This window comes from Pelecanus crispus, chromosome 6 (assembly GCF_030463565.1).
Source record: "Pelecanus crispus isolate bPelCri1 chromosome 6, bPelCri1.pri, whole genome shotgun sequence".
NCBI classification, from domain to species: Eukaryota; Metazoa; Chordata; class Aves; order Pelecaniformes; family Pelecanidae; genus Pelecanus; species Pelecanus crispus.
In genome coordinates, this window is record NC_134648.1 from 60482967 (window position 1) to 60604326 (window position 121360).

The 121360-nt window shown below is 39.2% G+C and overlaps 3 protein-coding genes across 3 annotated transcripts; 2 read left to right on the forward strand and 1 right to left on the reverse strand.

Annotated features, from left to right (window-relative positions):
• Positions 1–5417: 5417 nt before the first annotated feature.
• On the forward strand, positions 5418–14827 carry SLC25A47 (solute carrier family 25 member 47). The gene is made up of 6 exons (XM_009486221.1): positions 5418–5445; positions 11481–11524; positions 11803–11874; positions 12142–12324; positions 13424–13697; positions 14541–14827. Exons 1-6 carry the CDS (start codon positions 5418–5420, stop codon positions 14825–14827), a joined length of 888 nt encoding a protein of 295 aa, XP_009484496.1.
• A 3460-nt stretch (positions 14828–18287) lies between these two features.
• Positions 18288–40875, reverse strand: WARS1 (tryptophanyl-tRNA synthetase 1). Its single transcript, XM_009486219.2, has 10 exons — positions 40674–40875; positions 39363–39570; positions 32407–32515; positions 31530–31649; positions 30733–30915; positions 29363–29463; positions 27999–28111; positions 26759–26932; positions 23496–23636; positions 18288–20381 (listed from the first exon to the last, which is right to left on the reverse strand). Exons 1-10 carry the CDS (start codon positions 40785–40787, stop codon positions 20223–20225), a joined length of 1422 nt encoding a protein of 473 aa, XP_009484494.1. The 5' UTR covers positions 40788–40875; the 3' UTR covers positions 18288–20222.
• An 8815-nt stretch (positions 40876–49690) lies between these two features.
• Positions 49691–117003, forward strand: WDR25 (WD repeat domain 25). The gene is made up of 6 exons (XM_075712709.1): positions 49691–50445; positions 85276–85423; positions 95485–95615; positions 113758–113928; positions 116252–116392; positions 116779–117003. The coding sequence occupies exons 1-6, from the start codon at positions 49738–49740 to the stop codon at positions 116998–117000; spliced, it is 1521 nt and encodes a 506-aa protein (XP_075568824.1). The 5' UTR covers positions 49691–49737; the 3' UTR covers positions 117001–117003.
• The last annotated feature ends 4357 nt before the right edge of the window (positions 117004–121360 follow it).

Genomic DNA, 121360 nt, shown 5'->3' on the forward strand with positions numbered 1-121360 from the left:
GAGAATATTGGAGAAAAAGATACTGGAGAGAGCACTGGTACTGCAACAGCATCATCAATGGATTTGGGACTTGTCACTCTTCCTACCACGGCCGCTACATTTTACTGCCTAGCACCTGAGCTACCCCTGCTGAAAAGGTTGAGTGTTGTACATTAATATCATCATGACAAATAAACAGTACATTATTGCTTGGTGTGGAAGAAGAGATGGGGAAGGTGAGTGCCTCCTTCTGCTCCTGATTCTCCAAACCTGCTGCCAGGTCACTTATTACATCTTCCGTTCATTAAAATGCAGAAAATGTGCAAGAGGTTGGAAAGAAGCTCAAAGTGCAATCAGAAAGTCAATAACTGTCCTGACATCCCCTCCCTCCATCACAGCCAGGAGTCCTTCCAAAGTGCTGGCAATGTTGGCTGGCATAAAATCCTTTAAAGGAGTTAGTTGACTGAGGTAGTGCACTGTCACATTTCCTCTTTCTTATTGTAAAGATTAGCATTTCAGGGGGAGAGTTATATAACATTTAAGAAGATACATGAGAGCAATGCCATTTTTAATTTTTTTTTTTTTTCCACATGGGTGTTTGTGTAGGGTGGGTGCTAATGTTGTTACTTCCACCTTTTCCCAGGATTTACTCCTGAACAGACACTTGTGGGTCTCTCAGAAGTGCCTGAATCCTTGCAGTGCCTTCATGGCAGTGGACATACATGAGAAGATTGAGTGTAGGGAGATTGAGTGATGTGCCCAAAGCCGCACAGAAAATCTGTGTCACTTCTTAAATTACTGCAATCATCTTCAATGCCCTTGGAAATCTAACATTTTCCCTTTCCTTGGAAATGTGTGTAGAAACATTACAACCTTATATCAGCTTTCCAGAGGTGAAATCACTGATCACTTATCCCCAGCTAAAAGTGATTGCAGTTGCCAATGCTCAGAGTGGCTTCCTTACCTGTTTTGTTTGGTTTGCTGTGAAATTCCTGCTGTGAATGTTTGAGTCCTTGGAATTATTGTTTTTTCATTAGTACCTGAGATAAAGGACAATGAGACGCTGATTCGAAAACCCGTAACAAAGCTGAAGCCAGGAGGTTCCACCCCCCTCTCCACCCACCACCACGCAAGCCAAGCATCAGGCTCTGCCAGCTCAGCGCTGCTGATGTCACTCTTTCCTGCTCCACAGTGTGCAAACAGCCTGGTGACATAGAGGGCCAAAGCTGTTTGAACAGGCTCTTCAGTCAAGGATTTTTCCAAAATAAATTGGACTGGAATTAATGGATGTGCATGTGAGTGGGATATCACATAGCGTGAGGGGAATTGCAAATGCAGCATGTTATGGCAGGAAATGAGGCAGGAGCATTTTCTCAGCAAATCTGGCTTGACGAGCTAGCAGGTGGTTGCAGAGGCAAAAGAGGACAGGCTTCTCTTTCACTTTGCAGGACAGATGGAGTTGGTAATGTCCTGGGAGTGATCTATGGAAGGAGAGGAGTAAAGGGATGCCCCTGCTTTTTTGTCTCACCTAAAAGATGTTACTTAACATGGATTACCTACCTGAAGTCTCCCTCTCCACCTTTCCTTTTGCTCATACACTTGTACCAGTCCTCTAACGCCGCTGCTGCTTTAGCTGTGGAGCAGTTCTCTCTGCCTGGGTGGGCAGACAGCTGCCTCCTCCTGTGAAGTAAATGGAGTGTTTCATCCATCACTCACTGTGCAAAATTAAGGCCTTCCTCACTTTTCTATCACTTAGATTAGTAATTTCCTACAGATTGCTTCATATTGTCAGATCTGTCTTTTCATCTGACAACACCGTCCACGCTCTGCTTCCTCAAAATCCCTTGTTAACCCATTTTGAACAAATTGCTCTTAAACAGTTTGCTACTGGAGGAAAGGACTTGTGAGTTATTTCTAGTGGAGTACTATCCCTTGTGGAGACTCAAAGCATGTGTTTCGTGTGTCATTTCTTAGGGCATGCTTTGACAAGACCACCTGGGTTGAGACCAGGCACTTTCGCTCATCCCTGCATAGATGTGGACCATGGTGTTCATTTACAAGCTGGACTAGCAGTGATCTCTGTCAGTCCTTGGACATTGTGTCAAAGTGTGATAGGAACAACTTGTATTTGACCTTAAAGATCTTCCTGATAATTCAGGATGTCTTTGGGCTGGATTTTTTGGGCCGTCTCTGTTGACCTGTGGCATTGGGGACCTGGATTCTGGTAAGTGTTTCTAATGAATCTGGTATCTGAGAGCTGGTATATCTCTCTGAAACCTGGGGCAGAGGGGATGAAGGAGGATGCTCCTTCAGCAAGGTGTGAAGGACAGTGAGACCTCAAGGACTCTGCATCTCTAGGACTCATGGTAAGAGAGGCTGAATTGCTGCCTTAAGGATCGCTCTCTTTAGTGGGGAGTTGGTCTGTACTGTTCAGGGCATGCCATCAAGTGACAGCAAATGCAGTAATACAGGTTTCATTTTGTAGACAGGGTTTCCTTCACGCCAAATTGCACCTTCCTCTGTACTTGCTCACGCATGAACATTTCAACACTTGAGCAGGGCTTCTCTTCCAGAAGGCTCTGCCCTCACTGCTGTCACATGGTGGCCAGGCTGAGCGGGTCACACACAGCTGACAAGCGTGACAGTGATGCTGTTTGCCTCTCAGTCCTGGCCAGACACTGGGAGCAAATGACTGGAGACTACAGTAGTGGTGTCTGTGTTTGCTTGGGGCTCATGTTACCCTGCTAAGCCCCCGTTGAGGCAAATGTCCCCGAAGCAGTTGTGTGCGTGCATTCCTCTGGAGCTGACTGCCCCCAGCGACACCTTCATGGGACACGGTGAAACATCTCAAGCCCCAAAATATTCTTCTTTCAGATGGCCGCCTTCTGAATGGCCTCTGTTTGCAGAGCAATCCCAGTCAAGCAGAAAACATGACTTCTCCCAATATACCTCATCTAAGTGACCGAAACCATTGTCAGAAGGTTATCAAAATGCTTGAATCTGGAATCAACTTTGTGTTATATAAAGGAAACTAATGTTTTGATAGAAGCATTGGTGTGAATGATGGTTAAAATAATAAAGAAGGGTTAATTTTCTGTTGCAAAGGAAAGGTTTTTGGTTTGGGTTGTTTTTTTTTTTTTTTTTAGCAATTTCAGAAGGTTTCATCAGGAAGATTCCCTTTGAGCTGTTCAGCTCAGCTAAAGAAAGTAGAAATTTTGCTTAGTCTTGTGACATTTCATGAGAAATACTTATTACTCCTGATACTTTAGTCATCCAGTGTGCTATGCCAGCCAGTCTCTATTTTCTTGCTGATATTGCACCAGTCACTGCACTTCATAGAAAAAACTGCCCCCACGTGACACCCCTGGCCATGTGATGGGAGGGAATGCATGGTGACACTTCTGTATTGGGAATATAATGAATTTCTTCACTTTGCCTGGAAGCAACTCCCAGAAAAGCAGTATTAAACAGTGGTGTCTAAGCAGTGGTCCCGAAGGTGGCAGCGACTGCTGCAGTGCGGGCTGGAGCAGCTTGGCAGGTTGCCCAATCCCTGCAGGAACCAGGAGGTTGTAGGCTCCCGGGCTGCCCCTCCGCAGGGGACGGTGTCCTTGTCCCCACGTGTCACTGATGCAGCAGGTCCCATAGCCATTCCCGCTGCTGGAGGGGGCCCGCAAGGACAGCAGCCAGGAATGGCTGGTGGGGAAGTGGAAACAGCACTTTTCCCTGCACTTGGCACGAACAGACTGTTGATGAACCGTTAATAACTCCAGTATGGTCACCAGGTGTAACAAGGAAGGGCTACTGAATAACCCAGTGTGCTTTAGCAGCTACATTGCTCTCTCTTTAGATAATATTTTACTTCTGGTTTTAAGTTTTTGCTGTCCTTGCATGATGTTACACTGGAATTAACTGTTCTCTCCAGCACAGAAAGTGTTCAGGGAAGGACATGTAAGAAATTATGGGAAGCAAGTTGCTAAAAATCCTTTAATTTTCAGTTCCCAGAAGCTCTGGGCCATCACGCTGAGCTGTGCTATATGTTGCTGACACATCAGCCCATTCAAAATATGTACTTCAGTGAGAAATATGTTCTTGGGAAACGTGCAGGAGACAGCACTGGGGACTAAGGTCCTCAGCTCCTCTGTGAAGCTGACCTGGGGGGCCAGCAGCCGTGAAATTGTCTTTTCCCTTTGCTGCCAATGTGCCTTGGCTCTGACCCAGGGAAACCTCTTCAAGAGGAGTACAATTCAGGTCACGACTTGGCAAGTGCTTCACTGCATCAGGACTTCAGTTTCCAGGTTCACTCCGGGCAAAACTTAACCTTTCCTGTGTAGATGTGGCAGCCCTCTGGTATGGGGCTTTTGTGCAAAAATAGGCAATGTGGCATTTTCTTGAGCTCTTGGTTCCCCTTGACCAGCAGGTCTCTCTCTGTGTTTTTCTCTTTCCCCTGCTGAGATCACCACCCTGTGCTGGGTGTAAATTAGGAAGGTAAAATTAAGTGCTGGACCAGTATCCTGGCAAAATCCATCTCCCACCTCCCCTGCAGGGCAAAACACTGGGGTACGAGCAGCAGCAATAGTGATTCCCGCTCCACCGCTGAACTCAGCGAGGAGCTGACATTGGAAAGGAGGATGGGAGACAGAACAAGAAGTGAAGAAGCAGAGCTCCTCCAGGGGCTGGGAAAACTACCCTGCAGTCGGAAAGGGAAGCAAATGCGTTGTATGTGGTTGGGTTCCTTTCTGGCTTCACCACATGTATACACAATGAGCAGGTAATAGTCCGTGGGGATCTGGGTAGAGGTTTAGGGTCAGCTGCGTGGGTTAGGAAAGCCAAGGAAAATTCCTTGGGAAGGGCACAAGGAATTTTCCTTGATGGGTTGGGAAGGGCACAAGGAATTTTTCTTGACGGGAAGGGGGTCTGCTCCATCAGAAGGAAGAAGGGTGGGCTGGGATGGGGGGAGGAGGCGTCTCATATGCAGCCGCCCGTGCCACTTCTCCATGGCACAGGGCAAGAGTGTCCTCTGGCAAACAAGTGTGCAAGGCTGTCTTCTGGGGTTAATAAGTACAACAGGGAATGGGTACAACAGGGAATGGCCCCTTCACAGCCAGCGTTACCCTGCAAGACACCACCCCTTGTGATTTTCCAAGCAGAAAGACACTGGGAACAGCGGCTCTGGCACAGCATTGCAGGGCTTCACAGGATTACTTATTCACTGTGTTCCTGGAACAGCTCCAGGCTTCCCGTCTCTGCCTCCAGTGTACAAATTCATCAAGTATCCACAAGGCTCACAATTCCCACAGGCAAGAAAAGACAGCAGGATATTGCAAATCACTCTGTCTCCGAAGGACCTGCGGTGCTCTGGAAAGACTGAACCGGTATCCTTCCTTCTTCTACCTCCCTAACGCTAAAGCAGGGTAATTAAGGCAGCAGACTCAGTCTGGATGGATTTCATTGCCGGGGCCATTGGAGGTAAATACGTAGTGCTTGTTGATGAAAGCAGATCGCTGTGTTTCCTTCTTGTTCAGCTAATGGGCAGGTCTCAATGGCAGAGCTGAGAGTCTTTCGATGGGGGCTGCTTGTTAAAAGTGCATTCTTCTTCATTAAATGTAAAATGTCATCAGAGCAGGTTCACAGACCTATTGGAGAGGCAGTGCTGCTATTTGGTCAGCTGAGGTCATTGCCCTGCAATCTCCTCCAGTATAATTGTAGCGGGACAGGGCAAAACTCTGATAGGAAAAGACAAAGTGGAATATGTTGTGTCCAGATACAGACTCATGAGTTTTGCCCCAACAGTGAAACCTCACGTGTCTGGTGCCTGGGGGTCCTGGCAGGCTGTCGGGGTTGTGGCTCTGGAGGGCTGAGGATGCGATTTGTGAGACGGGAGGGGTAGAGGTATGGCTTTTTGCAGTGAAGAAGGTCTGAATGAATGACCTTTGCATTATCTTATGTTAAGATATATTTGCAACTGTGATGGTAATTTCAGTGCAGGCGTGCTACGTAGCAGGCTTCGACCTGGGAGAAAGTAGGTTAGCTATATATAAAAATACATAGATATAGCTAGATAAAAATAAGATTATAAAAGTGTGATTTAATTATAGACATTTTCAGAGCATGTACTGCCCAAACACAGCTTTGTTTTAAACAACAAAATGTAGCCACTGGTCTCATTTCTTTTCTGAAATCATCAGAGTTAGCAGAGTATCAAATACCAAGACAAGAGCCTTGGGGTTGCTGCTGCCAGAAAGGCCAGATAAACCTGCCAGATGGCTGAGATGCCCAGCCCAAGCCTGCATGTCAGGTCTCACTTTGAGATCTGCTGAAATTTGGCCGTTTCCTTCACCAGGAGCAGCCTTGGTCCCGGTGCAGATGTGCATTTCCTGGGAAGGACCACGATGAGTTCTACCCTGCAGCCCCTTATTGCTTGTGACCCAAAATGTGCAAGTGGGGTGAGGTTTGGCATCTCAGCAGCATCCAGCCCTGGAGGTGCCTGTTGCTTGGGTGTTGGCCTTCCTGGGGTGCTGGGAGACCCTGCTCGGGAAGGATCCTTCCTGGGAGAGTGGGATATAATCAACCCCTCCACGACAGCTTGCCTGTCTCCTCCTCTTTCCTTGCTGACTTCAGAGCATCCAGTGGAGATGGGAGTCCTGTGCTGGGGCTGGCAATGGTATGTCCATCCTGGAGGGATTCACCAAAACTCCTCTGAGACTTCATGTTAATGGTGGGGCAGCGACGATTGCGTTCACTGCTTGGACTCCTTTGCTTTTGTTGGCACAGTTGGAGCTGAGCCACTTAAGGATAAAGTTCCTTTGCAAGGGAATGTGGAAAGTTGAAAACACAGTTTCAAAGTGGCCTTTCTCCTCAGCCTTCTGCCCCCGCTCCCATGCAAAGTGGTTTGTGCAGGGCCTCCCTGTCTGGGCACCAGCATCGTGTGCCACCTGGCCATGCAGCAAGTGTCTCCCATGGGTGCCCTGGAAGCAGGCGCAGCCTGGGAGGATGCAGGCTGGGGGGGAGCTCCAGCTGGGACCAGAAATGTCTTTGCTTGTTTTGATGCACTTTGCTGACCTCAGGGTGTCTGAGAGCAATATTTTCCATCCTGTCACCTGTGTCCAGCTCAGGGCTTTTCTAAGAGCGCTAATGCAACTTTTCACTGGCAGACAGGGGTGTTTTCTGGCACGCTGTTCCCTGCTGGGAGCTTGCACATAGACATGGGCAAGGTACCTGGGCAGGGCTTCAAGGCCATGCTCCCTACCTTGACACGGGACAGCTTCCAGGGGTGGGACAGCTTTCCTGTGACAACTGAGAAGTTTTTGGTGCTGAGCTTATTTCATGGCTTATGTTTGTTAGAGCTGAAGCAGTTTTTGCATTCCCAAGGAAGCTGCAAACCCAGCTGAAGCACGTCAAACAACTCAAGAGGCCGCACAGATAACAGAAATTCTGTTTAGTAAATAATGTTCTTGTGGCCTTGATCTGTTTTCAGAGTGTTTTGGACAAAGCATGGCTTAAGCACCTCTGAAAAACAGCAGAGATGCTGCCCTTCTGAATCCCATGGAATGATCCAGCCTGGCTCAGGCACCTGCACAAATATTGGGCATCCCCTTTGAGCTATTTCTTCTGTGGCCATGGAACATGCTCAGCATCTTCAGCTCAAAAACCAGTGACCTGCTGTGACTCCAGATAGAAACAATGTGAGAGAAGCATGCTTAGTGACTGTGGAAACTTTCAACAACCACCAAATGGGGCTGGATGTTCTCAAAAGCAGCTCATCTATAAGGATGTCCTTCCTGGCCAATAAAGCTGAGCAGGAGATTGGACTAGAGACCTCCTGAGGTTCCTTCCAACTTGAATTTCCCTGTGTGTGTTTTCCAGCCCTGTTTTCCATGTGTGTTTTCTAGCCCTGCTACAGCAGCAGCCTGGGCCACAGCAGAGGATGGGTATTGACGATTAGGGCGATTGATAACTAGGGGATGACTTGATTCTTGTGCCAGGCGCAAAGACTTGGGAAGGGGAAGCTGAGGTTCACCCAGCGTTGGTAGTGCAGCACGGTCTGCAGCATGCCCAGGCTTCTCTATGTCCTGCTGCAAGGTTACACACCAGTCACATGCAGTCCAAGGGTAGATAAAATAGCCCACCTATGGAGGGAACATGCTGTCTCCTTGTCCTTACAGCTAAAACAGCTCCTGCTGGCCACTGCCAGGGTCACATTATTGGATGGAGTTCTGCTTGTTTAGGATATGGGGCACTTCTTACGGTCCCAGCTCTTTGGAAAGTAAAGGTCTTTGGAAGATGCTGTCTACCCATCCAGCGCATGGACCAAGATCCCTGCTTCTCCCTGGGCCTCTCAGCCAGGTGCTTACCAACAGCTCGGAGCCAGTGAGCCCAGTGAGCTCCGTAAGGCTGCCACTTGCTCTCTGCTGATTGCCGGGATCCCTCCTTATTTGAATTGCCTGCCTGACTTGTGAAGAGACTGTGAGTAAGTCAGTTTTGACCCTGCACTCTGTGTGTGTGTGTGTGTAGGGGATGCTGCAACCTCTGCACAATACCCAAGAACATCTCAGATAAAGTAGGCATAAAAAATGGCTCACTACAACCCAGAAAAGATCATTCACCTGGTTTTGCCATTTATTTTCATCACAGCTAGTGCAGTGTTACACAGCAGCAGTCCCACAGGATCCCTCTCTCATACAAATGCTATACATTGCTGGCCTTGTTCAATTCTGCTGTGCAAACAGGGTATATGTGGGTCATGCTATCTTTGTCCCAGGCTATTTATATTGCATGACACTGTGCAGAGCCTTTCTTCCTCAGCCTTTGATGGACTTGGCTGAGCTCCTCAGCTCGGAAAACCTAACTGCTTGGAGTGCACACAGTTCATGGCAGACTGTGGTTGTTCGGGGGTTTGGGGTGTTCACATATCCACTTTGGTGGGAACAGCGAAGAATTTACCCTTATGATCTCCCCCCCAAGTGGTGATGTTTGGTCCTTGCTGGCACCAAGGTGAGCCCCTGGAACTGAGAAGCAATGGGAAATAGGCTGGTTTGGGGAAAACTTGTTTTATTTTGTCTATGTTGCTGCTGTCCCTGCATCTTAATGTGTGAACAGGGCAATTTCTTCAGAAAGGAGGACACTTCTTGTCGAACACTGACCCAAAACAGCCTTGGTACCTCATGTGCGTGATCCAAGGTTCCTACCTTCCTGAGCTGGTGGAGCAAGCTGGGGCTTATGTGTGCGAGGCACATGGTGCCCCTTCTCACCAGCATCTGGTCAGCCCGCATCCGCTGCCTCTGAGGTTCAGGAAGTCTGAAACCGATGCGATGCCAAATCGTCCCATCTGGGCGGGGTTCTTGGGCCAGGGGACCGCACCTCTGAGGTCAGCACAGTCACGCTGACATTGACTTATGTGCTGCTCTTCCCTGGCTGGCAGGGTCCGTGTTTGCAGTCTGCCTCTGGCTGATGGCTGGGAATCTGGGACAGTACAGGTGGCCCCGGATGACTTTGTGCGTTGTCACTCTGCTCAGACCAGAGGCATTGCTCCTTCAAGCCATAGTATTCTGCCTGTGTATTCCCCCTCGCCATCTTGCTTTCAATCTGATCTCATTTTGGTTTTGAAATACAGAAGGTGGTTTCTTGGCCCATTTTTCTTCTTCATTGCTATTTATCTGGTGGCAGATTTGATAGAGATTTTTGCAGAATAAACCTCATTTTTCTTCAGGCAAGATGCTGTCAGTTGTTTTCTTCTGAGTAATGCACTTTGGGATTGTCTCCTGGTGACTCACACCAGGAGCTGGTAAAACTCCCAAATGTAAAACTCTTAAATATAGTAGAGCTTTCCAGAACTCCCAAGCAGCCATGTAATCACAGGTGAACATGCCTAGTGAAATGCCCACAGCAACTAATACATTTTAAAGTATCTTCTTTTTTTTTTTTTTTTTTTTTTTTAAAGGACTCAATGAGGCAGTTTCCAACCTGTGAGCCACCAGACCTGCACTGTATCTATGACTGCCTCGCTCCCTGAAGGGCTCATCCAGTACTTTTATGAACTTGCTCTCTGTCTAAATAACATGGATACAGTTCCATCGATCCCCAGCCCAATTTCCTCTCAGATGACCTGGCAGCTGATGTGGTGGGAGGAAGTTGGCTAGTCAGACCCTTTATCATCTGTTGTATCTGCCAACAGATGCATTTAGATCAGAGCTGAGAAATGCAGTTGAGGTAAAGGCAGGGACAGTGGGTGATCTGTTTGTTACTGCAACCAAGAGAGGTCCATGTTGGAGCTCTTTTGCTCTCCTTATCTGCCATGAAGGCAGTAACTTTGTCTCATAGGATTAATGCGTTTCTAACTCCAGTGTCTATTTTAAGGTCTCGAAATGAGCCTGGCTGTCGATAGAGGATTGACACACACCCCCCCCCCCCCCCCCCCCCAGCATGCTGGAATTGCTGTCACTGCCACAGGCAGGGAGTTGTGGTCAGCTGGCGTGCGGGGCATGCTGCCGAGCACGCTGGCTTTGTGCGTGCCGGGCGCTAATCCCTCGCTGCCCCTTAATCCTGCTGAGCCCCGAGCAGCGGAGGACGGGTGGTCTCACCGCAGAGCAGTGCTGCTGGTTGTGCTGCGCCTGCACGCGCCCTCCGGCCCCGGCGTCACACCGGCCTGCCAGGGCTCCAAGCAACCTTTGCTTTTGCTCCTTGCTCTGCTTTTGCAGCCGTATTTGGTGCATGCAGGAGATGCGCTTCAGAGGCTTAGTCCAGCATGGTGCCGTGGACCCTAATTCCTCACCCAGGGCTGCAGATGTGCTTTGTAAAGTGCAGCGAGGATGTGTCCAGTCGCTGGCATGCAGGAGGCAGCAGCAGTACCTCTCCTGCCTTCAAGAAGGAAGACAGGTTGCTGAGAACCTGTAATGCCTGAGGACTGCCCCTCTTTTATTAATGACCTTGTGACCACTGCTTTTATTACTTAATATTTCCAAATCAAGCATGGAGAACCAAAATTGCTCCAGAGACTCCTCGTGTGAGTGGGCATGCTCTGCACCTCACGTGAGGCTCCTTGGTCGCGGTCCAAAGATGCTGTACTGCCTAAGCTGAGAGAGGGAACAGAAAGAGTCCAATACTGTACAAGTCATCCCTCCAACCTTCCTGCCAAGTCCATTTTCAGAGGGCTGCTCAGAGCCCACAGCGCTGGCGGCGTGCACAGAGCTTTCCTCACAGCAGCGCTTTCTGTGTTTCCCCCCATCCCAGCTTGCACCATGGTGTTATTCCTCCTGATACATTTCCCCTGACACTCGGATTCCTCCTCTGAGCGTGTCTTGGTCATGCAGAGAAATCTGCGCTTTTTGCTCTGTCATTCTTGGCTCAAATGTCATTGCTGGAGCTTGAGAGAAGTCTGGTGCCAAGAACAGCAGGGCTCTGAAGCTGCATTTTTCTGCCGTTCCCCTAATGACTTGCCACAATGGGGGAAAACAATCTGTTGCAATGTGCGCTGTTAACCGTCTCCAATACACTCTCTGTTTCAGGTGGTCTAAGCACAGCAGTGGGTTATCCGCTGGACACAGTGAAGGTACAGGTTGGAGCTTTATTTCTTGACTACAAAGTGAAAGCAAACAGGCCCTTTTGCTTTTTCCCCCCCTTTTTAGAAAACTAGTCCCATGATAATGCTTTCATCTTTGTTACATCAACATATTTCACTGTATTTGGTTGTGTTGTTTTCTCTTAAAAAAAAGTAAATTGTTTGGGGCTGCTATTTTATGGCTAATTAACTAGCTTGTTGCTATGGCATTTGTTGATTTTTTTTTTTAATCTGATGCCTGCATTTTAAACTTGCCCCTGTATTCCTAGGTGAGAATTCAGACCGAGAGGCATTACAATGGGATTTGGCACTGCATTCAGGAAACATACAGGACAGAAAAAGTAGGTACCTCTCATGAGAATTGCTGAGACCAGTTACGGATCCTTGTTTCAGAGAAGCAGAGCTGCCTCTGTCAGTTTGGGGAGGACAGGCAGCAGTTACATACAAGCATTTGTTGCGGGAAGGATCAGGGTGAAATTTAGCTTTGTCGATGAGCTGTAAGATGGAAGTAAGCTTTGGCTCAGCAATGTATGGCCAGTCTTTTCAGGCAGATGCTTTCCCATGCCATTCCCTCTTAAGAGTGTTCTTTCTCCTCTGTTTCCAACTAGGTTTGGGGATTTTACAAAGGCATGTCTGCATCAGTCCTCACAGTATCGGTGATTTCTTCTGTTTCATTCGGCATGTACAAAAACTTTCTTTGTACCATCTGCAAGCTGCGATACGGGGCTGCAGATGCGAAGCCGTCCAAGCTGGATGTTTCTCTTGCCGGAGGTGCTGCCGGCGCTGCCCGGGTAGGTAACCAGCTGAAAGGGAAAGCACAACAAGAGATCTTGTTCACAAACATAGGAGGCTGGAAAAGCAGCAAATGCTTTCCGTCCAGGAGGCCACAGGGGAGCCTGCAATAAGCCCGGCAGGTTTGTTTTCGCTCTGCCCCTGCTGACCCCTCGCTGGTCGGCTCCGCGGCATGGCCGAGTCCTGCCAGGCAGCTCGTGCCAGCTTTGGTTTAGAGCGCCAAAACACTTAAGAATGCGCTTATAAGAATGACATGGACCTTGGCAGCAAACGCAGAAAAAGGAAGAAAAACAACCTAGGCAGCAAACTTTCCAAGTGGCTCTGATGGTATGTTTATGTAAGAAAGATGTAACTAAGTGTGTTAAAGCACAGGCCAGTGTTTCGACAGCGGCTGCACGAGCCCAGCGTGGCATCGCTGTAGAAATGGCAGTACCCAGTGTCGCCTTGTCAGGACTCAAAGCTCAGCGGAGCGTCACTGACAAGTGACGCTGCCTGGCAAATGTGCATGATCCCAGGACAGGGAGGTGAGGCTGAATCCAGGAGAGGTTTCCCGTAAGCAGATGGATTTCTGGGAGCATCTGCAGGTGCTGCGAACACGGTGGAGCTCACCCCAGCGCCCTGATGACGTGCTGGGCAGAAATGTGTGCCTGGTCACAGGCAATCCTCTTACAGACCAGTCCAGATGGTCGGGTTTCTAGGTGTTTCCTAGCAGGCAATGACTCTACTTAACACAGGTTATTTTTTTTTAAGTCTTTATGGCCTTAGTTCCAAACACAAGTACATACAAGAGCCTTGATGTATGCTACCCTATAGCTGAGAACCTCCCCTTTTCCATGCCCACCTGGTTTAACAAGTTGTTATAGGTATTTGATATCCTCTGCTGATTTCTGCCCCACCTTCCACTCCGCACAGTGCAGCTCGCACTCGTGTCCTCCTGCTGCTGGGTGGGATTTAGCACAGAGAGAGGAGAAGAGGCTAGAACTTGCTGGCTTCAGGTAATATTATTGTCTGAAAAGGTGGGAGCAAGGAATTTGCAGGAGGGGGATCAAAACACTGTTTAAATATGAAGGGTTAAAATACCATCTTTTAATGTTACAGGTTGTGTTGATGACCCCTAGTGAAGTGGCTAAAGTTCGCATGCAGACTCAGAGGAACCCACATCCTTCCATCGCATCTCTCCAGCCTGTTTCCAAGCCAAAGTACCGAGGATCTCTGCACTGTCTGAAGGTGATTGCCAAGGAGGAAGGTCTTGGGGGTCTCTACAAGGGCTGCTCTGCATTACTCTGCAGGGATTGCTCCTCTTCTGCAATATATTTCCTTACCTATTCTGCTCTGTGCGACTGGCTCACACCAGCTGGGAAAAATAAACCAGGTAGGTATCAGAAAGCATCTGGCATTACCTGCAAAAATGGCTTATTTAGTACCACGCTAAGAGGGACATCAGGCTCTCAGCAAACATCACCCAGTACCTATAAAACCTTACCCAGCTCCAGTCCTTGTGTGGGGCTGCTGTGTGTTTGTTTCCCAGTGTCACAGGGCCATTTGTGCCCTCCCAGCACGGGTGCCAGCAGCCTGCCTGCGAGGGCTTTGCTGGCGTGCCCTTGTCCCCCAGCAGCTACTCCTCTCCCTGCAGCAGGGGTGTTTACGGCATGCTCTGGTGCCTAGTATGCACGTATGAAATCCTCTTAATGCAGAAATAGGATACGTAACTAGAAATGAAACATGGACAAACCTTCCAGGAGTCATCGTGGAGCATGGATCAGGGTCAGTCCGGAGCTTGAAAATAAAGTCCAGGTGCAGAATGTAAAACCACTTAAGTTTCCTAGTTGTGATTTGGGTCAGAAAACAACTGTCCACTTTGAGAAAAGATCAGATAGGTGATATTCAGCAAAGACCATCTTCCTGAGTATTATAAAAATAAGTAGACCCAGCTGAAGAGGGAGTGAGTACTCCCAGGCTGCATCACATCTAGTTCGTGCGGTGTTAAAATAGATGCTGCCTCTGCATGAGCCAGTATGATGTGTGCAAAAATGAGTATGCTGTGAAACTAAGAGGCCCCACGGTTTGTGTGAGATCACTGAAAACTGCCAACTGCAAGAACTGAACAAAATAACGGCTGAAAACCATGCAAATTAACCAAGTTAACAAATCTGAGATGCTTGTAGCCCTATCGGTGCAAGGCTCAAGTTAACTGCTCCTCCCTTCTCTCCTGCAGGTTTCCTCGTTGTGCTGCTTTCTGGTGGTTCAGCTGGAGTCCTGGCCTGGGGATTAGCTACTCCCATGGATGTCATCAAATCACGGATGCAAACAGATGAATCGGACCAGCACAAGTCCAAAGGCCTCATCCACTGTGCTAGAGAAAGTGTGCGAAAGGAGGGTGCAAAAGTGCTTTTCAAAGGACTGGGTTTGAACTGCATTCGTGCCTTTCCTGTGAACATGGTGGTGTTTGTAACATATGAAGCTGTACTGAGATTTACAGATCATTATACAAACGAAAAATAGTTTGTGCCACTCTGTGCAGAGGTGTATTTTGTTTAGTTTGGTTTTTTGTAACACAACATCCACGAACAACTGCTGAATGCTGTCTCCTTTGATAGACATCTCAGCACAAAGCTGGATGACTGATGGCTTTGCTTTATTCTTATAGGATTACAAACTCATCAGGGAGTCTTGGATTTATATACAACCTCCCTTTTATCTCGTTAATGTATTTAGACTGTAGCCGCTGCTTAGGCCCTTGAAAGATTTGCAAATATTTATGTTCTAAAAAGCTGCTAGTCTGATCAGATATTTTCGTTAAGGTTTCATTTTGTTTTCTTCTGGCACAGAAAATGATCGTCACAACCAAGGCAAGAGCTGGGGGGAGTTTGTGTAAGATTTAACACTATCCAGCGTGTGCTCTTTTCATGTAACGCGTGTATTCCATTCGCTGAGTAACTTACATATTTGTGCTTCAGGCTGCAACTTTTCCTTCCCAGCTGTAATTTTCCCAAAGCACTCTACAATTATATCCCTTTGAAAGTGAAACCAGGCACGGATTCCTGTAAACCGTGTGGTTTTCTCCCTGTGCAACCCTGAGCCGTCGGAGCATCAGTCCCCTTCCGGAGACTGACGGCACCCCGGCTCTCTGGAGCTTGGCATAGCTTTGGAGGCAATCTGTTCTCATCCTGGAAGGATGCAAAACCTCTTTGCTTCTCAAAGGAAAGGCTGCCATAAAATCTGTGCGCTAGCAGGGTCAGGCAAGTTAAAGGAGAATTGCAAAGTGGTAGGGTGTAATTAAGATTTACACCTTTTAAAATGTGCGTACATCTTGGGGCATCAGCACCAAAATTTTAAACTTTAAACTACACCGTTAGGAGCAGCCAAATGTTTTTTTTTTTGTCAAAGGTACATTTTGAGAGAATTTCTGACTTCCTTAACAATTATTTCTTTTTCATGAAGGCATAAAGTTTCATCGGCATGTCAGTTGAAAAAAACAACACCCACACTATTGCTTCAGAAAAAAAAAACCCAACCCCAAACTAAAACCAGAAATACTTTCATTTGCTCATCCCACCTCAAGAGCAGCATAAATGTTTTCTGTCCCCATTTTAACCCCTGGATAATGACATCTGGAGTGGGCTGGATCCAGCCCCTGTCAGATTTTGTTGAAAGGGTGTTTTTTTCAGGGAAAGAGGAAGACTATATTTTTGGCATTCTCTTTTATTCAGAGTTGATGACCTTCTGGAGTTCTCTTTTATTCAGAGTTGATGACCTTCTAGTCCACAGCCACTTATACCAGTTGACAGCAAGGCTGTGACTACACTGACAGTAATTTTGCAGCAGGCAGGATTTGCCAGCTACTCTGGACATATAAAAAAGGATCTTGTACTAAAAGGACAAGCTTAAAAATTTCAGGTGCTACTAGAGAAGAATAAAGGGGGCATCTTCCACTCCAGACAGTGACCACTAAAAAGCTCCAGAACTGTCCTCCTGAAATCTAAGCCTTCAACTAGCTTTTAAAACATGTTCACAGCCATGCTATCAAACCACCATCATATTTTTTTCTCTCAGGAGTCTCTCTAGCTCTTGCAGTTGATCCAAGAGCAGGGTTAAAAGACCAGGCAGGTACAGAGTATGTCACCTTAAAGGGGAGTGAAATGAAAGATCCAACGCTGAACTGGATTCCTTCCCAAAGTACTTATGGCCTCAGCAACCTACCACCCCCAGTTACATCTTGGGGCATCAGCACCAAAATTCCTTTAGTCAGCAAGTCCTTATAACAGAAGATTTAATTAAGTCCTCAAGATACAGAATTCCTCTTAACATGGTTCTTAAGAGTCTACTACGCTCACCTCTTTCTACAAGGGACACTTTCTACTGAGTGCTGTCCCAGCTGGGTAGTGATTTATCCCAGCTCTGCCTGGATGTTTTCTCGAATCAAACTCCCTTATGCTGTATTTTTCTCAGCTGACCTTGTTCTCAGGCATTACATCCTCTGAACAGAGACTGTAAAAAATGTGTGCAAATCAGACTAAACAACCATTTATTGTTAGGCAGTGTTGATACCATCCATGGTTAGCCCAAGGTTTGAAAATAAAGTAGCTCAGCTTTCCTAACAGGCTCATACATTCAGATGACTAAAAACGTCTCCTCCTCTGGGTGTAACTGAAATACAGCTGGTTTCAAGAAATAGGAATTACAGATGAATTGTAAAAATGAGTGGGAACAACTGTGAAAGCCAGTGAGAGGGACTGAGAACTGTAAGCCTCAGGGTATTCAGCACCATATAAAAGCAGGTTCTCACATGGCCTGAACAAATGCTACATGAGAGCTAAGTTGTATCTTCAGGCAGCTTTTTCGGGAAGGTAACTGCTTCGCAATCCACCCTGTTCACAAGCCTTTACTGGAAAAAGATCTATACACAGTGTATGGGTGACAACCTGCCTCAGAGCAAGAACGCACAGCTAATTCACACCAATACAAACTACCAACAGGTACAGGAATCAACTGTGTAAGTACTGTAAACACAGGCACATAAATACGAACCAGTTTTTGTTTAATGATATGACACATTGTACATATTATGTACTTCACTACATACACACCAAGCTGGGTGTTTTGCTTCTGGATTTCAGAACTTGACTGCTTTATTTTCTGATTTCTTTGTATTACCTTAACCTTCAGCTACTCTGATATTCATAGAACTATTTATTCTGATAAATTAGCTGGCTGAAGGCCAGCTAACAGAAAGAAGACACCACATTTGCTGTGCTGATATTGGGTTTACATTGCTATAGGGACTGCAGCTGCTTGTATGGATGATTTCTTTCAGTAACAAAGTGGGTGGCCTTGAATAAAAGTAAATTTTCTTTAGAAGGGACATTCTGCTTCATGTTTTCATGTTGCTGATAATTCCCGTTTTCTCTGACAATGTTTATGAATATCCAAATAGCTTTCAGCATGCCATTTCAGCATGCCTCTTGGTGACTGTGGAAGAGCCATGTGAAGCTATTCAGACAACAGCAATTGTGGAGCATCACATTTCCACCTAAGCACCAGTCTTTACGCCAAACCTACTGAAGCGTAAATGGGTCACACTGACCTTCCCCTGTTTCTGAGCTGGGTGCTGTACACTGGGAAATACAACATCCAGTCTTGCTTGCAACCAGTTAAGCTTTGGAAAACTGACCCTTATTAGCTTGCTCTGGGAGCAATCTGAGGTCTACCTGGTAGGACTGGATAGAGTGGGTTAGAAGGCACCCTATTTCACTACTTGAAAGGCACTGGACATCAAAACAAGGACCAGCTCCATCAGATCAACACCTAAAAGGGCAGGAAGAGAGGTCAAAACCAGAATAAGTATAAAATAAGCCTTTTAAAAATGAAAAAAGAAAGAGTAAAATCAAAGAAGTTTGATACAGACCTTTATCTACATTTTTATTACAGAGATGAACAAAATAAGAGCAAATCGAGAAAAATGTAACAAACATTGCCTGATAACATTCTTAGACATTTCACGCATGCTTTTGAAGACTGCTTTGTCTTGACTTTTAAATACCTCTGGGACATGAATTGTAATTACAACAGATTTAGGAATTTGCCAAGACCCTTCTGGGAAACTGTATCATTTCAGAAATGTGTTTGTAAGAACCCGACAGAGTACCTGAGTAACGTGCTTGCTCAGTAAGCAAACACTAAATAACTTTGCTATCACTTTCCCTTCTAGAACTTTCAAAACAGATTTTAACTGCTGTGTTATAAAATTAATCCATATGCTTAGTTAGAATAGAACACACTACTTTTCTCCTACAGCATATTTCCCTTTCCTTAACAAATGAAATAAATCTTGCAGGACAGATCTGCATATAATAATTTAAAGAAGAAATTTGCATATGCAACTTGGCACACAGGCATTTCCACCTCAGAAACGCAAGGTCATCACCAGAGAGGACACGTATGCTGTGTTACAGAACCGCTACTGGTGGGAATGCAGCGGCACCAGCTCTGGGCAGCACAAACAGCCCAGCATGTTCTCATGCACTAATAGGTTGATCCAAGGTCTACTGAAGTCAGTGAGAAGTCTCACCCTTGAAACTTCTCCCTCAACCCAAGCGTAATCAGCTGACTTCAGAGGTTTACAGTCAAATTAAAAGTGTGCTTTTTTTTTTTTTTTTTTTAAAAGAATGCTGCAGTCGATATATGTCCACTAGGCCCCACAGTATGGAACTTGTTAAAAGTTAAGTCTTTCACACCTCATTCAAGTGCCTTCCTTATACCATACATCAATACCCACCTGTGTTATCAAAGGTATTTTTATTTTATGTAGATAAGACTATGTCTGGGCTGACAACTTCCTATTCTATATAAATACAAGACAGATCTAACAGTTTGCATTCAGCACTGTACATATTAAAACAAATTAGCTAATAATTTGAATTTTTCTTCCGTAAATCATACCAAAGACATTGAAGTTCTTTTTAAGAAAGGACATAATTAAATATTACATGAGGTATTTTAACAAAGTGTATTTTCTCACTGGAATACATCCTAATATAAGTACCCCTAGTTTAAATGACGTGGTGCAGTAAAACAACAGACAGTACTAGAAGTATCCCTGTGTCCAGCACTGACTTAATTTTTACAGCATGATTTAACACTTGGTATTTTTTATAACTAGAAACTAAAATTTGCATTTCTATACTATCTTCTACCTGAGAATATGAAGGAACTTTATAACCTTGTGTTAAGCTTCTCCCTCCAGAGGCAGTCAGACCAATTAAATAGCTACAGAAACAAAAGTACAGTGAGATTTCTAGGACTTGCCTCACGTCAAAGAGGAAGATGATAGCAAAACCAGCCTGATATTCTTTCTCCCGTGTTCAACTCATAGATCTCCATTTTTTCTATATTGATGGCAGGCTAGAGTCACTGCGTAATCTACTTTGTAACATTCACTATCTTTTTGTTTACAGTATGTTCCCAGTAACCCAAAAGGACATGCAGTCTAGTAAACCAAGGTACACAAGACAAAAGAAAATGGAGCTACTAGTTATTAGATTGAGATATGACATTTTACCAATGTATCTAAAACAATTTGCAACTTAGACTTTATCATCAAAATGGAAGTTTTATTTATATTTTCAACATGAAATACAATAAAATACAGAGTTGTGTTGACAGACATGCTTTTCTGCAAGACTGGGCAATTATGTCTTGTATATTCTGATTTTAAATAGATATGAGTCCTATTTTAAATTTTTCCTGTACCTGACGTTCCTTCTAATTAACTCATTAAAAGCAGTATTTATAAAGCACTGATTGCAGGCTGTACATAACTAAGGAGTGATGACATACAACAGAAGACAACAATTACTCAGTTTTGGTTTATCAAGTGGTAAGTTACATACGCATTTCTTCAAAATTCAAAAGCTAGCTTCCGTGGAGTCATGAATTGCCTCACCATTTCATCCGTGACCTGCTTCCGTCTCTCTTGATGAGCTGCTATCAAGGGCTGCAATGTTTCAATAAGAACCTTCTTCAGCTCCCCTGTGAGCAATTCCCCACTTGTATATGCCTGTCAAGAAAGTGTTGATTGCTAAATATGGTGCTATATGGAAAAAAGACTCAGTGACAAGTATTTCTTTAAAAGCCTGGCCCTAGCAAATACATATTTGGATGTCTTCAAAATAGGTACATGCCTTCGAATATCATGTGGTATCACTCTAAAAATGTAACTTGCAAAATTGCTTGTTGCCTTTTAAAAGATTAAGACAGCTGGGCAATTTATTGTGTGACAAGTTATATAGACTGAATAAGCTACATTCACAAGAATTTAACTGGGAAATCCTGTAATTATTTGCAGGAAACCGTGTATTTTTCTCCCCAGAATCCCAGTTCAAATAACCAGTAACCCTAACCTGTTTTTTGCAGTAAGAGATACAAATTCTCCTATTTTTCTCTCATTGCATTTGGGTAAGAGATTAGATGTGATTAAAGTACCCTTTTTATAGCAAAGACACTTGGAATCTATGTTCACACTAGTAGTCATATTCACAGTTGCTAATCCATTCAGTTGCTCCGATACTGAAAATGCTTTAACTAGAAGCACAGGCAAACAGCTGACTGGTTCAGCCCTAGTTAGAAACCATGGCTGGGGCAGTTCAGCTATGATTTGAAATGGCAATAAACATGATAATCTTACCTCCCCTTGTCATCAAGCCATTTGTAATACCAATTCAAGGTGTAACTGTTGCTGACGCTCACTCAGCAACAGCAAAATACGTTAACAAGGATGAACTCAATTGTAATTTCAGTGGTGGTTTTTGTGGGCTGTTTTTTTCTTTTTTTGTTTGTTTGTTAGTTTGTTATTAAAACAGCAATATTGCTTTCTCTGAGTATCCACTTCTGAAAGCTTCTTCCTCTGGTACTGTAACTGAAACAGCTCCACTAATGCCGCTATAAGCAGTGACTTCATGTTTTCTAACACGTTTCTGAGGCAGCATTGCAGCAAGCTGCTAGCTGTGGTCTAGGCTTTGTGCTCTGTAGCAGAGTTAGGCTGATACTGTTGCAGTGGTTGGAGACTAATGGAAAACAGCTCAATAAGTCAACTATGCTCCAGATTTGGAGGTGACTGGTAACAGACAACATGGCTTCACTGAGGACGAATCGTGCCTGACGAATTTGGTGGCTTTCTATGATGGGGTTACAGTGTTGGTGGCTAAGGGAAGAGCAACTGACATCAACTACCTGGACTAGCGCAAAACATTTGACACCGTCCTGCATGGCATCCTTGTCTCTAAATTGGAGAGACATGGATTTGATGGATGGACCACTCAGTGGAACAGGAATTGGCTGGATGGTCACACTCAAAGAGTTGCGATCAACAGCTCAATGTCCAAGTGGAGACCAGTGACGAGTGGCACTCCTCAGGAGTCAGTACTGGGACCAGCGCTGTTTAACATCTTTGTCGGCAACATGGACAGTGGGATTGAGTGCACCCTCAGCAAGCCTGCTAAAAACACCAAGCTGGGCGGTGCGGTTGACACGCTGGAAAAAAAGGGATGCCATCCAGAGGGACCTTGACAGGCTTGAGAAGTGTGCCTGTGCGAACCTCATGAAGTTCAACAAGACCTGCACATGGGTTGGGGCAATCCCAAGCACAAATACAGGCTGGGCAGAGAATGGACTGAGAGCAGCCCTAAGGTGAAGGACTTGGGGGTGTTGGTTGATGAGAAGCTCAGCACGACCCATCCATGTGTGCTCGCAGCCTAGAAAGCCAACTGTATCCTGGGCTGCATCAAAAGAAGCATGAGCAGCAGGTCAAGGGAGGTGATCCTCTCCCTCTGCTCTTGTGAGACCTGACCCGGAGTACTGCATTCAGCTCTGGGGCCCCCAACATAATAAGGACATGGACCTGTTGGAGCGAGTCCAGAGGAGGACCATGAAGATGATCAGAGGGCTGGAGCACCTCTCCTATGAAGGCAGGCTGAGAGCGTTGGGGTTTTTCAGCCTGGAGACGAGAAGGCACTGGGGAGACCTTATAGCAGCCTTCCAGCACCTGAAGGGGGTCTATGAGAAAGCTGGTGAGGGACTTTTTACAGGGGCACGTAGTGATAGGACAAGGGGTAATGGCTTTAAACTGAAAGATCATAGATTTAGATTACATATAAGGAAGAAATTTTTTACTATGAGGGTGGTGAAACACTGGAACAGGTTACCCAGAGAAGCTGTGGATGCCCCATCCCTGGCAGTGTTCAAGGCCAGGCTGGATGGGGCTTTGAGCAACCTGGTCTAGTGGAAGGTGTCCCTGCCCATTGCAGGGGGGTTAGAACTAGATGACCTTTAAGGTCCCTTCCAACCCAAATCATTCTATGATTCTACGATTCTATTTCCACAAGGAATTTACAACAGTCTGCATGGGGATTAGCAGCTATCCAACCCGGCTCTTACGTGGAAAAGAGTAGAGGGCTGGAGAAGAATCTGCAGCTCTTGACTTTCTTGCAGCTGTTCCCAGCAGGAGAAAGCTGATAAACCACTGTGATGTGGGTACTATCAACTGTGGATACTACCTTCCAGAGAACCCATACTGCCTAGTATTGATGATGAACATATAGCTGAAGGAAGTGAAATATCTTGCTACCACCCCTGGAGACAGAAGTCTGTCAGACAGGTTTAAGGAAAATGCAACTTAGATTAAGCAGTTTTTGCTTGGGATAGGTGAATCAGTTCCTCATAACTGTTACATTTCTTGTGATAAGAAAAACCAAAAAAACCAGCAAGCTTTAGACATGAGCTTTTGTAGTTCTGCAGAGTATTTCGGAACCTTGCACATAAGGAACAGGCAGAGTGCATTATACAATTGAAACAACGCTAATTCTAAGGTGGCCTCATTTGAAAGGAGGGGGGAGATATTGTCCTACACAGTGTCAGAGATCCTTATGAAAATACTAGGGATTTTTTTTTTTAAATTTTTATTTTTTATTAAAGAACAGATAGATTGACCTATAAGAAAGAAAATCATTGTAAAGAAACAAATACAGAGGTCTTCAATATTGAAACTTGCAAGTGATGGAGAGCGCAAGAATAACACCACAATTACCTTCCTGGAGAAGGTTCATAAGAGGGCTTAGTTACAGCTTTGTCCTCACAATAAGGAATGAATAATATTATCTTCAACTTGCCTACTTACCTGCTTCAGTTGTTCAAGCCTGTCATCATCTTCTAGGAAGAAAGTCAGGTACATAAAGGACACGTCAACATCACAGTTACCTCCGTACTTCCTGTGTTCTTCAATAGTATCTCTGCCTCCCGAGAAGGCATGCTTATTAATCTGACAACAAAATCAACATAATGACGTTATGGTATAATTTCTACTAAATTCTGGATTACAATATTGTAAATAGAGGTGTATCACAATCCTCCACATTCCATATTAGGGACTAGCTGAAGGGTGAGTGGGCCAAGTTAATACAGAGCCTCAGGACTGAAGCAGGGAGGCAAAAGGAGATCATTAGAATCCAGTGGAGAAAAATGGCTATATACATATTCCTCAGACTGCATAACCAGAACAAAAATGAAGCAAAAATTAAAAATAATCACCCAAGATTCAGTCAAAAAAGTTTTAAGTCCCTTTTGTAGAAGCTGTTGTCTGTTGGATAGAATTCATGCTTACAGGAAATGTACTTCATGTAAGAAAAAAATAAGATAGTCAACTTCATCAAGAAATTAATTTTGAAAGAGATGAAAAAGGCATGGAGAATTTTGAAGAAATCCTAGAGAAAACCTAGTCTCCTCCTCTTTTCAGGGAAAAGGAAAACAAGAGAAAGCAAAGTTAAAGATTACAAAACTTTGGCTAGAATGGCTAAAATTAGACAAAACGCCTAATTGTTCAGTCTAAAAATGGAATACTTGCTGACACTCCCCCCCTCTTTTTAAGCACAGCTTCCTATGGGCAGATGAACTGCACTGGTGAATAGATCTACCTGCTAATCCCATTCCCAGTGAATTCAGAAGCCACCGGCCTATTTTAAAAATTTATACATGTGTAGAATTCTCAGAGGATGCTAATCTTTTTATAAATTTAAAGAAAATAAATTACCAGGAAGAGGAAAAAAAAAAATATTTCTTAACATAAGCTGAGCTTTCATTTGGCTTTTGTATCTTTTCAGATATCATCATCAACCAGCCAAGAGACACATGTGCATATGAAGCAGATTTTTTTTTTTTAGTTCTGGTATCTAGGAACTGTTATATATTTACAATTTCTGAACATTCTTACTATCTGTATGACTGTCTAGTGCTTTTTTGAATCTGTCTAACCACCATGTTACACATGATGTCTTGTGGCTAAAAATTACATACAAAAAGGGGGCACTGATGAGTATCTTAAGAAAATAAACCACCATCTGTCACATTACATCTATTCTTATACTGTAGGACAGCCTGAATAGCTGTCTCAGTATCTGTAAAACTAAGTTTTTACATATTGTTTTGCACTTCCCCTCACCTCTCTCCTTACTAGATTTTGAAAGTCTTTGTATGAAATTTTTTTCTGTGTCCCTCATCTCCACAGTTTGCCATCTTACTAAGGTGAGAGGGATTACACACAATATGCCATGTGAAGGTACATTATTTTTTTTATACAAAATGTTTCCTATATAAATCTCAAGTTCATTTTTTACATAGTCTGGCACCTACTTGTTGACTGAGGGTTTCAATGATTTATCTAGTGATGCACTGATTTCCCTGAATTAGTACAGACTTAGAATCTAAATAACAGTTTCTAGGAAAACAAACAAATAATTAAGCTGTAATTTGGTGCTGATAGGTGAAATAAGTACAGTTTATTATAATGTTGCCATTCATCAGCTTGGATTTCCCAGAAGCTCCTCAGCCTTTCCCGATATCTAGTAATTTTTCATCTTCTATTACCTGTAAGTTTTGAAACTCATTGCTTAGCAATGTGCTAGTGATCTGAAAAATGCTGTAAGCAGCAATTTTTTTCGTGCAGCAGTGGCACTCTCTTTTTAACCTTCATCCATCACCAGAAGTCACCTTTCCTACTCTATTTTTTTATTTATTGGCCATAACAATATTTGGTCTTTCACTCAAACTCTGTTTCCATAAAGACTTGTTTCTGATGGTCTTCAGAAGCTGAAATAAATCTCAGTTTGTCCTCCATTACTCAATACTTTACATTATGTTCAGAACTTTCTCTTTATAGCTTTTATATTCCAAGTAGCTAGAATTATTTTGTTATTTTTCCAACTAGTTTAAAGATAGCAGAAATAGGACTTATTATCTGGACGCAAGGCAACTTGGATCTCTTCGCAGATACTAGCTACTTGCCAGGAAAAAAATGGAAGAATGTTACGAACATTGCCACTAACCATGTAACTTCTATTGTGAAATTATAGGCTTTTTTTAAAAAGCAACTGCGCAACTGTGCAAATAATCTGGAATTATTATAATCCAATACATGAAGAATTCCAATTCTTCAAAACAGTACTTTTTAATCAATTTCTACATAAGATAATGAATAGTTATGAGATGGCTGCAGAAGAATCTGACCTATACATGGGTTTGTCAATCGTAAGAGAGTTAATCCAAGCCCACCCAGCAGAAACAATATATATATATATATATCTTTTTTCTTGTTTTGACAGATAGTTATTTTATGTCTGGTTATCATGCCTATAAATCCTTTTCCAAAGACTGATTTTTATTTATTTTTTAAAATATCATATATTTTTTTAAATACCAGTATTTATTTTTTAAATATTTTTTAACACAGGTGAACTTTTGCCAAACTACATCATCTGACATGGGACAAGGGGATTTTCTTTTGAGCTAGAAGGGGCACTAGGAATGTACTCAGATAGGAGAAATACGTTCTAAAACTTAGGTGAAATTCAACATAATATTTATTTCTGAATTGGAGGGAGGAATGCATGGCAGCAGCTGATCCCCAAGCAGCAGGAAAAGTCTGACCTGTGTTGTAATCACTGTGCAACACTTGGTGCTCCCAGCATGGAGAGGCAGACAAAAAAAAGAACTGTTTATTTGATTTACATCATGGACTGTCAGATTTCAAAACTATGGCAACATAATAGTTATTTTTAGAGCATGAGCCTCCACAGCTTTTATTCTCACACCACTGCTCTGCAGATATCAGATAAATACACGTTTTGTACATTATTCTAGCTAATGTTTGAACTGTTAGACAACAAGTTGTTGACTTGTTAGTTGGCAAGGCAAAAGATTCTATTTAATAGTCTAGCTAAATTTGCATAACTCGGTCAATTCCTGAAGATGCTTTGCCATGAAATGTATGGGAAAAAAGATTCGGATATATTCAAAGAAAACACTAAAATAAATTGCCATTGTAACTGTGAGGACCACTGCTCCTCTTTGTTATAAGGCTTTGCGGTCTCAGGTTTTGCAGGTCCTTACCTTTGTCTTGATTTGTTTGGGTGTATCAGTGAGGAAGATGGAGGAGTTCGGGTCACTAGCACTCATTTTTGTCTGCGCTCCTTGCAGGGCTGGGAAGAAGACTGAGTGCAGCAAGGCTGGTTTAGGCTGCCCAATTCTAGGTGCTACATCCCGGGTCATTCTAAAATAAGGATCCTAGAACAACCATCAATAAAAGCACAGAATGAAGCTGAAAAATGTGATTTAAAAATGACTTATTCGTGCCTTAATAGGTCGTCTCAAAAAACAAACAAACAACAAAACGTTCCAGAACCTACTTCCAATCCAGTTCATCCAGAGGAACAAACAAACAAAACCCCTTTTTTTCATTTCCATAGTTTTGCTGTACACTCTGATTCTCTCAATTAATAGGTGTATTTACAAAGATATACATGAATTCAAATAGTTGTGAAACCTATGCTTAGTACACCTGGAGATGGATGCAGACTAAGATGCAAGCTTCCTCCCAAAGCATTTAACAACCAGCACAGAATCTGAACTAAATCAGTGATCAAGCTGGCAGTGCTGTACTGATGAGCTGACTTAAACCAACTGCAGTAATATTACAACATAATATTGTAGCTGATGCATGTAATTACATCACCTCCCAGTGACTGTCCCTGTGACTAAAATAGCTAAAGATTGAGACAGTGCAGAATTTGATTTCTAGAAACAATACTTAGCGTAATGACGCTGCCACTGTCATTTGTAGCTTATTTTCTTCCAACCTCTCTATATAGATCTGAACAATTAAGGTTCTGCAGCCCTTCTGGTAAACTATTTCAATGCTTCTTTATTCTTACTGATAGAAGGTTTTTCCCTACGGTTCAATGTAAATCTCTTGTGCTGCAAGTTAAGCTCATTATATCTTGTCCTAGTTACCATGGAGACGGCCAAAAGTTTCTTCCTACCCCCATGTCAGTACACTTTTGCATAGATTTTACTCTCTTTGCTTTCATAGGTGTCAGCTCACTGTGAACTGGGTTGAGATCAAGACAGATCCAAGACTGGCAAGAATGAGCAATGCATGAATACATGATTGTTGGATTAAGCCTCCTTCTCAGGACACAGCACAACATCCTTTTACCTCTTCCAGCTTCTGCCCCAGAAAGGTGCTTGCAGGAATTTTTTTACAGATGTTTCGATATACCACCATGAAGCTTGAATGGTACATTACAAAAACAAATACATGAAAACGAAATTAAGTAATATGATTTCTTACCTGATCGATAGCACATGGGATAAGACACTGAATGTTCTCCTTGGCATTGAAGATCTGCGGAAATGATGAACTGAAGGATGGAGCAGCTTGAATAGCAGGAAAGCTGATCTTTCCTAGAAAACAACATGTTTGGAAAAGCTGAGAAGCCAATATGAGCAACGATAAATAGAGAGAACTTTCTGAAATATGTAAAATGCACACATGAATCATTCAGATACTCAGTTGAAGACCAACATCTTTCTTTATCAAGCAGTGTTACCTTATCTGAGGAAACTTTTTAATCTTTACCTTCTATGATGTCAACAAACCTTCAACTAACATAGAAACTAATGAAAAAAGGCAGGCTGTGATCACAAAGGTTTCAGAAAAGGTTCATCAGTGCACAGTCTCTTCATCATTGAACTATCTACCCTTCCCAGAAATACAATAGACTATATCATCACTCTGAGCTACTCATTTTTTTCTCTTTGCGAGAGAATGACTGTAGAGCTACTTATCGGGCAAGTTCTCCTCTAAGATCTTAGAATCATTGCTATATGCATGTTGTACTCGTGAAGCATCTCAGATGTGTCTTTTTCTTTTTTATACAGTGCTTAGTCACAGGGTGACCAACCTGCTTCCCTGATCAAAATCCTTTCAGAAAAGAAAGCAAATAGCTGATTTTTCCAAACATGTGATGAAGTCTTTATCACAATACCAAGTTTTATTAGAGCACTGTTAAAACAAGTAGGAATCTGTTCCTTGGTTACTGTGAAGGCTGAAAAGCTGTCACTGCCTCAATTACTGGTCAAAGAATGATGTTAGCGCTCAGGAACACCACGGTTTTAATGCCATCTTTGCCACAGAATCTTATTTTGGCCAACGTGATAGAAATCTGCAATTGCAGTGAAGTAAATGGAAGACAGAGTTACCCAGCACCACGACAATTAGGCTTCGGAGCGCTCTTTAACTTTTTTCATATATGTATATGCGTGTGTGTATTAACATAACTTTTTTCTGACGAGAAAAGCTTCTATATAAATTTGGCATAGAAATTTCTAGGAGGCATAGTTGACTACAGCTGCAATCACTATAAAAAAAACAAAGAATAATTCTCTATGCTGGGCACTTCAGCATTGGTGTTTTGTACTTAGCTGTTACTAAGGCAAAAAAGGTAGATATCGTGCTAGAGATTTCACCGTAAAGTGTTTTCTATAGTGAAGGAACCACAATGACACCCTCTTACAATCAGCCCAGAAACATGGATCTTGCTTTTTCTATCTATTTCATGAATGGCAGATACTAATCTCTTTAAATTGTTACTTAAATAGTGCCATAGAGAGTAAAACCAAGCATCACTTCTAGTAACTCATATTATTTCCTACCTATGCAATCACTGTCTGTAAAGCCAAAGATTCCTTTCACTTGGTTAAATGTAACATGCTTCTGAACTTTGACGATGTTTTTGTAGAATCCGGTACTTGTCCTGAGAGAAAGTAAGTGGAAAAATAAAACGAGCAGGAAAGTGTAGGTAGAAACTTTCACTCCAAAAGCTGAGAACATCAAAAAACCTGCAGGATTATATCTCACCGTTTTGGACTTTTTGTGCCTCACTATGATGATTAGAGCATTATTTAAAAACAAGAATTTTATGCCTTCAAAGTTTAATTTCTTCTTCCCTCCCCCCAATATTTACTACAAACATTTTTTGTCACAATTAACTGTCTAAACCCAGAAATATTTTGATTTGGAAACGGTGCCTAAATGCCCCATGGAGCATTACTTATCCTTATGCTTCTCTGTGAACTCAGGCAACCTGAACGGGTCATGTCTTCTGTGTTGGTTGGTATCCCCAGTGTGTATCCCATACAGGACACTGCAGTTCACCAAAGGAATAGTAGCTCAAATCCTCCATATTCTCATTTTCTACAAGCTAAGTTCCCTGACTGGACTTTTTCTGTCACCAAATACATCAGCAGCATTTCAAAAATCAAAAATAACTCAGCAGCTTCTTCCCTTTTTATTTCTGCTGAAGAGCTGAAGCAAAAGAAACAGCAGTTCTGACCTGCCCTCATTCAGCCACAGGGCAGATCTGTGTTAATGCAACTTTCCTAAGGCAGGAAAGTCAGGGGAGTGAAAGGAGGAAAAACTCCTTTGTAGGCTCCACATTCTGGGTACTGTACATTATACAGTTCGTCTCTGAAACATGTATTTTCTCACTCAAGTCTTTAAGGAAGCTCATCACCCCACATGGAAGAACAAAGCCCACGACTTCAATTCTGAACCCTGCCATAAAACTTCCTTCTGAGAAGGCAGTTCCAATAGCAGTTTCTTTTTCTTAAATCTTCTTTAAACTTTCCTCGAAGTTCCAATAGTAATCTTTCATGGTGTATTCTTACTTGACCACAAGTTGCTGAAATGCCTTTCAGCACAGCCTTTTACAAAGATAAAGTGTAAACACATCTCAAAGATTTTGATATCATCTTAAACAAATCAGTCTGGAGGTTTCTTGGTGGTTTAGATATTTTTACAATTTAGCTGGTTTAATATATTTTTCGTAATTTAAATTTAAGTATTGTACACATGAGTATTTGTTAGCAGAAAAATTAGTAAGTTTCTATTTTAAGTGTTGTAAAACTTGTCTTGAAGCTTTCAAATTTAGATACATTTATTAAACATTGCTGACTGTCAAAGTTGGAGAGAAAATACAGACACTTTTTTTTCATTACAATGCCCTAATGAAATTTATACTTACCCCAAATAGTCTAAATCAGAAAATATAAAGGTTTTATTGATGTCAAACCCACATGCAATGATGTCTTTTGCATTTTCTCTAGCATACTCATATGCCTTCTCAGTTGTCAGGTCCTTCCAAAGGTATTTCTCATCATCAGTTAACTGTATAACTAACGGAACATCAAATACTTCCTGCAGCCACCTAATAAAAGCACAAAGATTTTATCTCAAAGTAAGTTATAATGAAGACATAAGTCACGCAGCTAAAATATATTTATACATTTAAACAAAATGATATAAAGAGGTCTGCTTCTCTTTTCTTTGTATGCATATGCAGTTATGTTTATGTGAACAGAATTAAACATTTTATTATATTATACAGATTATAATGACAACTTATCTGGAAAAAAAGACTCATACTTATTGTTTCCTGTACATATGACAGCAGTCACTATTTGCAATGGAAATGGAATTCAAAGAGACTTTTTAGCTCTCTGAGTCCAATTTCTCTATGTCCTGCTGCTGCAGGCACTGCATTATACTGTAACGTTACTGAGTCTCATCACAAACTCCTTTTTAAGATGAGCAAAAATTCTAAAGAGTGCTACAGAGCTGCGTGTACAAGGAAGAGGGCTTTATGGTGATGCAGGGATTATGATCATTTTAATGAAAAGGTATGATTGCATTGTTCATTAATATTCACCTCAAATAAACAGAACTCCTTGCAATATATCATTTTGGCAGTTCCATAAACAGCATTCAACATTTCCAAAGAAAAAAATGCTTTGATTAATACAAATGGTAGAAATAACTTACTTTGTGAATATAAATGGGATAAGATGACCAACGTGCATTGCCTGAGAGGATGGCCCTCTGCCTGTATAAAGGTAAAAGGACTTCTTATTTTCATAAGCATCAAGGATTTGGTCCATATCTCTAAAGAAAAAACAGAGAAAACATGATGCAACTCTTTAGGAAGAAACATCTACAGCAAAAAACTTCTATTAAAAATTTGAATGCTTTTAAAGACAAACATATTTATAAATAAAATAGAGTATGTTAAGGGTCCTAGAAATAAAAAGGTTTTGTTTGTCTGCGTATTAAATTTAAGAAGAGTGTTGTCTCCTTCAGTCTCCATGGAAAAAAACCTCAAAGAAAAATTAAATTATGCCCTGAATCATGCTCAGGTACTTATTTGAAAAGTGCTAGCTGCCACAGGTCAAAAGCTCATGCATGCTAACAATTAAACAGCGTAGATGACTGGCAGGCTGGTGCTTAAGACTATTCCCTGGGCCTTTTTTATGTAACAATACATATGCATACATCCACAGGCCATATGAACTCTTGTTGAAATCAGCAGTGACACCATGTAAGCTCTGGGGTTCTTTGCTAGGCCAATTCCTCTGTCTGGCTGCTAACGTAGAGTCAAAATGGAACCTGTACAAAGCAAAGATTCCGTGCGCGTTTCTTCTTCAATTTGGGATTAGTGAGGACACATCAGAAACTGATACAACCAAGGGTTTGAAATGTTGCTAGGGTGAACCTGCAGTAGCTGCTGATTTCAGATGACACAGTTGGCTTATCTTGGTGTAAAAGAACATGCTCTTTTGCTGGTCATAGGTTTCTCCCAATAATGCTCACAGAAAGTCTGCCTAATTAGGCCTTTTTGAATTTTAAAACAAGAAAAACTCACCTGTGAGAAAAAAAGATTCCTCTACGTAGAAAGCGGTGAGGTTTTTGCCCAATAGCTCTTTCTATTCGATTGATGAGATCTGTGTCAATTTTACTGCTGCCAAACCGAACTATAATAATAAAATGAAAAAAAAAAAAGAAAAAAAAATAGCACAGCTATAACCAGATCTTGGATTCTTGGATTTACCACGAACATACCAATTCAGCCTGGATTAAAATGGACCTCTCCTTCTTCAAGTCTCGGGTAAAATGCAAAATGGCTAGATTTTCCTGATTCTTACCTGGAGTCCCAGCAGTCGCCTCTGATATTAACTCTATGCTAGGAGGCCCAGTCTATTCACAATCTGTAGTATTGTTCTGTCCACGACTGATTATAATCGCAGTTTCCTTATAGCAGGACTATTGATATTCAGAACAAAAAACATTCCAAAGAAACATATTTAGGTCAATACCTTGCCCTCTGTAAGCTATGGGATAAAAATGGCTGTGAGGCTCTGAATGTTCCTTTTGTGATATCTACATTTTCTGCCCTCAGAACACATGGTTTTTCACCTTTCAGGCCCGAATACTCTTCTGCAAACTTCGTTCTTCTTTTATATGGCTATGATTACAGACACTGCTCCCCTAAAGAGGCTTGAAAAGGTAATGCATAATACTCTTCACTGCAATCAAGTAAGACTTATTACTTGGTGGTTTAGGAAATCAGCTGATTAATAAAACAACATTTTCAGATGTAATTGAAGAAAGGTTTTGACAGGGTGAAATAGCAGCATTTTTTCCTATTCCAAACAAAAATGAACTGGGGAAATCTTTTATTTCTTCGGTAAAGCTTCTTATACTCCAATCCCAATTCTTGGACCCTAGTAAGCAGGTCAGTGTTCCATGATGTGGACTTGATTGAAACAATCTAGACAAGAGTCTACCCTTTGCTACTATGCTGCTCTATTCAGCATTATAACTTGCACTATTAATTATTGGGATTGCCAAAGTATTCAAGAGAACAAAACAGACTCTGGATGTAAAAATACATTTTGTATGTACATAATATCTACATCCATCTATTCTGAGTAACTTATTAAAAAGAGACTACACTGGCAAATTCCCTGGTTATAAGACACACATCCACATGGTATAAGCACTTCGGGTCTTCCTAGCTGTAACAGGAAATAATCATTCCACAGCAACATATGCGTGACATTCAACAAATCTCAAATATCTTGAGTTTCCTAAGGAAACTAGAAACAGAAAAATTACTTTTAAACCATTCATTATGCAGCTAGTAAACTATAACTTACATGACTACTATACTTCTGCCCTGTGGAGAACACCACAATCACTTTGAATGTCCCCACACAGAATCAGGTTTACTTTGAATTCCCTCCTTAGGCATGTTCCTGCTTCTAAATTTTCAATTTCTTTTTTAAGCCAAAAGAAAGCAACATATTAAAAGCCTTCTTGCAGGGATATTGTAATTAACTGAAATGTCCTTCCAAAGACTGTAACTTCCTACTAGAGCAGGTGAGCTTCTAATGCTACATCCTAGCGCACAGTACCAATCCTCAGCTGGACAGCGTAACAGTTTACACCACTGCACAGAGAGACGGATTCCAGTTGGAGGCAGAGCTCTCTACCTGTGTTGGTTACCCAACCTTGGGAATGCAACTCAGTTTACAAAGAAAATTAACCCATGGGGGCAGCAAGGAATATTGAGCACACTGGGGTAATCTGAAAAGCTGAATATTCAGACAGCCTGGCCTTATTAGACTAGACTAGACTAATCACTTCCCTGGAAAAGGTAAAGGAAAGAGACCTGTGGTGGGTTGACCACCTTTACAGCACAGATTTTCAAAGCACAGCAAGGAGGCTATTTTCAGTCCATCAAGGCTTTGCATACATCTCAAAAAGGACTATTTAAAACCATGGCCATCCTAATCATTGAGACTGCAGTGCTCACAAGGGATTTATGAGGCATGCGACAGAAGAGTCAGACTAACATGTACCCTGGAGCACTGGGATGCTGAGAAGCCCCGAGTACAGGGAGTTCCTCTCCTACACTGGCTGAAAATGGGGATGTGTGTTTAAGTTTGTTGTTATGTGAACTACTGAACTATTTGTTATTTTGTTATGTGAACTATTCACTGAACAGCCTTTTACAAACAAAAATCAGGAACCCCTACTGAAGAAGAGATTCAATCTTGACAGGAGAGAAAAGTGGCAATGTGTCCAATTTGAGCTTCAACTTGGAGGTAAGCATTTTGGCTGTTCCAGACCCTCTATACCCATTTAATTTTCTTCTAGAATTACTGGTTATGCACAGCATTACTATAAGGCTTTATATATAGTCAGTAAACTTGAAGTTGGCAGGAATTTGTTACTAAATGGGATGGAAAACTAGGCCTATTATGGACCATTATCCAATGGGAAACAAGTTCCTGGTTGCAATTGTTCATTCACTCCAGGTGAATCAAGCAGGATATCATACAAGGGAAGCACCAGGCCCATCCACTGGCCCATTAAAATAAATGTCACTAAAAAAGATGAATGCTGGTTCATGATTCAGCAACTGCTGCTTTAATCTGTATGTTTTCCAAGTGTTACCGCATCTGCTTGTCCTAAGCAAACCCTAATTACTGAATTAATTTCTTCCTAGCAAATAAAATGCATTACTAAGTAGCAAATTATAATCTGGATGAATGCTAAAAAGAGACCAAATGAACATGAAAACTTTTGATTCAGCAGAAAAATAGTAACTGGTAAGAGGCTAATCTTACAGAAACAGAAAACATGAGAATGCCCCAGACTAACTGGGGCTAGCCACCCTAGAAATATTTGTACACTGTCATAGAAAGTGATTAAAAGCTCTCTGATACATAGAACACTTTACTGGAAATGTATAAATACCGTTATTAAACATGCACAGACTGCACAACTCCCTTTTCTTTGTCCATCTTCATCTTTCCCATTAAAAAATTGGGTAATTTTTCCCTACCTATTTCATCTTATTCCCCTTATGGGAACCTTCAATACATTTTAGACTGTCTATCCACTAAGAATCTGCCTTCCTAAACAGCTTCTGACAAGGACAGTCTCCGCTCCTTAACAAGCTTTTAAAAAATTCGTAGTGTGCTTTTGATCTCTAGCGTTCTAGCTTTTACCAAAAGACAGCTTTCAACTTGCTGTACATAAGAAGTCCTGAGAGCTGCCATTTTCAAAAGCATATCTGCATTTGCTGAAAATTTATTGTGTACTTTTCCTCCTTGCCATTGCCACGTTATATTTGCATACAGAAAACTAATAACCTACTATTTGTTATACAGTGACTTTACTGACCAGGCCAGTCTCAATAATCTTTGAACAGTCATGGCAACTGGGAGAGGTTCCTGGGGCCTGGAAGAAAGCAAATGCCACTCCCACCTTGAAGAAGGGCAAGAAGAAAGAACTGTGGAACTAGACACTGGTCAGCCTCACCTCAGCCTCTGGGCACGTGATGGAGCAAATAATCATGGAAACCATTCCCAAACATTATTTAAGACATGAAGGTCACTGGAAGTAGTCAGCATGGATTTATGAATATGAAATCATGCCAGACCAACTTAATAGCCTTCTGTGATGATATGACTAGCCTAGTAGATGAGGTGAGAACAGTGGATATCGTTTATCTCAACTTCAGTAAGGCTTTTGACACTGACTCCCATCTCATTCTAATAGATAAATGATTAAGTCTGGACTAGATAGAGTGGACAGTGAAGTGAACTGAAAACTGGCTGAACTGCTAGGCTCAAAGTGTTGTGACCAGCAGCACAAAGTCCAGCTGGAGCCCAACATTAGTCATGTACCCCATGTTGATACTGTGGCCAATACTGTTTAACATCATTAATGGTGTGGATGATGGGACAGAATGCACCCTCAGCAAGTTCACATATGAAACAGTAGTGGGAAGGGTAGCTGATACAACAGATGATTCAGAGGAACCACAGCAGGCTGAAGAAATGGGCTGCCAAGAATTTCATGAAGTTCAACAAAAGGCAATGCAAAGTCCTCAATCTGGGGAGGAATAACTCTGTGCACTGGTACAAGCAGGGGGCCAACTGGCTGGAAAGCAGCTTGGCAAAGAAGGACCTTGGCGTCCTAGGGTCCTGGTAGACAAGGAATTGAACATAAGCCAGCAATGCACCTCTGTGTCACTGAAAGGTCAATGGCCTCATGGGCTGTGTTAGGAACAGTGCTGCCAGAACATTGAGGGAGGTGATCCTTCCCCTCTACTCAGCACTGATGAGACACGTGTGGAGCACTGGGTCCAGTTCTGGGCTCCAGTACAGGGAGGACATGGACTTACTAAAGTGAATCCAGCAAAGGGCCATGAAGATGAAAGGCTTGGAGCATCTGTCGTATGAGGAGAGGCTGAGATAGCTGGGACTGCTGAGCCTGGGGAAGAGAAGGTTCAGCAGGGACCTTATCAATGTATCTGATTAGGGGAGTGGGGGGAGTAAAGAAGATAGCACCAGACTCTTCTCAGTGATGCCCAGTGAAAGGACAGGAGGCAGTGGGCATAATCTGAAATAAAGGAAATTCCATTTAAACATAGAGAAACCTTCATTTTATGCATATGGTCAAATATTGGAACAGGTTGCCCAGGGAGGTTGTGGGATCTCCATCCTTGGAGATATTAAAAATCCTACTGGACAAGGTCCTGAGCAACCTGCTCTGCTTGACTCTGCTTTGAGTAGGGGAGTTGACTAGATGATCTGCAAAAATCCCCGCCAACTTCAACCATTTTGTATCACTGGCAATACGCAGCTCACTGAAGTATCAGCATGGTTAGCATGCAAAGCTCTTTCTCACTCATCCCTCTGCTCTTTGCTCATGCTCAAACAAACAAAAAAATCTCTAGGGATGTTCACGTCTAGTACCTAGCTAACAGAACTTTTCTTGCCAGAATATCTCTAGGCTGTTTTGTTGTGTAACTATACACTTAAGTGCATGTCTAGGACAACCATTTGAGAAGAATACCCCTTTCAATTACATTGCGCTTTTAGCACTCTCATTTCTTCTATGTTTGAGTAAACACAAACACACTGGCAACTTTCTCTGGAACGACTAGTAAATAAACAGATTACAGGTGGCACAAAAATTTCCTTTACGGTAAGATGTATCAGATGTCAAATTCTTGGCCAAAACTTTTATTATTATTTTTAAAAGGGGGAGGAAACGGAGGAAGTTTATCGATAACAAGCAGTAACTGTTTCACTTCCTGAAGTGGCTAGGCTAGCATTCTTCTCGGAAAATTTCCAACACATCACTTAGAACAAACAAAATGACTCATCCACCAAATTCCCCAATCTGTTAGCAGTGTAAGTAAAAATCCTTCAACCCAACCCACCACTGTAAGGTAGATCAAAAGGTCACACATATACACACATATGCAGTTACTGGAAAAAAGGACATTGCTGTTAGGCTTTAGCATGGCTTTAGAGAATTGATTTACAGTGAAGTCACGCTAGTCATTCTCAGAAAGACCTTGAGATTGTTCCAACACAAGTATTCTACTCTTCCCACTTTTCTACAAGACTTAGAAACCCCCCCAAGAAAACAAAAAACCTTCTCCATACATCCTACACAAGTAACAAGATGATGAGAGATCTTGTCCATTTCTAGATTCTAATAATCTTTCTTCCTTCTCCCCCACTGACATGTATTTTTCATAGAATCACAGAATCATTTAGGTTGGAAAAGACCCTTGAGATCATCGAGTCCAGCCATAAACCTAACACTGCCAAGTCCACCACTAAACCATGTTCCTAAATGCCACGTCTACGCATTGTTTAGATACCTCCAGGGATGGCGACTCCACCACTTCCCTGGGCAGCCTGTTCCAGTGCTTGACAACCCTTTCAGTGAAGAAATTTTTCCTAGTATCCAGTCTAAACCTCCCCTGGTGCTTTTCTTTGCACACTTCTCCCTTTCCAACTTTTTCTCTCTCCTATTACCTTCTGCACATATATTTGATATGATCTTACAACAATATCACACCAATTTAAAAGAATGCTGACACTAGCAATTGAGCTCCCAAAAGCAAATATATGGTTACTGCCACGTGAGGGTGTATGTTCTACCATGAGAAACAAACTAGTAAGCAGACACCAGCAACATACCTCAGTTAAAGAATTTACACTGAGGTACTAAATGTGGATTGAAGATTGACAATAATTTAAAAAAAAAAAAAAGGCAAAAATAGTAAAAATTAATGAACAGTTCTCTCACCTGTTTCTATGCTAGACTCAAACAAGCTATAAAAAGAGTGGACAGTAAAACAAATAAGGAAGTTAACTAAATCCCTGTTTCTTAAATCACAAAACTTTCCAAGTTTTGTAACATCTGTGCCTCAAAAAACTTTCCATTACATGCATGTTTTTTCGAATGCGCTACATCTTTTTCATCACAGCCAGCACTTGACTGCTTGATAGCATGTCTTGTGAAGGAGTCATTACACTTGGAGATTTCTGCATTAGTTTTGGATCATCCCTGCTCTCCCTAATTCAGAATTCAAGGCAAATGTGGAGAGATGGTATGACGAATCCTACAGCCTGGTCTGAATGCTCTAGGCTCTAGCTGTTCTGCATCACAGCCACTGAAGATGCAGATACTCAGTAACAGTGTCTTCATTAACATAACTTCTTATAACAGTTCCTATGCCAAAAACCAAACTGTGAGTAAAACTTTAATTTTAAACTGAAAAGTTCTTTGCAAAGTATTTAAGTCTCCCATAGGAGATCCCTGCCTCGGACGTTTTCAATTCCTACAGCAAATTCTTTAGACGCGTGAATGCTAAGATTAGACATAAATTAAATGATACCTGTGATGGTTCTGATAGGGATTTGTTACGATCCCTTGCTGGTTTTGTGGTCATTAGGATCACTTGACATAAATTTCTTAGTAGCAGTGAAGAAAGAGTTATACCTATGAGTTTGTCATAATCCACGCCTTTAGCATTTGATGTCTGCACAGTCCAGGGGTCCACAAAATCCTCATCCTCTTCTTTAGTTGTACCATTGTTTATTAATACAAGATCTCTTGGAGGCAAGCCTGCCTGATAATCTTGCCCTGTTGTTGTTTTATATGACAGTTTTAATGATAATAGCATCCTCACTGCTGCATCAATTTCATCCTGAATAAAGGAAAAAAAACCTGTTTGACTTAACATACTTAAGACAGACAATTAATGTCCCAACCCTTCAAAATCCTGCATCCATGCTTTGGCTTGAATTGCATTATTCATAAACTCTAAGCATTTATTTACATGTTTGCAGCATCACTGCCTAAGGTAAAAGAAAAGCAAATAGCAGGTGACCATTTCCTAACTGGCAGAATTTAGAGCATTGCCATTGCCAAGACATTTAAAGCACCTCATTTAAAGCACCTCCATCTCACTTTTCAATTTCTGCCTGAGGAAAAAAAAATGTTTGCCTGCTTTTCAGAGGTATAACAAGCTTAACATTTTAAGCACAAATTTCTAAGTATATAAGATAAATTATTATCTAATTTACTTTACAATGCTTTCAGTGGCTCAGCATAAAATGATTTATTCATTACAATTAATTGACAGGCTTGAAGACAAACTAGAACAGAAAGTTCTTTACAATTTCATTGTTATGACCTTTTTAATACAAAGCTATTGTAACATTCCATGCAAGCAATAAATAGATCAACACTTTATTTGACTCCCAGTTTTCAAGGCTTACTCCCACAGGCAATACCTTAAGAGAGCCAACATTAAAACTGAGCTCTCTTTGCCAACACAGTGATGACAGAATAGGGAACTTGAAATTAATGGCAAATTACTAAATTAAGGGAGATTAAGCAGGGACTGTCAGTACACTTACAGGAAGACATATTTGCTACTGTGTACAATAATGCATGGAGAAAGAGATTTTAACAAAGAATCTAAAAACAGGACAGAATACAAGTGACATACATTTCACTTGAAAACCACATACCTTGGATCCCATCACATAGCATGGCAACTGGCTGACACAGACTCCTAAGCTTGCGACTCTCTGTTCTTACTTCAGCAGTAAGAACTTTTCTCTTGCTAGTGACTGCCTTGCTCCAGGTATATCCACAGTTCACAAAATGGACGTAAATACTTTTTAACAAAGTTTTTTTCTTACTACAGTACAAAATAGATCTCAGAACAACCATATTCTTCATCGCTCTTAAAGACAGACCTAACTTGAAAAAGGATCAGTTCAAAACATGAAGTGGAAGTACCTTTGGTGCTTTTCCTGCTTTCAGTGCTCTGACTTTCTCTCCTTGTTCGGTTACTCTTTCAAACAGTTGAAGTGGACTCAGAGATTTCAAGTCACAGTTCGGACTATCAGCCATTTTGCCAGACTGCAGAAGATCTGCTTATTTACAATTCAACTAAGTTTAATGTCTTCCAATTCTTTGGCTTGTAGATTCAAAACAGCAGCAACAACAAGGAGAACTGTAGGGCAGAAACCATTGTGGTTTATTATTTCATGTATATCTTGAAGATTAGATGAACAGAATAAGAATGCAAAAACTATACTGACCCCATACCCAATTCTATTCATATCAGATTGATAAATGTGAAGACATTAACACAATGAGCTTCAGTTTCATACAGAAATGGACTGAGATTGACAAGAGTACCAAACAAATTTAGAGATCACTCTTAATGTTGTTTGTCTACGTGTTTAACACTAGAACACCTTTTCGAAGTCAAACTTCTGACAAAAGTATAAGTATTTAAATATACATATGATTCAGAGCACTCAGAACAGCTGGTAGAGGTTATCCAATTCCTAATTAGTTACTGTTTTTGTACTTCTTGATACCCTGTCATATTCTGAATGGTAATGAGATTTTTATAACTATCATATGGAATTTTGTCTTAATATATATAATATAGTACTTCAGCCCAAAGAAACATATACAAGAGAAAAGCTTAGTCATCTTCTTTACTGCTTTCCTCCAAAGGTTACAAAACACACTGATCATTAGTGAGAAACACTGCTTTCTAAAGAACAATCAATGCTTGGCTAAGCAATAGGCTGTAAATTCAAGGTACTATTTGTTTCTCAGCGGTATGTAGGAAAAATAACCCTAGGAGATGGCTTAAGATGATGAGATGGCAGAGAACAACAACACAGCAGTCTTCCTATGGCCAACATATACCACGATCACTGGAGCTTCCTAGCACAGAGCGCACCCATGCTTCCACAAACGGGCTTCTCTCCCAGGCTAACACCTCTAACATTGTATATATTAACAATAACATAAAATCTGAAAGTTTCTTAGCAGTCTATTAATTAACAGCAGCCAAGACTTTGGAAAACTACAACTGCATAGTTTACAGTACACTAACACAGAAAGTATGGAAAGTTAAATAATGATGTTAAAATGTTAAGTAAGCATACGGTTTCTGTTATCAAATGCATTAAAATAATTTTGACTCTACATCAGAAGTATGTCAATCTTTGTCTCATCAGATATAATCTAAAATGTTATAAATAAGCTCTGCTGTACTTAATTTTAATGAACACACTGAACAACTCCAGTAATTTCCAAGACAGGAAACTCCTGTAACACGATTGCATTGAGTTAACTTTAACTCATACTTTACTACATATGCCACCCATAAAGGTGGCACAGCAACTTCTTCCTCTAATTTTTCTAATATTACCTGATACATTATCTTCAGATAATCTCTGATATAAAAATAGTTTTATTTATGTCTAAGAAATCCAGGAATCAACCTACCATGAGTGAAAACTCATTTCAACTGCAAAGGCAGAATACCTTATTTTCAAAAATTATTCATGCTCAGTAGCTCTCTGTACAAAATGATGACGTCTTTAGAATTACATATGCTCCGAGTCTTTTTTTTAAAAAAATTTAAGCATCATGCTGTTTAAATATTCAGAACTGAGGATAAACAAGCATTAACTTGATATGGGAAGAGAGTTTTAAAACCATTATGGTTCTGGTTATAGTGAGCTTGCCATATTTACATAGAAGAAAATAAGTGTTAAAAAAGGGTAAGGAGGACACCATCTGTCGAAAAACAACATTGTAAGTGAAACAGCAACTATCTCAAATGAATCCCTTTGGGATGAACATACCACAATAACAAGGTACACAGAGAAGCATATAGAGAATTATAAAAGAATTTCATAAACCCTGAGGTTGTTAAAATGAGGTAACAGTGCAGATCCTAATGACAGGAGTGGAAAAAGGAAAAGTAAATTTTCCATGAAAACTATCATTGCAACTTGGCCAGGGTTGTGAAATGCTGCCTCACAATCTGGTGTGGTTGATTTATGCAATCATGCAAGCTATTGTATCACTTTTTTTCTTGAGGAAAGTGATGTCATCTTAAATCACCAGCTGATGCTTATTTTACATGCACTGTATTCGGATGTGATAGTGACAAATGCAATGCAAGTTGGAAGAGCAAATTAACTTCATACTGAGTTGCAAACAGTGGTGTGTTGGAAACACAGCATTCACTCTAAGCATTCTCTGTCATGCCGTGCCCATGTCCATGAAGGAAGAACTCTGTGCCCATGTAAAGTCCCACTGACTTGCAAAGGATTATGTCTCTCTGGAGAGACTCCATAGAATATTATTAATCCATTGCTATGCATGAAGCATGAATAGATTGAGTTTACAAGATACACAGTAACTGAAGTGAACCATAAAAGCTATTAAAAAAAAAAAGTTCATTTGGCTCCATTTTCGCAGAATTAAAAAAGAAGAAACAAAAGCATATAATAATTGCATTAGCTGTTCAGCAGTATTTCAAAGCCTTTCTTCTACAAAATAATCAGCCTAATCGCAACCTTGGTTATATTTACATAGCATGTATTTAAACTGCCACTGTAAAAAGCCTTCACCTGCCTAGAAACTTAAGAAGGTTGCTTTGGTAACTTGCTGGTTACCAAAACATATCTATCATTAAGGCTTTGTTTGTCAGACAGCTGAAATATTCCCAGATTTCAGCTTCAGTTGAATGCCCTGAGAAAGCTGAGAAGTGTATATATCCACTTGCTAATTTAATTCGCTTAGCCTATTAACACTGATACCATACTTAGATTACATAGACTAAAATAAGACTAATGTATTATCAGTAATACTTAAGTTTTTAACCTAATCTCGATCCCTTCAAGCTTGATTATTTGCAGTTTGACAGTGTTATTTTATGGAGGTAATTTGAAGCATATCAAACAATTCTCTGATGTATTCCTACAATTTACTTACATTCTTTTATTTGGATACTAGTATTTTCCTCTTTTTCACGGGCACAAGATATTTAACTGGAAAAGAAAGTATATAGAGGAAATTCAAATTAGAAAATGTTTATGAAGATTAATACACATCCTTTCTGTAGGAATATGTCAGTTATATTTACTGGCTTCAAATTTTACAAAATGGAAAAAGGTAAACAAGATTATTCTTTGGTGTAGAACAAATTGTGGCTTGGTGTTTTAACTTAATTCCTGAACATACTTTCTTCCCGACGGATTGCCTCCATTCGGAAAGGCTGAACTGTCACAGCTGAGATTGAGCACACATATTGAAAAGCAGTATAACAGAAAGACTTGGAAATTTTTGGAATATTACGGATTTAAGCTGAGCAAAGAATCCCAAATGAAGGTGCATTTTCATGAAGAAGTAGCAAAAGTAATCTAGTCACTGCAACAAGAGATGAGGATATTACGATTATAGAATGCAAAAGACATTGACTGCTGCCTAAAACTTATCTCCATTTACCTCAGTACGGTCCCTGTTTGCTGGTAGAATTCAAGCCAGGAATTGAGTAATATGGAACATAGGTCTTTATCTTTTGCAATTCATAAATGCAATTGTGAACTGTTTAAAAGAAATGACTGGATATTCTGCATTTTATCTGGACATTTCTTCTTGCTTTCTTATTGATATTATGAAAACTAACAGTCCCAGACACAATAGATAGCATATGCAAACAGATTTGGAGGAAAAAAATGATACATGGGAACTTGAGAATGGACTACTAGGACATTTAGGACCAGAGTCTAAGATGAACTTAAAAGCCTCAGTTACACAGTGTGAACTTGAGAGCCAAAAATCATGTGGCTTTTCTATCTACTCAATGCATGGCAACTTGTAATGGGTACTGCTCTTGGGACTGTTACAGAGTATAACATCGTCACGAGCTAAAGGTCAAAAATAATCCTTGGCATAGCTATCAGAAGACAACTGTATTCTCCTCTCTTTCCCATTGGATGATAATCACAGATCTGCAATCATTTTAATTGTTTGCTATCTGATCTGGTAAGTTAGAGACCTGAGAATTAAAGAACAGAGTTTCACATTATGTTAAGAAGAGCCCTTTCATGACAAACATTGCACAAAGGTACATCAAGACTTCCAAAGACAACAGTAATACAAAAGTCCCGAAAAAATTTTCATGAACAAATGAAAAAATATTTAAGTCTAACAGCACTTCTGTTCCTGAAAACCATTTTGCCTCCTGGAAATGAAACAAAAAATTAAATGAAAGCAGGTAGTATGCACACAGATGTCATATGAAACATGCCGTGAGAAGTACTCCAACACAGGCAGCATTTGATAGCAAACCTACCTTCCCAGTCATGGTAATCATCAACTTATGTAGGAAAATACAATAAAAGTGTGCAAGACGATTCCCTGAGATGATCATATGCCCACTCTCATCTGAAGAAAGTCCAATATGAATCTTTACTATGCTACAGCTGTTACAAGCTAAACTCTTGTGCAGGAACAGTTATGCATAAAATTAACCAGCAAGCTAATGTTTCTAACCCTGGAGCCCTGCAACACTTCCCTACCACACGCATGCCTGGGCAGAGCAACGCCAGCTCTGCCCCCCCTGGGCTGGACCACATTTTCCAGCGGCCAGGACTCCCCTCCCACCCCCCACCCCGTTTCCCAGGGAAAAGAGCTTTCTCTCTCGACGCATTAACCGTGTAGCCAGGGGGGCTGCAGCCCCGCATGGAGTGGAGGAAAAAGCCCTCAAGAGCATCGACGCCTCGCAAAGGGAGAGGAAATGAGCCCAGCAGAGACCCTCGCTCCCAGCGCCCCGCACTGGCCACGGGGCCGGCAATAGCCGCCCAGTGAGCCCCTCTCCCGCCCACCGGGGTCTCTCACCGAGGCCCCATGCCATGCCCGGCCCAACCCGACCCGGCTCGACTCTCCTCACCGCTCCTCTGTCACTGCCATTGCATCACCCCCCCAACCGGCACGACACTCACACCTCCCGGCTAGGAAACGCATACCACCGGAACCATTGTTTCCCCCAGCCCTCCCTCCGCCTACGGTCACCAGCCCAAGGAAGCGTCCTCCACGCTGTCCGCAGCACTGGAAGAAGGGCTCCCGCGCGCCCAGGGAGCTGCGGCCTGACTCCTGCCCTTCCCAACGCGCGGCCCCTGCGGGAGGACCGTGACACACGGAACTGTTCCAGCGGAGAGACTTGTTTCCACCCGGCGCGCTTTTAAGCCCGGAGCCGCCACGGGCCGGCTAGTGAGTTCCGGGCTGCGCTGCTGGCGGCGGCTGTGCGCCGCAGGTACCGGCGGGGCGGGGTAGGGGCGGCACCGCTGCTGGGCCGGGGCGGGCTCCGTGGGGGAAGCGGTAATGGCGCCGAGGTGGAGGTGGCCCCACGAGTGGCTTCGGGGGGTGAGGGGAGAGTGCGCGTGTATGGGGAGCAGCAGCGGCTCCGGTGCCGGGGGAGGGGGGAAGGAAACGGCCTCGGTGCCGGGGTCCGCCGGAGACCGCCCTCGGCTTTTATGTCTAACGTGTGTTGATACTTACGGTCGCTTAGCGGGCGTGTGGTGGTGTGCGTGTCAAATTTAACGCTCTTTGGTTTAATGCGTACAGATAAATCAGTCGTGTACAAGAAAAACAAAAGTTCTGCAAGTCCCCCTCCTAGCTTCGTACGTTGTAAATCATAGAATCATAGAATCGTTTAGGTTGGAAAAGACCTTTAAGATCATCCAGTCCAACCATTAACCTACACTACCAAGTCTACTCTAAACCAATCAAGGGTAGACTAGACTAAACCATGTCCCCAAGTGCCACATCTACCCGTTTTTTGAACACTTCCAGGGATGGTGACCCCACCACCTCTCGGGGCAGCCTGTTCCAATTCTTGACCACCCTTTCCGTAAAGAAATTTCTCCTAATATCCAATCTAAACCTCCCCTGGCGCAGCTTGAGCCCATTTCCTCTTGTCCTATTGCTAACTACTTGGGAGAAGAGACCAACACCCACCTCACTCCAACCTCCTTTCAGGTAGCTGTAGAGAGCGATAAGGTCTCCCCTCAGCCTCCTCCAGGCTAAACAACCCCAGTTCCCTCAGCTGCTCCTCATAAGGCCTGTGCTCCAGACCCTTCACCAGCCTTGTTGCCCTTCTCTGAACATGCTCCAGCACCTCAATGTCTTTCTTGTATTGAGGGGCCCAAAGCTGGACACAGTATTCCAGGTGCGGCCTCACCAGAGCCGAGTACAGGGGGACAATCACCTCCCTGCTCCTGCTGGCCACGCTATTCCTGATGCAAGCCAGGATGCTGTTGGCCTTCTTGGCCACCTGGGCACACTGCTGGCTCATGTTCAGCCAGCTGTCTACCAACACCCCCAGGTCCTTTTCGGCCAGGCAGCTTTCCAGCCATTCTTCCCCAAGCCTGTAGCGTTGCATGGGGTTGTTGTGACCCAAGTGCAGGACCCGGCACTTGGCCTTGTTAAACCTCATACAGTTGGCCTCAGCCCATCGATCCAGCCTGTCCAGGTCCCTCTGCAGGGCCATCCTACCCTCCAGCAGATCGGCACTCCCACCCAGTTTGGTGTCATCTGCAAACTTACTGAGGGTGCACTCAATCCCCTCATTGAGATCATCGGTAAAGATATTAAACAAGGCTGGCCCCAAAGCAGAGCCCTGGGGAGCACCGCTTGTGACCGGTCGCCAACTGGACTTAACTCCATTCAAAATCATATCGTTAATAAATTCACAGTCTAGTTACAGTATGTTTCCCATGAAGTACATTGTGTTTTTTTTCCCTGCATTTTTCTTTAGTTAGGGCAGCCTTAGAAACTTTGGGCTGGTGTTTCTTTAAAAACAGAAGTTGAATGGGAAGTCTTAAGATGACAGAGATGCTTGGTTTTAACAAAAATACTAAGGCTTATGGGTGATGTGTGTGATGGGATGGATTTATGCTGACCAAATATAATGGGGCAGTTTCTTTCCAGTATCCCATAGGAAACCTTTTTAACCTGGCGTGTGCAAGGCACCGTCTTGCACTTACCTCTGAATCTCAGCTTAATTTTTTTTGTGTTAAAAGCAAAGTAACTTTGAAAGTCTAACCTAATCTACTTGTGTATTTTCATTTATAGCTTTCAGCCAGAGGTCAACTTCTTACTGTATTTGTTCTTTGAACATGATGCATTTTGGCTGGGGCCTGTTTTCAGCAATGCAATACAAATAGTAACACTTGTTGCAATTATTCTAGTGCACTCCTTTAAAGTTACTATTTATTTGATAAGAGGTTTCAGTTTACTGCTAAAAAAGGTCAATTTACTGTTTTCAAATTGAATTGTTAGTTAAGTTTTCCTGAAACAATACTTAATTTCTTTCCTTGACACTGTTTAAGTGAAATGCCATTTTAATAACTGAAGCTGTATTATTAAAAAAAAAAAAAATTTTCCTTCCTCTTAGTTGCTCTCACTTATAGGTGTCATAAACTTCAGATAAAGACAAAATGTCCTCTAGAGGGAGATCTTGGTGCTTTTATGTGCTAAAATGTTAGTCACCTTGTTCCAGTTAAACATCTTGATCACTTGTCTTCGAAAGGATCTGTGGGGATGAATGCATATGTCTTAGTAGGAACCTGTCTTCTGTATCTGTGCTTGGAAACTTCATTACAGAATACAGACCATAGCCTGTAATGTAACACTTCTGAGGGTTAAATGAGACATGCTTGCTTTAATTCAAATAGATCTAATTCTGAAGTTAAATGAGTAATCTTTACAAGTTCCAGTGTAGTACTCCTGCAGTAGTATTTGTAGGACCTACATTTGTGGCATCAGGTCTTCAAATGCTTACATGGATACCGACTTCCATACGGCATTCTCATTTTAATCACGCTGCTTTTGAGGGCAGCTTCTTCACTGACCTAAACAAAGAATTTCAGCAGCTGATATGAAAGTGTTGTTGGTTAAATCACTTTAGCATGTGACTGCTAACAACTGGGAAAGAAACAAAGCAGGAATAAAATGTCCCATTTAATCAATCTTAGCACTTGAAGGACAGCAGTACTTTTTGACTATAAACGGCAGAGTTTGAAAGATTATTTTTGCAGACATATCACTTGTTTGAATGTAGTTAACCCTATACTCCACATATAGTGGAGTATATATACATACATATATATATATACACTCCACATGCTCTGTCCAAATTTTTGGAAGATGCTTGGTGGGATCGTTATGGTGGTGAGTTATTCAGCATGTTACATATGCAGTCTCAGCATGGGATTTCTTTGAAAAACACTTTGAAACAGTATTCCACAGTAAACAAGGTATCTGTGCTCTTATTTTTCTGTAAGTAAATGCAAACAGTGAATTCAATGTAGCTTCTGGCATAAGCCTGTTTTGTAAAACTAAAGGCTGTGTGGAACTTGCTCTGTGGATATCGTTGGAAAACTTCTTTATACTGCAAGACTGCTGAATGGGTCAAAAATGTATTTACTTTTTTAGTTGCCAGTTGAACCCCTTCATACTTCTTTCATGTCATCTGTACTGTTAAGAAGTAGATATTATTAGACTGGCTCCAAAATAGTTGTAGTATTTGTATTCTTATAAATGTACATACCAAAACACTGCATAATTAATTACTCTTATGTGTGTGTGGGGAAGTGCTACTGCAAGTAAGGTTAAAGTGATTTGCAGTGCTTATGTTGCAAGTTTGTTTTCCTTTTAATGCTCATTTTCAATGTTTTGTGGTATGCAAATGCATCTCTGCAGTGCATTAAAAATGTACGCAAAGTGCTTGGAGGCAAATGGTCTTGCATAATTGAATGTACAGATGTGTTATAATAGAGGAATAAATTCCATTAATAAATTGGAATAAAAGTTACGGATATTTTTTTCTTTTTTAAGAAAAGCATATATATATCCTTAAGTTGCTCAGATTGTAGACTCCGTAATAAATTGTGCTCTGAATAACCAATTCTTTATTGTAGATCATCATTTTGGAGGATTCCAGCACTGAGATTTCTGGAGTCTGCTGTGTCTAGCCATAATGAGTTCGTCACTGGTTGCTTACGATGATTCAGACTCTGAGGCAGAAACTGAAAAGACTGAAGTCCCCAATGCTTCTAGCAGCCAAACAAGCCTTCCAAGTTCTTCTGTGGATGGTGTTCAGTACTTTGCACCTGGTAGTATGGGTACAAAATCTACATATGAAATGCAGCCTACTGAGAACACTGACAGTTCTGGCACAAGCACTATTTGTGAAGATCCCCCTGAGTATTATGCACAGAATAACAACACTGATTTGACATCTCCTTACTGTAGGAGAGCATACTCTGGCCATACCTCATTATGTATGTCCTACAAAAACTACAAACAGACATCAAGCTCTTCAACAAACTCTGGAAATGGCATTTCCCAGAAAAGAATACATAAAGACAGTACTACTGCCTTAAAAGGAATTAGACCATATATCCCTAAAAGGTTGCGTCAAGAAAATTCCAGTATACCTGAAAAAAAAGAATCTGATCAGAGAGCGAGCTCAGATTGTGATGTTAAGCTAAGCATATCAGGATCGAGAAAGATCTCTGAATTAATTAAACCATATTTGGGATCCAAGTATAAATTAACTGAAGTCCCCAAAAGCTTAATATTTTACATGTCTAAACACAGCGGCCCTGTTAATGAAATCCAGTGGTGTCCTGTACAAGAACGAAGTCACATGCTTCTCTCGGCTTCTATGGATAGAACAATCAAGGTAATGTAAAACAAGATGCTTTGTGGCCCAATCATCAAACTTAAAAATACCATATTGAATAATGATCTTCTGGGAATAACGTCCTCGCTTGTGTGTATTTAACAGTTCCACAGTTCCAAAGTATTCAGAATTCAAGGAGATGCTTTGCAGTACAAGGCCCTGTTATGGACCTGCAGCCTACTCCTTCACTGTACCTACAGTCAGCACCATTGTTTTGGACTGTGGGGTTTTTTTATATTAGGCATATCAGTGTTTTAGATTTTAGCTTAAGAAGTTAGATTTGTACTAGGTATTTTCTTGTAATCTGTATTAATGCTAGGCTTTCATTATTTCCTGCTTTAATGTCACAATGGTCATAAGCACTATGGTCTGGATACAGATTCTGCCTTACATCATTAAACAACTGACTGCCAACACTGGAATAATATTTTGAGGAACTTTACCTTTCTTTCAAGCCTAAGTGACTGCTGCTGGAGGAGGGTATGTCAGGTCAGATGGATTTTTCATCTAACCTAGTGTGGCAGGTGTCCTGTCATCCCAGAAAGGTGTCCTGTCATGATCTAAGGAGTCTTCCCATTTTAAGTTTGTTTCAAGGGTTAATTGCTCAATATTTAAAATGTATTTTCCTTCTAGCTTTAGTGAATTTGGCTTCAGTTCTTTGTTTGTTAATTTAGTCAGTCCAATGAGTCTTACTTTTAACAATGTGTAATAAAAATATTTTATGTGTATGCTTTCCCACATATAAGGCTATTGCCACATCTGGGTTCAAATAATAGTCTTCAGAAGTGGTTTTACACAAGAATATAGTTTTGATAAGAGTGCACAGAAAGTGTCTTTTTTGGTGGCTGGCATGCTTTATTGTATCTCATGTGTATTTAACATAGCAGGTACAATTATTTTAAAACTTGGTTCTAAAATTTAGGGCTTAAGTAAAGAGGCAAGAAGAACACCCTTTGTATCAGCATGCTTCTAAAAACAAATGAGAGGAGGGAACTTTCAAACTGGGTTTGAATTCCGATTTCAGGTAGGAAAAAATATTCTTAAATTCTCTAATTCAAATTGAGGTGGTTTTTTGTGGGTGTTTTTTTTTGTTTTGGCTTTTTTACTCTTTTGCTGTTTAATTTGTAGTGGGGAATTGAATTTCATTTAGTTTGGCTTTTCTATGATTTGTCTTATCTTAGAACATTTTTTTTTCTTTCCTTTCCTCTTTCCCCAGTTTTGCCATGGGGCCTTGTGAAATATGTGCTGACTTTGCATCTTTGAAGCAGTGATATTCTTGAATCTTGGACAGAGTTTTTGCTTTTTTCTCCTAATGTCTATTAAAGCACTGATGCTCACAGAAGAGAAAACCCCAGATCTATAGCATTAATAAAATTTACTCCTCTCAATGCTTATTTTTTATCCTCTTAAGTTATAATAACTGGTTCTGTAGTCAGCATAACCTATCACACCATCAAAGTCTGAATACTTTGAACTGTGGGTAATTCCTCCTTCATCTTCTTTTCCAAGCTTTTTTTACATCTTTGTCTTGAAGATTAGATGGAGGAAGAAAGTACCTTTGTTCTTTGCAAGTGTTCTTTAATATATTGAGTAAGTTAAATCTTGGCTGCTACTTGAAGAATGGACTTAGAAGGAAAAGACTAAGATATGCAAAAAGTACTGATGGATGTTTTTGGTAAGCAGCAATTTAAATTTGGATTGTGCAAGACTATATGCACTTCTGACTTCAATATGTCTGAATTTGACTTTTTGTCTTAAACTGTCACACCATATGCTTAATGTTTGTTTACTATCCCAGAGCCTCATTTTACTGATGAGTGGAATTATGGATGTGTTAAATTTGCTAAAACAATCTAAAATCAAAGTTGTTATTGCAATGTAAAATTATTAAAAAATGGAAATAATAGCCTGTTTTATCTTCTAAGCAGAAAGAAAGATTACTTTGTTTTTCTAAAGTAGTGTTACCACCCCTGATTGGAAGCAGTCTTTACCAGTAAAGCTGGTTTTTGAAGAAATCTAATTGCTTTAAGTGCCCCAGACCATGGAAATTCAATGTAAATAGAGTAGGTTAATGTTGGCAACACTTCAGAGCATGTGAGTCTAAAAGTTTAATAAAGTAATAATGTAACTGTTACAAAGTATATTAAAACACACTTCCGTATTTTGGAAGGTAGCCTGTAGAGATATACCTATGAATGCTTCTTACTGTTATTTGATAATTAAATTGAAGACTGTAATGGTATGAGCAGTAGCATCTTTAGTTTGCACCTTTACACAAGTACCTTTCAGGCCAGTAGAGGGCACGGTTAGATTAAGTATTGACGATGTTATGAAACTAATTTCACTTAACTTTCTAGGGTCATGAGCCCATAAATCTCTAACGACTATGACAGCAGTAGTTTATTTTCTGGGGATTTTTTGGCTGTCTACCATTGCCTGAAGTTCTCCATTTTCTGGTGTAAGCATAAAACAACTGATTGAAAATGCAGATGTAGATGTACTATTTTTTTTTCTGATCCTGAGCTTCCCACAGCTTACCTTTTTTGTTGTTTTCTTGCAAAAACACCTGCTTGGAATTGCTAGTTTAAATCCAGGCAGTGGAAGCATGCTCTCTTTCCTTCTTATGGGAATATGCAGACACTCAGGATGTTTGTGCTATTTACTTTGAACATTTGATTTGGATAAAACTCAAAGCGCAGTCAGAAGCCTAAAATCGCGGTATGATCAGAGAGAGTAGGCAATCCAGAGCCTCAAAACTCTGTACTTTCAGACAGCCATGCGAATAACTGTGACTGAATATTTTTACATGTAGATATCTTGGATTCAGTCCTTACATTCAGCCTATAGATTTATCTTTTGAAGAGTCCAATATTAGTGGAGATTTGTCAGAGTTGAGAGTTCTGTCTAAGCAGATCTGACTGACTGTGGTAGTTTAAGTTGTGTTTAAATGTATGCAATTTTTGTAGTATTTACCCAAACAGTTTTACGTCTTTTATCTGTTCTTATGTGCTTAAGTATTTTCCTCTAAAATTTTTCATCACAAATGAAGAATTTCCCTTTCTGGGAAAGGAGGTGGTTGGTTTTTTTTTTGGGGGGGGCGGGGGGGATGGGTGGGTGGGGTTTTTTTGGGGGGGGGCATGGAGAAGGAAGAAATACTGGGTTTAGTTATCTTAATTTAGTGATCTTAATTTCTTTATTCCCTTCTAAATTACTGTGACTAAATTGTCCATATTGCACAGGGATATATCTATAATGTATATATAGAACTGATTATGTCGTTTCTTACTTTTTAAGTGTGTGTGTGTGTATCCTGTTTAAATCAGGGGAAAAGAACAGTCTTCCTTTTATGTTCTCCCAGATTAACCAACATGCATTTTACCATCTTCTTTATGAATCAGTGTAAGTAATATTCAAATGTTCGCAAAAAATGAGTTGATATTTCCAGTTTGTGCTGACTGAAGAGCAGCCTAGTGTCCGGAAAGATCATCTGAAGCAGTTTGTATAAATATGTTGCATATTTAGGAATGAATGCACTGTTTCAGAAGATTTAATATTTTTCATTACAAATATTTGTTCTTAATTTTTTTGTGTGTGGCTGCATTTAAAAAAAAAAAAAAAAACTAAATGATTTTCAAGTGGTAAGGTTGAAAAAAATTAGTTATCAGCTCAGGGGTGTAATTCTCTAGAGTAACACTCCTACCAGCAGATGGGGCTCCTCAGCATTTTAGAAAGGGGATGGTAACTAACCTGTGCCTCTAGAGACTGGAAGACTTTAATTTTGCCTCCATGTTGTGTGTTGAAAGACCAAAATTAAAAGTTTATGCATGTGTTGCAAAATGTATAAGAAAACTTCATAGGGACCAGAAAGTAAGATAGAATCTCCTATGGGAAGTGATACATATTGCAGATTAATTACCCACAGTTCTTCAAATCTGGAGCATTAATAGAAGAATATTTCATGCTAAATTTTAAATTTGTAAGGGGGCGGGGGGAAGCACTTAGGTTTAGGCAAGTCTTTTACCCTCTATTTTCTTAGGATTTTGACCTTCCCTGTTGGAGGGGGAAGATGATAGTACTTCCAGCCTAGGTAGCTGGAGAAAGGGGCAGGAAACCTGATTCAAGTTGGGGAAAGTACTGTTGGGAGCTCTTACTGTGGCAGTGCTCTTCTTCACCATTACATTCGAACTGTGTTATCAGTGGCTTATGTTTCTAGTTTAAGTATGTATTTTAAAGATTGTGAAACATGATTGTCTGAACTGATTAAATTTGTTTTCTTTGGCTAACACTTCTCTACCTTCTATTTGAATAGCTGCTGTAAATGAAATTTAGGCTACTACTGCCATTTTCAGTTTTGCGTACTTAAACAGCAAAACAGTGTGATTAGAATATCTTGTCTAGTATTTTTTGCATAAATTTTGAGACTCAGCACTGTTATTAAAGCTGCTTAGTTTCTAGAGTGTGGATATTCAACACTTTCTGAACATCAGACCTTATTTAGGTATTTCTAGTTTAGAACCCCAAATATAGAATCCAAAATCACAGGTTACCACCGAATACAGCTGTTTACCTTAGGTAGCAGGGTAGATAAAAAGTTGTCTCTTGAAAGAGATGTTTACCAATTGCAGAAACCACTGTATGACATTCACATTGTTAGTGTCTTTTATTTGGAAGATCTTGTAACTAACTGAATACAGCCACAGAGATGTAAACATTTTCACTAGTTACTTGTGCTGGAGTTAGCTTTTTAACAATTGTTCATAACTTCAAGCCTCTCATAATCATTATTCTGTATTTCCTATTTTTGTCTTAAGATTAACTCAAGGTAACATCTTTATATAATCATCTGTAAACTTTTAATTCTGTGTTCCTGGTTTTCTATTTAGAGCATCACAGCAGGTGTTCTATTTGTTGCAAAGTATTTCTTCATTTTCAGCACTTTCACCCTCCATTGATGAACAGGATCAAGGGAAGAAAGTACTGTGATTCTTCGGTATGCAAAATCTATATTAATAGCACTTTGATGGGATGACTTGTGTTGTAACATGTTGTTGGAAGTTTTTCTTATGCATTTTGTTCCCTATTTGCCTATTTGAATTGTATCTCCATTTAGGCACAGCTGAATTTATACAAAGAAAGTAAAAGTTTTTAAAATTAGTTTAATAACGTCAGCCTGTTGAACAGAGGTGTTGCCTGCTGCTCATGATTAAGAACAGAAGAACAGCCGTACTGGTTCAGAGCAATGCTCTGTCTAGCCCAGTGGCCAGTCTCTAGTAGAGTCCGTAAGTAGATGCCTAGAGAAAAAGTCAAAGGTTTATGGCACCTTTAAGTCCTCTTCTGGTCTCTGCTTGTTTTTAAGTCAGGGGATTTCTGAGCTCCAAAGCAGTTCATCTTTGTAACTTGCTACCTCAAGAGATCTCTTCCAGATACTTCTCCAGTTATGAGACTCTCTTGTGATCATTAGATCTAGAGTGGTATATTACTCATACTGGTCAAATGTAATGTACAGATTTTGCTTCCTGGAGTGTATCAAGTACTACAAGAAATACCATTTTTATTCATATTTTCAAAACCTTTTATTCTCTTGTGGCCGTGTGTTCGTTAGGAGAAAGATAGCATAGTAGTATATTCCAGGAATTTGTTATTCTTGATGCTGTTGTATCAGAGTGAAGGCGATGGAACATGATAGCCTCCATTCATCCCTGTAATGTGTGTAGCACTGATGGTAGCAATACAGATTTCCTAGATACTGCTGTTACTCCTGCCTCAGTAACAATAACGTTTCTGGTTTCAACCATTCTGCACACAATGCACTTGAAATAGGCAGTGTTTCTTGTTGTTCTGTCACATGCATGTCTGTTTCTGAAGGAATGAATTTAAGCTGCCAGCATATTTCCTATAAACTCATGTGTAGCTGTCAAATGGCTCTAGCCCTGTTGCTGCTAGGCTAGATTCAAACTGTTCACTAAACAGCATTAGGTATCATGCTGCTAGTACCAAAAGTATCGCAATTCATATTTAAAATCTAATTGTGGCAGTGCTCTTTTAACTGTAGCTGATGCATAAGACAAGAATTTGGGGAGTCATCCTATTTAATACATGTATTCCACTTCAACTGAAACATTTTAAAAAAGACCTGTCTGATGTTGGTATGCTTTTAATACTGTATTTTAAAAATAACAACAAGTTCTCCCCATTGTCTTGGAAGTGGCAAGAAAATGCTCAGATTCTGGAGACTGTGTGCTGCTTACCTAAACATGTGAAAAAAGCATTGTCATTTTCTTGTTGAAGAGGCTGTTGTTGAAGAGGCTACTAAATAGGCTATTCTGAAATACTGAAGCTGACTTTTCTTTATGATGCCTTGTTCTGACCACCTTCCCTTGTGTATTTAGAACTATGTATATTTTTTCCAAGGACTTTAAGCTTGCTGATTATTAAGATGGAAGTACACTTGTTATTTGATAGATATATACACAGTAATACCAGTTTCCTGAGTGCTGAAAGGGCTTCTTTTTACACCTTGATCTTTTTCTAACAAAATTATTTCATACGCTTCAAAGAGAAGTATTCTCCATAATGCTTACTTTAAGAAAAGGAACATCATGCAGGAAGGAATGTGCTTGACCATCAATGAAAGCTTCTGACTGTGCTTATGCCTAGATGATAATACAGGTCACAATGTAATAGCTAGCTCTCACACAATTGTTCTGCAAAAACCATTGACACAAGTCAGCAAAGAACAGTTCATGAAGGTAGTGGATTTTGGTCTCTTCATCCCAAAGGTATGTGCGGGTAAGGGTTGTTCCACATTTGGTAGGTTAATACCTAGATACGTTTAGAGCTCACTGTTACACAGAGATGTATTTTTTTAATTATTTTCTTGTTTCCAGCAATGCTGTTGTCAAGGAAACAGGAATCCTTGTAATGCCTTTGTTCACTTTCTCAGAAGCCACAGCTGGCGATGACTTGTATAATTTTTATTATGTTCTTAGTAGTTGACACACTCTTGTGCCTCAGAGGATTTTTTCAAAGGAGTATGTTTCTTTGAGTATAAATAGCACCATCCTAATCTCTATGCTGTTTGATAGGCCATTGTTTTCTTTCCTTCTTCGCTAACAAGAACTAAATTCAGTGCTGCTTTGGATTAGAATTTATCTTAACACTTGTGTGAAAAGAGACATTTAAAAAAAAGGGGCAAAAATGCAGTGAACCTCTCAGCTTCTGGGTTAGGTTTTCAGTTCTGTAAGGGCATTAGTTTTTCTTTACACTTGGAAATGTCTCCTGAATTAGAATCTTCTTAAAGACTACTAGAGTAGTGCCCCAAGTGGTCTTGCAAAGCATTTTTGACTGCCTTATGGCCATGCTAGAGGATGTGGCTATTGGGGAGAAGAGCAGGAGAAGATGGACATTTCTTGGCACAGCTAATATACATGTGTTTCCCCCCAAAACTGGGAATTATTTAAAGAAAAATACAGAAAATAAAGTTCTTGCAAGAGCAGTAGAGTTAGTGGAGCCTCACGGTATCTTGAGGTTGGCTGTAGATCCTCTTCAATTTCTCTCTCCTTTGGGGCTTCTGCAGTATCTTTTGCTTTTATTCAGCTGCTTAGCTTGATTAAGCCTTGAAGGAAAAATACGGAGACCTCTGTGAAATTTGGTTGACATTGATCAATAGGTGCAAAGTGGCCACAAGTGAGATGCATGAGGTACATGGCTGTTGTGGCAGTGTTATTTCACAAACCTTTCGTGGTGTGGAAATCCAAAAGGACGGAGAGTGACTTTTGGATATCCTTAACAATGGTGTGGAAGAAAGGATTCTGTTTCCTCATGTTACCTAAAAAGTGTTTTGGTTACTTGTGTCATTACTTACAGAAATATCAAGAATATTAAGCGTTTATCTGTCCTGAATGGCCGAAATCTGCACTCCCTTTCTACTGAGAACTCTTCCAGCTGTTTCCTAAGTGTCTCTGAAGTAGCCTGTAGCAGAGAAATAAGCAACCTTGTCCTCCCCCAGCATAGCCAGCCTGCTAGGGAAGAAAAAGTCAGGGCTAGAGATGTCAATGAAGTAGTGTCTCTAATGAAGCCTAACTGATAATGTCATAAATTAAGGCCTCCAATTTTGCGTAGGATCTCTGTGGGCAGCTGCTGTGTGGTCTAACGTCAGAAAGTCACCTGAGATTGGAGAAATGTATGACGGTGTTATCCCCCTCCTGGATGTTTCAGTAAGATTGCTGGTGCAAAAGTCAAGATTTTGGTGCTTGGAAAAGAGTGAGCTAGAGTAGTTTTAAGTTCTTAAGTGACTGTGATACATTATGGGAGTATCTCAATCTTTTTTAACAGTTGAGAATTTCTGAATATTTTTGCTGTTTAAAAATATAAATAACACCAGTCTAACTGCTTCTTTTCTAGAAGTCTAGTTTTATAGATGCATCTCACATGCTCCTATATATATATATTTTAAAAAATCTGCTAACAAAGCTACAAGGCATCTTATGACTTCGATTCCTTACCTCTCTTGATCTGTCGATGTCGTCAAGGAAACAAATTTTTGAGAAGCTTTGCTCTACTTTTTCAGGTTCTGGAGAGAGATTACTTGTGTAGGATTTATCCAGCATCAGGAGTAGAAACAATTTGCCTGAAGTTTCAATTCTTTCCAGGATGTTCATGTCCTTGCTTTTTTAAAGCAGATTTTATTTTTAGCATGTGTGAAATAGCTGTATCTTTAAGGTCATAATATCAGTGAGTGTACCAAAGATTGTTGACACTTGATCTTTAGATGAAGCCTGATAGAAAGAACTTTAATGACATTTGCTGTATATTTATGCTATAAAGACAACTGTTAGTTATAGATTCCCTTTAAATTAAAAGGGAAAGAAACATTAAAAAACCCCTTGTTCTTTAGAGAAGTTGCTTCACTACTATGGAACTAATGACTTACTGTCCTTTATCATACATACCATGTTTCATTGCAGTAATCCTCCCTCTTCAAAGAAAAAGCATTTTATGTCTAGTCTGGAACTGCGTTTGATTGCTCTTCCAGTACATACGTGCTGGCTGACCGGCTGGTTGGGATATTGTGACTGAGCTTTACCGTCAGTGTGCTTGTGGAGGCTACTTATGTATTAATTTATTTATTTAAATAAACCTGCCGATTTTCGTCTAGGACACATCTAAAAATGTAGTTATAGAAACTCCACCTTTCTCAAATGTTTCAGTTGGTTAATAGATTAAAGATATTGGGCATGACAGATAGTAAAGACTGCATGTGCTTATATGTTGTATATGTGCCAACTGTGTAACACCTCGCTTTCTGAAGGCAGATTTTGGAATTTGTCCTGTTCTCTAGTCTTCTTGTCTTTTTCCAGATTACAATTTCCTCATTAAAAGAATTTTTCTCATTCTGAGCATTGTGACCGCTGGCTGGAATTGTATATTGTTATATACTGAGGAAGGGGCACAGCTGGTTCTCTATGGAAAGGATGGCTGTTAGGGATGACATAGTCATTATAAACACGTTAAAGCTTGTCAGATATGTTAAAGCTAGCACTATGTTAACAATGCAAAAGAAATTAAAATTAATTAGGTAGTTCAATCTTACTCTGCTTGCTAGTGTTGAAATAGTGCTAGTTATGAATGTCCTCATTGCCAGCAAAACACATAGCTGCTTGACATAATTAATAGTTTATTTTCATAATTAAATACCTAGTTCTGCTCATGTTTAAGACTGGGTTATGTCACTGGCATCTGTGGGTTTAGGACTGCATCTATATGTTCCATAGCATATGTTCCATAGCCTAGGATTTTTCATCCCTTCCCCCCCCTCAGTTATTAACATTGTCAATAGCCTTGGGAATAATAATTTATTTTCTAATTGAAAGAATGAAGAGTTGTAAAGAAAATGTTACTTGTCCAGGCTCACCGATAAATGAATGCAAGATTCATTAAAGTTCAGGTTTTCAGATAGCTGTTCTAAATCACAAACTGTATACTGCCCCTCATAGTTAGATATTACTTCAAATCAGTGTGGGCCATAAGGCTGCAATAACTACTTCTTAAAATAAGAAAGCCACCTAGTTAATATTGGGAATGGGACAGAATTTGCCCATAAATTTGGATTAGGTTATTTCTTACAGATAGAAATTTGTCCTTAAGTACAACTGTTTACCACTATTTTTAGAACTGTTGTAGCAATAGATTGTGTTACTCTGTGCTATTGCACAAACGTTGCCAGTCGTGCACCTACTTACGGTGTATCTGGCTGTGTTGTGCTGGAGAACAGCCACCACCCATCTGATGGTTGGGTTGGCCGAGCTTGTCCGTAGCTGTTGTCCCTGCTGTGTCAAGTTCTCCAGGTGGATAATGTGCAAGAATGACACAGCTTAAATTGCTCCTTTTAATTTGTTGTGTTTGTGCTTATTTTTTTTTATTGACTGTATGAATTGAAGAGATGGTTATCTGATTTGATATATGTACATATATCAATATCAAGCCACATGAGTGGCCTTAGCTGATTCACAATTTTATATTAAAAAAGTACGATAATATTGAAGTACAGTACAAATAGATATGTTCTGAATTTTGATTAGCCACTGTTTAACTGAAGCTTAAGGAAAAAAAAAAACAAACCCAAACAACTTAAAAGAGTTGGTCAGTGTTGGTCTTCTCCCTCTTGTTTTCAGAAATAAGTCATTAGCTAACAGCAAATAGATACAGCATTTCAGAAGCTGGGGTGTACAGTTGCTAAGACCGTACTTATGTTCTGAACAGAACAGTGTTTCTTACTCTAGTAGTGGATGTTCAAAGTCTGTGGGATGCAAGTAGCTGTGGGATATGTTTTTGTGTATGCATCCATCCAGTCCTTAGTTATCTGCAGGAACTGAGGACACAATTTGTCTCCAAAGTGCTGTAAGTCTGAAATTGAGGTGTTAAAACACTTATGAGGAATCCCCGCTTTTAATAGAGCATAAATGTATGGGACTTGGGGAAATGATTGATGCTAATGAATATGATATATAGAAGTGAAGGGAAAATCAGATTATTTAATAAATGGCTATAGTAATTTAGCTAATTATCTCCTGGGGAGTTGTAATACATTGGAACTTCTCCTTTGCCTGCTGGTAAGATATTGATTGCTGAAGTGTTTTTTGGGCATGAATACTAACTACTAGTAACCACTACTGTGATTGTGCTTTTAGGTGTTCTGAACACGTTTATATCATTCTTAACACACTTATTACACTGTGAAGTCGATGAGAAACTGCCAAATTTATGCCATGTTGTTCTTCTCCCATATAGGTTCAGCAGTAGAAAATTTAGTGGTTTTAAAGTAATTCTTAACAGCTACCTGTCATTATTTATTGGTTTCTGTTGAATTACTTGAATATGTGCATCAGACTGCTTTGCTTTAACCATGTCATCCCAAATATACCTTATACTGTGTACGAAGTAGATAATTTATCTGAAGTAAATTTTTTGTGTATTCTGTTTCTCAAGCCAGAATGTTAGTATATGTAGTATACAACTGGGGTGGGGATTTAAGCATCTCTGCCATACTTGGCTTCACCTTCTGCTAAAATAATTCCCATTTTTCATATTGTACAACAAATCCTAGCCTAAATCACTAACTGATTTATAAGTATATTGTAACTTCTTTTCATTTCTTCATTTTCCAGGAACTTACCATTTGAGGTACATCCACAGGGTTAGCCATATTACAATGATTAGTCACAAAACACTTGAAGGTTAACTTCAAAATAGGTGGGAATTCTTCCCTTTATTTTGGTGTGTGTGGGAAGTTACTTCTCTTGCACTGTCTGCCCAGCATGAATGTACAATTGCTATTTTGTAGGTAAGAAAAACCTAGTCACGCTCATAACTTTTAGCTGGCTGAAAATGTGATCTGTATGAACGTCTTCCTTAGAGTCAATGGTTTATGGAGAATTTGTGATTAGCTTCAGGCGTGATTATCCCAGAATCTTTCTGCACGATAAAGAACAAGGTAGCAATTGATGGCAGAAACACTTTGCTGTTGAGAAGGATAGAGTGGCTGGTAACCAGTGATTTTAAGTATCCTTTACTGGATATATATACTTAGTTACAAATTGCCTTTTTGTGAGCTTTGCTTGTGATGTAAAGGTTGCTTGTCTTCAGAGTAAAAAATACTTTTTTTTTTTTTAATAGGTAGTTATCTTTTTTCTCTCTCTCTCTTTTTTTTTTTTCTTTTTCTGTTTTTCCTTTTTGTTTTCCTTCCCTTGGCAGCTTGCCTTATTATTCAGCACTTGGTAAGCATACCTCTTTTGCAAATAGTGGGAATTAGCTAAAAAGATTGATTGGTACAGATGACTAAAATATCAGATGAAGTCTCTGACTGTATGCATCTTACTGTTTGGTCTGATTTGCCTCAACTGTTCTTGTAACTCATATTGGATATTTTGGTTGAGAATTTGTGATGCTTCATTTGGACTGCGTAATACATAGGGTGTTAAATTCTAGGCTCCTTTTGTATAAATCTCTGCAGTAATTCAGAGTATTTCATTTGGATTTTAAAATGGTTTGAGAAAATAGCATGTGTAATCTACATGTTAGGTTATGATGTATATGGTCTAATGCCATCATACTATCTCTGTAGAGCAGATGAATTCAGTTGAAAAACATGTTTTAAAATGTTGCTTCCCTCTTAATTTGCTGTAAATTCAGCGATGAGCATCTGAAACATAGACATTTATTCCCCTGAAATGTCAAAAGGCATTGTCTTGTCATACTTCCACAGAAATAAAATAGGAGAACAATACTAACAACATAGTTTTGCTTCTTATTTATTCCTGCTGTTCCCTGGTTGTATTGTTCTAAAAAGCAGTACCTCTTGGAGAGTGCCCAGCTGCTTTGGGGGGGTAAAATCTGCGGTACCTTTGAGGACATGTACTATGGCAGCTGGCCTTCAATTAATGCCTGTTTGGCAACCTGGCTTGCTTTAGGCTAACCATTTACATTCAGTAATGTTAGTGTAATGTAACCTCCCACTGCCCATTTTATTCTGCTGACCACTTTATATGGGAACAGAAGTAATTCTCATGAAACTTTCCAAAAGTCACTGTTACTGAATTTTGACTGCAAGAAAGTGTTTCAACAGTATTTTTTGTGTTCTTACACAGAATAAAGAGAGGGACAAGAAAGATCTATGCTCAGTTTTAGTCCTCCACTGTATTTCTTTTTTTTGATAAGACTGAGAAGGTTGTTTTTTTCTGAAACGTGCCTTGAGCACTTGTTGGAGAACTTCAGTTGTGATTTTATTGACTAGTTTGGTTCACAAGTTCAGATAAAAGTGTGTAGGAGTACAGCAACATGGTCTTAATTCTCACTGTTGTTAATCTCCAGAGACTTTATAAACATTTTTTTTCTTGCTTTCTCAGTCCATTTGCAGCTTAAGAAAACAGATATTGGACAGGGTGGGTAACATGTAAATCTCTTGAGGAAGTTCTTCCCAAACCTGGAAGTGGGAGTCTTGAGATGTGTGTGCTGTTTGGGGTCAGGTACTGTCCTTTCACTGATGAGAAAAGGACCAATGCTTTCTTGGAGGATGACATCCTCCCAGGCAAAGTCTAGCCGGCTGCTGTTATAAGCAGGGTATGGACTTGGGGGTTAATGACCTGCAGCATGGAGCGTCTCATACCCTTCTCTGTTCTCCGGGCAGTCGGCATTTCCAGTGCTTGCGATGCACCTTTGAAGCAGAACAGTAAATATGCACTTACACAGCTAAGCAGCAGCAGGAACTGTCTTTTAGACAAGGTCAGGAGTCTCTTGGCGCTACGCGCTTTTTCAGAACATTTTATTTTTCTTTTTTTTTAGAAAGATTTCACCTTATTTTTCTCTCCAAACATAATTCTTGACAGAACTTCCATCAGGAGAGACTCTTCAGGTAGAGAGTAAAACTGCTAGTCAAACTAGGTTGAGAGATACAGACCAGTAGGACATCCTTATAACATGCAATTATTCACACTGTTAGTTTGACTGATTAAAAATCCTATGTGTCAAATAATTGGAGAGCAACAGAGTAAACTTAATCTATTGTATCTTGGAATGCTGCCTAAATGGTTCTTCTCCATCTTGGAGCATGTTATTCATCAATCTCTTTTCTAGTGGAAAGAAGCTTTCTTTACTCTTAGAAGAATAAAGGATAAAATACCAAGGCATGACTGTTTTGAGACCCTGTTCTTGGGGTCAGTTTTTTCCTATATTCAGGGTTTATTTCTCCAAGAAGTCTTGGTCAAGACCAAGATCAGTGTTGATGATCAAAGCCTCCTTCCTTCTCTGAAGACAGTAATAGTTGTAACTTTTTTCCCCAACAGAATCATGCCAATGCACTTTCTGATTTTTCACATTTTTGCATTATAGATTGTATTTCATCCCTGTAATTTGGTTGAGTTCTTTTTGTAATGAATTTGACTTAGCTGTAAATAAGATGGAAGAAAGTATACAACCTAATGTGGATAATAACCTTAGTATGCACAGTAGTGGTACCCCTGGCTTGATGATGAATACTTTCAAGGCAGTATCCCCCATGTCAGTCTTGGGATCTTGAGTTCAGTTAAGGAAGTTCAGTCATTTTTTTTTGTTTGTTTCCATCTGATGGTGTGAGGAATTTATTTTTAACTGTCTCTTCTGAGAAAACAAAGTGTGTTTTTTCTCAGCTTTTGCCTGAAGGAGAGTTTCTTAACAAAAGCCATGCACTTGTATTTGAACACATATCACTATATTAGCAGGTAAGCAAAGGTATCCAATTTTCCTGAGCAACAAAATACTTGATTACAGGTCTAATGATAGTTTAAGAGGTGTTTTCAGATGTGCTGAAATCAAGGACTTGAAGCAGATGAACTTAATTATCTTTGTGAATATTCACAATCACATTATGTGCTTTAAATGTCACATTTGGAAATAGTGCCTCATTGCTAGTTAATTAACAATAATTACTCAAGGTAGTACTTATGTTTCTGGAATTTCTTACCCACTGTGAAAATTTTACTTTGCTTCTAAAGGTTTAGCAGTACAAAAAACAGATTTTACTTAACTCATTCTTAAAGTGTAACTGTTGCTTAGGCCCTCTGTACTTTTTACCTTGAGCGTTGCTGCATGGAGAATCAGTTATTCCATTCCGTTTGCTCCGGTACACCTGGGCAGTGCTTTTAACATCTGAACCATGCTGTATATACTATTTTCTTTCTTTTTAAAAAAAGCAAGCAGTTGATTGATTTATTTTTTTTTAAGCAGGATAAGAAGAGAGAAGCAGTAGCAAATTAGACTGGCAGTCTAGATCCATCATGAGTTGTTACAAAGGTGTGTTGACATCTTCAGCTAAAGAAATATGGCTTAAGATAATACCAGAAGGGTTTTTTTCAGTCATAGTGCCTATGCTCAGTATGTTTTTCTCTCTGTAAGGATGGCTTTTCTTGGCAAAGAGCATTATACAACCCAAGATAGCTTACATTGCAACCAAAAAAACCCCTCATAAATCCTAGAAAATCTTCCCTGTGTTCTAGTTTCCAGCTTCCTTGTTCCATCTTTCTTCTCTGCCTTTCATGTAGAAACTTAATTGAAATGTCAAAGGATTCCCTTCAAGCTTTTTCCCTTAAAAAATAAATCTTTCTTCAATTATGATAGTCTCCTTGTTTGCAGCAGCACACTTTACATGTGCTTGTGTGTGTATATATATATTAAAATATATATTTTTTTATATATATAAAAGAGCTTTAAATTAACATAAAACTTCTGTTGTCAATTAGTCATACTTACAGACTGGATATTCTCTTTGCCTGCACACTTCATTCATCTGTGTGAATGAGGTGCCCACTGAAATCCTGGTAATAATGTATAACTTGTATTTCATAATAAACTTTTTCTGTAAAGTATATTAAATGCTTTACAACGAAGTTTTTAATTTGTGACAGCACTTACAACATGCTAAACAGATGTTTGAATTCTCGGACACGAATTTTAAGCTAATTCAGAGAACAGCAAGAAAAGCTACTAAATTTTAGAAACAGTCATGAAGATTAATTAAACTAATTATCTGTGCTTTGTGCAGTGGGAGTGAAGATAACTGCAGGTACATGAAGGCATAACCAAGGAAGTGATGAATATTGTTTGGAGTGGTAAAAGTATTTTAGTGATGGCAACACAGATGGAGAAGCAGCTGAGTGATAGGAAGCCGAAATAATAATATGGATCTGATTGTGGAAGGGTCTTCAACGTGTTATGTGAAAATAGTGTTGGAAGTGGTAAGCACTTCATTGGGGAAACTTCCCAATAATAATTTTTCAGTTGTAGAATGACTTGGAGAAAACAAGCTTTTCACAACTAACAGGTTTTGATTTTAAGTATTTGGAGAACATTATAGACCCATTCTAACTGAATGGTAATGTTCTGAATGTCAAAAAGCTTTCACCCATAAGTCTGCTATGTCAAATGGGTTGAAGCAAAATAACACTTATTGCTTAATTTTCTTCCCACCATTATACATGCAGGACCCTCCTCTTTTCTTTGTAAGGACTGATGAGAAATCTGCTTTTGGGTATCTCAGCACAGAGCCTGGTTTATCAAAAAACTTGATATGCAGCTGCTGACATGATTGTTTATTTTAGAAATTGTTCATTTTAATGTGCTTAAATAGCAATTAAATATTCCTGAAAAATATGTTCAAAACTGGTCACTAATCTCCTTAAAGTTTTGTTAATATGCAGAAGCCTGTAATGCTACTAGAATTTCCAAGTAACCCAAACCCACAATATTTACATTAACTTTTAATTTTTAAATTATTCATTCTCTAGTTCCATAGTGATAGTGAAGTAAATGCAATGACTTGCAGTAGTGAAGTAACACTTCCTATAGGTGTGTCATACAGCAGTGAGAAATGCTGAACCAAATTCTACTTGATGTGAGATTGTATTGTGGTAGTGCCAAGGAGTCAAGCACCCTGGGACCTATGATGGAAGTTACTTCGGGTTTATGTGCATGTTTCAGTGCTGCACTGCACAGAGCAATCAAGCCAGCTTGGGTGCCCAAAGCTGCAGAGCAGGGTTGGTGTGATGCCCTCATGAGATCAGTAGTTATTCCTCTGGGGTGACGTTAACAGTGGGATGTCTCATGGTACCACTGCACTGATGTGATGGTTGTGTAGGCTGGCACTACATGAATATAGCCAGGGGCAGTCTGTACTGATAGAATAAAATTATTATGCATTATTGCTTGCTAAAATGAAGTGTGTTCATCAGGCTTTAGGAAAAAAATGTGTAGGAGGGGCAGTGGTGCGTAATCGTACAAATATCTAAATACTACTTTTGCTTATATAGTTAAAAATAACTTAATTGGGTCCTGTGTAAATGCCAGGCAATGTTTGTGTCAGTATGTTCGTGTCTACTCCTTGATAATTCTACATTGCCATTGCTTCATGGTTTCATGTCAACATTCAAACAGGAAAAAGCTGGGCTTTTTTTAACCTGGTTCTAGATTTTTAGTATGGAGTATTATTATTTTCTTTTCCAGCTTCAAAGGTATGCTCTTATACCAGCTGTAAAATGAAAGCTAGTAATACTCTCTCCTTAATATGACAAAACCACAATAATTTTGCAAGTTTTTTTACTTAATTTCTAAAGTATTGCTATAGACTAATATAGTAGATACTTTTTAACTTGTACAATTCTGAGTATTTATAAATGCTTTCACCCACACTTTTATAGCAGGACTTGTCACTTGAGCTGTATTACTAGTTTAAATTTAAAAATTCAGTTACATATGGAAAACAGCTTTGAAACATTTAAACTACAGCAATAATAATCCCTCTTTAAGGCACAGCTTGTATCTTAAATTGCTATCATTTTTCTCATCATGTGATAGCCAGGTAAAGTAAGTACACAGTTTTTAGATGTTTATCAGCTTTAAGAAAAAAAAAACATGGTTTTTTTTTTTAAATTAATATTGAGGCTGTATTAAAACTATTATTAAAGTAAACAGCCCCCTAATGTATTAGTAAAGAAAAGGCTATTTATCAAAGTCTTTTGGAGGATGTGAAAGAACTAGCTAGCTGTTCTTTCAAGGTTATTTTTTGAGTCTTAAAATTTGATGCAAACTGTTCTGCTTTGTGTTTATGAAAAATATAGTGAAAGATCTCTTGTTCAACTTCAGGTTGGCTGTATCACTGTACTACATTATAGGAATGTAAGCGAACATAGAAAACCCTCTCTGCTGACTAGATGTACATTAGGTTTGCAAATTACCTACCAATGCCCTTTGGGATGAAGGCCTTCATGAAATCATTGTCAGTAACTTACCGTTGGGTTGACTTATGTAATAGGTTGTTCTTCAAGATTTCGCAGGAGAGAGATTAAATGTTATAAAGTACAAAGTACAGAAACTCTGTGGGGCAATCTAAATGATGTTATAGGAACTGAACTATATTACAAAGAGGAATATTAAACATATCTGCAATCTTCTGTTATTTGTCATATGAATGCCAGGCCCCTTTCTGTCTAATGGATTGCATAGATATGCAAAGGACAAATAACAAAAGCTAATCAGTTTTGTTTTATGTAAAGCTGTTAATATGTAGATACTTGAGTTCCCTCAAAAAAAAAAGAATTCTAAATATTCTAATGATGCATGTTGACGTTGTGTAAATTGCTTGGAGAAGAGGAGCTGCTGTAATCACTTCACTTGAAAAGTGAATATACTTAAAAAGAAAATAGGATGACACAGCCGATGTTGTACATCTGTGCTAAAATTACTGTGAATTAGTCAAGTCTCAGTTAACCTGAGACAGTTGGCGTAATGTTGGTGGGGTCTTTACCAACTAGGGAAACAAAACCAAAACTGTACCTGTCTCTTTAGGGTAGAGACACACAGATGTGAAGAGCAGGAATCAGTGCAATGGCCCCAGCATGCTGGAGGCAAATGTGGAAGTGAAATATTTTTGTCTGTAACATGGGGGAAGCTGGAAGGGAAGGCAAGACGTCTGTCGGTCACAGTAAGCTTTCTGGCATGCTTACCAGCCCTGCAACTGTCCAGGGCCCCACCAGTGGGCCAAGGAATAGTTATGGTGATGGCTGCACTGTGTGAAGAAAACTGAGTTGTGGTGTGTGTTTGGATGAATTGAAAAAAAAAAAAATTTTACAAATGGGCAAGTTGTTTTACAATTGGCTTGTTTCCTAGATAGCTACTGCAGAGCAGGATCATCTCTACTGCATTTAAATGTCAGGAGTATGCTGAGGGAGTGAGTATCTTTTGTGTGCGCTGCTGCACACATTAAAGAAAACCTAGGCTCTGTGGAAGACAGCCATCCCCATCTGTGGTGCAAATTGTTCGCTTTGAGTCAGCAGATCTTACAGGAGGCACTGAACACCCTGGGAGCCAAATGTGAACCTTTGAGAAATCCCGAGGTCTTTGGGGCATCTGCCTCCTACACTTCCAAAGACTAGAGACGCTCCTTGTGGGTGGCCAGAAATGCAAACATCCTTAATGTAATCACTTGTATCTCACCATGTTATTAATTTTGTGATGTTATTCAGCTTCCAGGATTTAACAGTATTTTTCACAGACTTCATTCTGAATAAAATTTTCCTTCAGCCATCCAGCGGAGACCCACCTGAGCAGGAATTCCTGCAGCAGAGAGATTTGCACCTTGTGCTGATCTCCCTAAGAGGAATTGTCAGCGAGTATTATGAAAGGCAGTTTTGTGCTCGGGAGTTGTTGTCTGGAGGCTCTTTAATTTACATAGGAAGTACACACTTCCAATTTACATGCAACAATTCAATGTGTGTGTTAGAAGGCATAATATTCACAACATACATAGCGGCTTGTTCGAGGGGAAGCAGGAGACCAAACCTTGTACCCAAAGACCTTTGTCACTTGGACCATAAACTGCGTGTGCGCTTTCCCCATTACTTTCCCCAGTTCTTAGAGACACGTAAAAATTGTTAATAGCTCAGTAATAGTACAAACAATTGTTATAAAGCAGGATGTTTTCCACAAGAAAAATAGGAAAGACTCTTAGTCTGCGTGAACCTGGTATAACTTGGAACAAGTGGAGGCTCCTATATTTTACATCCATCCTGCTAAATAACATCTTAATGGAGAAAAATCTTGAAAAGACCTCAACCAAAGTTTATCCCCGTAGCTTTCAGGCTAGGTGTATTCTTCAGCACAGTTTAAAAATATCAGGTATAATTTTAAATAAGCTATCAAAATAAATTACCTTTTTCAATGCTCTCTTGTTGTCCTGGTTAAACTGATTCTAGTACAAAGTTCTCTCTGCTACAACCGAAGTTTAGTCTTACCCTCAGTGTCACTTAAATAATCAGTCTGCTCGTTGTATTTCTCAAACTGTATTCCACGCTGGGAAATGGAAAAAATCTGCTCTTACTTCAAGACCTTTACTGCAAGAACTTAATCGAACAGTGGGCTTGCAACCATCCGTTCTCTTCACCTCTGTTTCTGAACTCCTGCAGGATAAGGCTATTTCTGTGGAAACGAATCAAGCTGTTAAAGTTGCTCTGCTGCCAGGTGGCTCTGATATTTCTTTTTCTGAAGGTAAAGATCACTCCAGCTTGTTTCTAATTGTGTAATATAGCTTCACTAAATGCTACTACAAGCCATGGTGGGCAGTCCTGAATTAATTATTCATCTGGATATTAAAATATGTAGCCAGAATCAAATCTCTTCAAATCCATGATAACATGGATCCTACACCTTAATATATGTTCAAATTTTTGCAGTTCCCAGTGTGTTTAGATTAGTATAGTTTTCAGAGGTTGCAGCTTCCCTGCCTTTTAGAGAGACGCGCAAGTGCTGTGTGCGATGTGAGCAATTCACTTGCCTTCACTTAAGGTCTCAGTACTGCAGAGTTTATGCTGAAAGCAGCAGTGAAGGGAGCTACGTAGTACATAGGATGCTAAACTGGTCTGAGGAGCTGGCATCTCTCTCCAAGGGTATTTGCTGCCAGCTACACTTCTGTCCCGCAAGTGTCTTGCTGGCCTTTAAAGGGCTTTTGGCCAACAGGGCTATATTTAGAGTGGGGTCTGATATCAATGAAAAGCAGATTTTCCCAAATCTGGGAGTTTTCCAAAAGGGGAAAGAACACTGCTCTTGCGTCTCTTCCATCTCCATTCTTTTGGAATCTCTCCTTTTTAAGAACAAAGAAGAACTGGGAAAACTCTGTCTGCCAAAATAAAAGTCGGAAGAAGGATCAGTGTATTCAGAGGTCTTGATCTCATTATGTGACGAATTTATGCTGCAAATGGCTGCAATTTTCTAGTGTCTTTTAAAATCATACGTGCAATATAAAACATTCTAACAAACAAATATGTGCTTTTGCAGAAGGAATCAATGTGTTTTGAAAGTCTATCGGTGTAATTTCCCTGAAGTTTTTAAACAAGCAGGCAAGATAAAATGGTTTCAGGAGAATTTTGTTAATAATGACATTTTAGTTTCAAATTTCACTTGGCAGTGTAGAAAAAATACGTAAAAGTAATGAAAATAAACATGTCAGTTTTCTCTCAACTTTAACGCTGTAAAGAAATGTAACCAATAAAAAATGCTAGCAACTGCACAATGGTTGTGTTTTGAACAGATTTATCTTGTAGGTTCTAACCAACATATGAGTTAAAGCTCTAATACGTATTACCAGAAATGAAGCTGCTTTTTCACACAGTTCTGCGTAACTGCCCATCTTGATTATAGTTTGAATAGGTGATAAAATGCGATAGTCCTCTGGTTGTTCAACATGCCTCCTCAATTTTTAGTTTATATCCCCCACGGGGGTGGCAGTCATTCCTGTAGAAAAATCAGATGCTGTTGAAGGAACACTGAATTGTCTTAGTGCTTCTCTTCATTGCCCACTTCCCTGGAAGTATTTTTAAACAGCAAGATCATCTTACTGAGCTTATTTTAATATTTTTATATTTTATTTTAAATTTTAATATTTTAGTGGGGGTGGAACCTGTGCTGCTAGTCCTGTTCATTAAAAAAGTAAGATATGTAGCTCCTACTGTATTTAATTTGTTGAAACTGATTTTGTCACTTTTTAAATGTGCCTTATATTCCACTGTGATACTAAAAATAAATGCATATTTGAAACTTGTAGCCCTCAGCCCTGTTTAAAAAACAAACTTCTTTGCTACACACTGCACATGAGTAAACTTTGTGCCCATAAAACTCAAAGCTTGGTGCCATATCTTAACTAGATGTTCACTGAGATGCAACAAAACAATGAACTGAAGTCAGGTGGTCCATGATTGTGTTATGAAACTCATTTTTAAAAAAACAAAACCACCCAAAACCCCCTCAAACAAGGAACTGTAGATACGTTTTATTTTCAAGTGAATATGGGAGTACTCCAGCATTTAAAAATGCTCTTAAGTTCCATTTTAAAAACGTGTCTTTAAAAACACTACTTCAAATTTAAAAACCTTTTGTTTAAATAGTGATCAAAGATGTTAAGAATTAAAACAGATATTGATCCTTAAAGTATTATGACACTTAAAAAAATAGAATGTTGCTTTATTTTGCTCTTCAATGTGGTATTTAACATCAGGCATGTGCAACATGTTATGGGATGCTCTTTTATTTGTAGAATCTAGATGTGTCTATGCTATTTTATAATACTGTTGTCACTGTTCAAACTCATAACTGATTTTAAGTGTGTAAGTGGTTCTGGTTATTCCAGGTATTGTTTAAACAGTGTGTGTATATATAGATGTTTAGCACTTTGACTCTGCAATGTGTATTTTGAGTTGTCTGGGGAAAAATTTTTTACTTCTAAATGGTGTTAAATAGTTTGTTCCTCAAGGAAGATGCACTGGTTCCAAGTCTCACCCCCCTTCCACCTTTAATTATGAGAGTTGAAAAATCAACTACTGTTGAAGTTAATCAATTTTCATTTATTTTGGATGAGAGGTTCAAAGCTGAAGTACATTTGTAACAAATGAGAGGCCAAAGCTTGCACAGTAGCGATCATACTTCAATAATGTAATGATACTCTAAAAATATCATTTGGTAGTAGTAGTAATGTCTTAAGTCTGTGATTACTGGATCTTGGGAACACAGATTACTTCTAAGGGATCCATAAAAAGTGATTAAGAAAAGCCCATTATTTGACAGTTGATTTAAGGTAGCTGCATAGTCTGTGTCCCCACTGGGGGTTTCCTTCAGTTCTGGAAACTGAGGCAGATTGAAACCTACTTTAGTATTGCTTTTTTTGGAGATGCTGTTGATTATCGCCACTTAATAGCACATTCTCTAACAGTACCCTTTTAAAACCATATTTAGTAACAAAATGTCTGGTTACTATTCCCCTGAACCCCTCCCTCCAGAGTGGTGCCTCTGTTAGATTCAGCTCTGCTCATCCGTAGGAAGACGGGTCTGGTCCATGGTCAGCCGCAAATCACTCGTGATGTGGCTGTGCTGGTGCATGGAGAGAGGATGCCGCTCTGTAAGCATCGTGTGTGCTGCTGTGTCACAACATGCTGAGGCCCAGACAGCTCTCTCTGACACATCTCCTGTCTTTGAAATTATTCATCAGTCACTTCACTGTGGCAGAGCCACGTTGGGGTAACTGCTAGATTAGCCTTGTAACTGCATCTGAAATAACCCAAACTTTCTGCAGGGATAACTTACTCTGATTTTGAGGGAAATGATCTCTTTGGTGGAAAGTGAAGCAAAGGTTAGAAAATCTCTAGGCTGAAAAGAGAAGCTATTTTCACTATGTAGTTAATGAATGTAGAAGTAATTTTGCAATATTTTTTCAGACCCAAATGCTTATCAGGTGGTCATAAATATATTGTCTAATTGTTCTCAACTGCATACTTATGCAGTATGTGTATGAAACTGCTAATTGCTTAATCAAAAATTAATAGTGGTGTTAATATTCCTTCAGTTAGGAGGGTAAGTTATAGTAGATGCTATAACATTGAGAGATTAAAGTCCAAATTTTCAAACTCAATCTAAATCTTAAAGTTTTTTAACCCCCTACCCTCAACTTCCATTGGCATTAATGACTCTTGTAAGTGCCAACACATCTGGAAATTGGACCACTTGGGTCTTAATTCTTACATAAGAAAGCAGACGGTTAACAAACTTTAAAATTGCAAATAAAAGAGCCAATATGAAGATGATGCGGTTATTTGGAATTACAATACCTCTTTTTGGTGAGAATTGCATTTCTCTCCTTAAGATGGTGGTATGACTTGTAATGAAGTAGCTTTGCTGTTGAAGTTAAACATTATAATGGTCTTTTAATGGCACCTTAATGGCCTCTCTGACGACTTGCACTGAAATAATTTTACCTTCTCATAATTGCACTTCATAATGGACTGTGGCAACACAATTTAAGCTCTCCTTAATTTTTTCATTGGTTTGTTAAATATAACAAACCCTCTAAGTTACCATTCTGCCAAATAAAGGAAGTATTAGATTTTTTTTTGATCGTTGCATTAGGTATATCTTCCACACCTAAATATTTTGTCTGTCTCAGCAATAATAAGGAAGTAACTGATTTTTGTAAAATTTTGTCTATGTGGCGAAATAACAATAATGTGTATATTCAATTCGTTTGCTCTCCAAGAGGAGGATTTGTCATGGTACAGCCTTTATTTCATGTGTATGTGTGACTCAGAAGCTAGGTGTCATGAAGAAGTAGATTATTACATATCCAGTGCTTATGTTACTCTGTGCAAATAGCCTGAAAGAAAGTGCCTGTTCAGCTTTGTTATTTTCGTGAAGCCCAGGTGTTGAATGCAAATAGTTCACTATAAATCTGGCATGACTTCAGCTCAACAAGCACAGCTACAGATATGCCATAATAAAAAGAAAATTTTACAATGAGTTGCTGTGTCATGAAAGCACTCAAATATAACAGCTATTGAATAAGTTTGAAACTTTTAACTGTGTTTTCATGCAAATGACCTGGCAGGCCCAGATTTCACCCTGTTCATACTTCGACAGTTTTATTTCAGTTCTTAGCACACAGATGTTAATTTTAGATAAACATCCTTTATAAACAAACTAATTCTAATCTGTGACTTCAGTTTATAAAAGCAGCAGGGCCTATTTCTGAATAATTATGTAATACTCTAGCATTTATTTACTTTAATGGAGCAATTAAGTATGTTATTAGTATTCTAATATTTCATGTTGCAACATCCATGCATGCGTTACTTGTCAATGTTTAGCAACATTTCATCCGGCCACAAAATGTGTGTGTATGTGCTATCCAAACAACTGAAAGTGAAGACCTCCTGCTGAGAGGGTGGTGAAACACTGGAGGATTGAGCTTGTTTGTCCAGAAACTGTGTTTAATTAACAGGGGAAGAATACTGAAAAGCACTAAATGGAAATAGTGTCTTGTCCCAGCTATCCATCTTGCCTGTCTTTCTGTAATTCCAGGTATGAATAACATCCAAGAAATAGGAACTCACTAGTGTCCATGTTTTCTTTACTTTTTCCGTTTCCAAATCAAGGGGATGGAAAAAAAGTTATTTGCAAGTGAGATTAGTATGTCCTGAGAAAAATATAGCATGTGGGGTAAAACTTTACCTTTTGATACAATGGCAATATATAATTTCCAAAGTCTCTAATAGAAATGTCTATGAAATGTTTATATCGGTCTTGTTCAGTCTCTTACCATTACCCTTTTTTTTTATAATTTACAGCTTTCTTAAGAGTTCTGTTTGCCAGTTTTGACTTGAAAGGCTCCCACGGAGGCTACACTAATGATTTATATTGGCAAACCCCCAGCCAGTTTGTATACTTTAAAATTATTTATGTTTTCAGTTTTGATTGGCTGATTAGATTTTCCTAGTGCTACCGGTTGGCTTTTGAAGTACGGAATAGTTAGATGTATTTCCAAGAGTAGATGGCTGACAAACAAGCTTAAGTGAAGTAGCTCTCGTTATTAGAGCTTTACCAAGAACATTCCTTTACTGTATATAATCAGATGAATAGGTCTTGCCATAGTGGTGTGGGGTTTTCGTTTTCTTTTTACAGAACTCTTATTTTACTTACCTTATCTCTCCCTTTGCCAGCTTAAAATGTCAATGTTTTATCTTACTCTATTAGTGTTTTCTTAAAATCATTTTATAGGATGCTGGCAGCTCAAAGTACACTTTTGGTTAGTTTTTTATTTTCCCTTCAATGGCAAAACCACCCAAATGAAGCTTCACAATTAACAATTATGGAGCCTTCCTTGGGGAAAGGGCTGCTGAGTTTCTGTGGGAAGGAAGATTAAAATAAAACACACCAAATAATTGGAAATGTATTTCATAGGCATGCTTAGTACGTTAGTGCTGCCTCCTGAAGCTAAATGTAGTGTTTGTATTTAACTCAGCCTTTGCTAGATTCACCAGGTTTAAACCTTGTTGACATATTTGCAAATCAGTTTTCATACCACCGACTAGTTTCTAGTAATACTGCTAGCTTGGTTACCAATATGCTACTAGTATTATAACTGAAAATGCCTGAATAAAGCCCCATACAAAATAAGAGCTATCTTAAGATCTAATGTACTGATATATTTTTTTTTGTAGAAGAGAAGATTTGATAAATGTACTTCAAACATTTTAATACTAAAATTTTTGGTGGAAAAAAAAATGAAGTGAGACCTTATTCTGGCTGTCTCAGCTGATAGAATTTATTATGTTTTGCTACTTCACATTCTCCTTGTTTCTACAGTAGTGAGGGTAGTCTAGTAATAAACTATCCAAATACAAACTCTTATTCAGTTATTAAAGCAATAATAAAGCTGACTCTTTTTTATCAGTCCCTAGTCCTATGCTTTGGATTAGTAAGATAATAGTGTTTTGAGTTACGTCTGCTGCAAGAAAAAACCTAGCGGAAATCTGTATGTGCTTGCTCAAATGACAGCATTGATATATACTTCTTACACCATGCCTAGATTAGGAAGATGGATGTCATTTAAAATATGTTCCCTAGCACACTTTTAAACATTCCTGGGGCAAGTGTTCAACACATCTGAGAATGTGTTAGCTTTATCTAGCTTTACAGAATCCTGCTGAAAAACTCTTTTCTGGGACACTTGGTTTACAAATTAAGCTGGTATGCCCAAAATATCATCAATCATAGTCTGAATGTCTATTTACATCCTTCATAACTGTATGAAAATAAGTTTATTAACACTTACACGTTATACACTAAGCTAGACCTTAGCTCGTAGTTTTTCCTGGACCTTAGCTCTTAGTTTTTACACAGTTTAACTACCTGTTTAGACAAAAGAGTGCAAAGACAGTGATCCATTTTGTAATTCTCCTTTTAAGAAATTTTGCCTTCTACTAAAACTATATTTAGCTCACTATTTTAAGAAGACACTAACTGAAACAACAGTGAAACGTTCTAGATCTTCCTGTAGTTTAGGAATTTATACATTTACATTCCATGCCCATTCAAGATCAGATTTTTTTCAATCACACAGTGGCTTGGAAGTCTTAGGCACACCTACCAACTCTAATGCTTGGCTATTTATTTTTTTTCAGCTATTTGTTGCTTTTTTCCTGGCTTTCTCTTGCCTCAATTCTATGAACAAAAGAATGTACCTGTGTACGTGGGTGACTTATCTTTTCTGCTGTTGGTTAGAGATACCCAAGGGGCACTTTTAACTCTTGCAATCCTGCCCAAAGCTGCACCTCATCCGAGCGGGGAATCTGAAGAAGCGGCAGCAGCAGCAAATACCTTTGTGTAATTTTTCTGTGGGACTACTTCTGCCCTCTGGCCCATTGACTTTGAAAGAACCTTTTAAACTACAGTTCTGAGCCTGCTTTGCAAACTAGAAGAGACATGATTTTCTGTAGAAAGTGTGGGGCTTTCTTCTTAACTGTATTTATTAAAAATTACAGTATATAGATATTGATGAGATCAGAAAAGCAGTATGGTTCAGGGAGTACCATTCTCTTGAATCAATGCATGTTAGCAGACAGGACATGTTCAAATTTCAGAGATGAATTCAGTTCTGCACTTAAAAAGAAAAAAAGAAAAAAAGAAAAAAAGAAAAAAAATCAGGTTCTTTTCCTTGAGACACACCAGAGAGCACTGTTATTCCAAAAAGGGAAAGGAGAGGGTCATATCTCTCCAACTTCACAAGTCTGTGGAGCAACCTGAGCATGCTTTGGAAGGCAGCAGTATATGTTCCAGTCGAAGCATAGGAATTCTTCATGCTTCCTGTAACTCAATACTATCCCACACCATCCTTGAACAGGGCTGTTTCTTAAATGCCATCTTTGTATTCAGATTAATTGAGAAGTTGGAAACGATTTCTTGCTGTTGCTCACATAGTAGGAGCCATTGACAGAGGAAGTTGGTAATTACAGAAGAATGGCACAATGTGATTAAATGGAGGGGGAAGAGTTGTGTTATTTTAGTATGGATGTTATGTTGAAATTAACTTGAATCGATCTATTAAAAAAGTTTTTAATTTTGTTATGCATGCTCCAGAAATTAATTTCTTGTTTAGTATCCTTGATTGGCTCTGCTGTAGTTCCTTTATGCATGCAAATTTAAAATGCGTACAACTTAATTCCTGATACTTGCTTCCAACCTCTAATTTATCACAATTGAATCATTGTTCTGGGGTTCACTGTGCAATTAGTGACAGTCTGTTTGAATAGATATACCTTTCTCTTTCTAAAAGTCAGACTGCTGTATTTTCTTGTCTGCAATCTAATTTGCTTGGAGGCAAGCATGTTAGAGACAATCATAGAATGACAATGGAGTAGACGTGCTCAGTTCCTAATTTATCAATCTTTGTATGCTAGATGAGTTCTCACATTACTTTGGTTACTCTGCTTATATTGCTGTGACTTTTTTCTAGGAATGAATGCCTAGTTTGGATGGTCAGTAAGACAAAAGCCTTTATTCTGTGTCCTGTGAGCTGGTGATAGCCTAGCAGACCCCTGAACATTCTTCTGTGGCTGCTATTTACTCATCGAATGTTTACCTCTTGTGCTTTCTTTCGTGACTTACCAAGAGAGTTTTTATTATCTTCAACCCAAAGTACTTTATTTTCAGGGGCTGTTTTCCTGAAAGCTTTCAGTCAGAAGATAGGATCTGGAAACATATAATCTATAATAAATCTCATCTGTTATATTGTTTAGTTGCTTACCTGATTTGTGAAGTTTTGATCTTGAGAGTGAGGAGATCTGGTTATATCACCTAAAATGTGTTTCCACAATGTTCCTAAGCTGTACAGGAAAGCAAGCAACTTCTAAAGCCTTTATTTCCAAATATTATGAAGAATGTGAAAGAGCAATTGAATTACAACATGCCTTGGAGAAAGTAAAAAGAAAATTGCTTTTGTAAAGAAATCTCTAGTATAATTTTGTCACTTGGCTGTTTGTACCAGCCATTTTAGCCCCATATATTAATCCTAGCAGATAACTATGTAATCACCATACTTTCTATAGTAAAATGAAAGGAAAGCAGTTGATGGAAAAGAAATGGGAAGGCAGTATTATAAATAGTGAAGTACAGAAGAGTAAGAACTAGTTGTGAAATATGAACCAGCTTGACATATTAAAGCCAATTTTAATAAAATTGGAAAAAATGCAATTAAAGTGTTCATGATACCTTAATGCCAGAAAGGCATTGAAGAAAATATTTGAAAATAACTACCGAATTTCAAAGCTTTGAGTCTTGGCTGTTTATTTCTTTCAAATATCGGAGAATTCATTAGTTTATAATCATAGTTTTAGGGGAGATAATACAGTAGTAATATGTGCCTTTTTCCTAATAGCAGTTGCGTATTTTGTTGTCTTCAGGATTCTTTGTAAAGCAGAAGGATGGACTGATTACTGTTTATAATGTAAAACATTGCTTGAATATGTGGCAATAAGCAGTATTCTCAGAGTAGCAGGCTGAAATGTGTGCTTTTAAGTTCTTAACTGAGCAATTAAAATCACATCTGACACGACAAGGTAAATTAACAACCTCAGGTTTAATGAGAATTTAGTATTTCATCTAGAAATAATACTGAGTATCTGCAAGATCTGAGTTTTGAAGTCAAGCAACAATACTTAAAACAGTTGATCTCTTGGTAAAAATAGTGAATATAAATCTGTCCTTTCAGACAGGCGCATGATAGTGTCTAGTCCTATAATACTTGATACGTGTTTAAATGCCTATGAAGGAAGATATATATCTCAGCCTGTGTATTTTTTATTGAACTGTTCCCTCTGCCCAAGTAATTTATTATGTACTAAATATGTAAACCTTTATTCCATGTAGATCTATGAGTTTATTTTATAAACCTTTATTTTAAAGGTATTCCTTACTAGGTATGCTTAAAGTTAGCAGCCTTTGGTATTTAAAATACAATTCTAAATAGTTCTAAGACACTTAATTTCTTAAAAACATTTACTTTGAAATTAAAGCTGTAGTTGTTACAACTATGACTTTTTAAATTATGGTGTTGTGGCCTTTGCCTTCAGCCTTACGTTGTTCTTGGATACAAATCCTTTTTCTGAGGTCATATGTAGGTACCATTCAGAAGAATGAGTTTGGGATCCTCTTCTGTAAGCGTCTGTAATTCATGTTACTTTTTCGCAGAGAAGGCATGATCAACAACTTCACTCACTTGAAATAGGAAGGTTTTAATGGTCCTAAAACGTAGGGGACTTTCTTGTCCCCTGGTTTGTTTCTTTTGAGGCTGAAGTCCAGTGGCTATATTGTAACCTAGTTCTATATTCCTTGCAGAATTGCCAAGCTCTAAACCAGTTGATTAGTGTCTGTTTGTTTATTATTTACTGTGGTAATTTAGAGAACATACTTCTGGGCTCAGGCGTCATGTTGGGTGCTCTTCGGGCATGCGGGTTATTTCATCGACTCTGCTGGTTATGCCCATGCAGTCTTTCAGGCTTATTGTTCCATCCTGGTTTGAGCCAGCATATCCAGCATATGGAAAAAGTGAAGAAAGAAAGATTAGAAAAAAATAATTTCCACACAAGGTTTTCTTGAAGCACTTGACTATCTCAGTTGAAAGAAAAACCCTGAAATGCCTTTCATCCATGAGAATCTGTTAACCTGGCATCTGAGTGGCAGAGAGAGGCAAACTCACATGCAAAGGAGTCATCCCTTTGCAACCCTCTTCCTCCTTTTTTTAATGACAGCGGCTGCCTGTACAGAGTGAGCATCAGCTACTGAGTAGACATTCTTCTGAAGCTTTGGATGGAGTATGTTGGAACTCTCCCTCTAGCTACATTTTCCCCTTATTATGATTAAGCAGTAGAAATGCCATATGACAGGAATGGGAAACTACTTAAGAGGCTCTCTAAGAAAATGTGGACTTGATGGTGGCTTTGTGATGGTCCTTTGATGGGATTTGAAACATCTTTCCTTGGTAACAATATACAGTAGATTCTCCATTTGTGGGTGCAACACAGTTAACATCTCTGTCGCTTCTAGAGACACAACAGTGTTTGTAACTTGGGACAGACAGGTTCTGTTACAGCTGAGCATTCATAGCTCCCACCTTTTCATAATTTCTTATTTGTACAGAATGTGCGTAGCTTGTCCTTTAATTGCCTTGTTTTGGGTTCTGCGCACCCATTTCTGTTTCTTGATATGCAATGGCTCACCTTTACATGACTTTCTGTGGGCATGACTGCATCTCTTAAGTGGCTGCTGAAGAGCTAACTCTAAATATCAAATACCACTTGTTGCAAATAGCAAGTAGAGCTTCCCTTTTCCCATGGAAGATGAATATTGAAACTTAAAACTCTGAAGTTATTCTGGGGATGCACTGCACAGTATCCTCCTTGCAGCAGGGCACACGCTAATGTATCAAAGTTACACTGAGCTAAGTTCAGCAGATGTGAGGCTTGAAGGAAAATCCCAGGCAGGTCATATGGAACCATACCTAGGATTGAATGCGCCTGGATGAAGCTTGCAGAGCATTGCCACTGCACAGCAAGACAGGGTCTGCCATCCTCTTCTGCTGCCGTGTTTGACTTCTCCATCCATTAAGCTGTGAAGCCACAGCAGAAGTGGCACCTCTCAGCGTTGTTTAAAAGCACATTTGTGGGCTCCAGTGAATTTGCATTGGACCATATCTTGATGGAGTTCTGTCCTAACTTTCCGTCTGAACTGACTGCTTGTATTGGGCATAAACTGTAGGGTATGGTAGCAGGTGCTGCAGGGTTCCCCTCTGTGCGGAGGAGGTCGTGAGCTGCCCTGTGCTGCTATGGCTGGTTTCAGCTTGCTCTGAAATGGATGAAAACAACTCATGGTGGGCCAGAACTTCAGAGCAGCGTGCGGTGCCTCTGTTCACGCATATTGAAGAAAAGGAGCAGCTGCCGAGGGCAGAGGACACAAACATGAGGATGTGTGTGAGGACACACAGAAGGCAATGGGAGGAGATAGGGGAAGAGATGTACATCTGGAGACGCAAGGAGAGGTAACCAGAAACCTCTAGGCCCTGACCCCAGCCTCCTGCGATGGCCGTTGTCTCGCCAAAGGGATGTGGAAGGGACCAAGTGTAATGCCTGGTGAAAACATGGGAAGCTGGGGTAGGAATAGGGGAGGAGAAGTGCTGGACTGAAGCGGGGCCTGGGGAGGGAAGGTGCTTCCTTAAGTGCTCGTTTAACTCTTGATCTTTTTTCCTCAATACTTGAATCTGTAATTAAAAGGTTACATTAATTGGCAATAAACTAAGTGAATTTCCTTAGTCAAGACTGGTTTGCCCACATGGCTCTAATTCCAGAAGGCATTGCAGCACCACCATTACCTGAGCAAAAAGGTAGTTGGTAACTTGTCCCTTGTGCATGGTCAGTGGTCTCATCCACAGGAGTCGATTGTTTGTTCTGTTTCACATAATGGAGGGAAATGTGTTGCTTTCGGGGTGTGCTTTTTCCATTTATACAGCTCTTTTTTAATCAAGCGGGAACTCAGAAGTGCTGTTGAACTTGCTTTACTTCATCCTTCTTGTGAAAATTGAGTTTTCATACTTAATCACTAAAACATGACAGAAAAATATCTGAAGCATGTACCACCTGTTTTTCCTTTCATCTTCATTCATTCATTAGCTTCCTCATATTAAAAGCCCTCCAAGACACAATTAACCCTTTTTAATACTGTGAAGCTTGAAATGATCATTAAAACTCATTAAAGTAGAGAAACTTACTTTCAAAAGCAGTTTAATATTAAAATTTTCCTGTTTTCTTTTCTTGTGGATAGGATAGAATACTTAGGGTATGGCCATCACGGTTCCAGTCTTAACTGACTATTCAAGTAATTAATGATAATTGGTTGCTTTGCATTGCAGAACTACACTCCGTACTAGAAGACACTTTGATGAAATAATTTTCTATAATGGAGTGTTGTCTTCTGAGTATGGACTATATAATAATAATGTCAGTGAGTCCTTTCTGTCCAGTAAGAAGAAAATATAATTGAAGATTAAAATACATTACCAAAAGTCTTGCTTTTTTCTCCCCCTTTACATTCTCCTGTAGTGTGAATTGTGCTGTTGCCTCAAGAAAGCAAACATCTAGTTAAGTTTTCTATTTTAGTGAGTTGTTTTTGTTTTTAACATCCTTTAAAATGCACAAACATGCAGTTTTATTTTGGTACTAACTTGGGTGGTCTTGTGTCAACATACATGAAGGTTGAATTTGATCTCACTTTAAACAAAGTCTTTTTTTGTGTTATGTTAATTGTCTAGTCTGTTCCCAGCATTATATAAACAATGTTAGAATTGAGAAATTGATTAGAATAGACAAAATTCAGAATAACCTTCTAAGTTCATAGGCAGTGTTGTTTTCATCCTGCAAGTTTTGGCAGGATGAAAATGACTAATCTCAAAGAGAAGTGCCATGAGGTAAAATGGTGACTTCAAAGCAATAAACTGCCTTGGGTTTAGTGAAACTGCAATAAAACTATCATGAAGCACTGTCAAAGTGTTGATTTTTTTGTACTACTAGTATTAGAAGTAATAAAATGTAGGATTTATTGCTAGACTTCTAATTTTATCTTAAAATTGTGACAAAAAGAGCATCATGAAAAGGGTGTGCTTTTGATTCTTGTGAACTATATTTGGTAACTGAAATTATAATTCAGACTAGTTATATTTTCTAAAATATATTATTTGGAAGCAACTGCCTTTCTCTTTAAAAATTATTAAAAAACTATGAGCAGGACTATTTATGTTTTGAAAATATTAGCTGTTATATACTTCAAAAAATTGTATAACTACTACAATAGGATTTTCAGAAGTGCTCAGCATCAACCTAATTCTGTCCAGAAGAAACTGAAAAAATGAGAGGACTTGACCAGTCCTTAGAAATGATGATATTCTTATCTGCCTCCTCGCTGAAGTTAAATTCTACTTAAAATTACAAACTGAGCGAGAACTATGATACTAGCCTATCTATAGGCAGACGTGAAAGCTGTAATCTGCTAGGATTCCTCTTACTCAATGGAAAGCAAGATATGATAGAGACAAAAATTTGAAAGAATAATGATATAAAGGGAAAATGTATTTGGATACATCCCTGTACAGAGGTAGGACAGCATTTTGAATGGGAAAGTGTAACATGACTTGCCATTGAGAGCAATGTAGATATTTCAAGAAATAATACAAGTCATAAAAATGTATTATTGATTTGTGCCTTGTTAATTAAGTGCCCTAATTCTAATTGATTGTGCAATTATTTCAAACAGACCTTTGCAGCTTAGTAGATACAACTTCGGAATGCAAAACTTTCTTAGCCATGATGATTTGCTGTAGCTACTTATCAGTACATTGAAAAAACTATTGTGATTCTTTATAACGTTGCCCTTATCCTTCTTTTTTAGGTATGGGATGCTGTAGATACAGGCTGCTGTTTAAAAACATATTCCTGTCACTCCTGTGCTGTTCGAGCTGCCCGGTGGTCATCTTGTGGAAGAAGGATCCTCAGTGGGGGCTTTGATTCCATGTTGCATTTAACAGATGTAGAGACAGGTAAAGGTCACGTAAGGGTGCATTATAACCCTATCTTTATTGAGTACAGATAACTGGATCTCATTAGCCTTATTCTTTCTTCTAAAAATATGGATAAAATCTATAGATCAAAGTTAGAATTCTTGAAATGTGTCCTCACTAAAAAAAATCTCAGCAATTAAGGGTAGTTGGAGATATTTAAGAAAACTGAAATGTCCTTAACTTCATGATCACACGTAATTTCTGTTGTCAGATACTGCGCAGATGAACAGAATGAAACGTGTATTTTTTTATGCTCTGTCATGATCATTCATTAAAGCGTTTGAAGAGCCTCTTAAGGCTGACTTCAGTAACATTTATGCATATGGTTAATTTAAACATAGGCTTGTACCTTATTCTCAATTGGGTTGGTTTTAAGTTGGTGCTTAAAGTTAATTAGGTGGGTTTTTTTTCTTCTGAATAAGACCTTAATTAGGAGTATAGAAACTTAAATTCTCATATGAAACCTTGAGACTGCTCTTGTGTTGCTTTGATGCAGTTGTGAATTTGATTTGGGATTTGATTGTTTTGACCTTAACAACTGATTTCCTGGATGCTGTCTCTCCTCATGTCTCCTTCACAAACTCAAGTTCTTCTGTCAGTTATATTTCTTCTCTCTTTTATGTATGTTATCAGCATCATGGCAGCATTCATTGGGGCTGTACATAATAGGGCACCTCTGTGTGTGTATAAATGAAGGATTAGGCCTAAAATAGTATTTTGTCAACTGAAGAGTTGCAACTTTATTTTTTCCACTTAATTTATTTTTAAATGCTTAACTTCTGCAAAGGTGCAATATTTTTTTGTAAGACTACAAAAGAAATCCTTACAAAAATTACAAGAAGTTCTTGTCTAGGAGGGTTTTCTCTTACATAGAAGTAAGTAGTACATTGTATGTGACTATCTGGAGAGCAGAAGTTCTATTCAGATGAACTGGGAAAGTGGCCAAGGAAATTTGTGAATATTGTTCGCATGAAAAGAAGATTCCTTTCCATGCTCTAAGAGTTTATATTTTTCAGCATTTGTCATACCAGAAGTATTTAAATTCAATGGTGGCTGGAAGGGAGCTGTTGTAGTTTGGGAACGTAAAACATGTGACACAGTTATGGAATATTGAAGTTTTGAGAATATTCAGGTTTTGTAATGGGGAAAAGAGCTTTATATATCTGATGTAGTAGTAGTACATGAGGTTAACATACCAAGTCATTAATTTTGTCAGACTTCTCATCTTTTTTTATTTTCAGTCTCATTGCAGCAACCTTCTCATTTCTAGTCTCATATATAACTGAATCTTACTAATCCAAGCGGATTTTGACTGTAGTGCTTACAAATTCTAAACAGAATGGCTACTGCCATTAATGGGATTTATAGCAGAAAATAGATTTTATGTGCCTGAGTCATTTGAAGGGACTACTGTGGGGAAAAATCTCATTTTATAAAAACATAGAACAAATTCCAAAGATACATAATTTTAATCATATACTTTAATTTCTAACATCTCTTTGACTTAACTATCCATTAATGGGATAGTAGTCTGGATTAAGTTGATTGTAGTGGTTCATTTGAAAGAAGGCATTTCTAGTGTTTTGGGCAATGATAACAGTAACAAGTTATATTTAACAAGTTTCAAAACAGATAAGCTTATAAATGGTTCTTTGCTTACTGACTTGTGTGTTATGTAGTATTTCTAACTACTTAAATAAACTGTATGTGTAAGGGCAAAATGAATGGTTATAATCTTTGAAAATACCAGATATTCATTATTGCCTTATTTCAAGAACGCAGGATTCCTTGCAGATCCTGTGAACTGCAGTTCTGATGTTGATGTTTGGACCTGACTTTTAGTGATACACACCTCATTTGGAACAGTATGATATGAGTGAGTGGAATTTTATTCTGATTTCCTACACATGCAGGCCAGTTTCTGATTTCCTTCCCTGTTGTAAAGTTAGTCCTTTTTTTTTCCACACATTTCAGTCAATTCTTTTCAGAGAAACAGGGCAAGCAGTTGAATCTTGAATCCAAATAAATTTGATATAAAAAGACTCATTTCCATTTGAAAAACACTAAGGCAGCTATAAGATTTTGATTTACATTAGTTCACTGAATCATTCATTCCTCCTCACTCTTCATCAGTGCTGAGATGATTTCTTCTTTGATTAGCTTCAGATAATGTTAGAACTGCTAGATGTTAGAACTGTTCCTTCACAGAAGACTTTTAGATACCTTTTTGGACTTCGATCTTACTTAATTTCCATTGCTAGACTGAACTAACTATCATTGTGTTTAAATGCAGTAAATGTATGCTGGTGGGATTTTAAAAATAATAATGCTATCGTTAAGGCTCTATGCTCTTGTCTCTCTTGTATGTGGTTCTGGTTCAAGATTTTTCTAGTCACGTTTGCTAAAGTCTAATCTTTCTCATCTTTGTTTTCAGTATAGATTTTATATATTTGTGTTATAAAAATTGCTACATGTCCTTCACCAAAAGAAACCTAACTATCTGAAGAGAATTACTTTTAAAAGTTTAGGAAAGGTTGCAAATACAGCTTAGTACATACATGAGCTCTCAGTTTTTTTTTTTTTTTCTTGCCATTTTGTGTTGTTTTTCTGCTAGGAACATAATTTCTGCCCTATTAAATCAAAATTGTAGTCTATCTAATTGTTTGTTCTGGGTCTGATGACAGCTAGTTACGAGATTCTTCAAAGCAATGTGCCATCATTGTTGTAACAAACAGTGCTAGAATAAATTCTCCAGGAAATTTTATTTCTAAGCTTGGACTTAAGTTTGAGTGTTCCTTGTCCTAGGATATTGTGATTTCCCTTTTTTTAATATTTGTCATCTGAACAACATCAGAATAGAAGCAAGCACTGAAATCTCATTAATCATAAAACAATTTTTGTTATTGTTGGCATAGAGATCCTGATGCAAGGGTAGAAGACACATCCATGAAATCTTATCCTGCAGTTTTACACCATCAAATGTCTTCCCCTTGTCAAGTGTATTTAATGAAAGTTCTTATCTTAGATCTAAGATACTGCAACAGGAAAAATGGGCTGATAGGAACCTCGTGAAGTTCAGCAAAGACAAATGCAAAGTCCTGCATCTGGAATGGAGTAATCCTGTGCAACAGAACAGGCTGGTGCTAAACTGGCTAGAAAGCAGCTCTGCAGAAAAATACATGGGGGTCCTGGTGCTGAATATGAATCAGCAGTGTTCTCTTGCAGCAAAGAAGGTCAGCTTCATCCTGGGCCCTAGTACATAGAGAAGACAGTGCCAGGCTCTTCTCAGAGATGCACAGTGAAAGGATAAGAGGCAAAGGACAGATGTAGGAACACAGGAGACTTTTTGGCTCAACTCAGGGGTCATCAAACACTAAAACAGGCTGTCCAGAGAGGCAGTGGAGTCTCTATACTTGGGGATACTCAGAACTTCAGTGGACAGACCCCTATGTAACCTGCTGCAGCTGGACCTACTTTGAGTAAGGGTTTGAACTAGATGACCCCTGGAGGTCCAACATACATGATTTATTGATGCTATGATGAAGAACAGGGAAAGAGAAGAATTCAAATTATTGAGGTACAGGGAGTTCGGTTGTCCTGGTTTGGTGAAAATAAATGCTGTTGTACAAGTCTTCTTTTTCTAAATTAATTTTTTTATAGATCGTCATTTGTTATCTTAAATGAGCATCCATTGTTCTAACACCGGCATGTCAAACTAAGACTCTCCACAAATACGGTTTTCTTGAAAACTGTTGTACATATCAGAGTATGGGTCTGATCCAAAATATGCATAAAATGTTTAAGGAACTCAAGGTTATTCATGCGTCATTCATGTGAGTGGTTCTGTGGCTACAGTTCACATGGGGCAAGTTCAGTACTGCAATATGGGTTTTCATAAATATTAGTAGATCAAAAAACTGCAGCTGAGCTGCCTGTAAAGATTACTGGTTAATATATGTTTTTATTGTCCTATTTTATATACATTATTTCTTTATAAAAATAAAGCTTTTTGAAAGGTTTCAGAAATGTGATAATAATGCAGCAGTCTGAACCAGTGAGACTCATGGTTTTGTTCATCTCTACTAACACCATGCTCGCAGTCATTTTCTACTACTGATAGTTCAGACACTTCTGTTATTTACAGAGTAGTAAAATAGTGGTATATTCAGAAAGCACTAAAAAAAATGCTTTTAAAAAAATTCTAGGTCAGTAAATTAGACATTTAACCTCTATTACGTCCAGATGTAATGGAGATGCTCTACCAACATTAGAAGGGTAACTGTATTTTTAAAATTTATTTGTAACTATTTTATTTTTGGAATATATGTTTTATTCATCAGTGGATTTTTCATTAGTCACAAATGAATTAGTACAATAGCATAGGCAGAACATTGGCTGGGTTGATACTATTTGCATATTGTAGATACTTTTCATTTCTTTAATATTATGACAGAGGGAATGTTCCAAGAAATTTTGGCACATTTCCTATATTGCCAAATGCTGCAGTTGTATTTTAGTTCATGGACTGAGCTTGATTTCAAATATAACTTCCTCAGAGTTATAATGGTAAATTTAAATTTCCCATTATTTTGAAAGTTTTTGCATTACCATGGCTAGGATATTGAAATTAAGCTGTTAGTTTTGAAGGAAAGTTCTGATTAGATATACTGTGGTCACATAAATCTGGTTTGTTTGTTTGATTGGATTTTTTAAACTTATTTTATTTTACACTATTTTGAGAGTTTCTTCATGGAACATTTTATACCTCCAAGATGATGGTCCAAATTTGCTTTTCTATATTTTCTTTTATCTTCTCATTTGGTAGTCCTATAGATATAACATTATTATTGTTAATGTAATTCCATTTGTTCACATAGGAATTTTATTTACATACATAAACATCGCCTCAGGAGAGCTGTGACTTCTCCTATTCCTCCCCTTCTCTCCCAGTACTATGTAGATAGTATGTTGTTTTAATATGCATGAAGGTTTTATATGACACCTCAGACAAAGCTCAGTTGATTGATTTTTCTTTTTTTTTTAAATTTTATTTTTTTTCTTTTGAAGGACTTTGAGTTGCTGGAGCGTGTCCAGAGAAGGGCAACGAAGCTGGTGAAGGGTCTAGAGCATAAGTCTTATGAGGAGCAGCTGAGGGAACTGGGGTTGTTTAGCCTAGAGAAGAGGCGGCTGAGGGGAGACCTTATCGCTCTCTACAAGTACCTGAAAGGAGGTTGTAGTGAGGTGGGTGTTGGTCTCTTCTCCCAGGTAGTTAGCGATAGGACGAGAGGAAATGGGCTGTGCCAGGGGAGGTTTAGATTGGATATTAGGAGAAATTTCTTCACGGAAAGGGTAGTCAAGCATTGGAACAGGCTGCCCGGAGAGGTGGTAGAGTCACCATCCCTGGAAATGTTCAAAAAAACGGGTAGACGTAGCACTTTGGGACATGGTTTAGTAGGAATGGTGGTGTTGGGTTGACAGTTAGACTGATGATCTTAGAGGTCCTTTCCAACCTTAATAATTCCTAGTTTTACTTTCACTAAAAAACAATCCAGCCACCAAGCCAAGAAACAAGAAATTAATTACTACTCTACCTTCAGTTGGTTTAGTGGTGGACTTGGTAGTGTAGGTTAATGGTTGGACTTGATGATCCTAAAGGTCTTTTCCAACCTAAATGATTCTATGATTCTGTGATTCTATGAATACATACAAGCATCTCTGATGTGAGGTCTCAAGATTCCCCCCAAAATTCAGCAGGTTTAAGTAATATGTTGAACATAGTTTAGTGGTCACTCTCCAGCTAGGAGACAGCAGCATTTTACTTTTTATACTCACTAATATAAAGTCTTTGCAATAAGAAGAGAGAAAAATGTTTATTTTGGGACATTTTCAAGGGTAAAAGATAAAATTATTTAATATTTCAAGCACCTTTGCCTGCCAGAAACTTGTGACTATGCAGGGGAAAAAATTAGGAAACACATATAGTCAGTATAACTTTAGTTCTTGGAAAAATAATAAAGCAATTTGTAAGCACGCCAAGATAAAATGGATAAGTAACAGCCAACATTGATTTGTTAAGAACAAACTATGCCTGATCAATCTAATTTTCTTCTCACTATTGTGCATGAGAGGGATTGTGCCTGTAATGAGATTTTTTTTAATATATTGTCTCGTGTCTTTTTGAAAACACAGTAGGGAAATCTGTTCTGCTTAGCAAGATTACTCTCATGTCCTTCTAAGTCTTAGGCTTCACTTTTCTTTACAGATCAGTGTAAGGAAGTGAATGTTTTTGGATTATGTAGGTAGGGGTGGGAACCTGAGGACCACTAAACACAGTTACAGAAGCATTGTGTGCTCAATAACTGTGCTGATGTTCTGTGAAAAATTCACAGTGTTAAATAGCCTTTAAAATATCTGATTTCGTAGTTGAGCAGTTTCACAGTAGGCTGCAGCATGAAGGAGCAGAAACATATGTTCAAGATCTTTTTAAAGATTTTTTTTCATACTGTGTTTGGTACTGGTGAGCCTTTAATGAATGAAGAATTGAATTAAAGCATTTTAAGAACGTAAAACACACTGCAAAGATGTAGTAGATATTGTTACTGCAATTGTGAAAATTAAAGATTGAGAGAAACATTTGCTTTCTGCTTTGCAATAACAACCTCTCATACAGGAAAATGGTATGTGGTATGCCTCAATTAGCCAAACAGATTTTCAGAAGATGTAATTTTCTACAGCCTGTGAGTTAGCTGAATCTTTGTTACACTGCCTTTAGGAACTAAAATACAGTAAATATATACACAATAAAGGTATACACAATCTTGCAGATTTACACCTGTTGTACTCTATTATGGATAAGGGAATCTTCTCCTCAAAGGACATCTTTTGCAATTTATAAAATAAGGCCCCCAAAAGTCGAATGTTTAATGTTAATAAACTGAATAATTGTAGACAGAAATATGTATAACTGTAAATACCAACTTCCAGAAAGGTGGAGCAGGGTCTCCAGCAAACACTGAAGCTAGATTTCCCAAGCTGTAGGGCTAGGTTCTGTCACAGCATGGTTACAGCGTGGGAAGCAGTGAATTCTGCTCATAGTAGTAAAACACACTAAATAAAGTTTTTACAGAAAGGGGCTAAGAGTTGAATTCATTGTTTTAACATACTGAATTGCCTGAGCTATTTTGCCCCACATCATCTTACACAGCAATCTGTTCCATCTCTCGGATATTTTTCCTAAGTTTCTGAGGTTCTGAGAGATTTAAGGTGCTAGAGGTTTCATAACTGTGTAGAGAATGTGCTTCAGCACTTCAGCCCTGCAGTCCTAATACCTAAAAGTGAAGGGTTGAAGGGATGTATTCACATAAATGTTAGAAAAGTTCATTTTTCTGGGTTCAGGCATGTTTGTATGGCAAGCAGTCCAATTTAGATTCTGTGTATTGTGCATAAATTTCAGTTCTAGCAATAGGAGGGTTTCCTTGCTGGACTGCTGTGATCCTCCCCTTTTGAGTATGTTATCTACTGCTGCTTTGCTCCCATGCTCTTCTTTTCTACATTCCAGCCTTTTTCTCATTTTCTGTGACAGGGCAGTAAAATGAAATTCATGTATGCATCTAATAACACCAAACTCTTCAGAACACTGTTTACTGAGCTTCCAAAAAGAGACATTTGATTGAATTTCACTTGGGGGGCGTGTGAGAGAATAAGAAAGAGAGTTGTGTTTTAAAGTACTAATTGGAGAGCCTGAGCTTTTAAGATTAATGTATCCTGATTGCTCCTCAGACCAGTCAAAAAGCTAGCATGGTTAATATCTATATCAAACAGGTTAAAATAGGAAAAGGAAGGGGGTTAAAGAGTATAGAGGTGAATAAGATGCTCACGTTGTTCACATTAATTTTATTTAGTATTACACTGTAATGTAGAATTCATAGAATTATACTGTAATGGTCTTAGTGCTGTGAGAGCTTTTGGATAAAAGACTCTAGAAGACAAGAAAATGGCAAAAGCAGTGCCCACTTCTATCTTAAAACAGGAGGAGATGGAGTAAGAATTAGAGAATTTTAATTTCTGGAGAAAATATTGAGCAAATGATTGAATTGCTTGGAAGTAGCTGGGGATGAGATTGAAAGGTGGACTAATTAATAACAAATTATGTTAAATCAATCTTCTTTCTGTGGAAAAGGTACCAGATCTTGTAGTTAGTAGATGAAATGCATCTTGAATTTAGTGCACATCTTTTTTGATTGTCTCACCTGGCTTTCTTATATCTTAGGCTAGAGAGCACAATAGCAAGAAAAATACATGCATTATAGAAAAAGCAGTTTTCAGAAGTCTTGTGGAGGTAAAAACATATCTTAGTAAAGTCAGTTAAAACAATTAATGTTTGTCAGAAATTTAGATGAGGAATTCCACTGGATCACTTACATATATGTCTAATGCCATTTGGACAACACACTATATGCAGAGTAGTGACCACTTGATGCATCCTTTATAAAGCTGTTTGACATTGAAAACTTGTTGATCATACTCTGATTATACAGAGTGTTTATTAAACCCGGTACTAGTAGGAACCAAATTCCTTTGGGAGCAAAGTGCTATTAAACTGACTAGTGAACCTCCATGGGGAAATTCAGTATTTTCTCAAGTGCTGTAGAAGAGAGTAAGATGCATGTGTATGTGGCTTTTCTAAAGCCCGCAAATGATGCCTGGTAGTGGTGTACATGAGAGCAATATCTTGTTGCTCCTATAACTGATTATTTTAATACTTTCTTCCTTCCCTGTGGAGTCTTTTTTTCTCCTTCTGTAGCTGTTGGGGTACTGAAAGCTCCCATGGTGAGAGATGGTCATTGTTGCATATGACTTGTAAAGGAACTTCTGCTGCCCTTACGACTTTTTTCTCTTTTTGGGGAAGGAACTTAGGGACTAAATTTAGTCTTTCACTTATGATTTTGCCTTTAGATCTTGCATGGGTAATTGGTGGAGAATCTTAAGCCTATCTTAAGACAACTCTCACTTGCTGAAAATGTAGATTCATGAATATTTTAAAAAAGCTTTTGTCATAGTATTTTAAGGTTTTTTTTTTTACTTCTGCAATACCTTCTTCACTGTGGCTTAAAGCAGTAACTGTATTTAATGCAGATCTTTATATGTGATGTGTAGAATATAAAGCACGGTTGGCATTGTGAAACTGAGCAAATGTATTTATCTTGGTCCATGCTGCTGTTCCAAAAATTATATTTCAGTGAATGTATGTGGTCCAAACACAGCACTATGCCTGCTGCTAGGAAGAAAATTAACTCTATCCCAGCCGAAACCAGGACAGTATGTTAATACTATGAATTTGTTGGGATGAAAGGAAGCAGCAGACTGTGGAAAAGTCCTATAAACTAACCTAGCTGAATTCTGTTGCCTTTGAAAGTGTTGACAATCCAATTGATACTAACCACAGGATCCTGCGGAGATTAGTGTACACAATTAAATGTTGGGAACAGTGTATCCATGGGAACAGCTATTGCCTTCATATGATGATATGCAAATTATTTCCTACTTTCAAGATGAAGTTTCACTCCTACCTTCGCAGAAAGATAAGTAAACAACTCAAGAGTTGTAGTATAGTTTGGGACATGGTATTTTTGTACAGACAATATTTTGTTCTAGTTATTTTCATCCCACTGAAAGAAAGACTATGGCTTCTCTGTAGGGAAACATTCACCATTAGATTTGTAGATTTAGTCCAGTGTGTTGACTGAACTGGGACCTCAGTGGAGCTCCTCTCCTTAGTGTGCGAAACACTTGTTCTCTCCTTTCAGTAGGAAGCAGTCAGTGGTGCAGAGGCCCATGAGCAGGAGCAATTTCACATTGATAGAAATAAGTGAGTTCAGTCTTGTATTTTCAGTAAATCAGAGTAGCCCCAGACACTTGAAATGTGTTAATATAAGCATACTCACCTTTGACAACCTTGATATTTTTGAAATTAGGTTGAAATGAACAGCATATTTCATTTTCTGCTCAAATTCTAATCTCCACTTCTCACTTTATTTTAGGGAAGCAGATATTTAGCAGCAAAAATGAATTTAGGATCAGCGCACTGAAGTTCCACCCTACAGAGTCAAATATTTTCATTTGTGGAGGGTTCAGCCCAGAAGTTAAAGCTTGGGATATAAGGACTTCTAAGGTAATGGAAATCTTTTTTTCTCTTTCTCTTTTATAATATTTTCTGGGTTGGATATGCTGTGCATTACTAAGCTGCTAGCTGTACTGGTCTTTCGATGAAATGTTATTCTGAAGTATTTTGCATTTGTCATTGATTGTATTGCCATGAACCTCTCTAATGTTTTTGAAGCATGAAGAGGAACATTGTACACAAAAAATACGATTTTTTGTTTGTTTGTTTATGTAAATATGAGTAACATATAGTTGAATTAAATAAAGCCAATAGCTCACTTCAGGACTGTGAAAAACGCAGTTGTGTACTAGGAAGCAGTACAGCTAACTTGCTTTTCAAGCAGTTATGTGTGGGTCAGGATGTGTGTGCCTGTAGCTTTTGTGTAGAAGCCTGGAGTAATTTTACATTCGCGAGGGCCACAGAGAGGCATGTAATAGCCTCTGCCTTTACTTTATCCTGAACCATGAAGAACAGTGTGCTCCCCGCTGCCATTCAGAGCTCAGGTAAGACCAGAGCTGTACTCTGCCAGTGGAAGCGTAAGGCAAGCAGACATCCTCATGCACAGAAGAGCTCAAAGAGCAGCAGTGACTGTAAAGTGAGTAGTGCTTTGTTTTCCTTTGAATTTCTGTGTGGGTAGATCCTACTCATCATAGTTAGCCATCTGTTTGCTCTTGAGGGTGACAGAAGGGATCTGAAAAAGATAATATTGCTTATCCAGACTTTGACTTTGAAGTACTAAGAATAATAGGTGAGAGATGTAGGCAGAGGCATTTCAGGTATGAGGGCTCTAACAGGAGATCTCTGAAGTAGTTATGGGAGTAGCTCTATTAAGGAAACACAGTATTATTGTGCAATAAACAATCTGATTCCTGTGCTGCAGTTGTTCCTTTGGATTTGTCACTGATGTTTGAGAAAAGAATTTAATTGTGTAGGATCTATACCGCAGGCTTTCCTCACACAAATAAGGTCTTAAAAGAAAAGCATTAGTAAGTACATAGCAAGACTGCCGAGTCTGAGGCTACTCTGAAAATAAATTTACTGTGAGTTTCAGAGTTACAGTGTCAGCGAGAAAACCTTTGTAAAAAGTCTGATGGGATTTATTCCATCCATCATGCTTGTATGATGGCTAGTTTTCCTTGATAAGGGTATGAAGAGATACTCAAAACACAGTTATATGACAGAAGATGATTCTATTTTTAGATTGCCAAAATTGTAAATACTTATAAGAATACCTATGTAACTTTTTAAAAAGTTACGAGTTTTTCCATAGTAACTCTTCCCTCCCTCCCCCTGCCTTGCACTGGTGTACAGTATTCTGGTGTTGTCAAGAAGTGATTTTGGTATACTGTCTTTAGCGTAGACAACTTACAGAACATGAAAATATGTGTCACACAAATAAGAAGTAGTACCAGTGCAAATGGTGTTTGTTCCAGCTGATCAGAGATTACCCTGTAAACTTACAAAAACATTACTTTTTTTCTGGCAGGGGGCTGGAGAAGAAAGACCAATAGAAGTCTTCTCTCCTGAACAGCAGGGTCAGTGGTTTCATAGCATGCAAATGAAGTAAGGAATACAATTGTTCTTTCTTGAGATTCTTCCAGCAGTAAACTTGAATTGTGGGGAGGAGGTGCAGTCAGTAATTGAACACTTAGCTGTCCTTTTTAACATAGAGAACAATTGTATGTCATGGTAGGCTGAGCTTCCTTTAAAAAGTACTTCAGGAACTGAATGGGTATAATCTTTTTAAGGCTTAACGATTGTTGACTTGCAATCAAAATTTGAGATATTTGGTCCTAGTCAAGGAGAAGATGGCAGATATAGGTGACAAAACATTCTTTCTGAGATTTTCTAGGGGGGTGCAATAAGCTTTCTCTTAAATGATATTGTAGTTATACACAAAGTCAAATGATAGTCTAGTTGTGTACTAAGCCAGAGACATTCTTTATTTCACTCCCTGTAGTTTCTTTATGATGGATTTTATGCCTCTGTATGTCTTTGAGTGACTATTTCTGAGAATCCGGTAAAGGTGATTTTTCTCTAGATTTGAAATCAACTGTGATTGATGAGCATGTTCATGCCAAAAATGGCAATATCTGCATGTGTGTGTCTAAGGTGCCCAGTCTTTACAGATGGAAAATGGTGATTCTGCTCTATAGTAACAAACAACCAAAATGGCATGTTGCAGAAATGTACCTGTCTGGAATGGTAGCTTACTGTTGGGTACAGTTAAGGAGGAATGTGGTTAGAAATCTTTCATAGCTGGTAGGAGACAATCTCAGATGTTGACAGTTAAGAAGGCACTTCAGTTTCAAGGAAATAGAAGATTCATTTACAATGGAATTTACAATTCAAGGGTTACGCTTGAATAAGATTTTTTTTGCAGCAGTTCTGAACCAGAGATTGTGATGACAAGACCCGAGGACAATGGAAAATTGGCATTGACTCAAGTAGAATTAAAGGGCTAAATAACAGATGTTAATGCTTGCACTAGGTAAGTTAGTTCCGAGTAATCTCCTGACTCTGATGCTCTCCCATTGTCAGTATCTCTGCCAATCGCTGTATTTTGGTTTTATCTTTGAAAGGTGTTATGGTGACACCAAGAGAAATGGCTTGAAAAATCCTGTTCCTGGTCCTTTTTCCCCTTTGTGAAATTTCAGAGTTTCAGTAGTGATTTCTTTTTGTAGCAGATAAGGTCCCAAGCAATATTTTATTCCAAGCAATGAAGACACTAAATGTGTTCATCTCTTAAAGCATCTCCTTCCTGTTAGGTTTTAAATTCTGGTGCCTCAGCTCAACTGCAGCCAAACTGTCAATTGATATGTCTGGCATAGTTTACACGAGGCATTATTCCAGTGAGGAGCAGACAAATGTGTTGAGATGGGGGCTGCAGCAGAACATGAAAAGATAAGGAGCAATGTGCAATTTGTGAGGTACTGGCCTTTGTAAAAGGCATTGTAAGAAGGCAAAAGAGCAAACCCATACTGATAAACTGTAGACTTTAATAGCCCACCCATTCACCTTTGTAATTCTGACTACCAGTAACCTGACTTGAGATGATGTTCTGATATTGTAACTTTTGTGTAAACTGCATCTGAAAGCAGGAATACCTGCTTTCAAAACAAAATTGCTTACTGATCTGGGTGTGGTGGCTTTTTCAAATGGGTGCAATGAGGTATTTGTCTTTCCATGGGCCATTCCCTACCCACTTTTAATACTGTTGCCAAAGTAGATGGTACTCAGGATTGTTACATTATGAATTTTTTCTTTTTGACTGAGCGTATTGCTGTTGCGTGCAATTTGTCACAACACTGCATGCTGTGACACCCTTTGATCCCATCTTACGATGTCATTTGTCAAAAGGCCATGCGTTTTGTGGCCAGGATGCTACATACAGCAAAAATGAGACTGGCAGAATAATGCATTTTTATCTCAACGACTAACCATACACTCATTTTTGCAATGCTGAAGCTCCAGCCTTGGAACCTGCCTTAAAGAGCTGTTGATCACTGGGGAATGCACACAGTGGTTGTTTCTGTACCTGCAGGACACTCCACTGCTTGGAAAGATTATGTGTAACTCTATTTCCATAAACTGATGCTAATGGAGACGTAAGGGAAACATCCCACTGTATTACAAGGAAATAATTTACTTTCCAAGAGAATAAATAAGTGAATGAATGTGTATTCTGACAGGTAAAATAGGAAGGATTTTAGGCTTGGAAAAACAAAAACCCCAGCCTGTTTCTTTTGTACAGATCCTGTACTGGGTTCTCTCTGGAAGTTTTTAGAAGCTGTTACCTGCTTTGTTCATTAGGAAACAATTATATTCATGTAGAACTTAATCAGTTGAAAAACTAACCATTTAAGTAGCATATGAGGAATATTAATTTTAACAATGAGCAGCATCTAATCATGTTAGTAAGTGGAAGGTGTGGGTTTAGCCTGGTAACAGATATTGATCCTTTTTTTGTTTGTTTCTTTGACGTGTTTGCTCATTTGAAAACCATAACTTTGTATGTTCTGTGATTGTCTAAAGCAGCAGTGTGGTTTACTCTCTTACTCTGAAACATTTCCAATAGGGGGAGAGAGTTTCTATTATCCTTTGATTTCCACCCCCCCACCCCCATCTGAGGTAGCTGTAGCTCAGTGATGGGTGTAAACTGTTAGACACCCACATTTGTATTGGTTTTAAAATTTGAAGAACTCTGTGTGTGTGTGTACTGAGTAAACGTGGCAGGTCATAGCTGAGTGGAGAAAAGGGGAAAAATATCAAACTCTTGATTGCTTATGGCTGCTTCTTGCACAATGGCGAGTATCACCTATTCATCATTACTGCAAAATAATGGAGTTACATTGCAAACTCTAAGCCACAGAACAGTATGTTGGTGTGCTGGTTTTAGTCAGGGTAGAGTTAGTTTTCTTCCCAGTAGCTTGTATGGGGCTGTGTTTTGCCTTTGTGCTGAAAACAGTGTCTATAATTCAGGGATGTTTTCGTTATTGCTGAGCAGTGCTTACACAGGGTCAAGGCCTTTTCTGCTCCTCACACCACCCCACCAGCGAGTAGGCTGGGGGTGCACAAGAAGTTGGGAGGGGACACAGAGCAAGGACAGCTGACCCCAGCTACCAAAGGGATATTCCATACCATATGACGTCATGCTCAGCATGTAAAATTAGGGAAAGAACAAGGAAACAGGGGAACGTTCAGAGTGACGGTGTTTGTCTTCCCAAGTCACCGTTATGCATGATGGAGCCCTGCTGTCCTGGAGGTGGCTGAACACCTGCCTGCCAATGGGAGGTAGTGAATGAATTCCTTGTTTTGCTTTGCTTGTGTGCATGGCTTTTGCTTTGCCTATTAAACTGTCTTTATCTCAACCCACGAGTTTTCACACTTTTACCCTTCTGATTCTCTCCCCCATCCCACCAAGGGGGAGTGAGTGAGCGGCTGTGTGGGGCTCAGTAGCCAGCTGGGGTTAAACCACAACAGTTGGTTAGGCTTGAATCATCAATATCATCAGTATCTCATCTCTGCTTCTCCCTACTTTGGGGGATTTCAATGGATTCTTCAGGTATTCCTGCTTTCAGCTTATATTGTTATCTTTATTCGCAAGATAAAAACGGCATGCTTTCTGTCTTTTCCATTTTACACAGTTAAAGTCATATTCAAGACTGGCTAAAGTGTCCTGGCCAGTATTTTGAGATTTGTCCTGTTCTAGTAAGTGCCATTTGCTCTTAACTGAAATAGATGTCTGAAGCCTCTTGCCACTTCGTTTCAGTTTTGATGCAAACAATCTTAATGTCTTTCAAGTGCTTTCATCCTAATTCCTTACAAGATTTTCCTGTTTTTCCTGTTCTTTCAAGTGTGTTAATCTGTCATTCAGCTTAGAACCACGTGTGGGTGAACTAATGATTCTTTTTTTTTCCCATCATCACACTCCTGATAGCCTTTTCAGGCTTTGCAGCCTATTTTGTCAATAGAGTAAGCACCCTAAATCAAGAGCTTGAATCTTGTTAGTTGTTGTACATCGAAAACCTCAATTTCAGCATTCGCCAGTAATTCAATTTCAGAGGTCATTCTTTAGGATGTACTCCTGTGTTTTAACACGCTATCTGCTTGCACTTCTTAAATTTAACTATGTGAGGCAAAATGATAATTGTATATCAGGAAATGAGGGAATTTTAGTGGAAATTCAGAGCAAAGCATTAAGCATCACGGAGATAAAGAGAATGACTAATAACAAAAGTATTGTCCAATTACACATACATATGCAGTGGTTGAAATGGGCTGCGTTATGCCAGTGTGCCAGTGTGCCACATTTCTGCTGATTGAAAATGACATAGAGTAGCTGATAGTGGTATTTTTCCAAATTAGTACTTCTGAAATCTCGCTTTGATTTTGATGGGCAACTAATTTTTAACAGGAGCATAAATTTATGAGCATAAATTACTAATATTTATTCATGTATTGAATGTGGTATAAAAATTTGGTTTCTAAGTCCCAGATAAAATGTATGAAGATAGGTCTGAGGCAGCCTTTCAGCTACTAAAACATTGAGAAATGTACAGTAGGCTATTAATCAGAAGACAGATATCCAACAAAAAAAAAAAAGAGGAATGTTGAAAGACATTTATTACTATCCCTGTTCTGTTGAGCAAATAGGCAAAATTATTTCAAATGTAGCATTGGGTATTGGAGCAAGATAAAGAATGAAAGAACAATAAGAGAGTTAAAATCTTCAAGATAAAGCTAAGCAATATACTTCAGAGAAATGAATGGATGGAACAGCTTGTTAACTGCTCAGTGAAATATAAAGTATACAGGCATCTCAAAATTACAGAGACAAGTAATCAAAGCCTGAAAAAAAAAAAAAAAAAAGAATAAAAGAGGCAGTTGAATAGCATGTAGAGATTTATTACAGTGGTATTTCTTTCTGTTTGTGTTAAATCCAGTTTTGTCTCTCTGGTGAAGAGATTATTCTGGAGATCTTATATTGCTGTATAACAGATTGATTAAATTTATGAAACATTTGGAGAATGTTTATAGAGACTTTAGGATTTGTCTCTTTGGCGAAGAGATTATTCTGGAGATCTTATATTGCTGTATAACAGATTGATTAAATTTATGAAACATTTGGAGAATGTTTATAGAGACTTTATGAAAAGACCAGAAAACTTGGAAGTGAGCTGCTATGTCTAAAAAAAAAAAAAAAAATTCTGCACTGTCGACCAAGGAGAGAGCATCATATTGAACAGCCCCCATGGGATCTTTGGACCTCAGAGCTGAACCTAGATAAACCCTGTAAAATACCTTGTAAAAAGAATTCTGCAATAACACTGAGACCTTAAAGAAGTTATGTATTTTAGAAATATTTCCTTTCTCTGAGCTGTGGAAGAATTTCTTATGATGTTCAGCATAAGCCAGTTGAATTACACAGTCACTCTCCATTTTGGCTGATCTACATTAGCTTACTACATTAGATCACTAACATTTTTTTTGACTCTTAAAAGTAGAGGAATAATTTATTCAGCTGTTGGATGTACTCTGTTTTTGATGTCTTGTCCATTGATGTTCATGTGTTCTGTCTCATAAACCACTGATGTCCATTGGAGCTTTGGCAAGAGCTATCTGCTATATCTGTCAGAACAGCAAGTCCTGATGAAGCGTCATGCAGTAATCTGGAGAGAGAATATGTGGAAGGCAACAGGGCTGTGGCTCTGATCTTTAAGCAATATATGAAGCTCTTAGACCTCCATAAATGCAAATCCATTGCTTATGTTAAACAAGGAGGGAAAGAGAGGAAGGGCATCAGGCAGTGGAGACCCAGTAGTAAGACCTGACACAGCCACAGAACAGACTTGGAAGGAAAGATTAGTTACAGGTATAGGAATAAATGAAATTATAAAAAAAAAATAAAAAATTATAGGAGTTAAGCAAAGATTGTGTGACGCTTACTTGATGTCACTACAATTTTGGACTTTTTATAGAGCAATTAGAGAAGCTGGAGAAGGCAGGGACTAACCTAGGTATTGTAAAATGAGAAAACTAGCTAAAGGGGAGATCTCAAGCAAGGAAAGTGACTGCAGGGAATTTAGTGAAGTGCTTCAGGCATGGCTTCAAATGGACACAACAGTTATTATTTTATTTTTGAAAATTCTTTGTTACAGAAAGTATTGTGCTAGCACAATCAATTAAAAAAAAGTAATAGAATATCATGCAGGAAAAATAGCAATGACTTATTAGAAATGGGAAGAGTACAAATGAATACAAAGGTCCAGCCTTTTGGGATTAATAACAAAATTTTGTCAGGACATAAGGAAGGTTTCCAAAAAGATGAATACAAAGTCAGTCTGTTAGAGTGACAGGCAAATTTAAGGAAAATATAGATTTGAAGATTTACACAAAATTCCCTTTTTTGAAATTGAGGTCTAATACGCTATAGAACAAATTAACTAGAAAAATGGGGGAAGTCGTTATTTTGAGCTTTTAAAATTAGTCTACAAATGCACTGCAGAATTTTTATTATTAAGAGAGGCCAAGGCAGAGTGACAATGGGTTTTTTTTTTCTCCATCTTGGTTTATTACTCTGGATTGAACATTGTTTAGCTACAAAACTGTAACTATCCTCGATAGCTTTATGCTTAAAAAGAAAAAATAAGAGAGATGTTCTTTATATCGTTGAGCTATTTCTCCATACTTGAGTTTATAAAGAAAGAAACCTAATTCATTAAAGCACAGTTAAAAAAATTAATAAATGTAGAGTGCAAGTGCAGTGTATTTGTTTCCTTGGAAACATTCTATTGCAATTTCTTTCAGATGAGATGCAGTTATTTTAAGTAGCATGTATTTAGGAGACTTAATGAATTTGTCTCTGGATAGCATATAAATATGAAAAAAGGCTGTAGAAATTGGTGGAGCTACTTGCACTTCTGGTTTCTATAGAAACAGCCAATATATTGTCATGTACTGGTGGTATTAGGAAGAACAATGTAATTAAAATAAGATGATTTATTCAGTGCTTTAGAAAACTAAAGTTATTCTTCTCACAGTCAGAACAATCCTTACTGAATCTATGGACAAAAGGTTCAAGAAAATATGGTGGGGGTACATTTGTACTTGCATGATGGCATTTGGTTTTAAATGGTAATATTCAGGGGTACTTTCTGAGTGTGAAGGCACATTTTATATGGCTGTACCACATACATGAGCAGTCCTGCCGTGTTTTTTTGGAAACCTCATACAGTGGTATTGCAGATGAGAATCATAGACCTGTCTGTGCATACAATCGCTCCTGGAGCAACTGCTTCTGGAGAGACTGAAATGGGCCAGGAACAGAACATGCCTCTTTCTGGAGCGTGGCTATTCAAGTGAGAAGCTGTTGGGGAATAGCCATTCTGGTTTCAGCCCATTTCTAGACAAATTTTCCATTTCCAGCAGCAACCAGTATGCTTTTAAAAAACAAGAATATGAAAGCACAGCAAACTTCTTTATCCCAATTCCCAGCAATGGTTGCCCAGGCCTTTCTAACTTACAGTTTGGGGACTTCCTGAGGTGCTGGAGCATGTCTAGAGAAGGGCAGCAAAGCTGGTGAAGGGTCTAGAGCACAGGTCTTGTGAGGAGCAGCTCAGGGCACTGGGATTGTTTAGCCTAGAGAAGAGAAGGCTGAGGGGAGACCTTATCGCTCTCTACAAGTACCTGAAAGGAGGTTGTAGTGAGGTGGGTGTTGGTCTCTGCTCCCAAGTAGTTAGCAATAGGATGAGAGGAAATGGGCTCAAGCTGCATCAGGGGAGGTTTAGATTGGATATTCGGAAAAATTTGCTCACGGGAAGGGTCATCAAGCATTGGAACAGGCTGCCTGGAGAGGTGGTAGAGTCACCATCCCTGGAAATGTTCAAAAAACGGGTAGACGTGGCACTTTGGGACATGGTTTAGTGGGCATGGTGGTGTTGGGTTGACGGTTGGACTGATGATCTTAGAGATCCTTTCCAATCTTAATGATTCCTAGTTTTTACTTTCATTAAAAATAATCCTGCCACCAAGCCAGGAAACACAAAATTGCTACTCTCCCCTTAATTGCTTTAGTGGTGGACTTGGTAGTGTTAGGTTAATGGTTGGACTGGATGATCCTAAAGGTCTTTTCCAACCTAAACGATTCTATGATTCTATGATCTGTGTCTTTCATGGCGCTCTCTGAGTTTTCACGCTGTGGAATTGGTTGTTCTTGATTTTTTTACATCTGCAACATCCTGTAACAGGTAATTTAGCTTAAATATGTATTGTGCGAAGCAGCATCTCGTTCTGTGTGTTTTGAAGCTGCCTTCTGCTAGTTTGGAGTCTAAATTCTTATGATGGAAGAAACCATTCACCTTCTCCATGCTCCTCAGACTTTATTTCCAATTCTTTCAAATTCCCCTCTGTCATCTCATTTTTGTATTGAAAAGTCTTTGATTATTGCTCCTCATAGAAAAGCCATTCTGTATCTCAGATGTTCCTTGTCTGTTTCCTATATACAGATTTTACTTCTTATCCTATTTGAGATGGGGAGATAATTTTATTTAAAAACTCTGATGGGAAAATATTTTTTTTTTCTAATAAATAGTTGACACTTTCCATCACAAGATTCTTGTGCCTTCTCAAGCAATCTGAAAGAGATTTAAAAAAGGCCAGTGTACACTGTTCATACCTAAAGTCTTATAGATCAATACCAGATTAAGCTCAACCACTTCTTCATTTTAATCAGTCTCCCTTTCCTTTTAATTATTCTCAAGACCCCTTGATAATCTTGAGCTGTGTCTGAAAACAGAGCAGTTACAAACAGGAAAAAACTAAATAAAACAGCAAAATAATTTTTTTCAATTACATAAAGAGAAATACAACAGTCTTATGTTAAAAGACTTTAAAAGAACATAAGACTGTAGCATGCTTGATCTTCTTGTCCATGATATTGTCATGTGTTTTGATTAAAATTGCCATTATAGTTTTCAGATGGAGATCAGAGACATAAATTGGATTTGTCATGTGGTTGTGGTTTTGTTGTGAATGTGTAGCTAAAAAGCAAATAGTGGTCATCTGCCTCAACACCTTACACTCTAGAATAGCTCCACATGAATGGCTTGCACTCCAGTAGATGAAAAAGCTTCTGTTTTGTGCAAAATAAGCTTTCTTTTAAGTTAAAATGCACTTTTTATTACTAGTAATGCTGTAGTACTGTTTCACAGAGGAAACTTAAATCAGCCCCCCATTGCATTAATTACCCAACATGCCAGTAGGAAAAGGCAGTTTCATGCCAAAGCACTCAATCTAAAAAGGTAGGACAAGAAGTGGAAGAAAAAATATGGCCATTTTTACAGGTTGGAAGCCATGGCACTGACCGATTAAGAGTTTTTTCCATGACCATCCAGATTGCCTATAGTCCTATTAGATTTGTTTTGAGACCTCATCTCCTGATGCTCAGGGCAATGACTATAAAAGCACGTTTCTTTCTCATGACTTGCATAAAGCATGAGGGGATTTTAGGAGAGTGCAGTGCACATAGTTTACAGGTGACCGGCACAGAGCTGGGGCGAGCAGCAGCTTCTGAATTGCTTGTGTGGAGGCCTTGAGCTTTCTTGACAAACAAAATCCCAGGCATTGCATGTGCTTTATGCAGAGAAGTATTATAGAACACCCATCTGAAATATATACCTTGAATTCAGCGTCACAGCATGCTTTTCAAATGACCATAAGAATCGGTTTGAAACTGATTTAATTTGCTTAAATTACCTTTCTTGTATAATGCCTGCAGCCATGAACTCTTAGCCTTGTTGGATTGTGTTGACACCAGAAACTATTAGACCTTCCTTTGAAATGATTTCTTTTATGTCCAGAAAATGCTTAGATTGAAGAAGTGGACTGTGGTTTTCCAGTGCTTATGGGTGATAAATCTGCAAATAGAAAAAGAGCAAAAGCTGTTATTAACAAACTAAAGCCAGCAGGGTAGGGAAACTGGTGCTTTCCCCAAGCAAGTTCCTCAGGCATGTCATGAATTAGTTGTCTAAGGTAGAACAAAGCAGGTTTAATTACGAGTACTTTTCTGAGCAGGGGTGTTGCAATTAGTTATTTTTGAAAGCTATCTTTATGGGGGAATTTAAATTATATGTACATCAAGTTCCCAGCTGCTATTCAAAGTGTTAATTTATTGTTCTCTGAGTCAGTTCTTACTATGTGGTTTGAAGATTAAACACCATAGTTTTTCGGAGGTGTGTATCAAACATATAGAAAAAGATAGTCTTTTGTACTAATTTTTATAAAGACAGTTTCCTGTCCTAAGATACACAGGTAATTTGGTTAGATATCCTATTAAATAACAGAAAGGCAAATATATTTAATGATTAGCAGTGTAAATATTTAAGTTGATAGTCACAGTTTATGTAAGAGCCCAACAGGATTTCAGCAAAAATTAGAAGTATGTACACATTACCAAATTCACAATCTCTTCTTTTTCCTTACTGAGAGTTGTCTGTTGCTCCAAAAACTGTTAAAAACAAGTCCCAAACCTAAACCCTAACCCCTTAACAGTGCTAGACACAGTGTATGTATGGATATGTACCTACATACATTTGAGAAGGTTTTTTTTAGAAGATGAAGACCCAGACAGTATGTCTGAATTTTTCATCTTTAAAATAAGAAAATATTAAAGAATCACTACTGTGAAGCACCGGGTGGGACTTTATTATCATATATTGTTCTATATTGTTCTTCTTAATTTCCCAGCACCAACTGGCCTTTGTTTCTGCCTCCCTGTCCCTGTTCCTACACATTTATGCAGCTCTATGCTCTGATCTTGCTGACTCTCCGGTTGGGACTTGTCATTTCTGTGAAGGTGCCTGCTGCTAAGTAGCTGCCTCCTTCAGTCTGTCAGGGTGGTAGAGCCTTTTGTGTCCCCTCCTCTCACTCCAACTTTATTTCAGTTCTCCTGCAGTTCCTACAGCTGTCAGGTTTCTGTATGTTTTTCCATTTTTCATTCCAGGCAGCTATTACATTTTGTGGGGTTATTTTTTAGTTTGGGTTTTTTTTTTTTCTTTTTTGCTTCTACAAAATAGCTTAATTTTCTACTTTACTAATGAACTATGGACTTCCTTTTATAACTCTGTGAAGAAATAGCTATGTGTGGTGATTTCTCCACAGAGAAAGTGGAGGCTATAAATATGCAAATATCACTTTTGGCTTTACAAAGTTTAATTGCTTTGTATATTATGCAGATTCCTAGGCTGAAAAATCTGACGAGAGCAAGTAACACATTTGTATATTCACTATCTTAAAAATGCAGGCAGACTGCTGGAAAGTGCGCCAGTTTTTTGAGTCTGCAGGTTTACATCTTGTTGATGTTATTACAGGGTGTGTAGGGTGCTTACATGACTGAGGTTCTTCACTGAATGCAAACATCGCATTTCTAAACCGTACATTTCGCAGAGCCTGTGAAAAGCAATTGGAGCAGCTGCTGCTGCCATCCTACATGCCGAGATCACAGGAAGCAGAGCTGGAAGGAACCTCAGGACATCATCTAGTATATCGCTACCCTAAAGCAGGATCAGCTAGTTCTGAAAATTTCTAAACAGTCACAGACTTTTGAGCTTGAGGCAAGAAATCAAGAAGTTCTCATGTTTGATATTTGAAATGATTTTTCTTTTATTGGTTAAAGTATAAAACAGAGGTATAATCCAGAATATTTCACTGCAACACCTGAAAATTATTTTTTTTAAATATATGTGCTTATAGTATCTGTGGAAGGTCTGGGCCCTGAAGTTAGTAGTTATGTGCTATGTTAGGGGTATAAGGTAGGTACTAAAATGCCTCACAAAGTTGGGAACGATTTCAGTATAACACTAGAAGCACTCTCTCTGCTCTGTTCATTTTTCTAGTGACATTAGAAGAAGGACTAACCTCTGAACAACCTATTAGAAGTGCAGGCTCCTATGTTTTAGCTATCTTGGACAGAGAGAGATTTAGATATTAATAACTAGGAGTCTTCCAGTGTCCTAGTTTTAAGGATCACCATATTCAGAGAGATGGATTGCTTTGATCTGGTGACTTGCCTTGAAGTTTCTCTTTACTGGAGGCAAATCAGAGAAAAAGAAAGCAAAAGTATTGATTTGCAAAACTCAAAGTAGACAACATAGATGCAGAATTTCATCAAGAAAGGTGGAAAGAAAGGAAATTCAAATTGTTCATACATTCCTTAGAATAGTTCAAAATCTCTCTTACTTTTTAAGATCCAACTCACAGACTGTTAAAATACTCAGAGTCCTGTGGCTGAGGACCCATTTCTGCATGGATCCAACCCACTTTGGTATAAGTCCTGAAAGAGGATCTAGATTTGGGAGCTCTGGTGTTTTTAATTTGGGAAGAAGATTTGGGAACTTTGGTATTTCCTTTTACATCACAAATTTCTTTAGAGATTGTTCATATGCATTAATTATGTGATGGGAACTAGTGGATGAGCCACATTATTTAATCTTGAGCCCAGATGTGCTTTGAAGTATTGATGACTCTTTCTTTCCCTGCTGCCCTGCATTTTCAGCAGTGACAGAAAAAGCCTCTACTTCAGCAGAAGCAGCAGAGACTGCCTCTTGCTAGGATAGTCGGTAGGCAGATGAGGTGGGAGGTGTGGGATTGAATCCCTGTAGACCAAGGCACGATCCTGGCTGAGTTCTTAAAGCACTGAACTGTTTGACAGCAGTGCTACTGTCACCTCTGTCCCTCCCTCACTGGCAGCACTTTAAAAGAGCAAACTCTGCTTGGGTTTCTTTTTTCAGAAGAGGGTCTCAGACCAAGTCCTTAATGGCATTGAGGTATCTTTTGCAGGGTGAATGGTGTACGCTTCTGCTGAGCTTGTCCATATTGGCCTCATAGGCAGTTTCTGACTGAGCATGCAAGCTTTGCTCCCTTGCCGTACAGTCCTGACACCAGGGTCTCACCACTTGCAAGTTAAGCAATGACACACAGCAGCGTGGGACTGAGAGAGCCTGAATCATGAAATGTACTCATCCCCAGTCATAAACAGTGATTTATAATTAAGTCCGGAATGATCAACAAGAATATTCACTTCCTGCCATGTCCTTTTCATTACTGTAAGTCCCAAATCCCCGCTAACCTAATTACTTTCCTTACCCTGGCTCTATAACTAGCTGAAGATTTTGAGAACAAAAAGACCAAAAACTTACACTTCTGAAGTTTCCTGGAAGGAAGGAGGCAGGAGAGATCCTCAGACTGATCATCAGAGTGCTCTGAGTTCAGTCATAGAATCATAGAATACCAGGTTGGAAGGGACCTCAAGGATCATCTGGTCCAACCTTTCATGGCAAAAGCACAGTCTAGACAAGATGGCCGAGCACCCTGTCCAGCCAAATCTTAAAAGTGTCCAGTGTCGGGGAATCCACCACTTCCCTGAGATTATTCCAGTGGCTGATTGTTCTTGTTATGAAAAATTTCCTCTTGTGTCCAATTGTAATCTCCCCAGGAGTAACTTGTACCCGTTACCCCTCATCTTTTCCATGTGACTCCTTGTAAAAAGGGAGTCTCCATCTTCTTTGTAGCCACCCTTTAAATACTGGAACATGCTGATAAGCTCTCCCCTAAGCCTTCTTTTCTCAAGGCTGAACAAACCCAGTTCTCTCACCCTTTTCTCATATGGCAGGCTTCCTAGTCCTTTGATCATCTTTGTGGCCCTTCTCTGGACCCTCTCCAGCCTGTCCACAACTTTTTTTTGTACAGCAGGGACCAAAACTGAATGTAATATCCCAGGTGTGGCCTGACAAGCAATGAGTAGAGTGGGATAATGACTTCTTTATCTCTGCTGGTGATGCCTGTGTCGATGCAACCCAGCATCATGTGGGCTTTCTTTGCCACAGCAGTACACCGTTCACTCACACTGAGCTTGTTGTCCACCAGGACTCCCAGTTCCCTTTTCCACAGAGCTGTTCCCCAGCCAGGAAGATCCCAGCCTATGCTGCACTCCTGGATTATGTTTTCCCAGGTACAAGACCTTACATTTGTCTTCGTTGAACTTTTTAAGGTTCTTGTTAGCTCACTCTTCCAGCCTATCCAGGTCTTTCTGCAAGGTGGCTCTCCCTTCCAAAGTGTCTGCTTCCCCACTCAGTTTGGTATCATCAGCAAACTTCATCAGGGTACACTTGATCCAATCATCCTGATCACTTATGAGGATATTGAATAGTGTTGGGCCCAATATCGATCCCTGGGAGACCCCACTTGTGACAAGTTGCCAGTTTGAAAAGGAGCTATTTACCACCACCCTCTGGGTACAGCCTGTCAGCTAGTTCTCCACCCACTGCATGGACCACTTGTCTAGACCATAACGCATCAGTTTCTCAAGGAGGAGGCTGTGGGAAACCATATCAAAAGCCTTGGAAAAATCCAGGTAGACAGTGTCCACCACTTACACCACATCAACCGAGCAGGTTACTTTGTTGTCGAAGGTGATCAGGTTTGTCAAGCATCATTTGCCTTTGGTGAATCCGTGCTGGGTGTTCTCAATCATGTGCTTCATTTGACTTGTGCTAGCCTCCAGGAGGATTCACTCCATAACTTCCCCAGGGACTGAAGTAAGACTGGTGGGCCTATAATTTCCTGGATCCTTCTTTAAGCCCTTCTTGTAGATGGGAGTGACATTGGCCTTCTTCCAGTCTTCCAGAATGTACCCCAATCTCCATGACTTCTCAAAGATTATGGAGAGCAGACTTGCAATGATGTCAGACAGCTCTCTTAACACCCTTGGGTGGATATTGTCAGGGCCCATCGATTTGTAGGGGTCAAGCTCCTGTAATAGTTCATATACCGACTCTTTCTTCACTGACAGTGGGTCTGTGTTTGCATCAACCTGGATTTTTGTTCCCAAGGCCTGGGGCCCAGCAGAGCTGGTAAAGACAGAGGTGAAGAAAGTGCTGGGAACCTCTGCCATTTCAGCGCTGTTGGTGACTAATTCACCTCTCCTGTTTAACAGTGGGCCAATATTTTCCTTTTGTTTCTGCTTGTTGTTTACATACCTGAAGAACCCTTTCTTGTAGTTTTTGCCATCTCTGGCCAATTTCAATTCGAGCTGAGCTTTTGGTTTTTTAACTGCATCTCTGCATGCCCTGGCAATACCCTGGTAGTTCTCAATGTGTATTTGTCCACTCTTCCATCTCTGGTACACTTCTCTTCTGGTTTTGAGCAGACTCAGAAGCTCACAGTTAAGCCAAGGGGGTCTCCTGCTCCACCTACTTCCCTTACCTTTAAAGGGGTTGAACTGGTTTTGTGCTTCCGGGAGAGCATTCTTGAAAAACTCTCAACACTTGCTAGCTTCTTTATCCTCCATGGAAGCTTCCCACGGAATGCCTCTCAACTGAGCTCTGAGCCTTTGTCTTAGTACTGATCTTCAGCGTGCTCAACAGGATCCCAAAATCCACAATATTGTGATCACTGCAGCCAAAGCTATCACTAACTGAGATATTACAGAGCAGGTTTTCTTGGTTTGTGAGTAGCAAGTCCAGCAGTGCCTAATACCTGGTTGGCACATCTAACATTTGTACGAAGTAGCAGTCCTCTACGCATTCCAGGAACTTGATGGATGACGTGAACTGCTGTATCGTTCTTCCCACAAATACCTGGGTAGTTGAAGTAACCCATAAGAACTAGGTTCTGTTGACCCAAAGCTTACTTAAGTGACCCAAATATTGCCTTGTTTGCATTATCATTTTGGTTTGGAGGTTGGTAGCAGATGCCTACTGTAAGATACGCCTTGGAGATGACCCCTCTGATATTGACCCAGAGGCATTCAATAGGGTTTCCACAACCACCGTAGCTGACTTCTATACATTCAGGATTCTCCTTAACATAGAGCCCAACTACTCCTCCTCCTTTTCTTCCCTTCCTGTCTTTACGAAACAGCCTATAGCCATACATTGTGATCCTTCAGTCATATGAGTTGTCCCACCATGTTTCAGTTATTCCTATGATATCATAACTTTCTGACTGGGCGTGGAGCTTCAGTTCCTCCTGTTTGTTCCCCAGGCTGCATGCATTCGTATACATACACTTGAGGTGGCTGGTCTTCTGCTTCTCATCTGGGAGGCAGCTAAGGAACATTTGTTGCTGCTCTGGTCAGCCTGGCATATTCCCCAGTTGGTTGCAGTGGCGCAGCATTGCCACTTTGGACCCCACCCCCTGAGTCCTTCAGTTTAAAGCCCACCTCACCAAGTTGGCCAGCCTGCTGCCAAAGATTCCCTTGCCTTTTCTAGGGAGTCTAGAAGAATTCATAAAATAGAAGGGAGTTTGTGTAGACCCAGCTCCACAACATTGTGTTGTCTAAAGCTCTTTCTGGATCTAACTCTAATTCCTTGGGAAATTATAACAGAATCTTACGTATATATAAATATAATATATAAACTGTACAAACTGATGCTTTCTTTTATCTCCTTTAATTTTCCTGTGTGTGGACTCTTTACATACATTAACAAGCTATTGAATACACTTGTACTTGTATATTTAAAAATTAGTTACTTTTTCACATTTAAAAATAATATATAATTTGTTGGACATATTTATTAATACAAAGAGAGAAAACATAGGTTATCATGTTCTTCTAATCTGTCAAAAAATAACAAACTTTTTTATCCATTAGGTGTTAAGAGTGTACAAAGCTGCAGTACAACAGACATTGGATGTACTCTTTCTCCCTGAAGGAAGAGAATTTCTTACAAGCACAGATGCAGTAAGCCGGGACTCAGCTGATCGTACCATTATTGCATGGGACTTCCAAAGTGCTGCAAAAATCTCCAATCAAATTTTTCATGTAAGATTAACAACTAGCATTGTTTGGGACATGATTTATTATTTCATGCTTGTCAGTGTTGTAAAAAAAAGCTTTTGATTTTCTGTAAGACCCTTGTGTGATGTATAAAATGCTCTTAATGTAAGTTGAGGGCTCACTTTATTTTATATTTTAAAAACACTTATTCTTAAAAAATGACCTTGAAGACTGATAGGTCTCCTTGTGTTAAAAATATTTACATTTCAGTGCTCATTCACTGACATCTAAGCTATATTTAGGCAAGGCCACTGCAGTGTCATTCTAACTTGCCAGTGGTGCATGGCAGCAGTTGCTATACTGCCACATTTCTTTTCCCACAGTTTTTCATACATTTTTCATCAGCTGCAATAAGGGCTATTGACAAATTGAGTTTAATATTTGCATAGTAATAGCAACCTGATACATGCATATAGAAGTCTAGTACAGCATAATCACAGAGGCAAAATTTACTTTTATCAGTGCAGGTGCAGTATTTCTTTCAGTAATCTAGCCAGGCAAGATATTTAATGGACTAAATTGTCTAGAAAGGCTGACAGCTTCAAAGGAGATTACCAAGGAAGTTAATAGATAATTCCAACTCCCTGGGTCTTTTTTGAAAACCCAGGTCTAATATCCTATGTAATATAATATGATCGGATTGTATATAGATCCTTTTTGGCGGAAATGAACAGTTCTCTACTGACAAGGACATGTAGTTGATGATCTAATGGGATTGTTTCATGTTTAATTTCCACAGTTATGTCTTTGTCCAATATTGGATCTATCAACGTCTTGGATAGGCAATAGGAAAAAAACCCAAAGCTGTGAATATATAAAGTACAGACCAGTCAGGTTCAGTATCAAGGAGTAAAAAACAAATAACTTTTTCCTCCTTATCCCCTGCCAAACAAACCAAGAAAAAACCCCAGACAGCCTACCTTCTCATAACTACAGCATCTCTGAAATGGACTGTTTTCCCCCTTTTCTGCACTGTGAATAAACAAAACTTGGTGGCGATTTTGGAAACTCTCTTTCACTTTTCTGAATTTCACCTTTGAACCCTTCAAGGTGGGAGAGAACCCCTGAGTTCTCCAAACAGATTACATCCCAACAGGACTTGATCTATTGCTTGTCTGCCTTAACAAAGGAATAGTTAAGAGCTCTAAAATAACCCATTACTACAGTATACCCAGCATAACAGCACAGTGCTCCTGCAGATTGCATTGTGCTTTCTGAACCCTTACTGTTAGACCCAGTTTCACCCCAGAAGCATGCAGTGCTCTGCCAAGGAGCACTCTCCTAACCAGGCACACTGCCTAACCCTGTTTTGGTTTCTGTGCCCAATACCTTTACAACATCCAGAACTTCCTTCCCAGTTCATCACTTCCGAACCACACAACACAACCAGTCGGGATGTTCTTCCCAGTCTACCACATAGCCCATGGTGTCCAGTGGTCACTGTCAGCCTGGTGTCCTTCACATGCAGATGCATCCTACAGCCAAAGCTCTCTTAATTCGAATTCATGGCATCAAAATTCAGCACTGTGCCTTTAGGTTAGGCTGAAACTAGAAGAGGTTTGGACCTGGTGGAAACCTTGCGAGAACAGTTGATTTCTGATGCAGTCACCAAGCAGAGTTTTGAAAGTAGTCTTAATTCAGTCTTAAATAGGAACACTACAGTAAAGCCAAGTGTTATTAATTTTTGCAGCTATTTATGAATTTACAGCCAGCAGCAGTCTACATGAAGAATCACTGTCATAAGGAACTTCTGACTTACTAGGCTACTAATGATCCCTTTTTTTTTCTTTTTTCTTTTTTTATGAGTGGGGTGGGGAAAGGGGTCTGTTTAAATGGGATGATTTCTGTTCCTGTCAGTGTGGCCAGAACTGAGAGGATGGAGGATCTGAGAACTGTACAAAGGAGCATGGAAGGCACAGTATGGCTATGGAGGAAGGGATATGGGAGAAGAGGATTCACTTTCACATTCAAACTTCAGTTTTCCTTGGGCAGGAGGAGGGTGATTGAGTACAATCAGGTTGGAGTTACCTTTCTGCACCTGTTCTGCAGTATAATTATCGTTCAGAGGGAGATGGTATTTTGGTCAGTATCTAGGAAGTTGGGGTAGAGATTTGATTTAATATTTGTCTTGGTGTAAGACTTTCAGTGGATTGTAATGAACTAAGCATCTTTGTATAATGTATACTATGGAGATGACTTATGTATACCTTGCCTTTCATGGTCTTTCAAATATGTCAAAAGATAACCTGAATCGTTTGAACAAATCTTTTGTTTCATACGACAAAACTTTCTTTAAAATTATTTTCAGGAGCGTTACACTTGCCCAAGTCTGACTCTGCACCCAAAAGAGTCTATGTTTGTTGCTCAGACAAACGGGAACTACATGGCTTTGTTTTCTGCCCAGCGACCTTACCGAATCAACAAAAAGAAAAGATACGAAGGACATAAGGTATCCTTCTTCACCAGGAACTTAGTATCCCAGTCTAGAACAAAGATAGATAGCAAAGTACCTGTGCTTTTTAATATGTCTGCTAATAGTGTTTGATTATAAATCAGTGATAGATATTAATTGGCTTCATTTGCTTTCCCATGTGCCAATCTATTTTGGATCATATGCACTCTGAAGAAAACAGTTATTAGAAGACTTGATGAATACTTAATAGCTTGATTAAATAAGTTTGTGTTATAGCTGTGTCTTAATAAACACCTGGAGAAGTCCTTAGTATATCTTTATTTAAAGATACAATTCTTTTTTCATACTATATTCATTTTCAGTATATCACAAAGAACTTTTCTAATCAGCATCAATAGTTACACTGTTATTGATTTTCACAGGTGGAAGGATTTGCAGTGGGCTGTGAATTTTCTCCAGATGGAACACTTTTGGTGACAGGAAGTTCAGATGGCAAAGTGTTTTTCTACAACTATCATACTGCTAGGATTATTCGCACTTTGTCTGCACATAAAGAAGCTTGTGCAAGTGCAATATTTCACCCAGTCTTGCCATCGCTCCTTGCAACATGTGATTGGTCTGGAGAAATCAAGATCTGGCAATAACAAGCAGAGTTACTTTTCAGGATGTCTCCTCTTAGCCTGTCAAAGGCATAGGAAATAAACCATGGTATGCAATGTGAAGTTTTGTTGTGATGTGTTGTAAGCAGGAGAGACTGTTGTCTTTTCTTCCATGACCTCTAAGTGTATGCTTTCATAATGCAGTTAAGATGGTCTTGTGGTTAGCTGCTGGGCAAAGAAGTAATATTACTCTCTCCCTTGGCCCTGGTGACAAAATTCTGTCCCTTTTGTGTCAATCTTCTGGTGCTCATCTAGCCCCACCCTGGTTTGAGTAGTTAAACTTAAGAAAATTATTGCTCTTTTTATGTAGCTTTTCAATGCAGCTTTCTTAAACCAGGTTTTATCATAGAATCAGAGAATCATTTAGGTTGGAAAAGACCTTTAAGATCATCAAGCCCAACTGTAAACCTAACACTGCCAAGTCCACCACTAAACCATGTCCCTAAGTGCCACGTCTACACATCTTTTAAATACCTCCAGGGTATTTACTTCCTGGGCAGCCTGTTCCAGTGCTTGACAACCCTTTTGGTGAAGAAATTTTTCCTAGCATCCAATCTAAACCTTCCCTAGCGCAACTTGAGGCTGTTTCCTCTCGTCCTCAGCAAAAGTTGGTGACGACATAATTAACAGAGGATGATGCTCAGATCAATTAATGCCTATTTTATCTTCCTGGGATTTTTTTTCACTAGTTTAAACTAGTTTTCACTAGTTCAGCTCCCTGACCTGGTCACTGAAGGGTTAGACAATAGTGTAGTTCAAGGCAAAACAGCTTCTGTGCACAAGGGGGAAGATCGCAGGGCAGGTGGGACTGCTTCTTTTGGAAATGGGTAGCTGTTACCAGCTGAACTTACTGTAAAATGCCTTCTGAGAGTTCCAGGGAAAGGTGTGCCAGATAACTTGAAGCTAATTTTGAAATCAATAAATTTGTGTTCTTGAAATTGTGATGTTTAAACTTGAATTTTAAACTTACATTTATGACTGTACATAAACAAAGCAAAACTGTGTGTAAATATTTTTGATGAAAAAAATAAACTTTTTTTTAATACATGGTATCTGTATTTCACTATTTTACTCCTGTTATTCTTGACAAGACTATCATGGAATTGATACCTAGGGGGGAAGCCAATTAATGTGCTACCCTAATTTATTGTGAACACACATGCATTTCTCCATACTTCTTGATGTCACTTAGACACAGAAAATTGTCATCATGCTGTTCAGTGCAGGGGATGTTCTTTGACATTCAGACAGGAGCTTGGCTATTCTGCAGCAAATAGAAAATTCATTAGGCTATAACTGTGTATTTACATATGTATAGATTGCTTGTAAATGTATTTTAAATTTGCATTCCCTACACTTGCATTGTTTGGTTCTAAAAATTATTATCCATTTTATACATGTGTGTGTGTATACATATATGTATCACTGAAAAAAAAATATGTCTATGAATCACATAAACCATATGTATTCCCAACCTTGACTCCATATAAATATATGCTACCTTGCAGTGAGTGCTATGAGCTTGGCATGTGTTTGGTCTGATTAGTCTATAAAGGTATTTTAGCATACACAGAATAATTATGTTAAGTATATTATCTCTGTCATGGAATCCAGAAATCATGTATAATAGTAACTTTTCCTCGGTAGCATCTTTTTATTATTCTGATTTTTTCTTATTGGCACAAATTCAAGGTTTTTTTATCCATTTTTCACATACTCAGTTAAAACAGCTTTTTCAGAGAAAAAAATTCAGAACACTCTTGCAAATGGCAGATTTTAGTTAAGTAATGAGCAAAATGTACTCTATTGGTTTGTAGTTTGTGTTCCTTATAGCTTGTAGTAAGAAATAAGCCTGTACCAAGACCGTGGATCCACAGTTATATTGTTTAAAGTCTGGACCAAGATATTGTGGCTGTGTGGTTTTAATCATCTTATCAACAGTTATGATGGGTTTTAACACAGGGCATTAAATTTTAATGAACCATGCAATGTAGCACAAATAACTTTTTTTTTTTTTCCCCCAGACTGTTCTTAATTTCTTGCTTCCTTGTTTGGCAATTAGCTGTTCAACGGGAGCCTGAATTTTGCACTTCTCTTGACTGTGCCTCTAGCATACAAGCCAGCTGGACCCTTTAAATGGCAACTGGTTCAGTGATTTGATGAGTTACCCCTAATTCAAGCTGTGGGATCTTCATAAATGTCAGAAGGAGTTCAGCTGAAAGTGCATAGTAGTTGCCTATCACTGGACAGGCTGAGTCACAACTGCACAGCATTTTCTAAGAGGCTGACTCTGTGTCCTTCCCTCCAGGTATTTTAGTTCAAAATGTGCTATTGCCACTCTAAAGCTTTTGGCAACCAATTGTGTCTATATGAAGGATGGGCAGCACTGTAGTCGTGCAATGCATCCTCTTATCTCCACAAGAGATTATCTGTCTGTTATTTTATTGAATACAGTGTTGAGAAAGACCTCTGAAATGTGAGCTCATGGTAGAAATGCCTTATTGAATGTGGCCCCAGGACACGTGAAGAGCGCTCTATATCTGAATGAGCTCTCAGCACATTTACCCTCAGCTGAGAGCACCTCTGCATAGAGTGAAAGATCTGAGAGAGCAGTCTTTGGGAATCATTGCACATATCGTGTAGAAAAGTAACTGCATTTTGTGATATTACCATGTTGTTGCTTAAGTTTCACTTACGTCCTGAGGTATGGTTCTGGTGTCTGGCGTTTATCCCTCTTGAAATTGTATTGCAAGTATAAATTTTAGACTATTTAGGGGGGGGGGGGGGGGGAGGGAAAAGCTTAAATTTGATTACAAGTAGTAGAGAAAAATAAAAGAAACTTGAAATTGTATAACCTTAAATAATATTAAAATTAGAATTGCATTTGTGTCCGATTTCCAAGATGGCTGCAGTTTTAATTACTTATGAGATTCAGCCAAAGGTTTTATAATGCAATGAAATTATGTTCACAGCATTATCTTGTTAAAATCTCTTTCTAATATAAAACTGATTAAGACACAGACTGAAATTTAATCTTTGGAAATATTTTAGAATAGTGGTGTCAATTAAGTTTTCATTATGATTCAAAGACAAATTCTTCCTTGTAATCTTATGTAATGAACTGTAATCAAAAAATATCCACATTGCTCCATCATTCTGCAATTACCAAATACTGTTTGGGCTGCAAACAAGGATTATTATGGTCAGATGAAGCTTTTAGAATGTAATGAATTGTTGGTTAATTAATTTTATTCATAAAATTGTAATCTAGAAATTTTTGAATCTTGCTTTAGGAGCAGTTCTTCTAGCTTTATATAGAGCTCTCTAGGGCATCATCATATTAGAGCCAAGGCAGACATCTTCAGCATTTTGAAATGGTCTAGGCTGTGTAGATAAACCAGCCAGATTCATTTTAATCTATTTTGTACTGTACCAAAAAGTAATAATGCCAATCTCCACCACTTTATTATTTGCTACTGGAGCATTATTAATTTGGGGTGTCAGAGGATGCAAGCTATTCAACTGTCTTTGTCTCAAAAACCTGCTAATTAGCAGACAGTTATTAGAATCATTGTGTTCACTCAGCTGAAATACCGTTGGTGAGTCACTCTATATTTCAACTATAGGCCTAATCACAAAAATAAGGTATGGCATTATAATGGGATGACTCTTTCTGTAGGGGACACGCAAATGTAAAGCTGCAAGACTATGGCAGAACAGAACAAAACAGGAAGATCAAAAAATCATGGGATCTCAAATTTCCTGTAATCCCGGTTTGGACTGCATTAAACTGAAAATATTTGCTCTGTTTTCTTTGGCTAACCTTCACCTTGTTCTCTTGATCCCAGCTCTTCCTAGCCACTGCTTGCATCCTCACCATCTAATTTTCAGTTTTCATGTCCTTGATTCAGCATCATGTCCTCTGCATTTAAATGCATAGTAGTCTATATGCTTACACTACATTAATCTTTTCAATAAATTTCATTTTGCTGTGCTCTGACTTGTGGCTTTCAGGCTTTCATTCCAGCTGTTGTTAGAAAGGTAGCCACAACTCCCAGAGCACTTTGCATGCTGTTCTTCCCTTTCTCTGTTTTCCAGTTTTAATGAGGCTTATTACTTTTGGAGATTCTCCCCTCTTTCTTAGCCTCTCTTCTGTCTATTTGTCTTTCTACCTTTGATTACTGCTTTACTGTCTTGCAGGTCCTTTCTATTATAGCCACTCCTACAAGGTGTACCTACATCAATGTTTTAGTTTGTCAGGAGCGCACTTTTTGGGAAAATAATAATAATAATAATAATAATAATAAAATTCCGCCATTATTGCCAATTACAGTGCTTTGGTTCA

Bases quoted from the DNA above. Each gene is read 5' to 3' on its own strand.
- SLC25A47 (XM_009486221.1), top strand. From the start codon at position 5,418: ATGGATTTCATTGCCGGGGCCATTGGAG. The intron at 11,525-11,802 runs GTACAGGTTGGA...CTGTATTCCTAG, and splicing joins ATCCGCTGGACACAGTGAAG to GTGAGAATTCAGACCGAGAG. The intron at 13,698-14,540 runs GTAGGTATCAGA...TCTCTCCTGCAG, and splicing joins AGCTGGGAAAAATAAACCAG to GTTTCCTCGTTGTGCTGCTT.
- WDR25 (XM_075712709.1), top strand. From the start codon at position 49,738: ATGAGTTCGTCACTGGTTGCTTACGATGATTCAGACTCTGAGGCAGAA. The intron at 50,446-85,275 runs GTAATGTAAAAC...CTTCTTTTTTAG, and splicing joins CTATGGATAGAACAATCAAG to GTATGGGATGCTGTAGATAC. The intron at 85,424-95,484 runs GTAAAGGTCACG...ACTTTATTTTAG, and splicing joins TTTAACAGATGTAGAGACAG to GGAAGCAGATATTTAGCAGC.
- WARS1 (XM_009486219.2), bottom strand. From the start codon at position 40,787: ATGGCTGATAGTCCGAACTGTGACTTGAAATCTCTGAGTCCACTTCAA. The intron at 26,933-27,998 runs GTAAGAAATCAT...TGGTTGTTCTAG, and splicing joins TCCCATGTGCTATCGATCAG to GATCCTTATTTTAGAATGAC. The intron at 20,382-23,495 runs GTAAGTAGGCAA...CTTTCTTGACAG, and splicing joins GGCTTGAACAACTGAAGCAG to GCATATACAAGTGGGGAATT.